At 36.3% G+C, this 144,179-nt stretch overlaps 9 protein-coding genes and 2 non-coding genes across 13 annotated transcripts; 3 read left to right on the forward strand and 8 right to left on the reverse strand.

Annotated features, from left to right (window-relative positions):
* The first annotated feature begins 12,853 nt into the window (after nt 1–12,853).
* LOC145160233 (glutamine--tRNA ligase-like) lies at nt 12,854–20,074 on the forward strand. 2 transcript variants are annotated; one of them, XM_079079356.1, is made up of 23 exons: nt 12,854–13,009; nt 13,368–13,557; nt 14,404–14,454; nt 14,617–14,688; nt 14,791–14,890; nt 14,983–15,078; nt 15,160–15,221; nt 15,312–15,413; nt 15,489–15,584; nt 15,678–15,830; nt 15,935–16,081; nt 16,338–16,424; nt 16,513–16,710; nt 16,804–16,902; nt 17,571–17,702; nt 17,785–17,921; nt 18,014–18,113; nt 18,622–18,717; nt 18,799–18,899; nt 19,145–19,250; nt 19,346–19,435; nt 19,528–19,657; nt 19,733–20,074. In XM_079079356.1, exons 2-23 carry the CDS (start codon nt 13,447–13,449, stop codon nt 19,825–19,827), a joined length of 2,361 nt encoding a protein of 786 aa, XP_078935482.1. In that variant the 5' UTR covers nt 12,854–13,009; nt 13,368–13,446; the 3' UTR covers nt 19,828–20,074. The 2 variants fall into 2 exon arrangements, with proteins under 2 accessions (XP_078935482.1, XP_078935483.1); XM_079079357.1 differs by having other exon boundaries at nt 12,856–13,009; nt 13,380–13,557.
* Nucleotides 20,075–47,408: 27,334 nt separating this feature from the next.
* LOC145156816 (putative aquaporin NIP-type) lies at nt 47,409–48,609 on the reverse strand. The gene is made up of 5 exons (XM_079076049.1): nt 48,469–48,609; nt 48,182–48,403; nt 47,885–48,082; nt 47,748–47,809; nt 47,409–47,654 (listed from the first exon to the last, which is right to left on the reverse strand). The coding sequence occupies exons 1-5, from the start codon at nt 48,562–48,564 to the stop codon at nt 47,468–47,470; spliced, it is 765 nt and encodes a 254-aa protein (XP_078932175.1). The 5' UTR covers nt 48,565–48,609; the 3' UTR covers nt 47,409–47,467.
* A 1,912-nt stretch (nt 48,610–50,521) lies between these two features.
* On the reverse strand, nt 50,522–50,605 carry TRNAL-CAA (transfer RNA leucine (anticodon CAA)). Its single transcript has one exon. It is a non-coding gene; the product is annotated as a tRNA-Leu (tRNA).
* A 409-nt stretch (nt 50,606–51,014) lies between these two features.
* Nucleotides 51,015–53,707, reverse strand: LOC145160234 (uncharacterized). 2 transcript variants are annotated; one of them, XM_079079359.1, is made up of 6 exons: nt 53,516–53,707; nt 52,579–52,838; nt 52,293–52,503; nt 51,475–52,216; nt 51,325–51,395; nt 51,015–51,248 (listed from the first exon to the last, which is right to left on the reverse strand). In XM_079079359.1, exons 1-5 carry the CDS (start codon nt 53,562–53,564, stop codon nt 51,341–51,343), a joined length of 1,317 nt encoding a protein of 438 aa, XP_078935485.1. In that variant the 5' UTR covers nt 53,565–53,707; the 3' UTR covers nt 51,015–51,248; nt 51,325–51,340. The 2 variants fall into 2 exon arrangements, with proteins under 2 accessions (XP_078935485.1, XP_078935484.1); XM_079079358.1 differs by having other exon boundaries at nt 51,320–51,395.
* Nucleotides 53,708–74,760: 21,053 nt separating this feature from the next.
* LOC145160236 (uncharacterized) lies at nt 74,761–76,799 on the reverse strand. The gene is made up of 5 exons (XM_079079360.1): nt 76,675–76,799; nt 75,898–76,323; nt 75,518–75,777; nt 75,215–75,428; nt 74,761–75,127 (listed from the first exon to the last, which is right to left on the reverse strand). The coding sequence occupies exons 1-5, from the start codon at nt 76,721–76,723 to the stop codon at nt 74,886–74,888; spliced, it is 1,191 nt and encodes a 396-aa protein (XP_078935486.1). The 5' UTR covers nt 76,724–76,799; the 3' UTR covers nt 74,761–74,885.
* A 37,942-nt stretch (nt 76,800–114,741) lies between these two features.
* LOC145160237 (uncharacterized) lies at nt 114,742–117,296 on the forward strand. The gene is made up of 2 exons (XM_079079361.1): nt 114,742–116,398; nt 116,481–117,296. Exons 1-2 carry the CDS (start codon nt 114,839–114,841, stop codon nt 117,039–117,041), a joined length of 2,121 nt encoding a protein of 706 aa, XP_078935487.1. The 5' UTR covers nt 114,742–114,838; the 3' UTR covers nt 117,042–117,296.
* Nucleotides 117,297–117,921: 625 nt separating this feature from the next.
* On the forward strand, nt 117,922–117,995 carry TRNAN-GUU (transfer RNA asparagine (anticodon GUU)). Its single transcript has one exon. It is a non-coding gene; the product is annotated as a tRNA-Asn (tRNA).
* A 2,967-nt stretch (nt 117,996–120,962) lies between these two features.
* Nucleotides 120,963–121,297, reverse strand: LOC145156817 (polcalcin Syr v 3-like). The gene has a single exon (XM_079076051.1). The coding sequence runs from the start codon at nt 121,262–121,264 to the stop codon at nt 121,016–121,018; it is 249 nt and encodes an 82-aa protein (XP_078932177.1). The 5' UTR covers nt 121,265–121,297; the 3' UTR covers nt 120,963–121,015.
* Nucleotides 121,298–122,465: 1,168 nt separating this feature from the next.
* Nucleotides 122,466–123,622, reverse strand: LOC145156818 (protein transport protein SEC23 G-like). Its single transcript, XM_079076052.1, has 2 exons — nt 122,853–123,622; nt 122,466–122,520 (listed from the first exon to the last, which is right to left on the reverse strand). Exons 1-2 carry the CDS (start codon nt 123,216–123,218, stop codon nt 122,476–122,478), a joined length of 411 nt encoding a protein of 136 aa, XP_078932178.1. The 5' UTR covers nt 123,219–123,622; the 3' UTR covers nt 122,466–122,475.
* A 14,554-nt stretch (nt 123,623–138,176) lies between these two features.
* LOC145160238 (putative fructokinase-6, chloroplastic) lies at nt 138,177–140,440 on the reverse strand. The gene is made up of 6 exons (XM_079079363.1): nt 139,960–140,440; nt 139,503–139,714; nt 139,203–139,415; nt 138,914–139,111; nt 138,674–138,811; nt 138,177–138,584 (listed from the first exon to the last, which is right to left on the reverse strand). Exons 1-6 carry the CDS (start codon nt 140,150–140,152, stop codon nt 138,333–138,335), a joined length of 1,206 nt encoding a protein of 401 aa, XP_078935489.1. The 5' UTR covers nt 140,153–140,440; the 3' UTR covers nt 138,177–138,332.
* A 248-nt stretch (nt 140,441–140,688) lies between these two features.
* LOC145160239 (protein C2-DOMAIN ABA-RELATED 3-like) lies at nt 140,689–142,247 on the reverse strand. The gene is made up of 3 exons (XM_079079364.1): nt 141,980–142,247; nt 141,271–141,363; nt 140,689–141,167 (listed from the first exon to the last, which is right to left on the reverse strand). Exons 1-3 carry the CDS (start codon nt 142,088–142,090, stop codon nt 140,877–140,879), a joined length of 495 nt encoding a protein of 164 aa, XP_078935490.1. The 5' UTR covers nt 142,091–142,247; the 3' UTR covers nt 140,689–140,876.
* Nucleotides 142,248–144,179: the final 1,932 nt, after the last annotated feature.

The following is a 144,179-nucleotide window of genomic DNA, read 5'->3' on the forward strand; positions in this document are numbered from 1 at the left end:
TAACGGATCTCACAGTCATAATCCTTTACCACGTCTAACCATCGGCGCTGCCTCATGTTCAGATTCGACTGATCTATGAGGTACCTCAAACTCTTGTGATCCGTGTAAATGATACAGCGGACCCCATAGAGGTAATGTCTCCAAATCTTGAGGGCGAACACCACTGCCCCCAGCTCTAAATCGTGCGTCGGATAGTTAGCCTCGTGAGGCTTCAACTGTCTAGAGGCATAAGCTATCACATGCCCTCGTTTGCATCAACACTGCTCCCATACCTGTGATCGAAGCATCACAGTAAACTACAAAATCCTCTACTCCCTTTGGCAGGGTAAGAATCGGCGCCTCGCACAATCTATGCCTGAGGGTCTCAAATGCTGCCTGCTGCTCAGGCCCCCAACGGAACACCACCGACTTCTTGGTCAGTCGGGTGAGTGGAACTGCTATCTTGGAGAAATCCTGGATGAATCTCCTATAGTACCCTACCAGTCCTAGGAAACTCTGAATCTCAGTTGGAGACCTCGGTACCTCCCACTGCATCACGGCCTCTATCTTGGCCGGATCTACTAGTATACCCTTCTGGTTGACGAGGTGACCAAGGAACTGTACCTCGCGCAACCAGAACTTGCACTTGGAGAACTTCGCGAACAGTCTCTCCCTCCTCAACGTCTCTAGCACCTCTCTCAGGTGCTCCTCATGCTGCTCCTGAGTCTTGGAATAAACCAAGATGTCATCAATGAACACTATCACAACACGATCCAACATCGGTCTACATACACGGTTCATGAGATCCATGAATGCGGCTTGAGCGTTGGTGAGTCCGAACGGCATCACCACAAACTCATAATGACCATAGCGGGTCCTAAAAGCGGTCTTCTGCACATCCTCATCCCTGACCCGCATCTGTTGATATCCTGACCGTAGATCAATCTTGGAGAACCAAGATGCTCCCTGAAACTGGTCAAACAAATCGTCTATCCTCGGCAGTGGGTAACGGTTCTTCACTGTTACCTTGTTTAGCTCCCGGTAATCTATGCACATACGGTGCGACCCATCCTTCTTCCTCACGAATAGGATCGGGGCTCCCCATGGTGAACTACTCGGCCTGATGAAACCCTTGTCTAGCAGCTCCTACAGCTGTGTAGACAACTCCTGCATCTCTGGAGGAGCCAACCGATACGGTGCTTTGGCTATCGGAGCCGCACCTGGGACCAGGTCAATCCGAAACTCGACCTGTCTTTCCGGAGGTATCCCAGGCAAGTCCTCTGGGAATACGTCCGGATACTCTCGCACTACTGGTACATCGTCAACTATCGACTTACCCTTCTCCCGGGCATCTATGACATAGGCGACGTACCCTGCGCAACCCTGCTGAACGTAGCGCCTCGCTCTTGCTGCTGAACACAGAATCGGTCCGCGCTGTGGCCTCTCGCCCTGAATCACTAACTCTCCCCCACTAGGAGTGCAAACCCTCACTAACTGCAGTTCACAATCAATCACTGCCCCATTGGGGCTCAGCCAATCCATACCCACTATAACCTTATTCCCTCGCAGGGGAATGGGAACCAAGTCTACTGAAAACTGCTCATCAAATAACTGCAGCGAACACGACCTATATACTCTCGCGACCCTGACGGTCCTGTCATCAACTATCTCAACCTCAAGTAGGCAATCTAGCTCCCCCGGAGCCCTGCTAAACCTCTTGCTAAGCGCAAGGGAAACAAATGATCGGGTGGCCCCCGAGTCAAACAATATTGTAGTTGAAACGCCGTTCACTAAGAACGACCCTATACGAAAACATATAACCATGAGAAACAATCAATATCAATAAAGAGATAAGAGGAAAATACATACCCATCACCACATCAGGAGTCGCTCGCGCCTCCTCTGCTGTCATCTGAAAAGCTCTACTCTTCGCCACTGGCGCCTCACTCCGGCCCTGACGGCCGTCTGTCATCCTCAAAGTAGCAGGGGCAGGTGCTGCCACCTTCCCTGCTGCTGCTAAACTCGGGCACTGGGACTTTTTATGTCCCATCTGATTGCAATGGAAGCAAATCAGATCAGTTGCTGTGGTGGTGGTGGTAGCTGTACAATCTCTACTCAAATGCCCGGTCCGGCCGCACTTATAGCAACCGACACTACCTGCCTTGCACGCCCCATCGTGCAATCTCCCACACTTGCCACACCGACTGTGGCTCTGCTGTCCTCTAGATCTGGGATCTGATACCTTGGGCTTTTTGCCCGAACTCCCTGTGCCAGATGCCGCCTATGGCTTCCTCTTCTTCTCCATCTCCAAATCTCTCTCTCTCTCACGAGCCCTCGCAATCATATCATCCAGCGTTTTACAGCTGGACCGGCTCACAAACTGGCGGATATCACTCCGCAACATCTCATGATAACGGGCCTTCTTCATTTCCTAATCAACTGCGTACTGAGGAACGAGAAGAGCCCTCTCCCTGAACTTGGCGGTAGTCCCCGCCACTGTCTCTGTAGTCTGGGTGAGATCCTGAAACTCCCTGGCTAACTGTTGCACCTCAATAACCGGTGCAAACACGGCTCTGAACCTAGTAGTAAAATCAGCCCAAGTCATCGCATCAAGCGCTGCGTCATCCCCGATGACATGCCCGCGCCTGTCCTTCAGAAGACAGGATGCTAGTCTGACATTGTCCCCCTCGGGACATCTGCTGGCGCGGAACGCGTTGGCGACATCCGCCAACCACCTAGTACTCGCAATGGGATCCCGCGCCCCATGGTAGTCTGGAGCTCCACAAGCCCGGAACTCCCTGAAGGTGAGTATGCGCGACCCCATCATCGCCGCCACCTCAGCACGGAAGGTGCTCAACCTCTCGTCCATCAGATCTAAAAAACCCTCCTTGATCGAACCGAAGATCACAGGAGTCTGCTCAAGTATGGTGCGAGTAACCTCTGAAGAGAGGAACTCCCTGGTCTGCTCATTTAGATGCTCGGCCCCTGAGCCTGATCTTGATCCCTCGCCGGCTCCTGAACTGCCGACTGCTGGCCTAGGGCGTAAAACCACCATTCTACAAAACACATCATGACAACGTCAGGAACACTGATATATCTCGAGGGATCGCTACTACTACAAGTTTCCTGGTCTCATCTCAGCCTTCCTCGATTCAAGTACGGATCCTCTGCTTTCAGTAGTACGGGCCCATACTACCTTTCACATCTATCCGTACTTTCCTCAAGCACTGCCTCGACTCCACCAAGTCACTTCTACTACTACTGATCTCTGCTACTCTCATCCTAGGCTTGACCTAGGGAAATCTCTGACTCCACCCAATCCAGTCCTAAGCTGCTGAAGGCCTCCTTGTAATGCCAATTAACCATCACCTGAATATCATCACATGTGACGAGGCTCATATAACCCTTCGAGTAAAAGACTCGTCCCTACAACGGTTAGACTCAAACGAGAGCTGCGCAATAGGGCCAAATCCAGTACTCTGAGATTATTCAACCATGATCATATGTGACGTGACGTATTCACCTAATGGCTAACTCCCATCAATCCGAGTCCTACAAAGCACGAAGCAAGCAACATTCGGACACAGGAAACTACTCAAGCAAATCTATCCTCATAACGAGAAACTGTACTAGCATACAATGATAAGCTCATACTATCAGGCATAACCAAAATAGGCTATCCTACTGCTGTCTACTCAATACTAGCATGCAATTCTCACAAAGCTGAAACACATACAACAGGCACATAAGGCATCCTCCTAGATCCTTAGTCCTATTCTAGCATGTTGTTCTACTGAAACTGGAATTGATAATTATAACATAAACTTGTATGGGTAATTTGGGAGTACTTACTTGAGCTCGGCTGATCGCATGCACCACACCCTTTTCCTTTTCTCAAAACTCTTTTCTTTTTAAGTTTCTTTTTCAAAAATTATTTCGAAACATTTTTCTTTGGAAAATCTTTTACCATTTCCTTAGTTTGAGTCCAGTCATACCCGAAAGTATGCCTGAATCCCTCAAACCAAGGCTCTGATACCAACTTGTAAAATCCCAAAAATACAACCCAAAAATTTTCATTTGAAAACTTTACTAAACCATAATATCAAATATTAAAAGATAAATCCATGGATCATGCGTCTCGAAATGTCATAATAAATTTATCAAATTAACTGATGTCAAAACATATCAAAATATCTGAATAAAACTCCCAGGATAAACTGAAGCTGTGGTGTGTGCCATGCCATCATCCCGAGCTCTTCCCCTTACTAGCGGAAGTACCTGAAACCAAAAACTGAAACTGTAAGCACAAAGCTTAGTGAGCTCCCCCAAACTACCACATACCATACAATAACATATAAAGCAACTATTGGGCCTTGCCCACTGCATCAGACCGAAGTCCGGAAACTGCATCGGACCGAAGTCCGGAACTAACCAGGGCCTTGCCCTCTGCATCGGACCGAAGTCCGGAAACTGCATCGGACCGAAGTCTGGAACTAACCAGGGCCTTGCCCTCTGCATCGGACCGAAGTCTGGAACTGACTGAACATAGCATAGCATAATCATAACTACTAGCATAAACACATATACTGCATACTACATCAGACCGAAGTCCGGAACACATAACACAAAGACATGCTTGAATCACAAAGACATCAAGCACACTGAACTACTGCATCAGACCGAAGTCCGGAACTACTGCTAACTAAACGGGTCGGCATTGTGGCCGTAAACCCGTTCCTACTGGAAGGAAACTCACCTCGTAATGCTGGCTGCTCAGGTGCTAAATCTGAGACTGTCTGACTGCTGCTCCGGAACTCCCCGGCTACAAATCCCATAAACACTAAATCAAATACTGATAACTAATCGCAGGGTAAAATGACTATTTTACCCCTGGTCAAAGTCAACTTCCTGGTTGACTCTACTCGCCGAGTCCCACTATGAACTCGCCGAGTTCCCGGACTCACACTTCTCTAACTCGCGACTCGACTCGCCGAGTCGGGACGTAGACTCGCCGAGTCCCTCTACTTCCAGATCCTTGTTCTAACTCATTGAGTCCTCTTCCACTTGCTGATTCAACTCACAATTCTAAAATCGGAGAAATCGGGAGGGTTTGCGCTCCGACTCGCCGAGTCCAAGAACAACTCGTCAAGTCCTATGCATGTCCTCACTTAACAGTTGATTCTAATCAATTCCAGTGCATCCAATTCATAGAACTGAGCTTCTAGGGCCGATATAACACGTAAAGTTGCCAACTTTACGTACATGCATAGAGGTATGGAGCTAAAACACCAAGAACAACTCGTCGAGTCCTAAGGTTTGGAACAAGGCCTTGCTTTGCATAAAGGTAGCTACTTTGAGCTCCTGGGGCTCAATGATGTCCAGATCTATAGCTCACTACCCTAAGGGAGCTCCAATCTCGAGTTTGGACCTTGAAATGTCCCAAAAGTGGCAAAACAAGCATATATGAAGATCTACTAGGAAAATGAACAAGGTAGAGACTTTATTACCAGATGAAGTAGCAAATGGAATCTAGCTTCTGGATCTCCTTCTTCTCCTTTGCACCTTCTCTCTTTCCTTCTCTTCTACACTTCCAAGAATACACCAAAACACTTAAAATCAAGAAGGAATCACTCAAGCTCACCAATGGAGGCTAGGGTTTTGAGGGGGAACGCTCTAAGGTTGCTGGAGGCTGGGATGGGGGCTATAAGGACGTTTAAATAGGGTACAAACCCTAAGGATTAGGGTTTCCTCCAGACTGGCCTACTCGTCGAGTCCAAGCGCGGACTCGCCGAGTAGATCACTTAAAACCCGTGTCCAACCTGGCATCTACTCGACGAGTTAGGGCTACTACTCGCATAGTAGCTCTTTATAAAAGACATTTAATAAATTAATACGTACCAGGAACGGGGCGGTACAATATATATCGGGAATTACATTTTTGCCCTAAGTGACTTTAAGCTAACCCTAAGAATGTATGTTCTATCTATCAGGGTATCATCATATCCAATTCCAAGCACAACCGACAGTCACTCCCATTTCTCCTTTATATGCATCGTAGCTTCCATCGCTGACGATCCCATCGGCTTGACGACTTCTACTCACCGGCGGACGGATGCATCTACTCACCAGCGAGGGGCAGCGGACAGCGGCAGATGATACACCCTGACAAATCCTGAAGCTTTAATCAAACAAACATTAATCAACCAAGGTGAGTGATTCACCAACGATGCTCAATTCCCTCAGATTACAGGAGAGTAGACTCTCGAATAACAGAAGAACAAAGAAGAAGATGGAGCAAGCGAAAAAGAAGAAATCATATCATATATTATGTTAATATCAATCTGATGTATATATACATCTCTCAAGATTCACTCTGTTATCCTAACAACTTCAGTAAGATAAACATTACTGAAATAAAAAGAAATAAAAGACGTTTTCTCAATTACTCGGCTAATGGGCCATTCCTGCACTTGGGATTGAGTCGGATATACCAGAGCTTGGGCCAGATATTTGGTTCGTATCAGTACCCCCATCTTCAGTTAATCCTTGACCCCAAGCTTTAAAATTTGGAAATAACTCCATAATCTTTTCTGCAGCTTCCCAAGTAGCCTCTTCAGCAGGTTGGTTTTTCCACTGAATCAACCATTCTACCGCCACCCGATTATGTTTCTTTATCATTCTTTTGTCAATCAAAGCCTCTGGTTCTCTGCATGTTGTACCTTCATTTAGTGGAGGTGGTGCACTTATGGTTCCAGGAGGAATGCCAAAATGTCTCTTAAGCCTTGACACATGGAAGGTTGGGTGAATTTGAGAACCTACTGGTAGCTTTAGTTTATATGCAACAGGACCGATCTTTTCCAAGATTTGATATGGACCATAATATTGGTTTGATAACTTATGATTGGGTCGGTATTCAACAGAAGACTGTCTGTAAGCTTGTAATTTAAGGTACACCCAATCCCCTATTTCGAAATGCCTTTCGGTTCTCTTCCCATCTGCTAGCTGTTTCATTTTATTTTGAGCTTTGGCCATATGATGTTTCAACAACTTTATAGTTTGTTCTCTTGCAAGAAGACTTCTATCAACAACTTCAACGTTACTCTCTCCATGTAGATAAGGCAAGTGGATTGGTGGTGGTTGCCCATAGACGACCTCAAATGGGGTTGTTTTGATGGTGGAGTGATAACTGGTATTATACCAGTATTCCGCCAACGGTAACCATTTTATCCAATCTGTGGGTTTATCACTACACATGTGATGTGCACAAAAGTACATACTAGTTTTAAATTTATAATCTAACAAACTTCTGCTAACTATGCACCTATAGGCAGTGTACCTAGTCAGATTATAGTATAGCTTTGGGTAAGTCGAGTATCGAACACAGGGAACGGTATTAATTAGTTAACCTACTTACTATTAAATTAACCTTAAATTCTAGCAAAGTAATGGTTTTTATCTAATTTTGCAAGTTTAGACAAACTTAAATTCTCAAACACAATTCAATCAAGTAATAAGAACACTTCTGTTAGTTTGAATCCGCTTTCCCTCAATGGTTTAACTATTAATTATGACAATTCTCGTTGGTTACCAATTAATGTATTATTAGCAATTCAATTCCAAATTAACTAATGTTGAATTAATTCATGTAGATCTAAGCATAGTCACACATAATTGAACACATAATTAACTATTAAGTAGAATTGGAGCTATGTAAGATTGAGTTAACAAACACAATTATGTTCATAATATGAGTTCTCCAGCACAACCAAATTCAATACTTCAATTACTTATCTAAGATTAGTTCAATCTTAGCTCTAATAATCTAATGTTCACTAAATTACTAGGTAATCAAATTAATGCAGATTATTGGTCACTAAGCTACACAGAATATGAGTTGAAGCAATCTAGTATCAAATTAATCATGCTAGGTATAAACAATCAAACACAAGACATTAACCAACTAGAAAAGCCTCAATTAATATAAACAAACCATGAGTTCCAGCTTCATCTAGCTAACAGAAACAACTAGATTTAGCTACTCATACTAACAATCAAACAAAAACAATTCATAATTGAAAGCATAGTAAAGTACCAAACTATAAAGTAAATTATGATCTTCTCCTTCTTCATTGGTGCTATTGCCAGGTTTCTAACCTTCTAAACCTTTGAAAATCGACTTCTGGTAACTATTTTCTCACCAGCCAACCTCTGAAAATTGTGAGGATCAAGGATATTTATAGTTTCTGATTTTCCCTCCTCACGTCGTGAGCAAGGAAGCTCACGTCGTGAGTTCGAATGAATATGTATCCAACACGAATTCTTTTGCTTCCGGATGTTTATCTTCTAGAATCACCATACTCACGTCATGAGCCTTTGTTTCTCACATCGTGAGTACGCCTTTTTGCTGAATTTTTCATCTCTTAAGCTTTTAACCTCCAAAGTTCCGGTTCCTGTCACTTTCAGTCCTTATTCTTCAAGATGACTTCTTTTGGCTGCAAAATGTAATTTATCCTTATAAATACCACTTATCTATGCAAATAACCAAAATATTAATCAAAATGTAATTAAATATTGCCTAAAATATGTAAAAATATGGCAATATCAACATGCATCTTAGATAAAACCTCCAAACATCGGTTTACAACCTCTGTTTCTCCATCCGACTGGGGATGATAAGCGGTTGTCAAATTTTGATCCATACCTTGTATAGCCAACAACTCTGTCCAAAAAGTGCTTAAGAAAATTGCATCCCTGTCTGATAAGATGCTCTTAGGGAATTCGTGTAGCTTAAAAATCTGGTCCATAAAAACCTAAGCTACTGTTATAGCGGTGAAAGGATGTGAAAGTGCCACAAAGTGAGCATATTTACTAAGTCTATCAACCACAACTAAGATTAATTCCTTACCCCAAGACTTAGGTAACCCTTCAATAAAGTCCATAGATACATCTTCCCATACTCATTGAGGAATAGGTAATGATTGAAGCATTCCTGGATAAGCAACTGTTTCACTTTTGCACTTCTGACATGTCACACACCTCTTAATGAACTCTACCACGTCTCGTTTAATGCCTTTTCAATAAAACAACCGAGTTAACCTTTTGTAGGTAGCTGTAACACCTGAATGACCTCCTTGAGCTAACGTGTGATGCCATTTTATTAACCGGTTTCTCAGATCTGGTACATTACCTACAACAAGTTTTCCTTTTCTTCTTAATTCACCTCCTTGCCACGAGTAACGCTTATGTGATCCTGAATTATCTTCCTTATTCTTAATCAACAGTTGAAGACCTTCATCCGAATTCCAGGAAGCTGAAATCTCCTTTATGAGATCCGATTGTACCATAGATAATGCCATGTTAATAGTTCACTACTTTGTACCCTTGATAAAGCATCAACTACTTTATTGGTGATTCCCTGTTTATATCTTATCTCATAGTCGAACCCCCAATAACTTAGACAACCATTTCTGTTGGAAGGGAGTTGATATTTTATTTTCCAATAAATATTTAAGACTTTGCTGATCGGTTTGGATAATAAAATGACTATCTAATAGATATTGACTCCATTTTTTAACAACAAAAATGACAGCCAACAATTCTCTTTCATAAGTTGATAGTTGTAGGTTTTAGGGGATAAAGCATTACTTATAAAAACGATCAGATGCCCTTTTGCATCAGCATTGCTCCTAGCCCACACCCTGAGGCATCCGTCTCAATAATGAATGTAGAATTAAAATATGGAAGCGCTAACACATGTGGTGTTGTCATTGCCTTTTTAAGAGCTTCAAACGCAATAGTGGCAGCCCTGGTCCATCTAAAGGAATCCTCCTTGAGTAAATCAGTAAGTGGTTTACAAATCTTTCCGTAATCCTTGACAAATCGTCTATAGTACCCGATTAGACCCAAAAAACCCCTCAATTGTTTCAAATTTTGAGGAATGGGCAGATCAGGTATAATTTGTATCTTAGTCGGATCCGTTGCCACGCCTTTTGGAGTAATTACATGGCCAAGATACTCGATTTGTTGTACACCAAAAGAACACTTGCTCATCTTGGCTAAAAGTTGTTCTTCTTCCATGGTCTTCAACACGATTTCTAAATGTTGGAGATGTTCCTTCCAATTTCGACTGTAGATCAATATGTCATCAAAGAATACTAATACAAATTTTCTTAAATAAGGTTTAAAAACATTGTTCATAAGTCCTTGGAAGGTTGACGGAGCATTTGTGAGCCCAAAAGGCATGATAAGAAACTCGAAATGCCCGCAATGAGTTCTAAAGGCTGTCTTGTAAACATCTTCTTCTGCCACCCGTATCTGGTAATAACCAGATCGTAAATCGATTTTCGAAAAGAAGGCAGTCCCATGTAGTTCATCCATTAGTTCTTCAATTAATGGTATTGGAAACCTATCCTTTATAGTTTCTTTGTTCAACGCCCTATAATCCACATACATTCTCCACCCACTGTCTTTCTTTTTTACCAATACCACATGGGAAGCAAAAGGACTGCTACTTTCGCGAATTACTCCCTATCTCAGTAGTTCTTCAGTAAGTTGTTCTATAGCATCTTTTTGTAGTAATGGGTAATGATAAGGTCTCAAATTGATTGGGTTACATCCCTCCTTGAGGGGTATTCGATGATCAAACTCTTGTCTTGATGGTGGAAGAGTTGTGGGTTCAACAAAAACACATGAATATTTAGACACCAAGAGTTGAAGTTCCAGTGGGAGTTTCTGATTCTTTGATGGCGGTGTCGTGTTCATCTGGTAGTTAGGTATGGATTCTCCCATTGCACGTAGTTGCATCATAGCAAGGCTACCATGTGTATGCATTAATTTACCTAACTGTTGAGCTTTAATGATGCTTAGTTTTGGGCTTTTTGATCCTCTCAAAACCATTTTCTTCCCTTGGTAATTAAACTGCATTGTAAGATGTTTAAAATCACATAAGATAGGACCCAAAGTTGACAACCATTGTACTCCCAAGACCATATCGCACCCACCTAACGGAACTAGATAAACATCCGCTTTAAACTCCATTCCCTGTATAGTCCAACAAAAATCTTTTACAATCTCGTTGCATGCTAATTGACCACCACCTGGTATTTTAACCTTCATGTCTTGTCCTGTATGAATTGAACAATTCAACAATATCGCCACTTCCTTATCAATAAAGTTGTGAGTGCTACCACCGTCCAACAACAGTTGTAGCTGTTTCTTTCGACTCATACCTGTCAACCTCATTGTTTGGAAAGAAGATATGCCAGATATTGCATTTAAGGAAATATGTGCCAACTCTGTATTAATTTCAGTTTCTTCTTCTACCATTTCTTCTTCGTCTTCTTCCTCAAACTCCAAATGATAGAGTTGCGATTTCTTTCCTTTGCACACGTGCCCTCTTTCAAATTTTTCATCACAAAAGAAACATAAGGCCTTTGATCTCTTATCAACAAATTCTGCAGGAGATAAAGTCCTCCTGGTGGTATGAGTTTTTGAGTTCAATGGGGGGGGGGGATTGTTGGTAAATTGGGGTGTCGTTGGGGTCGGTAAAAGAGGTGGTAACATTTTTGGGTATTAGGCAAATGTTTTTGGATGTTTGGTGAGCTAAAGGACTGATTGTTAGGTTTGAAGTTGGGTTTGTTTTGTTTGGCCTGTTGCGTAGCTTCATGTAACTTGGCTAGACAATAAGCTTGTTGGAGAGTAGTAGGATTGAACATCCGGACATGATATTGCATATCACACTGTAACCCAACTAAAAAACAACTAAGAACATATTCTTTTGAGAGGGCGAGTCTACTTACAACTGTATCAAATGAGTCATGGTATTCCTTGACAGAACCTGTGTGTTTTAAGGAGACTAGCTCTAACATGGGATCATCATACAAATCTTCAAACCTCCCATTCAATTCAGCTACATATTTTGTCCAAGTTGGTATGGTGTTTTCCCGTTGTCTCATATAGGCCTGATGCCATTGAAGGGCCTTACCTTCTAAATGAATTGCAGCTAACTTCACTCTAGCTTCATCACCCACATTGTCCAACATAAAAAACTGCTCACACTTGTACAACCAAGACTTCAAATCATCCCCCCAAAATTTTGGGAACTCAACCTTTGTCATTCTTGCAGAGTAAGAATGATAATTGTTTTTCGGGGCATAATCATGATTGTTGTTATTTTTGGGTAGCCACCTATGAGTATTATTAGTTCCATTCTTATTTCCACTCTCATTGCTAACTTATTTGGTGATTTGCATGCTTAGGCCAACAAGCAAATCATTAATTTCCGCAATAGCACGAGTATTCTCAGAGTTTGACATAGCCTGTTGGTTATAACCTTCTATAAGGATTTTTAAATTCACCTCAATTTGATGCGGATCAGATACATTTCCTTCAGAAGTTTGTTTTTGATTATCAGTTTGGGAGTTCTCACCACCTTTTGATGATTTTAACACTGATCGCGTTTCCACCATCTTGGGAATTTCCAAGGAACAGTTGAGCTCTGATACCACTGATACACCCTGACAAATCCTGAAGCTTTAATCAAACAAATCTTAATCAACCAAGGTCAGTAATTCACCAACGACGGTCAAATCCCTCAGATTACAGGAGAGTAAACTCTCGAATAATAAGGGAATAACAGAAGAACAAAGAAGAAGATGGAGCAAGCAAAAAAGAAGAAATCATATGATATCATATATTATGTTAATCTCAATATGATGTATATATACATATCTCAAGATTCAGTCCGTTATCCTAACAACTTCAAAAAATAAAAAGAAATAAAAGACGATTTCTTAATTACCGAGCTAATGGGCCATTCATGCACTTGGGCTTGAGTCGGATATACCAGAGCTTGGGCCAGATCTTTGGTTCGTATCAGCAGACCCCAGCGACGACTTTCGTTCTTTATCGTCATCGTCGCACTCTCGTGAACTCGACTGCTACTCACCGGCGGTAGAAAGCAGCGGCACACTACCAGACTTCGATCCTCCACTCCGGAGCAGCAGGGTAGCGACGACGGACTCCGAATCAGGTAACATTAAGCTTTTTTCCTTGCAAATGTTGTTCGAAATCCACCTCTTCTGTTGATTTGAGCCTTACAATGCTACATTCTGTTCGAATCTGTACATGGAATCTGTTTGTGGAGTCTTTTTTCTTGCAAAATCAATTCGAAAACCACATGTTATGCTGATTTGAACCTCTTCTGCTGTTTATTTTGTTGTATGCACCAAAGCTTCAAAATAATTTGTGAGACCTGTTGTTTAGTTTGTTGTATGGAGTAGACTTTTCATCAAGCAAAAATTTCCATATCCCGAAAATACCCTTCTAGGGTTTTGTCACGTGAAAAACCCCCAAAATCATTTCATCACCGAAAACGTTACATTTGGCAGGGTTTATTACAGGGGTTTATTTCAATACGCAATCTCTAGAAATAATCTACAGATTTCGGAGCAATTGAGGTGGAGAAAGATGGTGGAAGCTCTTGACCTTTTTTTGAAGATCGGGTTAGATAAGCGCACTGCAGAGAGCACCATCGCCAACAATAAAGTCACAACGAACCTTGTTGCTGTGATTAACGAGGTATGGTTGATACTGATACTCATAAGGCTGCATGCAATTGCATCATGAACAACTTATTTTGGTGTATGCGTGGGATTAGTCTGAAGTAGATTCAAGGAGTTTTGATTGTTTCGTTTGGGAATCTGTGATTGAGCCTGTATGTCATAATCGAGCTGTTCCTATTAACAGTTACATCAAGTCTTTCTGGAGAGATTATAGAGATGAGCTTATTAAAAGAACATGCTTCTGTCTTCCGAGTTTCCAATTGAAACAAATTGCAAACAACATGACAGTTATATGCATTTTTGTAGTGAAAATTTATGCCATTATATTGTTCCTGCCAGAATAACCTCTTTACTGAGCAAAAAGAGGACAAAACAAAACATGGTTTTTGACTTGTTTTACGCTCATAGATTGTTTTTACAAAGATTTGACTACATTTTCGATTTTGTTTAGGCTCATGATAAAGGTTACAAGTGACTAGAAAACATTGTCAATTTAGGCTTGAGCTGATTTCGAACATTTCTACACATAAGCTGCTAAAGTTCATATAAGTTTAACATTGTTTCATCGAACTTCATTTCAAACCCCTGCTAGCAAATTTCGGCTTAGCTAGTATTAGAAATGCACATAATCACTGTTATCACATAAAGAAGGCAATATGATTTAGCCAAACAATCCATTCTTGGTTGAAAACTATAAGCATATAAATAGAACCTGGCAATTGTGAGAGTCAAATTGTATCTTTTTCTCAGGTGCTTAGAGAGTAGTTACACTTTTAAAGCAGCTTCTCTTACTTTCTGTTTGAAATGATTTCAGCTTCATATTTCTGATAAATTTGTTTCATATTCAATGATGTATCTGTAGGCAGCTGTTACTGATGGATGCGAACGGTCTACTGGCAATCTTCTTTATACAGTAAAACTCTTTCTTTGACATGTTGTTTGTCTTCCATCTTGAATATGCACATGTTGATATCCTAACTTGTAGTTTAAAATTCAACTTCTACAAGCCTCCAGATTTATATTTTATGCATATGAAATTTTGAGTACCATACCAATGATTGCTTGTGCATAACAGGTTGCTACAAAATTTCCTGCCAATGCCCTTGTGCATCGTCCCAAGCTGCTGGAATATATTGTTTCTTCCAAGGTTTTGGGTTCTTGATTTCTTTTCATATGATTAATTCTTATGGTAAAACAAGTAGTAAAATATATACCCATCATTGAAATGACTATACTGTTGGTATTGCAGATAAAGACTCCTGCCCAGGTAGAAGCTGCATTTGCATTTCTTACAGTCACTGGTTCAGAGGATCTTGAAATTAGTAAATTTGAGGAAGCTTGTGGAGTTGGTATGTTATGTTTTGGTTCACCCAACAATGTATAATGCTGAGATCCTTTATTGTTGTGGAGTAATATAATTGAAGCCCTTCTTTGCTAACAGGGGTTGAGGTCTCTCTTGAAGATATAGAAAAAACAGTTAATGAAATCTTTGAAGAGAAAAAGAGTGCAATATTGGAGCAACGGTATCGAACAAATGGTGAGTTTCAGTTTTCTTGTATTTCCTTAATTTCCAACTGTCGAATTTGAGTCTGATGTGTCATTTGATGATTGGTTTCAGTCGGTGATCTGTTTGCTCATGTCAGAAAGAAGCAGCCTTGGGCAGATCCAAAGATTGTTAAGGTAAATAAGTTAAATAACTCACTTTTCTAGTTTTATCATATCTTTTTTTTATTATAGATTGATTAGTATCTTCATTGTTTCTTTCCCCAGAACCTTATAGATTCAAAGCTATATGCTTTACTTGGTGAAAAGACTGCAGCAGATAACGAGAAACCTGTAAAAAAGAAGAAAGAGAAGCCTGTTAAAGTAGAGGTGGGACATATTATTATACTGATACAGCTAAAAAAGCATAATGCTTTTGTCTTTCTGATATATAAATTTTTACAGGTCAAAAGTACCCCTGAAGAAACTCCTCAACAGACACCATCTGAAGAAGAACTGAATCCTTATTTAATATTCCCTTCACCCGAGGAGAATTATAAGGTTACCATTATGATTGACTGACTCATGGCTTATTTGTATTGTCTTTTTGGGATGTTTGAATATGTTTGTTTATGATTGTGTGACAACTGACAGGTGCATACAGAAGTATTTTTCAGTGATAGACCTGTGCTCAGAGCATGCAATTCCAAAGCATTATTAGAGAAACATTTAAAGACAACAGGAGGAAAAGTTCTTACCCGTTTTCCACCAGAACCAAATGGGTACCTACATATAGGTCATGCAAAAGTAAGTTGCTATTTCTACAAATGTCATTAGATTAAACATATATAGATCCTGCTTTGCTTTTAAGTTTTAAGTTTTAAGTTACAGAGTATGATGTGCATGTGCAGGCTATGTTTGTTGACTTTGGTCTTGCAAAAGAGAGAGATGGTGGCTGCTACTTGAGGTATGATGATACAAATCCTGAAGCTGAGAAAAAAGAATACATCGATCATATTGAAGAAATTGTAGGATGGATGGGGTGGAAACCTTTCAAGGTAAAATTTTGCTACCATACTGTATTTTATATCCATAATATAATAGCAACATATTTGCATTTCTTTACCGATTATAACAATGTACTTTATTTGTACATAATAGTAATGTGATTATATATATATATATATATATATATATATATATATATGTTACCACTAAAGTACATTGCATATATTGATAAAAGGAGTAAAGTATGTTGCTATTTTTGCTGCAATTTGTCTTAAAAAGTATATTCCTGCAATTTAAAAATTTCAGATCACATACACGAGTGATTATTTTCAAGAACTGTATGATTTAGCAGTGGAGCTCATTCGCAGGGGCCATGCCTATGTGGATCACCAGGTTTGTTATTAAATTAAATATTTTATTTGTTTCAATATACAGAAACTTGAACTGATTCTATTCATATTTATATTTTATTTAATAATAGAGTGGTGATGAAATAAAAGAGTACAGAGAAAAAAAGATGAATAGTCCATGGAGGGATAGGCCCATTTCAGAATCACTTAAACTCTTTAATGATATGAAATGTGGGTTGATTGAAGAAGGAAAAGCTACACTTAGAATGAAACAAGATATGCAGAGTGACAATTTTAATATGTATGACCTCATTGCGTATCGAATCAAGGTAAGTATTAAAAAAATGTATATATTTTATAAGTAGTTTACATGTTTTTTTGCATTTTATTGATTCTTGTTTTTTCTGACTATCTTTTTTCAGTTTACACCTCATCCACATGCGGGAGACAAGTGGTGTATTTACCCAAGTTATGATTATGCACATTGCATTGTGGATTCTCTTGAAAATATCACACATTCGGTATGTTTTCTTTAGGATTTTGGGTTTTTTTATTTGTGTTTTTATAATAACATACTGATAAAAGTTAAAAAAACGGTAATATACTAAAAGGATACTAAGAAAGAGCACAACGAAAAAAAAACAGAAAGATGATAAGAGTCAAGAGTTCAGATACAAATAAAATTGAAAAAACATTAGAACTTGATGTGGAATCCATGGTTTTAGGGTTGGAATTTGAGAAAAAATGTTTAATTTTGTGAGAATATAGAATATAGTGGGTGTTTTGTACTTTTCTACATGAAAGATCATGCGTTAAGTAAATAACTATTAGGTTCAAATTTTAAAAATGAAAAAGCAATAGAAGTATTCTTCAAAATAAATTATCAAGAAAACTGAGTTGCAAATGAAGTTAAAAGTTGAAGATACTAATAAAAATCAATTAAAAATTAAATGTCTTCACAAAAGGACGTCATCTTGAGTTTTTGGTTCATCTAAGTTTCTATACCAACCAAATGTAAAATTTGTGTTTTATCAATTCTTTTATTTTGTTTTTTTTTCACACCCATATATTTTATTTTTAATGGGTCAAATTAGTAAAATTAAATAAAAGAGCTAAAACAATAAATATTTGATATAGTACAATGCTATTTTATACAAAAAAAACATTTACTTTTTTTTTTTTTTGGTAGCTTTGCACGCTTGAATTTGAGACACGTCGTGCTTCATACTACTGGTTACTAGACGCCCTAAGCCTTTACCAGCCTTACGTATGGGAATATTCACGCTTGAATATAACCAACACAGTAATGTCAAAACGCAAGGTAAGTCACAAACAAAGTTTTTTTTTTTTTTTTTTAAAAATAAAAGTGAATAATATAATGGCATGACATGTGTTATTTATAGTTGAATCGGCTTGTGACTGAAAATTATGTTGATGGATGGGACGACCCTCGTTTAATGACACTAGCTGGATTGAGGCGCAGAGGTGTGACTTCAACTGCAATAAATGGTTTTGTTAGAGGAATTGGGATTACAAGAAGGTAGTCATTCATTTTTGCTTTTACTAGATAAGTATATAAAATAGATAAGCAAGCATTCTACTACTTATTTATGGTCATGTTTGCTTTATTAGTGATGGTAGTATGATCCGTTTGGAACGCCTCGAGTATCATGTACGTGAAGAGTTAAATAAAACTGCTTCCCGTACAATGGTCGTCCTGCATCCACTAAAGGTACTCTTAATATCTACACTAAATTACACTTTTCGTCCCTCGAAAACTTTTATCGTACGATTTTGGTTCTTATGACATTTTTGGTCTCTGAATACAACTGATTTTTCCAATTATGATCCGAAAATATAGTCATTTTACTTGTTATTAAGGACCCAAGTTGCAAAAGAAAAACTTTAGGGTTACCAAAATCGGATAATACTTGGGAACCAAAAATGTAATTTACTCTAATATCAGAGTAATTTACATTTTTGGTCACTCTATAAAAGTAATCTTGCAATTTAGGTAGGTTCTTATCTGTAATGTTTTTGGTTCTTGTTTCAAGTAAATCGACACTTTTTGGTCCAGTAGTTTTGGTTAAAAAATAGTCATTTTACTTGAAACATTATAAAAACCTCAAAGTGCTAGAGAAAACTTTTGGGGACTAAAATTCAGGGACCAAAAATGTGATTTGTGTTAAAATTATTCCCCACAAACTCTTTACAATAGTAATAAATTTTAATGTTTTTAGGTTGTTATTACGAATTTTGAGGGCAGTTTAGTAACAGAACTTGATGCAAAGAAATGGCCAGATGCACCAGGGGATAATCCATCTTCTTACTACAAGGTTGGCATTTTATTTTATTAATAATTCTATTTTTAAAATTTTTGTATGAGTGCATTATATTATTATTATTTTTATTGACAGGTACCCTTTTCGAAAGTTGTTTATATCGAGCAATCTGACTTTCGAATGAAGGATTCAAAAGACTATTATGGGCTTGCTCCTGGAAAGACTGTCCTACTCAGGTCTGTTGCTTGCTATAATAATGGAATGGAATGGAATCACAAACAAATGGATTGGTACATTCATTCCATTGTCATGTTGAATGGAATGAGCCATTCCAACATGTTCTTTGTTAGAAACAACATGAAATTATATGGATGGCTCCATTCCATTCCTATGTATTTTTCATTCCGCTTTAATACTGGATTCCATTCCCTCTTCAATTACCATATACCTAACACTAATCAAACAATATCTTTTCATTCAGATATGCATACCCTATCAAGTGTACTCAAGTAATACTTTCTGAAGACAAAAAGACTGTTGTTGAAGTACATGTTGAATATGATCCAGACAAAAAGACAAAACCAAAGGCAAGCAGCAAGCAAGCTTTTTAATTTTTATAAATTTTTTTTTTTCTTTCATGATATTTTTATTCATAAACTTTTTATTTTATTTATATGCACAGGGTGTTCTTCATTGGGTTGCAGAGCCTTCTCCTGGAGTTGATCCATTAAAAGTGGAAGTCAGACTTTTTGACAAACTCTTTCTTTCTGAGGTTCGTCATTTACTTACTATTATTCTTATAATAAAGTTTCCAACCAATTAATTTCATTTAATCAATTTTTTTTATATACTAAATAAATACAGAATCCTGGAGAACTTGACAAGTGGCTTGATGATTTAAACCCGGATTCCAAAGTGGTGATACCATGCGTATATGCGGTACCATCTCTCAAACATGCAGAAGTAGACGACAAATTTCAGTTCGAAAGACTTGGTAAGTTATAATAAATTATATATATATATATATATTTGAAATATTATTAATTTGTTGAAAATGATTGGGCATCAGGTTATTTTGTGGCTGATAAGGATTCCACACCTGAAAAACTCATTTTTAACCGGACTGTTACATTGCGCGACAGCTATGGAAAAGCCTGGAAGTAGCTGACTTCGTTACAGTTAAATTTATAAAAATAGTTTTTTTTTTTTTTTTTTTTAGAATCATCTTTTTAATGTAACTTTTTGATGCTTATGTTTAAAATGGTGTCTTGTTAGTTACTACTTGTTTACTAAATTAGTAGTGATGATTGGTTTATGTTCTCTAAAGTCGGTATAGTGATCGATCCGCCTCTCTGTAAAGAACTTGCAAGATTCATAAACATTTTGATTCATAGTTTTTTGGATTGTATTATTTTGGAAACTAGCTTGTAAGCTAGCTAATAAACTCTTTTTAGGGCTTTACCAAACTCTAAATTACAATAAACTAGCTTATTTTTGACAAAAGAGCATAAAACCAGAACTTTGCAAGAGATCAACAAATTGCATTTTATGAATAAATTGAATGGTAAAACTTGAAGTCACTGATTCCGACATGATTTGTACCGTCTTTAGTTTAACAGCACAACCAAATAAAACATACAAAATGGTGACTTAAAAAACTATATCACACAAAACATGGATCTTGGACTAGAAAAAAGTATGCTTGTTTGTTATGTTGTGTGATGATATTTTGGGGGAACTCATTTAGTTTTGGCTTCCAATTTTAGTTTATTGTTTCATAGACTTTATAAGATCGTGGGAGAGCAAAATTTTATGTTTTTGTTTTTATGACTTAAAAAGCCTGATCATACACATCTTTTTATTTTCATGGTATTGATTTTTAGGATACTCTGATATGACTTTAATTTTGAAACAATGGTTCTTTTTGTTAACAATGACGGTTAATGATTGTTTTGAAAATTTTATGTTTTTATGATTTTTGTTGGGTTACAGGAACTGAGTATTCTGTCGGAGGATCATCGGTCTGTTCGGTTTTGATGGATTCATTATACTTACTCTGAGGAATCTACGGTTCAAGCATGCGAGGTTTTGGTTTAGGTTTTTTGCGGCATAAGTGAAGGAAGGTAGGTTACCAAGAAGTACATCGAGTTAGGATGTTTCCTCGTTACGTTTCTCAAGAATCCATTGGGGTCCTTCATGATCAGGAGAATTCAAGAATTGTTAAGACCGTAGGTGCAGATCAAGTTGCCATCATATTTATGTCTTCAGGAATGCAGGGGTTGCCCTCGTAGCAGGAAGTTGTTGGGCAAGAAACTCGTTGTGGCCAATAGATCATTTCGGAGCGCCTAGTATTAGGTCGAGAAGTGTTTGGGCCGTTCAAATTGGGTATCAGTTTTTGAGAGATTGGTTAGCTCGCAGTATGGATTGCTATCTATGGTCAAGGATGAGAATTTGTTGATATGTCAATCAACTTCAGGGTTCGTTGTGTGTAACCTCCTGTGGGCTTTGTTCAACAGTATATGAGATCCGGGGGTTTAGCTTGTCAGTCCAAGTTTGATCGATTAGTCATTTCGTTAATTGTCAACAGTTGAGGTTGTTCGAAGGTCTTTAGATATAACAGTTAAATGTGTAGTTTTAAACATGCAAAAAAAAAAAAAATGCAACCAAAATCCGAATAATGTTTAAGAGCAAAGTACGTTACAATTTAAAAAACAATCTTTTAGAGAGGGTAGTAATGTCATAATTACATATGTCACACCCCCAAACCGGAACGGCGGAAACGATCGGGGGCGGAGGACGTCATGTTCAGTATCACAACAATTGTATAATAGTAATCAAAGCAAACACAACCGTTACATTGATTAAATATAGTATTTACATTTGTTCAATACATAATTTGTATGACATCAAAAATGTATAACAAAAGTATAAAAGACGCGACTCTAAAGCTCCGTCTTCTCAAAACCTGCGGGTGTACCTGTCTACATGTTCCCTGAGAATACAAGTGGTTTTGAAAGTGTATCAACATTTAAGTTGGTGAGTTCATATGTATGTTTTTGTAATGAAATCTTGTCTTTGAATCTGTGGGAATGTTTGTATGTTTCTCAAGAAAATCCAATATTTTCTTTAGTAGTGAAAAGTAGTCTTAAACCTTATGGCCAAAATGTATGTTTGTTATTGTATTATGTAATTGTATATGAATATCTTTGTAAGTATGCTTGGATACCACTAGCTGTTTTGTATGAAAACTCTTGTATGAAATCCATGGATACCACCAGTAATGTATATCATTGTTCTTGTATGAAAACCCTGGCTACCACCAGTAATGTATAGTAGTTTTATTACTTAAAATAAAACCACGTGTTTGTATTCCCTGGAATCCTCCAGTTGTAGTGTATAGTAGTTCTATTGATTAAAATAAAACTAATTGAAGAGTTGAAATCCCGTAAACAAATGTTTTAGTTTATACTGTTGTGAATTCGTATAGCCATGCTTGATATGACCTAGTGACCTCTACGACGTTCTTCAGGCGTCGGAAACGTTATGACATTTGTCACCCCAGGCCTGCCGGCCTAACTGTAGCTAGCAGTTCAGGTGTGGGATTGTCAGTCCCGTATAGATCTATACATAAATCTCACGCTCTCCCTCCAGGAGACTATGGTTATATTGTATAGGATTTAGTTCCGTACCCTGATGGGTACAACTGAAGTAGTGCCTTACAACCCTGTATTAACTAGTTTACGTGTAGTATTATAGTGTTCTCTTGTACTTGAAACTGTATGTATAACTTGTAGAGTAAAAATAATTATACTTAAATAATTATTTAGTATTGTACTCTTGTATTCGGAAAATAGTATAGTATACCATTAACTATATCTACCATAGTTTATATGTTCGTTTCTGTATAAAGCTCTTAAATTAGTAAAACCATGTAATGTATCCCAAACTATACCTATTATAGTTTGTATGTGTAACGCCCCGATTCTCAAGTATTAATTTGTGGTTTTAATTTTCATAATTCAAGGTCTACTCGACGAGTTTTATGCCTGACTTGTCGAGTAGCAGCGAGTTGGGCCACGTGTTTAAGTGACCTACTCGCCGAGTCCAAGATAGGACTCGACGAGTAGGAGCTGGAGGATGAAACCCTAATTTCCGGGGTTTTTACACACTATTTAAAGGATCATAAGCCTCCTTCAGCCCCCTTGCACCCTCTTGAGAGTCCAGCAAACCCTAATCCGTGTGTGTGCTTCTTTCTTGTGTGTTTTAAGCTTTGGAAGGTGGATCTTTGTAAGAAGAGTTTGGAGAGCAAGTGGCTAGAAGCAAGGAACGTGTGGGGATCTGATATCTACCTCAGTTGGCATCTTTTGGAAGGTATTAAGTCGTTACTTTGACCTCATTTCATTCTAGATCTCATCTGGTTAAAGATTAGGGCGTTTCTAGCATATTATGAAGCTATTCTTGGGTATGAGCTCAGATCTGAAGTTGTAACTTCAGATCTGAACTCTCTTTGGTCTCTAAGTCCATAAAGCTCTCAGCTTTGGCAAGTATGAACCCCTCCTTAAGTGTAAAACTCCATTGCAAGCTTGGTTTTGTCATTATAAGACTTTAGAGCCTTGCATGCACGTAAAGTTTGCAACTTTACGTGATAAACATGCATTGGGAAGCTGGATCTGCAATATGGAACCTTTAGATGGCTTAATAAGCATCTGTTTGGATATGGACTGAAGGGACTCGACGAGTTGGATGGTCAACTCGGCGAGTCCGATGAAGATTGTCGTGGACTCGGCGAGTCAGTTAGGTGACTCGGCGAGTCAGCTAGGGTTTTCCCGACTTTGGACACGCATGAACTCGACGAGTTGCAGGGAAACTCGACGAGTCAGTGTGGGGATTTCACGACTACTCGAGTTCTGGAAGGACTCGACGAGTCGGTGACTACACTCGACGAGTCCGGTCAACATGGACTGTTGACCTTGACGTTGACTTTGACTTTGACCAGGGGTTGACTAGTTGACTTCTGGGGGCATTTTGGGAAAATTGGAAACTTATGAATATGGTTCTATGGTGAATATAGGTGGTGAAGTTTGTGGCGGTGATTCGAGAGTTTGAGCTTATCCTTTCGAATTGACAGCAAAGAGGTAAGTTATCCTCACTATATCAACATGGTCTAAGGCACCAAGGCCGACCCTTTATCGGATTTGTATCCGGGTATTTGTTTGATATGTTTATTGATCTGCTAGATCTGCATACTGGTAGTTAGGATGGTATTATGTTAGTGACCTGGTTTAGGTCGGTATCCTGGTATATAGGATGGTGATGTGTTAGTGACCGGTTAGGTCGGTATCCTGGTTATAGGATGGTTGCTGTGTTAGTGATCTGTTAGATCGATATGATTATCCGTTATATACATGCAAACGTATGATATTGATGTGCACATGATTGTTTGATTAGTATGGGTTGAGGCGGGTCCTGCTTCGTGCTGTAGGCCAACATACCCAGGACGGACCAGATAGACTGCAGGCCCAGGAGGGCACCTAGTCAGGCCGAAGGCCTGGCGAGCGGTCCGGATAGGCTGAAGTCCCGAGAGGGTGGTTCATGCCGAAGGCTCGGGAGCGGTCCAGATAGGCTGTAGGCCCTGCGAGGCGGTTCAGTCAGGCTGAAGGCTCATTATGCATGTTGTTCTGTATTTGTTGATATGATATGATTATGGTTATATGAGGTTGGTATTTTGGGGGTAACTCACTAAGCTTTCGGGCTTACAGTTTCAGTTTATTGTTTCAGGTTCAGCGGATGGCCGCGGGAAAGCGAAGGCGTGACCGTACACTTCCTCGATTGATGATTATGATTTCTGGGAACTCTGATGTTTAAATTATTTTGAAAACAAATTGTAATGACTGAATGGTTTTAAATGATTTAAAAAGTTTTAAATTGGCTCGAATTTTATGGATGTTACAGTATGTATAATACGTTCTCGTTTCATGTATTGACTTCTGTAAAAGTCTGTAATGTTCCCAAACTATATCGACCATAGTTTGATTGTATGTTATGTATTGTACTGAAAACTTTACAATTATGGTTTTATGTTGAAAATTACCCTTATGCTCAGCATGTTACAAAAGGGGATAAAAATATCTGAATATTTTTATAAAATGTATTGATTTCTCGGTTGATATCAATTGCAAAAGTTTTTAATCTGCTTGAAATCGTTTGTATAGAAACATAAAAATCCTTGTGTTTTACTTGTACTCCCCCTAAAAACATTAAAAATAGTGAAAATGTAGGGGTATGAACTCACAATTGTTTATGTGTATGTGCTGGGCATCGAGACTGGAAAGATGACCATCGAGTTGACGTACGCGGAACTACCGGTATCCTAATAATATTTAAACTTATAATTGTATTTAAATTAGGGAAACCATTAATTAAAGTGTTAGAAAACACTTGTTTTTGTGTTAGGATATGTTACCAAAAATTGCACAAGTGTTGAAGGGTTTTTCGGTTCCAATGAGTTTTCAGCCGAAAACGGTTCTCGGCCGTAAACGGTTTTCGGTCCTGAGCTATTTTTGGTCACTTGAAGATTTGAAGTCTGTTCTTGGTGTTCTTGGTGAAAAATATGAAGATTCAAAGGATTGTTCTTGAAGATATGAACGTTTATGTATTGTACTAAAAACTTTGCAATTATGGTTTTATGTTGAAAATTACCCTTATGCTCAGCATGTTACAAAAGGGGATAAAAATATCTGAATATTTTTATAAAATGTATTGATTTCTCGGTTGGTATCAATTGCAAAAGTTTTTAATCTGCTTGAAATCGTTTGTATAGAAACACAAAAATCCTTGTGTTTTACTTGTACTCCCCCTAAAAACATTAAAAATAGTGAAAATGTAGGGGTATGAACTCACAATTGTTTATGTGTATGTGCTGGACAGCGAGACTGAAAGATGACCATCGAGTTGACGTACGCGGAACTACCGGTATCCTAATAATATTTAAACTTAGAATTGTATTTAAATTAGGGAAACCATTAATTAAAGTGTTAGAAAACACTTGTTTTTGTGTTAGGATATGTTACCAAAAATTGCACAAGTGTTGAAGGGTTTTTCGGTTCCAATGAGTTTTCGGCCGAAAACGGTTCTCGGCCGTAAACAGTTTTCGGTCCTGAGCTATTTTTGGTCACTTGAAGATTTGAAGTCTGTTCTTGGTGAAAAATATGAAGATTCAAAGGATTGTTCTTGAAGATATGAACGTTCTTGGATGATACTTGATAACAAAATGAGAGTATTTTCGGGTGGAAATGTGAGAAAATGACTAAGTTTTCGAGTGAACAACTTATATACGGTTGGGTTTTCGGCCGGAAAAGGGGTTTTCTGCCGCAAAGAGTGTTTTCGGCCGCAAACAGTTTGCTGCCACGAGATTCTTGGTTTTTCGAGTGTTTTTGATTCTGAAAACTTATATAAACTTTAATTATATAAATAAATTATTTTCTAAACTTTATGAACTTAACGAAATAAATAAAGACTCGAATTTTATTTATCGTTTTGACTTTTGTTGACTCGGAAAGAAACGGGTTGTTACAACATAAGCAAAATTATTATCATGTGCATGTCCATTCAATACCAAAAAAAGAAGTTAAAATATTAGGCATAAGCATTTAGTAATGTAACATCCCATTTAAATAGAATAATTCAATAATAAATCCGGAACCCCGATATGTAATTTTATTATTATTTTATAATATTATTGTCAAAAAATTAAATAATAATTAGTGGGATATTGGTTTCGGGGAGCCAATGATATAATTTAGATTTCCGAGGGTTAAAGTGTAAATTCGGGACTTATTTTCAAAGGGATTTCAGAAGTAAGGGCTGATTGGTAAGATTTCGGATTTCATTTGTAAGTATTTTCAGAAGGAGGGTTTAATTGGTAAATTAGGGATTTATTTTGAAAGAGGTAATACAAGGAGGGACCAATGGTGTTATTATGGGAAAAGTTTGTGGAACCGGGTATATATATATATATATATATATATATATATATATATATATATATATATATATATATATATATATATATATCTCATTACCCGTCAAACCCTAACCCTAAATGCTCGTCATCCTCCAGCCGCCACACTAGCCTCGCCCATCTCCGGCGCAACTGCCACCCCGACCACCTAGCATCGCCGAACGCCCCTGTCGCCGGCAGTATCGAACGACGATGGAATCTGGGAAAACGAGTGTATGCGTATTGATGTCGTTCGCTCGTTGGTTGCTCTCCAGTCGCCACCGCCATCTCCTCCACTGTTGCATTACCGTCCATCCTTATCCCTCCATCTTCCAGCCGCCGCCAACCCCTTCGTCACCGTCATGAGCCACGGACGACCATCTCGTGTCCAACTTCGTTGCCGGGCGTCATGAATGGCCGATAGGGAACCGCTGAAGATCATTGGAGTTGTTTCCGCCGTTGCTGCCGTTTTCTTGAGCTACTGCCATCGCCACCCACTTCAGTGGGTGTTGGGTTTATTTTTCTGGGCATGTATGTGTGTTAACTGCTGCCGTATGGTGGCAATTTTGAATCGTATGTGTGGGTGGCTGACTTAGCCGGAATCACAAAAGGGGCCACCGCCACCACCGTAAGGTGGTGGCTGCCACCATGGGAAGGGTGTATTTTAGTGGGTATGTGTGGGTACATTTGATATTTACATTGTAATTTGTAACAAAAAAATGAAATAATGGAAAGAAAGTCAAAACCACCACCTCACGGTGGTGGCTGCCGCCTTCTGCCGCCACCGGCCGCCGTGTCGGGTGGCGGTGTGCTTCGCCTTGGTGTGTTTGATTCGTCTGGGATGCATGAAACCCTAGTGGGCCCAATGAAGCCCTAATGGGCCAAGGAAACCCTAATCGAGCTAATAAAACCCTAATGGGCCCAATGAGGCCCAAAGTGACCTAAAAACCCAACCAATTGACTAATGGGCTAGTATTGGGTAGGAAACCCTAATTAGGGTTTGGAAAACCCTAATTGCATAAAACCCTAATTCTTGAGAATTAATCGGCACACACACGAGATTATTTAATAACTTAAAATATTAATTAATAATCATTGGAAAATTAATCTAAGGCAATATTGGACTTAATGGATTAAGTCCTTAATGGGTTAAGTAAGAAGCACTTAACCCTAATCATCATTTCATGTGAAAACCCTAATCTCACTAGGGCCTCGAATTGGGCCTTCCTAGTGGGCTTTGGTGATTGGACTATTAATGGGCTTTCAAGAATAAGCAAATGGACTAAATAATTGTATGGGTTTTAGGATAAGGCCCATGTGAGAGACTTGGGCCCAATTTGGAAAATTGGGCCATAGATGGGCCATAATTGGACCTTTATGATTATGTGATATTGGGCCATGGGAATTGGATTGGAATAATTAGATGAGCCTTAAGGAAAGACCATGTAGAGGTCTGGGCCCAATTTGGAAAATTGGGCCATATGTTGGGCTTCGGCCCATTACTTGACTTTTGGGCTTTTGGAGTATGAGTTGGACTTTGAACTTGGAACCCAATTATTAATTGGGTATTGTTTGATGTTGACAGTTCGGGAATCTGTCAATCAGCAGCTGGAGTGTATCTGCAGGACCTCAGCAGTGCCAAGTGAGTTCTCCTCACTATATCAACAGGGTGTAAGGCACCAAGGCCGGCCCTTTATGGATTGTATTCGGATTATTGCATGTTATGCTTACTGATTTATATCCTGGTAGTTAGGATGGTGATATGCTATGTTAGTGACCTGTTAGGTCGATATCCTGGTTATAGGATTGTTGCTATGCTTTGTGATCTGTTAGATCGGTTTGACTGTTATATATATATATATATATATATATATATATATATATATATATATATACATGCTAGTGTTATATGATGTCTATGTGCACATGATTGTCATGGTTATAGGATGATGCTATGTTAGTGACCGGTTAAGTCTGTATCCCGGTTATTGGGATGTTGCTATGATTGGTGATCTGTTAGATCGGTTTGACTGTTATATGAAATGAGCTAGCGTATGGTATTTATGTGCATATGTTTGTTTGATTGGGGGTTGGGTTGAGGCGGTCCTGCTTTGTGCTGTAGGCCAACATACCCGGCGAGCGGTACGGATAGGCTGTAGGCCCTGTGTGGCGGTCCAGACGTGCCGAAGGCTCGAAGAGCAGTCCAGGTAGACTGAAGGCCTGTGAGGCGGTCCAGTCAGGCTGATGACTCATTATGCATGCTGTTCTGTATTGGTTATATGATATGGTTATGTTTGTATGGCGTTGGTATTTTGGGGAAACTCACTAAGCTTCGGGCTTACAGTTGTTGATTTTGTTTCAGGCACTTTTGATGATTGCGGGAAGGCGAAGGCGTGATCGTGCACCTCCTCATATTTTCATGATTGATTCTGGGGATACTCTGATGTCTGAACCATTTTGAAAACAAACTGTAATAACTTAATGGTTTTAAAATGTATTAAAAAGTTTAAATTTGGCTTGAATTTTATGGGTGTTACAAGTTGGTATCAGAGCCTTGGTTTGAGTGAATCGGAGGAACACTCGTGTGAATCCAGTCTCAAATCAAGGAAAGGATTTTAAAATGAATTTTTAAATGGTTTTCAAAATAAGTAAAGGAGGATGCAGGGTGTACGATCAGCCAGAGCCAGTAAGTAGACCCCAAAATACCATACAGTTATTTGATTATGTGATATGTTAGAACAACATGCTAGTACTAGGCTTGGGATCTTCAGGAATTGCATGATAGAATTGCCTGATTACATGATGCCTGCTAGCCTAGGGTTTCCTTATATGAGATTGACATCATTACTGTAGTTACTTGTGTATGCATCACGGCTGTATATAATTAAGATCTTATAGCCTGAGAATGTTTGATTTGGCCTTATGTTCTATTCTTATTGATTAGGGCTTAGGGTAGGATCGAATATTCAAAAGTCTATGGGGTCCAGCGTTATGTATGGCTAGCATACACTAGTGCTGCAGGGTTGGTGGAAGTTCAATGGATGGGTGGGTTGTGTGAGGCCGGGAGGCCAGTTATGAGATATTTAGCATTCCTCTAGGAGTGAGGATTGAGCGCTCGCTATGTTTATGTATATTTTTAGGGCGTTGTGATGATACTTGAGACAAATATGGGTAGGTGTGGAAGGTAGTATGGGTCCGTACTACTGAAAGCACATGACCCATACGCGTAGCAAGGAAGTCACAACCCCTAGGGTTTGGTTGGGAATTGGCTCTTTGTCATTATATGGGTTATCAAAGACCTTTATGGTGTGTTACCAGAATGGTGGTTACGAGACGTCTTGAGAGCGGATTCGAGTTAGGATCGGGAGCTGGCAGCCAGGATAGGTCAGCATTGTCAGTGGATCGTGTCGGTGAGATCATCCGGGAGGAGGTGATCGAGATTTGTCCGGGGTCAGATTCCAGAGATGTTTGGGTCTATCAAGACCGCCATTGTTGAATACCTTGATAAGCGCTATGTAGCCATTGTTGAGACGGCTGCCACAACAGCTTCAACAGCTGTAACGACGACAGGGGGAGGAGCTGGTCGAGCTTTCCAGTATTGGGACTTGTTACTGGGACATATTATGATGAGCAGAGGGCTGCAATTACTTGGGATCATGGAGATGTTCCGCACTCGTTACATTCCGCGGGTTGAGCGGGAGAGGCTAGCTCATGAGTTTCTAGATTTGAGGCTTCGGGGGGGGGGGGGGGGGGTTTGCTCGAGGCCCGAATGTGAGTCGCGGGGACTTCGGAAAGGAGTGATGATTATGTTCAGCTAGGGTTCTGCAAATGGAAGTAGAATGGTTAATTGATGGATTGGAATGTCGTTTTGTAGGGCAAGGATTGTGCCCTTTCAGTTTCCGAGCTCGAAGGAGTGGGCAGACTTGGGACCCTAGGATCAGGTTGTGTTCCAGCTCGGGTCATCTAGTCGCAGGGGTTGGCGACAGTATTTCAGCGCTGGTGAGTGCAGGTTGGTCGATGTGGCATAGGTATCTTGTGAGACGTACGCGATTACCATCCCGACCCATAGGAGCTAAGATCCGATTCGCCTTGGATCTCTTGTATCGGGTGGTAAGGATTGATCGTGCGGTCTATTGCACTTCTAGGGATTGAAGAATATGTCTTTGTAGTAGTTGTGACCCGGTTTAGGGCAAAAGTTGTTTCAACTACTGCAGTTCAGCTGTGGATGATTGAACTGGTGAGCGAGTCAGGGTGCGAGGCCCTGAATGATTTGATTTCTAGAGCCGAGAGCGGGAGGATTGTTGGAACACTTTGGGAAGAAGGGTATTATGTGGGAGGTCTGCAGACAGGGTCCCACACGATGGTTACTCATCATTGTCAGGATTCAGTAGTTCAGTAACCGTTACTGGTTGGCGGAGGAAAACGCCAAGCGAAGTAGCTCGTTGCTGAGATGTTAGTTGGAGCATCTATCTTTTGGACTTCAAGATTTGAGTGTGGGATCATTCAAGTAATAGGGACTGTCGGTTTCACTGGGTTTCATGAAGTGTTCATCTAGTTATTATGTGACATCCCCAATTTCACGGCCATAAAAGACCGATTTCGTTTATGCTTTTTAAAATAAAATCAGAGTAATCATTTGATTAAAAGTGTTACGAAATTTGTTCCCAAAACCAAACATGATAAAATGTTATCAAATCATTTCCGAAGAAATGTATTTTAATCACTTAAACCATTGGGATGTCATTGTCAATACAAAAACATAAGCATAAACAAAACTTACATTCATTTACACTAGTGATCTACTTCTCTTTTAATCTCTTAGTGTAAAGCAACTTCGTATCGATACCTGTGATACAAATAAACTGAGTGGGTCAAGCTTGGAAGCCTGGTGAGCATATAGGGTTTTCAACCCACAATAAATAATAAACTTATTAAGTTCTCAATCAACAATAAATTTATTAATTCCATCAACCAAAATAACCCTAATTGTCCATTCCCATTATCCTCACTTTACGTCCCTAAAACAACTATCATAAGGGACCTAGCCTAAGGATTATCACTAAGGGTGACAACATTGCTTTGGGGGTTCCTCAGCAAGTTATGTAAAATAAAACAAACATCGGGGTGACAACACTGCTTTCCCTCAGCAAGTTATGTCAAACAAGACATCCTAACATAAAACAACCAACAAGGTGACAACATTGCTTTCCTTCAGCAATTTATGTCAAATAGGCACGAAGTCACATCGTCGCCATGTGCTAGTCCATAGCTCTTATTCATCGACGGTATTTCCCACGGGAGTTTTCCCCCACAATACATGTCAATGGGTTTTCCATATACTAAGTCCATAGCTCTTATTCATCGACGGTATTTCCCACGGGAGTTCTCCCCCGTAATACATGTCAATGGGTTTTCCATACAGCTGATGAACATACTTAAGGGGTTTTCCCCAGCCTTACTTGCCCTAAAGGCACTCATGAGGGGAATAGAGTACAGCGAATGAACACTTAAGTCCATTAACACCTACAGGTTACGAGCCTGCTAGTGTTCCACAAACCATCAAAACAGTCCATGGTTGTCATCCATACTCTGCTGAATGACGGGGGTTTTAGAGTACATCGAATGAACACTTAAGTCCATTAACACCTACAGGTTACGAGCCTGCTAGTGTTCCACAGACCATCAAAACAGTCCATGGTTGTCATCCATACTCTGCTGAATGACGGGGATCAACGTTGGGTAAGGGCTTTTCTCATATTGCACCACTCACGCCAACATCTGGGTAAAAGCTTTTCCCATATTTCACCACTCACTCTCAACTCATGATCTATATCACTGATCATCTCATCTATCCAACTCACCTTTCATCACACACCCACTATTTAACTCATGATCTATATCACTAACTCATGAACCTTGTCCAATCACTTCATAAAAGAACAAAGACTCCAAAGTTCTTCCAAATAAAAGTATAGGGAAAATACTGATAAAGTACTCCCGTACGCTCCCGTACCCCGACACGTAATAGTGTCAAAAGGAAGAACTAATGGATGAACACACAGTTCAAAAATACCTAATGAACATATAGTTCAAACATACGTATCGATTACAAGTCTACTAACGTTCCACTGGGCTATCAAAAATAGTCTGTGGCCGTTGTCTATACTCTGCTAGATGACTAGATCATCTTAAACATCGATACCTCTCATCACTTTTATTTCATCACACATCATCTAATTAATCTACCCATGTTTTACCCAACATATTTGTAGATCAAATTATATATATACAGTTTAAAACTTGTATAAAACATCAATTCAACAGTCACCTCAAATAAACAATTAATATATTTACACATAGCACGTATTTTAAGGTAAATACTTCATATCTATGTGTAAGGTGAAAGTGACTATACACTCACCTGATTTAATGAAAATCGGGCAGCAATTCGTTTCCTAAAACGATCGTTTCTAATAAAACCGGGAGTTTTATTGAGAAACCGGGCTCTACGAAGGGTCGGGCTTCAAAACCGAAAAGATAAATTTTTCGGGCTTCTCGGGCACTTCGTGGCGTATTCGGGGGTTATAATTGATACCGGGGCTTCGAGGGAAGTTGAAATGAAAGAAATATTGAAAAAATGGCTAAAAATGACAAATTTTCAAAGTATACCCGGGAGGTCTCGCACCCTCCTATTTATAGGGCGAGCCTCCTGATCCAACCGCTGAGAAGAAGCCACGCGTCGCAGATCCGAAGCTCGCAGGGGATGGCTCGCACATGGCTCGCACCTGCGAAGGCTTGCTGGCAGCTTCCTACTGGACCGAAGCCTCGGTCCGAAGTCGATTCTGGTGGTGGGGTCCGCAGGCGAGGGTGCGCAGGTGGCTGCACGTACGAAGGCCTCGCTGTCCTCTCCTGATTGGACCGCTTCGGATAAGGCCAGGTGCTCGGATGACTCAGCAGCTCGGACACGTGGCTCGCCCGACTCACCAATCTCGGACACGTGGCACGTTCTAAGCGAGGGTGACGTGGCAAATCGTGACTATGCGAATTTTCTCGGTTTTTGTGCAAAAATTTCTAAAATCCATAACTTTCGCATACGAGCTCCGTTTTTGACGTTCTTTATATGCACGCGTAGGTAAAATTACGCTCTACAACTTCCGTTTAGACTTCGTCGGCTAATTTTGACTTTAATTTTTATATTATTATTTTTAACAGAACGGGACAGGAAATCCGTTAAAAATTCATAACTTCTTCATCCGACGTCCGTTTTCGTCAGAATTTTTACCGTTGTGCTACTATTTACGAGACCTTCAATTCTCGTTTAGGCCGTGTCGGCTAAAAATCACTCGATCTAAAATTCGAGTTTTTAGCTGTCTACTGCTAAGCTGAAACTTCGAAAAATCATAACTTCCTCATACGAAGTCAGATTTAGGCGTTCTTTTTATCGAACTTCTCGGTTTAACGAATACTACGAGTTTCGTTTAGATCACTAAGGCTAAAAAGTAGTTTATCGAAAACTCACTTTTTACGACATTCAGCACCGTGCCGGTTTATCGCGAAACTTCGACAGGTCATAACTTCTTCGTTATAACTCGAATTTCGGTATTCTTTATATATCCGTAATCCTTGTCACGCCCACTACAAGTTTCTTAATAGATATCGGCTTTATCTAAAATTTAATTTTTGACGCTCATTTTTATTCTTAATTAATTAAACCCTAATAATTAAGCATAAAACACATAATTCACATAATTCCTTTTCATTTCTTCTAAATGAGTTACAAAGGTTAACCTAGACCATTATGTCAATATTAATGCCTAGCCTAGAAACACGGGCGTTACATATTAGAAGCATGTGATCATTTGGGATTGGCTAGAAATGGAGCACTAGTCGGTAAGAGTTGGTTGTTATCGGATCGATCGTTGGAAAGGGAGGAAGATTGGGAATTCTCCAATATTCATGTATTGTGAAGACTTGTCGAATCTAAATGGGGAGAGAATCGTCCCGGGATTCGGAAGCGGGAGTCGTTTCGAAACTGGGATAAGTTTTCGCATCCTCGTCAGGAAGAAAGGTGGCCCAAGTGGCTGTTTGGTTTGAGGGTTTTGTGAATTTGGGGTTCGGTAGAACTCCCCAGCATAAGTATCGCGTCTTCTCGTTGCTTGATAGCAGAATTTGGAGAATCTGTTTGGGGGTTCTAGTCAGGAATTTAGTTCAGTTCGGGGGTTCGGTCGAGTGTGTGCTCGACTATGAGGGTTTTTGGATTGATAGACTGAGGGTTTTGTTAGCTGCCAGGGCTCGGCAGTACTTTCAGCAAGGGTGTGCGGGTTATTTAGCGTATGTGGTAGGTATGCGGGTCAGATATCAGACCACGGTTTTCCGATAGGGTGGGCGATCAACATGAGGTCTAGAGTTAGGTCGAGATTATAGCCAACGGATTGGATTAAGAGTTCGAAACCCCAAGTGGGGGAAGAACCAGCTATATGGGAAAGGGCACCAGGATGGGTCCGGTTTTATGCACAATAGACTTAGAGCGGTCCGGATAGACTGAAGGCCAGCGGGGCATACCAGTCAGGCCAAAGGCTCGGGGAACGGTCCAGACAGGCTGAAGGCCCGGAGAGGCGGTCCAGACATGCTGAAGGTTCTGAGAGTGGTCCAGATAGGCTGAAGGCCTGGTGGCGGTCCAGTCATGCTGAAGACTCTGTATGTAATCCGTTGGGTCTAGCGGTCAGATAGTGAGGGAAGTGTTGTGAGACTACGGGAGGACCCGTAGCATTCACAAATTGTTTCAGACGATTAGGCCGGGGTGGGCCAGTTCGCAAGATTATGGGTAGACCGCAGCATAATCGGAATCAGGAAACCGTAGGTCGTTGGAGACCGGACATGATGTAAGACTACAGTATTCTGGTAGCGTTCACTTTTCGTATTTGGTTCAATGGCGATGGATTGTCGGGTCATTATGGTCAGATTGACCGGAAGGATTGATGGAGTCATGAGTGGCGATATAGTTAGGGCAGTTATTGCTAGTCGAGTTTCCTTCGGGAATCGCGTGGAGCGACTGTAAGATCGCTCGTTGGTTCAGCAACCGGACAGGAGTCCGGTATTCCGGATGAGCTTTCTGTCAAGTATAAGTGTACTGCAGAGAAATTTGGTCTGTGACTCGGTCTTCTAGTAGGAACCTCATGTTATCAGAAGTTGAGTAGCCAGTTGGGAGATAAGTGCAATGAATTTGACAATAACTTAGTGTGGGCGATCTGTCAGGGAGCCAGACCATCTCGAGACTTCAGATTTCAGATTGACAGAACTACGACCTAATCAAGACCTAACAGGTCTAAGTTTTAACAAAGATAAGAAATTAGACTAGAGTTTGACATAACTAAGTTATATCCAAAAGAGAAGGTTGAGTAGGCTCTATCTACGACGAGAACCACTCGAATGAGTCCTTGATTCAGACAGACGGCGCTCTATGTCTCGCATGCGCCTTTCATACATTGACTGCCTAGCCCGAAGTTCCCTAACTTTAGCTTGGGATGTAGCTAGATGTTGCTGCAGAGTACCATTGGTTATCCTAGCCCTTTCCATAGCTACCTCGAGTTGGCGAATGCGGACCGTGTTAACGCCAGAGTTGGCGTCAATCTCTATGACTCGGTCAATAGATGCTCGACCTTGCTCGGTGTTCCGAGCAATCCTACGGACCATGATGGGCATGACTCGATCAGCTGAACCTCCTTCTTTTAGGTTGTAAAAAGCTTTTATCCCCATTGTAGGGAATGGGTTGACCTTGTTCCTGACTCCATTTGTTCAAGTTTGTGGCCCACAGAGGTGTGAGTCCTTGAAATGCTAGACGAGGGTTCGGGTTTGGAGCTACTGGGGGTAGGTTGTTGACTTCTGGATCTGAGTCAGAACCATCAGAAAAGCCTTCAGCAAGGTGATCATCCAAGGGGATTGGATAATCATCTTCTGGCTCTTCTCCCAGCCATCCTGCATTGCCGTTGTTGGGATAGTACGGGTCTCCGGGGATATGGAATCCAGCCATGATATCTACGCGAGAAAAGGGGTATAAGATATAACTAAATAGACGCACTAATTAGATAATTATAAGATGATCTTTATCAGTTACTTCAATACTTGTTTAGTGCATACCAGTTATATGTACTCAAAACAGGATAGACCTTCGAATAAATGACCCTAACTCTAAGCCCACAACCAAACAAGGAACAGGAAGTAAAGCAAAAATCACAGATTCTAAGTCTATGACATCTTAGTTACATATAACCTTAGTGTATCCACTTAGCACTTATTGACCTACTAATAAAGATTTTTAATTCTCAGATAAGTAATTATAGTAACACAAACTACTCCTATAGTATTTTAAGTTTATGTTCTGTTCTATTGTTTTCATTGTAGTAGTGTTGGTAAGTTTTTAGACTTGTTGCAACCTCACAACCATCCTTAGCCACATGCTAGTCACTCCTCGGATAATATAGTTGATCAGGCTATATCTTCCCAGGGTTGACCATATGTCTCTAAATCTAATTGTGTTGCCCAACAATCGTAATACTTTTGTTCTGTCCTAGTGACACTGATTTTAGTATGAATGCAGGTTTGTATACTTGGTTAAATATTTTATTATTTAAAAGTATAAACTCTTGGTCAGAGTATTTTAATCCCGTTGTGTTTATAGTTTGTATATCTTTTATGGGTTGATATACTCGATTCACTATAAACAATGCTCTGATACCAATCTGTCACACCCCAAAACCGGAACGGCGGAAACATTCAGGGGTGGAGGACGTCATGTTCAGTATCACAAAAATGCATAGTAGTAAACAAGCAACAACATCATCCATTGCATTGATAGTATAATTTCATACAAGTGTGTTCTGTAAAGTTATAAGACACCAAAAATGTAAATCAAAATATGAGATGAGTCTTGAACGAGCTCCATCTTCTCAAAAGCCTGGCATCTGTACCTGTCTACTGATGACCTGAGAATACAAGTTATTTTGAAAGAGTTTATCAGCTTTAAAGCTGGTGAGTTCATAAGTATTTTAGTGTCATTGTTTGTATGAAAGTGTTTGTATGTTCTTGATGTATAAGTTTGTAAATGTTTGTAAATGTTTGTATCTCCTAGAAAATCCTATATTTTCTACTAAACGTAGCCTTCTACCAAGGCATCAAATGAAATGTATGTTATTTCTTGTAAAAGTGTGTATTTTCCCAAATATGACTATCATTAACCAAAAATATAGTTTTACATTACCGTTCATTGTGTGAAGATCATAAAGTGAATGCAATGGGGAAATAATAAAGTACTGTAGTGTTGTATTAAGTAACTACTGTTGTACTACTTACCTTAAACCGTTTGTTATTTAAAGTAACATGTGATATGCCTGTACCATACTACCGACTATAAACACGACGATGAAAGACGTCGGAAGAAATGACATTTGGCACCCATAGACTTGCAAGTCCCACTGTAGCGAGCAGCAAGGTGTAGGATAGTCAATCCAGTATAGATCTATACACAAATTCAACGCTCTCCTTCTAGGAGACTCTGGATACAAAACGAGCCATGACAGGTGATGCCATGCCCCGCTACGTGGCTCACATAACTGTTGTAATGTTCTTGTATATGTATTGTATGTACTAGCTGTATTGTATGTTCTCTCTCTGTCTAGTATGTATGTATGTTCTCTTTGTATGTTATCATTTGTTTCTCATCGTAGTATTCTTTATCTGTATGTTATGTTTGTTTCTCGTTATAGTATTCTCTATCTGTATGTTATGTTTGTTTCTCATCATAGTATGTATTGACTCATGTATGAATTGACTCATTGTATGTTTCATTGTTCTAGTAATAGTTTTAGTAACTTCCTAAACTATACCTATTATAGTTTACTAGTAATGATGTTTGTATGCATGAACATGTTTGTATGCCTTTGCTACCCAAAGGTATTGAATTGAAAGAAGGAACTTTTATATCTATATACATATACATAATATATAAATAGGATTCAAACGACCTTCGGACAAACAACAGTTACCTTAAGTCCACAACCAAACAAGGAACAGGAAGCAAGGTGAGCTATCAGTCCTAAGTCCATTCAATCCTACTTATATAACTATATCTATTTAGATATACATTTGACAAAGTATAAGTTTAATAAAAGTATTTAACATGTAAAAGAGTTTGCAAAACAGTTTGAAGTAGTTTGTGTGATAACACGGTTTGAAAAGTAAGAAAATCCATAAGCTTGATATTTATTAATCACATGTGATTGATATAATAACTATAATAGTTCAACTTGTATTCCCCCCCATAAAATCATTTAAAATCATTTAAAAGGTTGATTAAGGGGTATGAACTCACCTGTAGTGAGTGGTTTGGAAGAACGGATGGTATAGGATGCTAAGTGTCAAGTGAAGACTTGAGCACACACACGGATCCTATTTAACATAAAATGACACATATATGTATCCAATTAGTCATTTAACAACTAATTAACCAAGTTAAGACACCCTAGGACATGGAAAACACTTTGATTCAAGTGCTAGAAGTACCAAGGGTTGCATCTAAGGGCTGTAAAGCCACTTAAGGGAGTTTTCGGTCCAAGTGGTATGTTTCTTGGAGTTTTCGGTTCTTGTGGTTTTCGGTCCATATGGTATTCGGTCCATATGGTATTCGGTCCAAATGGTTTTCAGTCCAAAGAGGTTTTCGGTCCAAATGGTTGGCCGAAAGCTCATGATGTTTGGTGATTTTTAAGGGCTTTCCACAATCAGCGAAGTGTTCTAGACTCACTACTAAGTATTTGGAAGAGCTTAAAGTCATTTTGCACCCTTCATAAGGGTTTTCGGTTTAAGAAGATGCACTATACCGAAAACTCCTTTTGTTCTTGGAAAAATGACGATTTCAAGGCCCTAAATAAAGTATCCTTACTAGATAACAAGTATAGGAGATAGATACTTACAATATGGAAGCAAAGAAGGGTGTTTTCGGCCCAAAACACTAGTGTGTGTTCTTGGTGAAATGAAGAACACTTGAAGATCTAAGAAAATGGAATGATTTCATGGATGAAATCATGTAAGATCGCTAGATAATGGAAGAGATCAACTAAACAAGGAAGGAAACACTTACAATCTTGAAGATCTTGACAAAAATTCGGATGATACTTGAGAGAGAATTGTTCTTGACTTGGAAATGGGAAAAAAGACTAAAAATGACTAAGTGTCATTTATATACCCTTTAGGGTTTTCGACCCTAACACTATTTTGGGCCGAAAACTCCAAACTCTTGAAGTTTTGTGACTTAAATGTTGCACAATTAATCCTAAAGTATACTTCCTCTAATTTGTTCTCTCAAGAAAATAAATATTAAAAATACCCAACCAAACTTTAAACCGAGCTAAAAATTAGCAGAAAAGAATTTGACTTTTAATTGAAGTGCTAGACTGTAGAGTTTGTTCAAATGGAAATTTCGGGTTGTTACACACCCCGACCACCTAGCATCGCCGAACGCCCCTGTCGCCGGCAGTATCGAACGACGATGGAATCCAGGAAAACGAGTGCATGCGTATTGATGTCGTTCGCTCGTTGGTTGCTCTCCAGTCGCCACCGCCATCTCCTCCACTGTTGTATTACCCTCCATCCTTATCCCTCCATCTTCCAGCCGCCGCCAACCCCTTCGTCACTGTCATGAGCCATGGACGACCATCTCGTCTCCAACTTCGCTGCCGGGCGTCATGAATGGCCGAGAGGTAACCGCTGAAGATCATTGGAGTTGTTGCCGCCGTTGCTGCCGTTTTCTTGAGCTACTGCCATCGCCACCCACTTCAGTGGGTGTTGGGTTTATTTTTCGGGCATGTATGTGTGTTAACTGCTTCCGTATGGTGGCAATTTTGTGTCGTATGTGTGGGTGGCTGACTTAGCCGGAATTACAAAAGGGGCCACCGCCACCACCGTGGGAAAGGTGTATTTTAGTGGGTATGTGTGGGTACATTTGATATTTACATTTTAATTTGTAACAAAAAAATGAAATAATGGAAAGAAAGTCAAAACCACCACCTCACGGTGGTGGCTGCCGCCTCTTGCCGCCACCGGCCGCCGTGTCGGGTGGCGGTGTGCTTCGCCTTGTTGTGTTTGATTCGTCTGGGATGCATGAAACCCTAGTGGGCCCAATGAAGCCCTAATGGGCCAAGGAAACCCTAATCGAGCTAAAAAAACCCTAATGGGCCCAATGAGGCCCAAAGTGACCTAAAAACCCAACCAATTGACTAATGGGCTAGTATTGGGTAGGAAACCCTAATTAGGGTTTGGAAAACCCTAATTGCATAAAACCCTAATTCTTGAGAATTAATCGGCACACACACGAGATTATTTAATAACTTTAAATATTAATTAATAATCATTGGAAAATTAATCTAAGGCAATATTGGACTTAATGGATTAAGTCCTTAATGGGTTAAGTAAGAAACACTTAACCCTAATCATCATTTCATGTGAAAACCCTAATCTCACTAGGGCCTCGAATTGGGCCTTCCTAGTGGGCTTTGGTGATTGGACTATTAATGGGCTTTCAAGAATAAGCAAATGGACTAAATAATTGTATGGGTTTTAGGATAAGGCCCATGTGGGAGACTTGGGCCCAATTTGGAAAATTGGGCCATAGATGGGCTATAATTGGACCTTTATGATTATGTGATATTGGGCCATGGGAATTGGATTGAAATAATTAGATGAGCCTTAAGGAAAGACCATGTAGAGGTCTGGGCCCAATTTGGAAAATTGGGCCATATGTTGGGCTTCGGCCCATTACTTGACTTTTGGGCTTTTGGAGTATGAGTTGGACTTTGAACTTGGAACCCAATTATTAATTGGGTATTGTTTGATGCTGACAGTTCGGGAATCTGTCAATCAGCAGCTGGAGTGTATCTGCAGGACCTCAGCAGTGCCAGGTGAGTTCTCCTCACTATATCCATAGGGTCTAAGGCACCAAGGCCGGCCCTTTATGGATTGTATTCGGATTATTGCATGTTATGCTTACTGATTTATATCCTGGTAGTTAGGATGGTGATATGCTATGTTAGTGACCTGTTAGGTCGATATCCTGGTTATAGGATTGTTGCTATGCTTTGTGATCTGTTAGATCGGTTTGACTGTTATATATATATATATATATACATGCTAGTGTTATATGATGTCTATGTGCACATGATTGTCATGGTTATAGGATGATGCTATGTTAGTGACCGGTTAGGTCTGTATCCCGGTTATTGGGATGTTGTTATGATTGGTGATCTGTTAGATCGGTTTGACTGTTATATGAAATGAGTTAGCGTATGATATTTATGTGCACATGTTTGTTTGATTGGGGGTTGGGTTGAGGCGGTCCTGCTTTGTGCTGTAGGCCAACATACCCGGCGAGCGGTCCGGATAGGCTGTAGGCCCTGTGTGGCGGTCCAGACGTGCCGAAGGCTCGAAGAGCAGTCCAGGTAGACTGAAGGCCTGTGAGGCGGTCCAGTCAGGCTGATGACTCATTATGCATGCTGTTCTGTATTGGTTATATGATATGGTTATGTTTGTATGGCGTTTGTATTTTGGGGAAACTCACTAAGCTTCGGGCTTACAGTTGTTGATTTTGTTTCAGGCACTTTTGATGATTGCGGGAAGGCGAAGGCGTGATCGTGCACCTCCTCATATTTTCATGATTGATTCTGGGGATACTCTGATGTCTGAACCATTTTGAAAACAAACTGTAATAACTTAATGGTTTTAAAATGTATTAAAAAGTTTAAATTTGGCTTGAATTTTATGGGTGTTACAAGTAACATGACAAGTTGATTAAACTTAAGCAACACAACAGAGTTTCTTAATCTTATCAGAAGCTTTGGAATTAGTTAAAACAAATAAGTAGATTTAATAATTAACACAATAAAACTTACAAACTTTTGATTTAGAGGTTAAACACTTATTCCTTTTCTCACTGCTACTATACTCAAATCACATTAATGGGCTAGTGACACATAAACAAAATAATTAATGGACTAGTGACACACAAATAACACAATGTTGCAACGGGCTTAATCCATCTCAGGAACCGGGAACCAGTGTCGGAACCGGAACCGGTATACCTAACCCGGTCTGGTTTTCGGTCTATGTTTTCAAGAAATCTCGGTTTTTGGTTTTTCGGTCCCCGGTCCGGTTCAGGTTGGGTCCGATCCGTTGCTCACCCTTATTTTCAGCAATGAAGTTGATAAAGACTGGTATACGTAACAAAATATGTGATTAATTTTTGAGCGGTTGTTTAGTGTCATATATCGACAAAAATATTTTATAAGTACCGGTAATGATACAATTTTGAAAATATGAAGACCTCGTCGGGTACAATTGTAAGAGGTTTAATATCGTTGAATTGAAGATTTTCAAGATGGTGTAGCCAGACCTTGCACCATGGCACGCAATCATGACGCGCTTTTTAGAACCATGTTTAAACCTAATTTTTTTTATTTTTAATAAAACTTGTATTTTTCAATTTTTTTTCTTGATTTGGTTCTTTTAGCAAGTATATCGAATTTCTTTCAATCTTACATAATTCTTTTTTGAAAAGAACCCTCGGTTGAAGGAAAAAAAACTCAACTTTTTCTTGAAAACCCTCACATTTGTTAAACTTTTTCATTTCAACTCATGATTCCCCTATTTTCTTGTTATTGTTGTTTATGGTGTTTTATGGGTTTTAACATTAAAATTTTATAAAAACATTTGATGTTTTTAAACAAATTGAAAAGAGTGTCGTGTTAAATTTTAATTGGAAAATACATATCAAAATCTATTACATGATGTTCAAAAATAGTAGCATGTAAATAACAACGATCTAGGTTGGTTTGACATTTTATATTGTTTTTAGAATCAAACAGAAAAACAACCTTCAAACTCCAATCTATGTATGGAATACAATTTCAGCTTAGAAATATTCAAAATAATTTTATTATATTCATTTGATACTCATTATTTCCCATTAAAAACCTTATCAATAATAGTCAAATCAGTAAATTCTTTAAGTATTGTATGATTATCCAAATTCAAATTAGGGACGCAAATATTTGGTTAGCAAACACAAATCTTTGGTGTGTAAGGTGTATACTACGTGCTAGGGGCGGTGTTCCCACGCGAGACAGGATTGCCAACTCATACCTCCCACTCCCCCACTTCCACACCATACACCATAATGTCATATAAAACTAATATAATGAAAACAAAAGGAGAGGCCATGATTATTAAGAAAAAGTTGGGATCGATGTAGCTTTTGGTTCTTAACTTGTATCACCGTCTTAAAGGATTAATCACTAAAATGATAAAAAATTGGATATTGGTTACGAAATAATTATCTTTTAATATTTATAATAATTTAATTATTTATTTTATAAATAATATTCGCAAAATATGTTCTCTTTTTACGAAATGACATCACTCTGTATAGAAAAAGTTTGCGGTTTTTCCAAAAGAAAAAATTTGTAGGAGATACTATCGTCTAGAAATAATAAATAAATTTTAAAAAGTCCATTTTTGAAAGTTTATTTTATCAAAACCCTCAAACATGGTTATTATTATTATTATTATTATTATTATTATAATAGAACAGTGACCCGGAGACATTCTAATCTACTTTTAAATTTCGCATGTCTCATATGGGACTTGAATGTGCGGCTACATCACACCTGTATATGTTCGATGTGAGAAAATGTAACAGCCCAAAAATTCAGATAAAAATTTCCATTTAATATTCAGAAATCACAATCATATTTGTTTTACCAAAATTTCATTACATAAACTTTTGTCCATAAGATCAGAGTATCTAAAACAAGAAATGCGGAATACTGGAGAGTGTCTGCTGCGCCATCAAGCCGGACCCTTGCCCTTAGACCCCGAAGTACCTGAAACATCCAACAAACTGTAAGCAAACACTTAGTAAGTTTCCCAAAATACACAAACATATAACCACATAATGCCATGCAACATACATATAGGATTGACATGGACTCCCTCCATGGTCTTCACCCGGAATGCCATGGGCTACCCCCATGGTCTTACATCCGTGAGCCACGGGCACCTCCATGGTCTTTACCAAGTGCTTGAGCCATGGGCACCCCCATGGTCTTCATATAAGTCATAACATGCTAGATAACAAGCCATTGCATACATAACTAATGAAATCTCATATCAAGCAATGGGCCGACATTGGTGCCTTCGACCCATTGGTATAGTGAGAAGACCCACCTCAGTATGCTAATCACAATAGATGCTCGACTACCAGTCCAAAATCTCACACTGAACAATATACAAATAATCCTAATTAGGATTATGACACAACCTAGACATGGACCCAAAATCCTAAGTCCAAGTCCCTCCATAATGGCCCAAAGGCCTTTCCTTCATTAATGGGCCTAACATAAAAATCCAATTCTATATTAGGCCACAAGGCCCAAAAGGCCCAACATGCCAACAATGCCCCAAATAATAAATTCAGGACCACAAATCCAGCTAGTCTAGGCCCAAACCATTAGGGCCCAAAGGTCTGAAGCTCTACCAGAAGCCCAAGGTTCTCTAAGAGCGTACGCCCAACGTACCTCTTCAGTACACTTAGCGTACTGGGTCCATGAGTTGTACGCGCAACGTATAACATAGTACGCCCATCGTACAACATGTCTTGCATCCAACTCCATTAAGTCCTTAATGCATGAAGACTTTTCACTCAAACTTCAGATCTTAGACGTTTTAAGGGTCCTAAGGCATAAAGTTGGCAACTTTATGCCTTTGCATGCCATATATGCTCCCAACAACCCATTCTATCTCATTAAAACCTTTCCAAGGGTCTTAACTCATGCATGGAGCCATAGAAGTTATCAAGTTTGCATTTTTATGATATAATCAAGCCAAAGGACCTCAGATCTATCCTTCCTAACCTCTAGAGTTGCCCAAAATCCCAAGAGAGGATTTATGGACTCAAAAGAGAACTTCTAGAAAACCCTAACTCAACGAACAACAAGGATAAGCAAGGAGAAAACTTTTTACCTTCCAAAGCTTCCCAACATACTCTAGATGCAGGATCCTCAAGCTCTTCCCACGTTCAAGGCTTGAACACCACTTCCTTCTTATTGAAAACTCACTAGAATGGCCACCAAGAGCACTTTAAGACACAAAACTCACACTCTCTTGCAAAACTAGGGTTTTAGGAAGAAAGGAGGCTATGGAGGCTGATTAGGGTTTAGTCCAAATGATATAAGTGTGTTTAAATAGTGTCCAAGCCAAGAAATTTGGGTTTGGTCATTGGCCTCGTACGCCCCGCGTACATGCTAGTATGCCCCGCGTACGAGCCTCAGCCACTCGATGCATGCACACACGTACGCTAAGCGTACTCATATGTACGCCCAACATACGAAGGGTCCTTTTTTGCTAAAAAATAAATACTTGAGGGTAAAAATGGGGTACCTGGATTTGAGTGTTACAATCAAATTTAAACGTTTTTTTTAATGAAAGGGTTGAACTGTGGGTATATTTTGAAAGAATGATTGTAAAAGGTTGATGAGGAAAGTGATGTTGTGATGTGAAAGGTTGAAATGTTGGAAGAATATTGGTATGCCTTATGGCCTAAAGTATACAACTTCCCTTAAATTGGCTAGAACAATACGAACATCATTGTACACTTTTGTGAGACGCCTTTCTTTCAAAGTGATATGATTAGCATCCATGCCATTACCATTAATTATTATTACTCCTCCCTTCACAACCTTTGCATATATCATAATGGATTTGCATGTTGTTCTTAAGAGCATCCATAATGCATGGTTCAATGGAGATTTCATTGAGGTGGTCAACTTAGTTATCATTCAATAGATGAAACACTATCATTGTGAGATGTCACTTTAACATTCAATGGATTTAGAATTTAATGACAATTAAACTTTTCAATGGGAAAAAGAAAAGTTATATAATTCATAAATAAATGTTTAAAATATGTTTCATTGAACTTCATAGAGTTCAATGCATTGTAGGAAAAACGAATAGAGTTGTATAAAATAGTGAATGATGATGTGACAATCCATTGAATTTTATGGAGTTCAATGCATCGTGGATGCCCTATGTACCACATTCTGCAGTTCCCAATCCACAATTCTTTACATATTCTTTATTAAGTTATTGCCATCTCCCACCCTTATGAACGGAACGAAAGAGAATCGCTTCCTTATCTTCAATAATTTCCTCGTGACATATACATTCGCCATTGTGCCAAGCATTTCACAAATCCTCCAAAGATCTTTTAGATTGAAGCTTATGAGGATTGGTTAGATTTGTCTTTTTCACTTAATAAAGTATAAATGTTTAAGCCTTGAAACTAGCAAAATATAGTTATTTTTATGTACTTGCTATAACCTATATTAAGGGGGTGTTTGGCAAAGCTTAAAAAATGAGCTTTTTGACTTATTACCGGTTTGATACCGGTATAAATCAAAAAACATGTTTGGGTAAAAAACAAGTTATAGCTGTTGGTAACTCTAATAAGTCAAAAAGTGATAAGTAACATATCCCTTATTAAAAACTCCTTATTTCATCAAAATAAGTTATAAGTCTTTTTAAATAACCTTTGCCAAACAACCTCTAACATTGGTAAAGTACATTAAATAAGTTAAAATATATATGCGTTAAGAAACTTTTAAAAGGAATCGCATCACCTTCAATCAAACAAATTTATCCCAAACTCTAAAAACAATTATTACCAATACACCTAAAACTACATCAAATCTCTAGAATACACAATTAACTTCTTTTATTAAAAATCTCACAAAAAGATTTCTTAGTCGGCTTCAACAAATTATAAACAAATCCTCCAGAAATTGCTCCAATGAGTGGACCGAAGATGTACGCCCAAATCCCTTTGAAGTTAAGCTTCACAATAGCTGGTCCAAGACTCCTTGCAGGATTCATCGATGCTCCAGAAATTGGTCTGAATTTATATATACATATAATTCATTAAAAAAATCAAAATTTTAAGTTAATTTAATTCATAAAATATATCAAGAAAATTAAAAGAACTAACCCTCCCACAAAGACATTTAACATAATCGTCATTCCAACTGCAATCCCTCCATGCTTCTTTATCTGCAATTTTGAATCAAATATTAGTAATAAACAAGAATATTTTATTTTAAAACAAAAAAGGTTAAAAAAACATACCGCTCTATGATCATTAGTAGCACCCGAAATTACAAACATTAGAATAAACGTAATGATGATCTCAACAACAAACGACTGTGTTGTTGATGCAACTGGTGTAGTTCCAAAAAAAGCTTCTGGAGTCACATCCATTATCAACGACAATGTTCCACTTGCAGAAATCGATCCTAATAACTGTGATAATATATAAAAAATAACCTGCAAAGAATTGTCATGCATGTACGTCACTATATAATGCATTCAGCAACTATCATAAAATTAATTATTAAGTTAAACAGCTTTTAATTAACAAAATACCTCTTGAAACGAATGCAACCCTAAAAGAGACAAAGTAATAGTGACAGCCGGATTAAAGTGGGCTGAAACATGGCCGACGGTGTAAATCATAGCCATGACGATCAAACCCCAAGTCACACAAATTCCGGGGAAAGTTACAGTGCCACCATAAAGCTTATTAACCGCGACAGATCCACATCCGGCGAATATGATACAATATGTTCCGATGAATTCTGCTAACAACTACAGCATGCGTTACATTAGTTGATTACATTCATAATTATCGATATATGTATATGTATATATACCTTTTGAGCTAAATGTATTCTAGGGTTTGTGGAGACCATCAAAGGAAGAAGATTGCCGTTTTCCATATTTGAGATTTGAGAATCATCAAGACCCATGGTGGGAAGAAGCTAGTAAGCGGAAAATTTTAAGAGAAATCAGATTTCTTTTTTATAAATTTTGGATTAGGTTTTGAAGGTCCGTGATTATGGCTTATATAGAAAGAGAAGGAATAGTGAATCCGTTATGATTCTAACGTTTATTTTTTTAAGATTGAGAGTGGATAAGTTATCTTTGATGTTTATCCATGAAGTCAAAATTAGTTGTAAACTTTTTTCTATAATCACTTGTAATTCGGACATTATAAACTACTATCCATTATATATCACAGATATTGCTTTGAAATTATTATTTGATTGCGTAATTTTTTTTTATAAAGATACAAAGTGGATTTATGACACTTAGCTTATATGTCAATAAAGAGTTATATTTGCATATGTTCTAGTTTATATTAACTTTTCTAGTTCATTTTTATTTTCAAACTTATATAGAGTAGAGATATGATGATATCTTTATATTTACATATTTTTTGGTTATATTGATGGCATGCAAATTATACCAAGTAATTATTATAATTGATAATTTGTATTCATAAGAATCATGTGTGCTTATGATTTTGAATAGTCTGCTAACGTTATCAATTTATAGATCAATTTTGACCAACATTTTTTTTTGGAAAGTGATTTTCTCGTGAGTCGTGACCTAAAGTGGTAAAAATTGAAACGTAAATTAAGTTTTTGGTAGTCTCATTTTGTTTATTTTGAGATTAAAAATCTTATATAAGCCAATTTATTAAATTATTTAAATCATTTAATCCTTTTATTCCGATAAGGTTTAGATTAAACAATATCATACTAAAATACACGCTTACGTTTAATCATTTATATAATACACTTGATATATAGTTTTTTTATATATATACCTTTATGATGCGCGAGTTTTTTTGTTAAATGGAAAATTTGCAAATTTAAGATGAAAGTGCTTCTACAACTTGAAGATAGTAGTTTTTATTAATCTAGTTTCACGTTATGCTAAAAATAATATGTGTCACTATGAAGGTGCAATTACATGCATGAAGATGATTAAATTATCAGTAACTAAGGGAGTGTTTGGTGAACGAGCTTATTAGTTAATTATCGGTTCCACACCGCTATAAGCTAAAACAGTGTTTGGATAAAAAAAACTTAATTATAGCAGTGACAAACTGCTAACAAGTCATTTTTTATAAGTTAGATAAGTTAACTCGCTCTAACTTATTAGGTTATTAGCTAATAAGCTAATAAGTTATAAACTAATAAGCAATAAGTTTTTTAACCAAACACCTTCTAATTATTCGTAACTATTGGTGGGGAAATTTTGCACATTACAAAAAAGAAAAAAAAATCATATAAGCTACTTTAAATAATTATTTTGTATAGCTTTTTTATTTATTATAATAACAATAAGAAAACTACATAATAAATAAGTAGATGTATCGCTCAATATTATGAGGTTTTTAAGTTGAGAAAATATTTTAATTAATATAATGTGTTTTTAAGTTGGCGTAGAAATGATAAAAAAAATAAAAAATAAATAACAATAAAAATAAATAAGAAAAAAAAATTACAAATATCGATGTTCTAAAAACATCATCCAAACTAAACTTCATTATATTATTCTAATAGTAAGATACTATGATGGATGGTAGAATAGAGGATGCCATCATAAAAAAATGTTCATAATAAGTTGTTTCATTTATTATAAAATTTTCAACTTACTTATAATGCTAAAGGATATATATTCAGAATATAATGCGGAAATCAATCTATAAAACATAAAAAGGGACAATTATATATAGTCATTGTTTACAAAAAAAAAAAAAAAAAAATAAATGCAAAACAGTCATATGATTTAATGAAATGAAGTCCTAAACCTAATATGTTTTTTTTTATTTCAAAGTTTTACCTTACTTTTTATAGGAAAGAAAATTTTTTGATTTCATAAAGAAGGGGAAAAATCAGTAAAAGAAACAAAAAATGTCAGAAGTGGGATTTGAACCCACGCCCTCTCTCGAAGACCAGAACTTGAGTCTGGCGCCTTAGACCACTCGGCCATCCTGACTTTGATGTTTTATATGTGCATATCTAATATATAATTTATAAATTCGAATTTCGAGATATCAAAGATTTGAGTCATGTTTTCTGTAACAGGAAAACCGTGGTTAATTTGGTATAATTTGTTGCGTAATAAGAATAAACTTTTTTCTAAAATTTTATTCTTTATTTATAAATATTTAAATGGACAAATACTTCGACTCCAAGTTCGTTTAACGATGGGTACTGTATACCAATCATATCTGACACTAAATTTATTAATTCTTTTGGTACAAATATTATTTATTAAATAAAGCTCATATAAATAAAAACTAACTAAATTTAAAAACATATGAAATCCTGCCAACTTAACGGATGATTTGGAGAAAAGACCAAAAACAAATCTATCACATATTACCATATTAAAAAAGAAACTATACTAGTAACAACCTACAATGAATTAGAAAACCAACATATTGTTACATAGTAAAAGTTATTACCCCAACAAACAGTAACCATAATCCTACAACTTTAAAATACAGGTTTTATCACTACAAAGCCACTAGCAGCATCACAAATCACTTGCTTTTTATACTAAAAAAGTCTACTTCATGAATCATCATCATTCATCACACACCTTCTACAAACAAAACGGAACTTTATCCATCATTCTGCAATAAACATAAGAAATCATCAACACTCTTCAACTTAAAAAAAAAAAAAAAAAATCAAGTTTGCTGACCTTACAAATACAGAGCTCGACTTATTGTGCAGAAAAAGTGGGAACTTGACCATGAAACATGGCAGACATTGCCACCCTGAAAATGACAGAAACCAAGTGGGTTGAGGTTAAATAAGTCAATATACATAAATGATCACTCGAAACTCAAAACTTACTGATTCTCAGCTCGCATTCTCTTTTGGGCATTTTTCTTGTTTTTATTTTTCCTCTTCTTGCCAGTAATTGGAAGTGAAGAAGCAGCAGTTACAGGTGGCACCAAGACCTCTGAGTTTATTGGTTGAGCTACACTATTACTATTACTATTATTATTAGAAACCTGAATTGCAGGATTATAAGGTGCAATACTTGTTACAGAAATTGGGGGGGTTTGTGCCAAAACAGTTGGAGTTGGTGTTTGTGCCATTGAGACTGTTGGCATTGAAAGAGTTTGAGGGGGTGTTTGTGTTACAGGGATAGTAGTGTCTTGTTGAACAACATTAGAAAAAGTAGTTCCAACAACAACCGGAGGAGTCTGTATAGGCACAGGAGTAGTTTGAGTGGGTGTCTGAATGGATTGGATTAATGGGGTCTGTGCCAAAACTGTAGACACTGGGGTGGTGGTTTGAGTGGGTATTTGTGGAGTCATTAAGGGTGGTGAGTAAGTTGGAAGTGTAGATGTAGAGACTGGGATAATTGGTGTTTCTAGGGTTTGAGTTATGTTTACAGGGGGATTCATTGCAGAGGTAGAAGTAGTAATGAGTAAAGGCTCTATGTGAGGGATTTTGGTTCCTTCATTGCTTTTTGCCTCATTCAATGCAACAAGGCCATTTACCACATTGCCAATTTGAATGTCCTTTGTTGGAATATGATTGAACTTAGACTTAATTATCTCTGACAACATGATTCCTGTTTCAGAATCTGCACAAGAATCAAGAAAGTATGTGGGTTTTGAGTTTTGAGTTTTGAGTTTTGACTAACAAAATGGTAAAGGTACCTAAGTATTTCAAAATAACAGCACGTGCTGCAGACTGTTCAGCTTCCTTCTTGTTTCTACAGTCATCTCCAGTAAAAGAAGCACCATTAAAAACCAAACAACAACGGAAAAGTGGAGGTGATGACCCCAATTGAGTTGTCTGATACGTTGGTCTCTGTATATCCATCCTCACAGCATATTCCATAAGAATAGCCTTGCAGAATATTTTATCCTGAACATATATGTAAAGGGAAATTTGTACATTAAATTTATATACTCAAAAGCAAGATTCAGTGTATGCACAAACCTCACAAAGATGATTCAATGCTTCGTCTTTTAGCTTCTGTCTTATAGCAAAAAGTGTGATTTTAGAAGCATCTGTCTCGGCCAGTTTACGGTTGTGAAATGTGTTTGGGGATGTGTATTTCACTCCATCAATCCAAATGGTAGTTCTGAATTTTGGCTGATGTCCAGCTCCTTCATTGTTAGTTTGATATACTGGAACTTGTTTCCTTAGCTTTTGAACCTGTTCATTCAAAAGACGTTTGTACAATTGTTGTTGCATTCCTACAAACAAACCAAACAAAAAAGGAATATGAAATTAGATTATATACAAGCTATGTTATATTGTTATTGTTATATACTTATACTACACATCAAGTTTAAGAAAGACAATGTTCTTGTTTGTTCTTGATTGTAGTAATTGATTCTTGACCTTCACTTTCTGATATCAGCCAGAAGTTCGATTAATTTATAAGTTTTTTAAAGTGAGTTTGACTTGTAAATTTTACCATACAGCTACAAGATCAGAACTTTCCTGATGTTTGACAGCAGATAGCTTTTTCCATATAATATATCCATTGATGAGGAAAACAACATTCATAGTACGTTCAATAGAAGGATGATGATGGAATTTCGGAAGAGCCATGGAATAGAAGGAACTCAAGTACTAGTTACATAATCGTTACACATGTTAATCGTTCTTTGCATGATGACTGAAAACAGAATCAAGAACAATAAAAATTATGCAACTTGTAAAGGTTAAAATACTCTTAGATAAGTCATATCTTGGACATATCATAGTTAATTATGTACGGGTATGATTTTTCTTTAACTGATAAATCACTTCGCATCTCAAGGATAATGAAAAATTATGAAAAGAAACGAGGTTATTGTACTGCATTCTCAAAAAACTTTTCACAGAGAGAGAGAGAGAGATGAAGAAGAAGAGATGATAAATCTACCGGTGGCTAAAGCCTGAGATGAAGCGTCGACTTTCTCCGGCTCCGGCATCTTTATGTGTCTGGTTTCTCAAGTACTTGACGACGGCAGTGGTGGTCAGACGAGGGTTTTCACGTAACTGGTGTACTTGTGGACAATGTGAGGAGTAAGCGTAAGTTCAATTTAGGGATTTTATATTTTCAGGTCGAATGTCATTAATTCCAAGACTGAAGATGAACTCTTATTTGAAACTATTTATAACAACCCTCTGTTATTTTATTTTAACAAAAATACACCCTTCATCGTTTGGGTACTTGAAGTTGATGGCAAAGATATTGTTTGTTTAAATACATGGTATATCATAGTGGTATAGTGGTAGATTTGATTGTCGTAAAAAAAAAAAAAAAAACTAGAAGGGCATTTTGTGAAAACTAGATGATAGAAAAGCCTTTTTGATTAGATGGAATAGAATGGCAAATGAATAAAATAGTTAATATAATTGAATAAACCAAATAATGAAACTAATTACTAATTTACTATCACTTTATTGTTTGGTTAGATATTGTATCATTATTCCATGTTGATTGGTAGGTAAGACATAATAAATGAATGAAAAAAAATAAAAGTTTTGACTTAATTGATATTCAAAGTTTCAAGAATGTAATAAATAAAAGTTTTGACTTAATTGATAATCAAAGTTTCAAGAATGTCACTATTTAGTCATCAAAGTTTTAATTGTGATAATTAAGCCACTAAACTATCATTTTTGTTTCAATTTCTCCCTTACGACTTGCTAATTCAGGTATTCTCATTTCTATAAAATACTTATGAGTTAATTGACCATCAAAGTTATGAAAACGTAACCATTTATCCATTTAAGTTCAAATCATGATCATTAAGGCATTGAAAAAGAAAAAAGGTTTTAAATCTTAACATCGAGCCAAAAGAAAGAAATTACTCATCTAAAGAAAAATAAGACCAAAAGATACACAAATAAACAAAACCATCCATGTAATCACGTGGAAAGGTCGATGCACCCTAAGCAAACTAGAAGTCAAATGGCTACTCGTCAAACAAAAGAACTACATCATCAGCCTTCCTACCGAATCAGACCCTAGAACTTGCTACGTACTTGGCTACTCAAACAAGAATACAAGCATCCAACAAAAATGACATCCAAAATGAGATGAACCGAAATAATTAAATACATGCTCAAAACTTTGAAAGCGTAATCAAACTGATGGCAAACCAATGGAAAACACAAATGAATCAAGAACCTATCTCTTAGACAGTGGCGAGTTTAGAACAAAAAACTATGTGGTTCCTTATTTAAGTGGAACCAGGAAAAAATGAAATAGTTAAATTACTAGTTGTGGATTGGGTCGTATATACTATTGTAAAACTCGGATAAATCGGCCGAGTACTCCACAAATTACCCGTGCTCACCTTTCTACTAAGACGAGTTTTTCCTACTTGGCCAAGAGAATCAGAAGTTTTTCAAACTCAATACAAACTCAGACCGATTCAACCTAAAAAACAGTCCTTTTTTAGACTAGAGCATGGTTAAACTAATAAAACCGGTTCAACGTGCAAAAAAAATAAATAAATAACTAAAACCAGTTTAAGCTTGTAATAAACCAAGTCTAAGATTTTAATCGTTAACCTTTTCCCTTAATAACTCCATTCAATAATGTTGGAGTGGGAGATAGAAAACTTTATTGCTTAAACAATCTATAATAAACCTTCCCATCACCCTTCCCTTTTATAAGTAACAAAAATCATATAACTTTTACTGTGATTCTGATGTAGGTTAGGTATAGATAAATTTATAAATCAACTAATTAGGTTGTTAAAACTGATCAGCCATTTTGATCAAACATTATAAGGTAGGCCCTAAAAAAACTTCAAAGGTGTTTCCTAAATTTTTTCCTATATGACTTATTATAAAGTCTAAAAATTAAGGTGGGTCAAGTGACCCACCTACCATGTATGTAAACTCGCCCCTGCTCTTAGACACAAACAATGTCACCTTTATCCATACTTACATTTCCATGTAATGATCATTTAGTAAAATTAATATCCTCATTGCCGATGTCTAGATAAGGACACAAGGAAAAACATAAGATATTGATCATACTAATATAGAATAAAAAGTTATACCTTATGGAGGATCACCCCTTCACGTTGCCTCAACACCGATTAAGTGAACTCCCAAGAAGAAGAGGGAATTCATGATAGACTACCACTATTCCATACAATCCTCAAAATAACTAATGAATCTATACATTTTGAATGATCACACAACTTGCACCAATTAACATCATTTCCTTGGAAGAAGACCATTCTCTAACATTGCTCCACCAACAACTTAGGGCACTCCCTAACAGAAGAGGGCAACCATAACACTCCAATGGTTGTTTAATCACGAAATATTGACATTAATTCATTTCAGTCATCCGAAGAAAATAAAAGTCTTGGAAAATAATTATCATATCTTAATGCAATTGGGGCTCTTATGTATCTTACCAGTATATATTAGATCTGGAACTTCTTTTCATATAAACTTGCTGGCAAGGGTTTGTTCATCTGCAATAGTGGTGTTTTTCTTGAATGGTTTAGTTCGATCCCATTCAACCAAGTCAATCCAATTTGATTTTCGTTTTCAAAAAATGAATAAGAATAGTACACACTAAATCAAAATCCAATTTGAACAAATTATAATCTGGTTGGATCAGTTTTCACAATTCGGGTTTTAAAAAATACATACTTTAATATTAACAAACTTTAGTTATTAAGATTAATGTCCACATAGTTAACTTAGTCAACTATATGAAAATAAGTAAAAGGAACCATGCTAGTTGTGAACGAGAAATTTAAGAAAAAATATACAAAGTAAATAGCATCATAATCCAGTAATATACATATAAAAATTGCTACGATTAAGCTTAGCGAGAAAGAGTTGTGAGTGATAATAATAATAAAATCCAACTTTAGAGTCAATACAACTCATTTTGACTTCGTTTGGAGTATATAATGATAAAGCTTGAACTTTAATATATGAAGCTAATGCAACATGTATCACTCAAATGAAAGAATGATATATCAAAAGCGATATGATGAAATGTATGCCTCCAAAATTCTGTGTACTCTCATAAGCTTATAAAGGACAAACAAATTGAAGTAAAATATGTGCAATTTAGTTGTAATGCAACAAATCTTTTTATGAATACTCATCCTACTACAATAGTCAGAAAACATATCCACGGTATCGAAATGCGACATATGCACAACACATAATGAGTAATAGATATCTAAACGAGGGAGTCAATTATAGTACATTCTTTTTTCCTTCACTAAAGTTTTTCATGTTGAGTTTTCGTTAGCAAGGTTTTCTAATGTGATGGTATATCAACGATTTAACGTTGAACTCAAATTTATTTAAAAAAAAGTCATTAAATGTTATGTAAATTTGATCTAGTTGACTAGGGATCGACCACCCAAATAGATTATCAATTTTAAAGATTTTACTATTTTGATAATACAGTGAACAATGTATAACTCTATTTTGTAATATAAATAGTAATTAATTTAAAAGATTTTTAATGTCAAACATTCTTTATTTTTTTAGAACGGGGACATGTAATGCCCATGTTTCTAGGCTAGGCATTAATATTGACAGTATAGTCTATGTTAACCTTTGTAACTCATTTTGAAGAAATGAAAAGGAATTATGTGAATGTTATGTGAATTATGTGTTTTATGCTTAATTATTAGGGTTTAATTAATTAAGAATAAAAATGAGCGTCAAAAATAAATATTAGATAAAGCCGATATCTATTAAGAAACTTGTAGTGGGCATGACAAGGATTACAGATATATAAAGAATACCGAAATCCGAGTTATAACGAAGAAGTTATGACCTGTCGAAGTTTCACGACAAAACCGGCACGGGGCCGAATGTCGTAAAAAGTGAGTTTTTGATAAACTACTTTTTATCCTTAGTGATCTAAATGAAACTCGTAGTGTTCGTTAAACCTAGAGTAGGTATAAAAAAAACGCCCAAATGTGACTTCGTATAAGGAAGTTATGATTTTTCGAAGTTTCAGCTAGCAGTAGACAACTAAAAACTCGAATTTTAGATCGAGTGATTTTTAGCCGACACGACCTAAACGAGAATCGAAGGTCTCGTCAATAGTAGAGCAACGGTAAAAAGACAGACGAAAACGGACGTCGGATGAAGAAGTTATGAATTTTTAACGGATTTCTTGTCCCGGTCTGTTAAAAATAATAATTTAAAAAATTAAAGTCAAAATTAGCCGACGAAGTCTAAACAAAAGTTGTAGAGCGTAATTTTACCTACGCGTGCATATAAAGAACGTCAAAAACGGAGCTCGTATGCGAAAGTTATGGATTTTAGAAGTTTTGGCGCGAAAATCGAGAAAAAATCCCCAAAACCGAGAAATCTCGCATACGTAGACTTCGGCTGTGACAACCATCAAATTTCGGTCAAGTCAAAGTCAAACAAAGTCAACAAGTTAAACCGGTCAACTCTATTAACCCTTGTATGTTAGGGTTTACGTTATGTAATCACTGTACAATTCGCTATTTTAATGAGAAAACATCATTTGGAAAGTTCATGTGTTTGATATTCCTTAGCCTTAACAGTGCTAAACAACGAACCAAAGCGATAAAACACTATTGCCCAATCATCGGGATTGTGTAGGACACTAAATCATGGCTTAACGGGGTCTATGGACCTTGCGTTGCGAAGCCGGACACTCAAAAAGATCACAAACGAAACCTCTCGCAATCTTATTCAAACCCTACTCAAGATTACTTGACGCTAATAGGATCAAAACTCATACACTACGATATAAATTGACGTTAATAGCAACATAGTATAGTACAACGTTATAACTATAATCAAATTAAATTATGATACCATATTAAAACAAATCAAAGTATAATGCTCTAATTAAATTTAAAAGAATCAAACTTGAATGCTATAATTAAACTTCAAATCAAAGTAGATTGTTATAATCAAATAATAACTCATCTTTTATAAAACTCCATTTTTATAAACTTTACATTAAATTTTATAAAACTCTATTTTTATAAACTTTACATTAAATTTTATAAAACTCTTATATTAATTATGTAAAAGATGCTTGTGTTAGTGGGAAATTATGAAGACCACCAAAAGCAAAAAGATTATTCTCATGGTCTCTCACTCACACCTCCCATCCACTTTCCTTTCCTTTTTCTCCCAACACATTATTCTCTTCACCACTTAAACCTTCTCTATTCTTTCTCTCACTCTCAATCTCGAAATTCATCCAAGAAATACTCATATTCCAGCCAAGAACAATCTATTATACTCAAATCTTCATCCCTCTTGAAGCATTCATCAAGGTATGTTGTTAAAAGTTTCAAATTCATACAAGAAACAAATTAAATCCACCAAAATATCTAAAACTCATTTTATGCATAAACCTGGTTTTTCTCAGAATCCCATCAATAAAATAAGAAGTTCTGGAAATTTTCAGAAAATAACTTATTTTTATTGAATTACTATAATTATTGCAATAAAGTAGGGCAATAATTCACATAAAATACTTTTTGCATTCAATAAATTCTGAGAAAATTCTGGGATGACCAATATATTGATTAAACATAATTTATGAAGTTTCATGCATTTATATTACTGTTTACTATTATTTATGATTTTATTGATTAATTAATAATGAAATATATAAAAAATACTTCCCATAGTCACAAATATCCGAAACTTATATACTGGGCTCTATATCATGTTATAAAACTATGGTTAATTTTACAGAATTTTTGGGAATCATTTATTATTTTTCCCGAATTTTGTTGTTGTTTAATCATTAAAGTATTAAATAAATACTAAAACAGTTCAGAAAAATATAAAAATTTTACAGTAATTAATATTGTATGAAATAATGATTTCTTAATAATTTCATAATTTTTCAATACTGTGTACTATTTAAAACCATTTTCCTAAGTATTTAAGCATGTAAAAATGCATTTTAATGATTATTTTATATAAATAATTGTTAAAATCTGTAAATAATTATAATTGGGCAAATTATTATTTTAATAAGAAATTATTAAAATCTGGCCTAAATTGAAAATATAAATTAATTATGCAAAGTAATTAATTCAATTTAAAATTCATTTAACAAATGAATACCTTAATATTATAATCAAAATGAATTATTGTTAATTCATCTAATATAAGAATATGTGTCTAATTATTTGTATTAGTACTCTATTCTCGTTTAGCAGTTGCTAAACCAAAACTATTAATTATATTAGGTTCTACGCCATTTTGACCCGAACCGTCTATCGTACGACACACGCATTTCGTTTTGGGACTAAAGTGAGTAATCTACCCCATACTTTATAATTTTCAATACTTTTGGGGTGTATCATGTGATTCTAATATGTTCCAACTTCATTTTATTGTTTTATCACAATTGAGACATTGTTGGGACATTTATACGTGAGTCATTAATTGTATAACTATTGTTTGTTTACGCTACATGTACTTGTAGTGCATTACCATTTTTAGTCTAATCTCCATGACTATGCCCGTATTCTTGAGGTACGTTATGGACAATAATAGCGCTATTGGGTTGACCACCCCGCCTTGGGACGCTAAGGTGATTGATTGCACGTGGTTGAGTGTGTATGATGATTAGATGCTCCATCCTATATATATTTATATATATATATATATATATATACATATGTATATATAGGGTGAGGACTTATTGTTGTTATTATCATTTGTTAATCAATTTTTGATTTATAAACCGTTATCTCAAATACAATTGTTTGCCGACTTCAAAAGAAAACAAATTTCCAATTATAAAGGTTTCAACTTCACAATTTTCTCTACTAAAATTAGATTACTCACCAACTCTCGTAGTTGACCTGTTTTTACCCATGATGCAGATTTGAAGAATGAAGTTGATGAAAAATAGGTTATGCCTTAGAAATCCACAAGACTATTTAAATTTGATGTAATAAATGTTGTTCGTATTTGGATTTGTATTTGTATGTTGTGGATCTTGTTTGCATACTTAGTACTTAATTGAATCTAATCATATTATAACATAGTTGTCATGAGACTTTGAACAATATATCACGCCTCGATCGATTCCGACAAGGATCAGGGTGTGACAGATTGGTATCAGAGCCCTTGACTATAGGGAATTAGGTTAATTGCCTTGACCTAGTCTATAGCCTCTAGGGTCCTCTCGTATGCTAGTTTATAAAATACACACATAACTGCATGCAATTCACACTTAGAAAATCCTAGGAATACCTTTGTGTGTTAATTGCTCCCTTAAGTGCATACGTATTACTCCTGACACTTATATGTGTGCATACACTGGTGAATATTCTCCTCTTTCTCTAAAAATCACACACATATTCAAGTGGTTTAAAAAAAATGTATACACATATATATTCCTTAGAGCTCATAGGAAATTCAAAGTCATCCACTCTAGTCGGGTAGGATTATAGTAATTGACGCGTAGTAACTGGAAGGGGGAGGTGCCGGTAGCCCGAAAGTCCTGACTAGGTAAGCATTCGTATACATCCCAATCAACCGAGGGACCAGTTTGCTTATCTGGGGACCAAAGGCGAGAGTTCCCAAACCTATAGGCCAAAGCGCGTCATTCACATTACTTTTGAGCCATCAAAATACCCGACCTTATCAAACGTATCCGAAAGGATACACTCCAAAATGGTCAACTCATTGGACTATTAAGTTCCCTAATGGGCCTAGAAGTGGGAAAGAAATGTGAAAACTTAGTTTTGTGGGGGCCCACGCAAGTGCTACATGTTTCACATTTAGTAACCATGGAAAGCCCAAAAGGTGCCCAACACTCCTAACAATGGCCCAACAAGTGTTTTACAATTATTTTACCCAACAATGTCTAAAAAAAAACTTTATTTCCATAATCAATTTACAAATAACTCACAAGTCCATATGCGTGTTTCTCATAGTTGACATGTTCCCTGTTTGGTTGTGGACTTAGGGTAGACTCATTAGGATCAACAGTCTAATAAAATTTTAATTACACATAACTGGGGGCATGTCGAGTGAATCTTAGGAGTGGATCAGACATGGAACAAATCACAAGATTATAATCAAGTTATTCCTACTAAATTCATAAGTCTATTCAGCGTAGTCATGTCGGCAATCTAGAATATAGCTAAATACATAATACAAACTATAATACCCAAATTATACAAAATTTTCTGCATTAAAAATCAATAGACAAACACAATGAAACTAAAAAGGGTATCAATCTATCAAGAGAAAAACACATACAATGTAGATTAAAATCCACTAATTATAACAAAATGGCTAAAAGAAAAGGTAAGGACTAAGGATTGTTAAGTCCTCTCTTCTTATAAATAGCTTTGAAGCAAGCTTGCCTAAGCTTCTTTGTTCTTTCTGTCAATTCCATACCTGGCAATTTCTCCATCATCTTCTTGTGCCCTGCTAACGTCTCTACCTCCTCCTTTAATCCCAACTCCTAGTTTTTTTAGGTAGATGCAATATATTTTTCGTGTGAGTTCATAAAATTTACAATGAGTTAAGTTTATGTAAATATAAATCAGAAATCGTAGTAAAACAATTGATTCGATGTGGCATATGCCTAGGGCCTATGTTTATGTTATAAAGAAACTAATAATTAAAATTTTAGAAAATACCAAAACTACTTTGGTTACCAAGTGCATGCATACATGCATGAGTAATGTATAGAAGATTATTATCGTAGTTTACCTTGGCATTTTGAATGAGGGATTGAAGGCTCTTAAGTTTTCTATGAGGCCATCTGTTTATGTTTAGCTCTCTGCATCTTTTCTTCAACAATGTTAACCCTATCCCTAGTTCCTTTGCTGCCATGATTATCGGCATCTCAAAGTACTTCGCTATCTCTTCAAACTCCAATGGTCTCAATCTATTTGCCACCTTCCAGCCACCGTGATCAGTGGTGGCAGCACTAGAACTACCTGTAGCCTCACCACCGGATTTACAGTCTTCACTGAAACTAACCAATGGTAAATTACCATCCTCCCAACAATCCCATAAGCTTATGTCTTTAAGGGGATCCAAATCGTGAAACTCATTTCTAGAAATGATGTTTTGATCTTTGTTAAGTACTGTGGAAACGTTCTGATCGAGCACTTCATGCAATTTTTCCGACAACTCGTAATCATGATGGTCGAGCATGTCACCACTGTAAAAATCCAAAAAAAAAAAAAAAAAAAAAAACTCAAGATAATCAAATCCAACACGATGAAAGACTCTTTTTGATCACTACAAATCCAAACCATGTTTTGATCAATATAGACAAAATCACTTTTCTGTGCGAAAGATGGGGTAATGAGTGACGTTTATATATACCTGAAAATATCTTGATGATCAAAGTACTGAAACCAATCGAGGTCATCTATGGGGTTTTGATGATCTGCAGGTGGATCCATTTGTGAGGGAGAAGTTAAAAGTTGCGGTAAGAATGTGATGATTTATATAAGTGAAGTGGGAGAAGTAATTAATAACAAATAAAGAGGAAATGAATATATATGGTCTTTGAACTGTAACCTTCTTCTTCAATTCACACACATATACGTATATGTTGCCGCAAATTATGACTTATGTGCCTCATGCATTTAATACATCACATGCCTACTGCATATTCTTGACTTTGAAGCTACGTACCAGTTTCAAATTTCCCCAGTAGCACACTTTTCATTAGAAAGTACTCCAAGTCTTCACACATGAACCAGTTAGAAAGTACTCCAAGTCTTCACACACGAACCAATTAGAAAGTACTCCAAGTCTTCACACATGCAAATTATGACTTGTGTGTCGCTATAGGTAACTAATAAAACTTTATTTTTTAACCCCTTAAATATCAGTACAAGCTTCTAACCTCGACGTTTAAATTCTAAATTTCTTTTTATTACTAAAACTAGCATCGATTCAAGTATATAAACCATGAATCTTGAGAACACGGCAAAACCCAAATAAGTCTTATCATCTATGTAAAAAAAACTCAGGGTTTTTACTAGTAAATCTATCAGTGGCGGAGCTTGAACAATTAACTTGGGGGGGGGGGGGGCGAAAATATTATAAACTGAAATTAACATTAAAAAAAACAGATTGTTTTCAACAAATAAACACCAAAAACACCTAGAAAAAGAATTACAACTCAGCCCGACAGCCTTTAATGTCTTTAAAAACAGATTATGAATGATATATTAGTAAGCAGACAACAATTTCTCTTTCAATGTTTTCACCTTTCCCATGATTATATCTAGAAAAAATCAAAATGAAGGAACAAGTGATCCAATCAAAACAAAATCAAATTCAAAATTAGAACAATAACCAATAACTCATTTAACAATAACCAAATCAATCTTTGTTGTCACTTTTCAGTTTTGTTTGGAGCTGACAAGCTGTTAAGCATAACCAAATCTATAAGTTCATAACTTATAAATCAAATTGGCAAATCGCCAAATCGCAAATGACAGCCAAATTAAAAGGAAACTCAGTAAGACAGTAGTAACGCATAAATAGGCAACAGATTGACAGAAAACAGCAGCAGCAGTGCAATACGCCAACACCAACAATCAACAATCTTACAATCAGAAAAGAAAGAACATCTGAACAGGATTTGGGTCTCGGGATTACATACCTGATTTCTGTGAAGTGTGAATGGGGACTTGGGCACTTGGCGATGGCGATTGGCGAGAGTGAGACCAGGCGACTGACTTGGCGAGACAGCGACAAACGAACAGCAGGCGAGATAGGCAGCGAATTGGGAAAATGGGGATGAATCGATTTTGATTTCTTGATACCGCTTGGTCGTTTGGAGAATTGGGAGTATTGGACTATTCTGATTAGGACTCGGGAGGGGCCAAAGCCCAAGTTTGAAGATAGCAGGCTTATAACTATTTTATTTTGAACTACAATTCCTACTTCTAGCCCAATAATACTACTCCCCTGGAATCTATGAGGGCTAGTGTAAACATTATGGTCATATATCATTAAGATTCTATGGACTTAGAATGTGTGATTCCGCCTCATTCCCTGTTCCTTGTTTGGTTGTGGGCTTAAGGCGGGGTCACCCATCCAAAATGCCCTTGCAATCTTAATGATATACGACTAGTTTACGTCAATCGACTATAAAAGAACTTGTAGGACTTATAATGCAAATTTCGTCAAAATTTGTTGAAACATTCGTAATGATGGAACTCGCTAACTACGTTATAAAATATTCATAGTGGTAATACCAAGGATAAAACAGGGAGTATAAAAGCACACATAGAATACTCTATCATCCCAAAACAATAAACTCCTTTTAAATTGACTCAGTTCAAGTTACAATAAGAAATTTCCAAGGTCGTCATGTGACATCAGGAGGGTTGTTCCTCACCATAATCAATTTCTTGTACTACGAAACGTTTTCCACATCTTTTTCCAAACTCTTGAAGTCCCAGTCAAAATGCAAATTTCGGGACGAAATTCCCTCTAACGGGGGGATGATGTGACAACCATCAAATTTCGGTCAAGTCAAAGTTAAACAAAGTCAACAAGTTAAACCGGTCAACTCCATTAACCCTTGTATGTTAGGGTTTATGTTATGTAATCACTGTACAATTCGCTATTTTAATGAGAAAACATCATTTGGAAAGTTCATGTGTTTGATATTCCTTAGCCTTAACAGTGCTAAACAACGAACCAAAGCGATAAAACACTATTGCCCAATCATCGGGATTGTGTAGGACACTAAATCATGGCTTAACGGGGTCTATGGACCTTGCGTTGCGAAGCCGGACACTCAAAAAGATCACAAACGAAACCTCTCGCAATCTCATTCAAACCCTACTCAAGATTACTTGACGCTAATAGGATCAAAACTCATACACTACGATATAAATTGACGTTAATAGCAACATAGTATAGTACAACGTTATAACTATAATCAAATTAAATTATGATACCATATTAAAACAAATCAAAGTATAATGCTCTAATTAAATTTAAAAGAATCAAACTTGAATGCTATAATTAAACTTCAAATCAAAGTAGATTGTTATAATCAAATAATAACTCATCTTTTATAAAACTCCATTTTTATAAACTTTACATTAAATTTTATAAAACTCTATTTTTATAAACTTTACATTAAATTTTATAAAACTCTTATATTAATTATGTAAAAGATGCTTGTGTTAGTGGGAAATTATGAAGACCACCAAAAGCAAATAGATTATTCCCATGGTCTCCCACTCACACCTCCCATCCACTTTCCTTCCCTTTTTCTCCCAACACATTATTCTCTTCACCACTTAAACCTTCTTTATTCTTTCTCTCACTCTCAATCTCGAAATTCATCCAAGAAATACTCATATTCCAGCCAAGAACAATCTATTATACTCAAATCTTCATCCCTCTTGAAGCATTCATCAAGGTATGTTGTTAAAAGTTTCAAATTCATACAAGAAACAAATTAAATCCACCAAAATATCTAAAACTCATTTTATGCATAAACCTGGTTTTTCTCAGAATCCCATCAATAAAATAAGAAGTTCTGGAAATTTTCAGAAAATAACTTATTTTTATTGAATTACTATAATTATTGCAATAAAGTAGGGCAATAATTCACATAAAATACTTTTTGCATTCAATAAATTCTGAGAAAATTCTAGGATGACCAATATATTGATTAAACATAATTTATGAAGTTTCATGCATTTATATTACTGTTTACTATTATTTATGATTTTATTGATTAATTAATAATGAAATATATAAAAAATACTTCCCATAGTCACAAATATCCGAAACTTATATATTGGGCTCTATATCATGTTATAAAACTATGGTTAATTTTACAGAATTTTTGGGAATCATTTATTATTTTTCCCGAATTTTGTTGTTGTTTAATCATTAAAGTATTAAATAAATACTAAAACAGTTCAGAAAAATATAAAAATTTTACAGTAATTAATATTGTATGAAATAATGATTTCTTAATAATTTCATAATTTTTCAATACTGTGTACTATTTAAAACCATTTTCCTAAGTATTTAAGCATGTAAAAATGCATTTTAATGATTATTTTATATAAATAATTGTTAAAATCTGTAAATAATTATAATTGGGCAAATTATTATTTTAATAAGAAATTATTAAAATCTGGCCTAAATTGAAAATATAAATTAATTATGCAAAGTAATTAATTCAATTTAAAATTCATTTAACAAATGAATACCTTAATATTATAATCAAAATGAATTATTGTTAATTCATCTAATATAAGAATATCTGTCTAATTATTTGTATTAGTACTCTATTCTCGTTTAGCAGTTGCTAAACCAAAACTATTAATTATATTAGGTTCTACGCCATTTTGACCCGAACCGTTTATCGTACGACACACGCATTTCGTTTTGGGACTAAAGTGAGTAATCTATCCCATACTTTATAATTTTCAATACTTTTGGGGTGTATCATGTGGTTCTAATATGTTCCAACTTCATTTTATTGTTTTATCACAATTGAGACATTGTTGGGACATTTATACGTGAGTCATTAATTGTATAACTATTGTTTGTTTACGCTACATGTACTTGTAGTGCATTACCATTTTTAGTCTAATCTCCATGACTATGCCCGTATTCTTGAGGTACGTTATGGACAATAATAGCGCTATTGGGTTGACCACCCCGCCTTGGGACGCTAAGGTGATTGATTGCACGTGGTTGAGTGTGTATGATGATTAGATGCTCCATCCTATATATATTTATATATATATATATATATATATATATATATATATATATATATATATATATATATATACATATGTATATATAGGGTGAGGACTTATTGTTCTTATTATCATTTGTTAATCAATTTTTGATTTATAAACCGTTATCTCAAATACAATTGTTTGCCGACTTCAAAAGAAAACAAATTTCCAATTATAAAGGTTTCAACTTCACAATTTTCTCTACTAAAATTAGATTACTCACCAACTCTCGTGGTTGACCTGTTTTTACCCATGATGCAGATTTGAAGAATGAAATTGATGAAAAATAGGTTATGCCTTAGAAATCCACAAGACTATTTAAATTTGATGTAATAAATGTTGTTCGTATTTGGATTTGTATTTGTATGTTGTGGATCTTGTTTGCATACTTAGTACTTAATTGAATCTAATCATATTATAACATAGTTGTCATGAGACTTTGAACAATATATCACGCCTCGATCGATTCCGACAAGGATCGGGGTGTGACCGGCCACGTGTCCTCGCCTCGCATCCAACACGTGTCCGGTATATTGCTGAGTCATCCGAGCTGCTGAGTCATCCGAAGCGGTCCAGTGAGAATCCGACGCGTGTCCTCTTCCTCGTGTCCGAGCCTTCGCATGATGCCACGAACCCACCCTACCTCGGACTAGACCTCGGTCCAATCAGGAGGTGACACCGAGGCCCTCGCATGCGCAGCCACGTGCGAGCCACCTGCGAGCCTTCGGATCTGCTGACGCGTGGAGACTTCTCAGCCATTGGATCAGCAGCTTCGGACCTCCTATAAATAGAGGGCTTGCGAGCTTTCTCGGATACATTTGAAAAATCACCATCTTTCACCCCTTTCTTCATATTTTCTTCATCTTAACATCCCCCAAAGCCCCGGTATCGATTATAACCCCCGGAATACGCCACGAAGAGCCCGAGAAGCCCGAAAAATTTATCTTTTCGGTTTCGAAGCCCGACCCTCGCAGAGCCCGGTTTCTGAATAAAACTCCTGGTTTTATTAGAAACGAACGTTTTAAGAAACGAATTGCTGCCCGATTTTCATCAAATCAAGTGAGTGTATATTCGCCTTCATCTTACACCTAGATATGAAGTATTTTATATAAAATACGTGCTACGTGTAACTATATTAATTGTTTAATTGAGGTGACTGTTGAATTGATGTTTTATACAAGTTTTAAACTGTATATGTATTTTTATCTACAAATATGTTGGGTAAAACATGGATAGATAGTTGATGTGTGATGAGATAAAATGATGAGAGGCCTTGATGTGATTTGTGATCCAGTCATCTAGCGGAGTTTGGATGACGACCACTGTGACATCCCCATTTTCATGGCCAGAAAAGACCGATTTTGTTTATGCTTGTTTGAAAATCAGAGTAACATTTTAAATAAAAGTGTTGCGGAATTTGTACCAAAATGAAATATGATAATGATTTATCAAAAGCATTTCCAAGGAAATGTATTTCATTAAAAGACTCAGGATGTCATGTTCGATACAGATCAAAAGCATAAACAGTACAATATAAGCCTTACTACATTATTTCATATCTACAGGCCTATATCCGTAATCCCTCATCCAAAACATCACATCTATGCTCGAGCGCCACTACCTGTAATACATGAAACTGAGTGGGTCAGGCTTGGGAGCCTGGTGAGCACATAGGGTTTTCAACCCACAATAAATAAGTTTATTAATTTCATCAATCAACAATAACCCGATTACCCGTTCCCGTTATCCTCACTTTACGTCCCTAAACACCTATCATAAGGGACCTAGCCTAAGAATCATCATCAGGATGGACACTACTGCTAAGGGGGTTCCTCAGCAATAAATGTCCTAAAGGCAACCATGAGGGGGATGGAGTACACCGGTGAACACATCGTTCACAAACAACTACAGGTTGCGAGCCTGCTAGCGTTCCATTGGACTGTCTAGAAGAGTCCGTGGTCGTCATCTATACTCCGCTAGATGACTGGATCACCAACAACATCGAGGCCTCTCATCATTTTATCACACATCGTCTTATTACATCTACCCATGTTTTACCCCAACATTTTGTAGATATAAAATACATATACAGTTTAAAACATTTAAAACATGTATAAAAACATTTCATCAGCATAGACAGCAAGTATTCAGATAATATGCATACATAACACGTAGTTTATAATAAATACTTCATATCTATGTGTAAGATGACACCCTAAGTGTTTGGCCAAGCCGAGACTAAGTTGATGTGTTCAATTGTAGTCTATTGTCAGTTGTCATAAATCGGAAGTCGGGAAACAATACATGAACAGAGAGTATGATTAAAATCCATGTCTCAGTTCATACGATATCTAGAATGGAGGAATATATGATCCCTTATCTAAAGGACGCGTTACTGATAATATTAGAGTTTGACAGCGGTTTTTGAAAGCTACGATTGCAGATCAGGATCTGAAGTCATACGCAGAATAGTTATTAGACTTATCCAAGTGGGAGACTGTTGGATTAGTGTCTTAAGTCCATAACTATTTTAGTATGTACTTGACCCGATGGTGCATGGTCCTTTTGGGTTGCCTTCACCATAGCAACTTGACAGGGTGATTTGTGAAGAGAGAAGAGATATTATTATATTAATATATTATGAGAATAATATATTAAAGGAATAATAATATTATTTGATTAATATTAGTCATAAATTAATTAGGAATTAATTTGGTGACTAAAAGAGGTTAATTGAATAAAGGGGCTTAAACTGTCAAATGTGTGATAGTTGAGTTTTTGGGCTATGAATCCTTATGGGATATAGGGTGGCCGAAATTAAGGAGTATGGGCTCCTTGAATTCGTCCAAGCCTTACTCTAGAAGGATCCTTGGATTGCTTAGGGCCTAAGTTATTCAATTAGGGTTAAGGATGTAACCCTAGTAGCTCATAGTATAAATAGACCCTATGGGTGAGGGAAATCGTACACTCTCTTGTAAGATTGAAACCCTAGAGCCAATTTTCTCATCCCTCCTCTCTCTCCAAATTATCCTCTTGCTAGTTGGTGTTTGTAAGCCATTAGAGGAGTGACAATTGTGACTCTAAGCTTCAAGAACAAGAAGATTCAAGAAAGCAATCAAAAGGTATTCATCCAGATCTGATTTCATATGTTATGGTTCAATTGTTTTCACTAGATCTAGCATTGAAAGTCTTGGATACATTGCATGTTCAATTAGAGAAACCTAGATCCAAGCATTAGGGTTTGCATGTGCACATAGGAAAGTTCTTATGGCTCAAACCCATCAATAACACGGTAAGTATAAATGCTTAGTGAGTTCCCCAAAATACCACATACAACACATAAGCCACTCGAGGCTATAACTCGGTATGACCCTCCGATCAATGTGTCTCAGCGGGACCCTCCAGTCCCGTAGCTCGTTGGACCCTCCAGTCCGGTCTAGCTCGTTGGACCCTCTGGTCCGGTCTAAATCGTTGGACCCTCTGGTCCGGTCTAAATCGTAGGACCCTCCGGTCCGGTTTATATAACACATAGCATACATATATCACAATGCACATAAAATCAACATACACATAACACATAAGACCCTCCGGTCTGCACATAGTTACCCCTCTAGGTAATATATAGTGAGAATACTCACCTCGGGTAATCTCAGAAAGTCTCGAACTCGAATATTTGATCTAGCCTCCGCCTAATCACATAAAGTAATTATCTCTAATTAATACGGCTCTTAAAGGCTAGACTAGTCCCTCCCTATATTCTCTCAGAAGGGGAAAATACCATTTTACCCCTCCAATGGCCCAATGTCCAAATGTTGACCAAACCTTAAAAGTCAACCCCAGTCAATGGTCCAACTTTGACCAGACTCGTCGAGTGCACTCGGGTGACTCGGCGAGTCCATGCGTGTCCTCTGAATCCTCCTAAGGCCTCACTCGACTCGTCGAGTTAACCTTTCTCTCGATGGGTTACCACTGATCACGAATCGTGGTGCAACACGATCCGACTCGTCGAGTCCGCTCATGGACTCGGCGAGTTTCTTCCATGAGAATGTTCAAACGACCTTCTGAGGTCAGATCTGTTTCTCTAACCTATAGATCTGACCTTCTAACACTCAAAAGTCACGTAAAGGTCTGAACTTTACGTTCATGCATCACACATATAGCTCTATTTGAAGAAATAGCTCTAAAAATGGAGTCCTAGGCTCAATACCCTCATGTAACATCATAAAGCTTGGTTGTTGGGACACTCTGGACCTCTCAAGGTCCAGATCTAAAGTCTATTCCGCAATGGGACTTCACATGCTCCATAATCCAACTAAAGAAAGGGTAAAGAAACCCTAGATTCCATAAATCTACTATATACACGAAAATAGCCATGGATTCATACCTCAAACAGAAGCCCTTGATGAAATAGAAGAAGTTCTGAGCCCCCCTAAGCAGCCTAGCTTGAATCTTCCTTCCTTCCTTGCAAGAATGCACTATGGTGGTGAAATTAGCCCTCTCTCTCTCTCTAAGCTCTCTGGCTCGCTAGGGTTTCTCCAGGGTATGAGTGGCCGCAAATGAAGGCCATAAGGACCCTTAAATAGGGCATAGACCCAAAGATTTATGGTTTCTGTCCACAGCGCGGACTCGTCGAGTCGACCCGCCGACTCGTCGAGTCCATTCATTAATCCTAGTCAGTAGTCGCGATCCTACTCGACGAGTCTAGGCGTCAACTCGTCGAGTCCCTCTCCTTGACTCAAAAATAAATACTCAATTTATGATACCTGGAAATCCGGATGTTACATTATAATCACACACTTAAAATAATTCATTAAAAATATATCAAGTTGCTTTAGTTCTATTCTTGTCCATTCACTTCATTCGTTTCTAGCTAGTAAAGATCGGAGTGTCTACTGAAACATAGCATCATCGTTCAGCTCGAATTAACATCTATTATTATTTATGTTCTTATCTTTAACTTAACTTTCATTTCCATCACGAACTATCTTAAAGTCAACTTTGCTACTTGTTAGTAATATCAACAACTAAATATTTATGTATCATATGACATTTTTTTAATGAATTTCGCTTTCTTGGATTCATTCCCTTTTATAGATAACAAGGTGTCAAAAATTGATACAACATGATAATTTAACACGAACTCGACATCAAATAAACGTGTTTAGGTAAAAGGTTTCAATCTATTTAATTAAACAGGTTGACATAACATGACACAAAAATTAAACATATAAGGTTATATATGGTTGGGAGTTTCTACTCGAAAATAACTTGTTTATTTATATGCATGTTTTTTTTTTAATTTATAGATAAATTGGATAGACACAAAATGAAAACCATGTATAAAAGAAAAATTTTGGGTTTAGTTATTTTGTAAATTTTTCTTTTTTCTTCCATACTCCACTGTCTCATTCGAACACTCCATCTTCCTCATGACCTCTCCCTTCCAACTCCCAACTCCAACTCCTACGCTTTTTATTTTTCATGTTTATTTCCCTTATTCTCAACTCCTACTCTTTCAACTTGTTTAGTGCGTCAACTTGACAGGAAACAACATATTTACAAGGTCTAAACCCTAACATGCTAACCCAACACGAACAAGACAAAAAAATAAACGAGATGATATGCCATACCGTGTTAATTAAACATATCAAATTACGGTCCAACTCTCTCAACCTATTTAATGTTTAAGCTCGACATGAACCCGACAAGACTTGGCGTATGTTCCGGTCCTCCTATCTGCAGGCTATGAAAAAATACATCCACTCATAAGTTGAACTGAAAAGCAAAACATAGGGCAACATCAAAATGTTGTAGCATTTTACCTTTTAGTCTACATTATTGATTTGAATCCACTAGTATTCTCTTTCTTTAAGTGGTATATTGGAAGGCGTGGATACATATGCTATACAATACTACTATTTACACATATGTTATATAGATAATTACTATTTGTACATGCATATCTATTAAGAAAACTTCATTCATATATATGATCATCATTGTCTATGTTGATGATAAAACATCATTTGGACGAATAAAGAAATCTATGAAATGGCTGAATTTTAAAGAAATAATTTCAAATTTAAAATATTGGAAAAACCAATTATTGTATTGTCTTAAAGATTGAGCATGTGTCTAATTGACTACATTTGCATCAATTAAATTATACAAAAAATGTCTTGAAACGTTTCAATATGGAGAATGTCAAACCTTTTTTAAGCACTCTAATAGTTGTTTGTTTAATCATTAAATATTAAATATAAATCAATAGTCTATTTTGGTCATTCGGATAATTGAAGAACATTTTAGTAAAGAAGTAAACATTAATGTAACCGGGCCTCTTATGTATCTAGCCAATTATACTAAACCTACCTGACACTTATTTTCCTATGAATTTACTAGCAAGGTTTTGTTCATATGCGGTAATGGTGATTGTTTGAATGCATCGATTCAATCCAATCAAGTAAATTCAAATTGACTGTGGTTTTTAAAATATGAATCAGAATAATACAAACTAATTCAAAATCCAATATGAACAAAAAAAATTATAATTCGATTGGATATGTTTTCAAAATTAGGGTCTCAATAACTCAGACATTCCAAAAAATACATATTTAACATTAACAAACTTTAGTTACCAAGATTAAGTTCCACATAGTTAACTTAGTCAACTCTAACAAAATAAGTAAAAAGAAACATGTTACTTATGAACTACATAATTGAAAAAATGTACAGAGTAAATAACATCATAATCCAATATTATACATATAAAAACCGATACGATTAAGCTCGGCGAAACAAGAGTTATGAGTTTTAATAAAAAAAAACTCCTACTTTAATGTTAATGCAACTCGTCCCGACTTCGTTTGGACTAGATAATGATAAGGCTTCAACTTTAATGTACGAAGATAACACAACATGTGTCACTCAAATGAAAGAATGATATATCAAGAACGATTGGATGAAATATATACATCCAAAATTCTTTGTATACACTCAAAAGTCGATAAAGGAAAATCAAGTTGAACTAAAATATATACAATCTAGAAATAATGCAAACAAATCTTTTCATGAATGCTCGTCATGCTTCAATATTCAGAAAACATGCCTATGGTATCTAAATGTGACATGCGCACAACACATAACGAGTAATAAATATCTAAGCCAGCGGAAGTCAACTATATTAACTCTTTTTTCCTTCACTAAAGTTTTTTCAAATTGAATTTCTCTTGAGAACGTTGAAGTCAAACTCAAAAATTGCAATATGTAAGATTTATATAGTTGATTAGGGATGGACAAACCAAATGGATTATCGATTTTCAATCTTTTAAACTATATACTTACTATTTTGATGATACATCAACAATATATAAGTGTATTGTAGTATAAATAGTCATTAATGTAAAAGATGAAAACACTATTATATAAAACACTCTATTATATAGATTAACATTTACCATGTTGTCGCTACTGTTCCTAGGAACATATTAGCTACAGATTTTATTTTTAAGTGAAGGCACTTTAGTTAACATGTGTTTGAGTTATGTCTACAGGTGGATTCACTGCAGGAGTAGTTGGTGTTTCTTGAGTATATAAAGGCTCTGTGTGGGGTGTTTTGGTTCCTTCATCGCTTTTTGCCTCATTCAATGCAACAGGAATATTTACCACATTGGTGTCACTCTGATCAACTTGAATCTCCTTTGTTACAGAATGACTGAACTTAGACTTGATTATCTCTGACAAAATGCTTCCTGTTTCAGACTCTGCACAAGAATAAAGAAACAGAAACAATCATGTATGTGACTTTTGACTAGCAAAATGATATATATAGAAAGGTAAGTACTAGGCACCTATATATTTCAAAATAACAGCATATGCTGCAGACTGTTCAGCTTTCTTCTTGGTGAGACAGTTATCTCCAGTAAAAGAAGCATCATCAAAAAAAACCAAAGAAGAATGAAAAACTGGAACTGATGAGCACGATTGAGTCGTCTGATAAGTGGGTCTCTGTATATCCATCCTCACAGCATATTCCGCAAGAATAGCCTTGCAGAAACCTTTATCCTGAACATATATATAATGCCCCACAATGTAAAGGGAAATTTGTATATTAAATTATATACTCAAAAGCAAGAATCAGTGTATGCACAAACCTCACGAAGATGATTCAATGCTTCGTCTTTTAGCTTCTGTATTATAGCAAAAAGTGTGATTTTAGAAGAATCTTCCTCGGCCAGCTTACAGTGTGTAAATGTGTTTGGAGATGTATAGCTCACACCATCAAACCAAATGGTAGTTCTGAATTTTGGTTGATGTTCAGCTCCTTCATTGTTAGTTTGATATATTGGGGCTTGTTTCCTTAGCCTTTGAACCTGTTCATTCAGAAGACGTTTGTACGATTGTTGTTGCATTCCTACAAATAAACCAAACAAAAAAAAAAGGATATGAAATTAGATTATATCTAAGCTATGTTATATTGCTATTGTTATATAATCAGTATTATACAGAGTTATATCGGGAGTGAAAACGTTACCTACTTCTACTTGATTGTTGCTCTGATCCTTTTTGCTAGATTTCTTCTCGTCTGAGATTTTCTCTTTCTTGGTGGATTGTTTAGAAACATCGCGTTCAAGTTCAACCACATAAACATTAACGGTCTTTGTAACACTTTGAAGCACATTCATCAGGTGACAAATATCATCATCGTCAACCATGTCCATAACATAGAGCATTTCAGGATGTTTAAAAGCCAAAGTGATATTTGATATATCTGATAAACCGACCTTTTTCTTAACCAATTGTAGGAAATCGGCATAATTGATATTCCTAGAAAAATGCACTCCAAAGTTGTTACCAAAACTCCTAACGTATTTTGGTTGTTCATCACCGGTCTCCCACTCCCACTTCCCACCCGTACAAATGATAACGAAAAACCGACTGGAACTCGTATTTTCTTTAACTGTAAAATCATTTTAATTTATTGGAATAATTTCCTATAACGATATAATGAAATTAATGAAATTTTATGGAAATATAATCGTTGTACATGTTAATCGTTCTTGCATGATGACTGAGAATATAATCAAGTAAATAAAAAATTATGCAACTAGTAAAGGTTAAAATACTCTTAGAGAGTCATGCCTTGAACATATTTTAGTTAACTATGTACTTCGCATCTCAAGAATAATGAAAAAGTATGAAGAGAAACGAGGTTATTGTACTTGCATTCTCTAAAAACTTTTCACATATGAGAGAGAGAGAGAGAGAGAGAGAGAGAGAGAGGAAGTCGAAGAAGAGTTGATAAATTTACCGGTGGCTAACGGCTGAGATGAAGGGTCCACTGTCTCTGGCCCCGGCATCTTTATCTGTCTGGTTTCTCGAGTACTCGACGGCGAGGAGTGGCGAAAGGCGAGACTTCAATTTAGGAACTTTATATTTTCAGGTCGAATAGAGACTTCTCTGAAGATGAACTCTTATTTGAAACTAGGGTAAATTACACGAATAGTCCCTGTGGTTTGGAGTAATTTGAGTGTTTAGTCCTTAACTTATTTTTTTAATTCGGATCATCCCTATAGTTTCATTTTGTTTCGAGTTTAGTCCCTCACGGACATGAAATGACTGTTATACCCTTATCTATATATTTTTTTAGTTTTTTTCTTTATTAATGATTTTATTCGTTTATTAATATTAATTTAATGGGTCCCACTCTAGTTTCAGAGGTGGTCTCTCTCACTAACAAACACACTCTCACTCTCCTCTCTGAAAATCAAAAGAAATGCTCTCTCTCATACACCGGTGAATACCAGTCATAACACCGTCACCTCCGGGAGCCAACATCAATGCCCTACCCCACAACCATTGTTTTCTCCCGAGTCTGTAAAGAAACGAACTTCAAAAATCTATCAAAACTGCAACAAATTACAACAATTGAACTTGAGATGATTTCAACCCTAAACACGCAAAAAAAATTCGATTGAGAGAGGAATTGATTTTCAAAAATCTTTGGCGACCCTATGAGAATTCGAAATCAATTACTTAGTTCAAATCCCGAGTCGATTTCCACATGTGATAATTCCAAGAGATCATAGAGGAAAGGTGTTACCATTAAGTCTTTAACGGGATTAAAGAACCTCCACAACTTGACTGATGAATCGAGCCATCTTCAATCAATAGATGTACACCAAAAATCGAAGAGGGGACCAGGGCTTTTTTTGACGGATATGCAACCACCGTACCCAAAGTCGTGGGTTTCTGATGATGATGAAATTCGTTGGATTTTTGGTGTTCCTAATAAAAAAACCCATCCACATCCTTCTCTACACTCCAAAGAAACATCAATCATTTTCTATCTATCTCTTACATCGCGGAAGAATAATGGCCTGAGAGCCACCGCTACTCTGCCACCCCCACACAACCCACCGTATATGAAACCTCGATATGCCCCCTCCTCCGTCTGAATCGACCCCAACATATCCGATCTGAAGCCATCGTCTTGTCGCAAACCTATAGATGTGAAGGGGGTGGTGGTGGTTTGCCGGAGGTTAAGTACAAGAAGAAGAGAGTGAATCATTGGATACCTACCGCTGGAGCTAAAAAAAAAACTGGTTGCGGCTCCTCACAAACAATAATCGGAAAAGGGCAAAACTCGTTTCCACCATGGATGAAAAGGTAACCACTAAGGGTGGTGAAATTGACTATGAGGAAGTCGAAATGGTGGTGCGTTTGGGACTATTATGCACAAAGTCTTGGGTGAGGGTGGTGTTGGACCTATTTATTTTAATTATTAATAAAAGAAGAAAAATAAATCATTAAAAATAATAATAATAAATCAGAAAGGGCAAAAGAGTCATTGCAGGTCTGTTAGGGACTACATGCGAAACAAAATCAAACAACAGGGATGATCCGAGTTACAAGAATAAGTTAGGGACCAAGTATGCAATTTACCCTAAACCATAGGGACTATTCGTGTAATTTACTCTTGAAACTATTCACAAACAACCCTCCGTTATGTTATTTGAACAAAAATACGCCCTCGTTGTTTGGGTACTTGATGGAATGGCCCCTATAATTGTTCTAAAGTCAAAAATGCTCTTCTATCGAAATCTATGTTTAACATACTCCAAACATGGAATTTGCATTTTTTTTTCATATTAATAGTAAAGTTTGATTATTAATGAAAAAGAATATAATGATACCACAATTGACAAAAACATAATAATATTTTCCCTTTTTTTTTTACCATGTACTAAATTTAGTTATATAAAAACGAGTAAAAGACATAAATATTTTATAATTAGATAACGATAAATCATTGTATTAAAAGAGTCGATTTGATGATCATAAAAAAAAAAAAAAAAAAAAAAAAAAAAAAAAAAAAAAAAACCTAGAGGGGCCTTTGTGAAAACGGGAATATCCAAGGGCTTTTACCGTATATGATGAAATAAAAATGAAAATAATAAAATTAATTATTATAATTTTATTATTTGATGAACCATTGCTCCATAATAATTGGTAGCGTGAGTGTAAGACATAACAAATGAACAAAATGAATATAACTAACAATGACAAAATATTTATATATTCTACAACATTATCATATAAAAGATTATATTGAAACGTTATAAACGTTTAAATATATTTTAGACTATTTCAAGGTGTTTCATCATATTCTTAACAAATAAAACTTAATTATCATCGTACAAGGAATAAGAAGGCAAACGGACAACAAATTGAGCCGTTAAACCTTTTTGTAATCACACACTCCATTAAAAATAGACAAATCTTCAAAAATAGTCCTTGTGGTTTCCAAAAATATCAAGTTTAGTCCCTAAATTCAAAAAACCTCACAGATGGTCCTTGTGGTTTCAAAACTTTTAACAAATGGTCATTTTCGCTAACTCCGTTAGCTTTTGGCCGTTAAGTGAAGGACATTTCTGTCATTTCACTATCACAGGGACCATTTATAAAGTTTTTGCCTTATTTAAAAAAAAGAAAAAAAATATAATTATTTAATATTAAAGGGTCTCTCTCTCTCTCTCTCTCTCTCTCTCCTGGTCGGTCTTCCTTCCTTGAAATCGCAACCCTCATTCCCGATTCTCAACCCTAAGAGAACACAAATCAATAATCAACAAACCAAAACCCAAATCTATCACCAATAAATTGCTTATCCCCCTGGAATCTACTCAGAAATCTGCAAACATACGAAGGAAGACATTTCGATTGTTCGTGGTGGTTATTTCTATTTGTTAAGAAATCAATTCCACCGCCGGGAGATCCATTGTCGTTGTTGTGGTTGCCAGAATCTTTCTTGACGTCGAACGCCATCTTGTTGTTATGCATCCAGACTTTGAAAACCCCTTTATCGACCCCAATTTCGTTGCAGAATCTGATTATTAAGTCTTCGTCTCGCTTATGCATCTTCCATCCGACTCGTTCAGCTAATTCGTGCATCTTTTCTTTCTGATCTTGAGTGAATTTTGTTCGGAATCGTTTTTTCCCATTCGTGCATCTTTTCTTTCTGATATGTCGGAGAAGACATATCAGATGGGGGCAGGGGAGGGTAGCTGTTGGTCGGAGATAACATATAAATGGTGGTGGTGATTGTTCGTGGAAGAAGAGAAAGGGAAAAGGGTGAATCGGAAAAGCTGGAGCTCGAATTGGAATAATGGGAGTCTTCTTTGTCCGATAAAGATGCAGATTAGGCTCAACTGGAGCAGGGAAAAGAAATAGAGAGATTTCGATTCAAGTAAAACACGAAACAGAGCTTTGAATCCTTATCTGATTTGGAATTTGAGGTTTGATTGATAACGAGATTCAAAACCCAGATGAAATCAAGCTTGTGGAAATTTGATTTGGAATTTGAATCTTGATCTGTTTAGGAAGAAGACGTACAAGAGAGAGAGAGAGAGAGAGAGAGAGAGAGAGGGTGGGACCCTTTAGTATTAAATAATTGTATTTTTTTTTAAATAAGACAAAAACTTCATAAATGGTCCATGTGGTAGTGAAATGACAGAAATGTTCTTCACTTAACGGCCAAAAGCTAACGGAGTTAGCGAAAAGGACCATTTGTTAAAAGTTTTGAAACCACAGGGACCATCTGTGAGGTTTTTTGAACTTAGGGACTAAACTTGATATTTTTAGAAACCACAGGGACCATTTTTGAAGTTTTGTCTTAAAAATATATCAAGTTGCTTTCGTTCTATTTTTCTTCTTGTCCATTTCTAGCATTTAATTAATGTATATCATTATTTATATTCTTATCTTTAACTTAACGTTCATCTCCATCACGAACTAACCTAGAGTCAACTTTGCTACTTGTTAGTAATATCAACAACTAAATATTTGTGTATCACATGACATTTTTTAATGTATTTCTTTTTCTTAGATTCATTCCCTTCTAGATAAAATGTATCAAAATTTGATACGACATGATAATCTAACACGGACTGGACATCAAATAAATGTGTTTGGATAAAAGTTTTCAATCCATTTAATTAAACAGGTTAACATAACATGACACGAAAATTAAACAGATAAAGTTATGGTTGGGAGTTCCTACTCGAAAATGACTTGTTTATTTATAGGCATGTTTTTTTTTAATTTATAAATAAATTTGATAGACACAAATTAAAAACCATGTATAAAATAAAATTTTTGGGTTAAGTCATTTTATAAGTTTTTTTTTTCTCTCATACTCCACTGTCCCATTCGAATACTCCATCATCCTCATGAGCTCTCCATTCCACCTCCTAACTCCAATTCCCAAGTTTTCTAATTTTCATGTTTTTTTCCTTATTTTTAACCTATGATGCATGGAAACTTCAACTTGGTCGCCGTTCCCGTATCCGATACTCCATGGAAACGGATACTCCATGGAAACGCCTAGGAAACGTTTCCATGACGTATCTGGTAAACACGATATGTTTCTATGCAGTATCCTCCAAGTTTCCGCCAAGTTTCCATTTTCTTTAGGGTTTGTATGGGCCTTTTCAGTCCAAAAAAGTCTAATGGGCTATATTAATCGACTCTTAACTTAATACCCTACAACACAAGCCGATCGTCCCTCAAGTCAGTCTACTACCTCGTCGATCAGACGATCACTCATCACAGTGATCACCAAACAGAAATCAGCAAACTTGCAAACCATTCATGGATTCACCAATTAAGAACACCGATTTACATATTTTGGAATTTCTTTAATATATATATATATATATATATATATATATATATATATATATATATATATATATATATATATATATATATATATATATATATATATGGGGGGCGTTGAGGGGGGGCAAAGTGGGCAGCTGCACAGGGCCCAACTTTTTTTCATTATATATTTTTATTTAAAAATAAAAAATTATAATAAAGATAAGAGCATTTTTCTTCTTGTTAGTCTTGTGCCTTTAAGAATATCTAATTTTTCAGAACCGGCCCTATATATATATATATATATATATATATATATATATATATATATATATATATATATATATATATAGTTTTTCATATTTTTATATTGTCGTATCTCTGCCGTATCCGTATCTTGAATTTTTGAGTTTTGTCGTTTCCGGTTTCCGTTCCGTATCCATTTCCCGTTGCCGTATTCGTTTCCGTGCAACTTAGTTTTTAACTTCTACTCTTTCAACTTGTTTAGCGTATCAACTTGACATGAAACGACACATTTACAAGGTCTACCCTAATCTGCCAACCCAATACGAACAAGACAAAAAGTAAACGAGTTGATATGACATAACACGTTATTTAAAATGTCAAATTAAGGTTAAAATCTCTCAACCTGTTTAACGTTTTAGCTCAACATGAACCCGACACGCAAGGTCGGTCCAAAGATATAGTGGACCTAGGATAGAAAAAAATGGGCCCCCCAAAATCATAAATATAATAAAAATTAAATTGAAAATAAACATACTGTTATAAAATTCACTATTAATATTAAAAAAACACAAATATTGTCACAACATTACAAAAACAATTAATTAAAAAAAAATCTTCTAGCATTTTTAGATAAGTTTTTTTTATCTATATATATATATATATATATATATATATATATATACACACACACACACACACACCAGGATTTTGGGGCCCTTAGATACATGGTCCCTGGATGACCGCTCGGGTTGCTACAGTCTGGATTGGGTCTGCCGACACGACTACGCATATTTTCCAGTCCTATTTGTAGGCTATGAAAAACGCATACACTCATAATTTGAACTCAAAAGCAAAAAATATGGCAAAAATCAAAATGTTGTAGGGTTTTACTTATTAGTCTACATTATTGATCTGAATCCACTAATATTCTCTTTCAACTCTGGTATATTGGAAGGTGTGGATACATATGTTATACAAATACTACTAATTACACATATGTTATATAGATAATACTATTTGTCCATGCATATCTATTAAGAAAAGTTCATCCGTATATATGATCATCGTTGTCAATATTGATGATGAAACATCATTTGGAAGAATAAAGAAATCCATGAAATGGCTGAATCTTAAAGAAATAATTTCAAATTTAAAATATTGGCAAAACCAATTATTGTCTTATCTTAAAGATTTAGCACGTGTCTAATTAAATACATTTGCATTGTAACACCTCAAATTTTAGACCAATTTTTTTTTCATTTTTAAAACTTCCAAAAACATAGTTTCATAACCAAATCCCAAATACAAGTCATTCCAAAACCACAAGTGTCATGATTATCAGAGTACATAAAAGATCATATCCCAGTAGTAAATTTCCAGTGCATGTGTACAATCATACATTCGCCTTCCCGCGGTCCTGCGAAGTACCTGCCATATATAAATCAACAACTGTAAGAATAAAGCTTAGTGAGTTCCCCAAGATACCACATATAACTCAACATAAATAAACAACAATGGGTTATATGCAACCCTGGGACTATCAGCAGTCCCGTTGAGCTAACAACATGCTCGGGAGGTTATCTGCAACCCCTAGTTGGCTAACAGCAACCCCAGCTAAACAATTATCATAACAGCACATAACATAGCATACATAACATAACGACAAGACCCAGCTGGTCATAATAATACAGCTATCCTACCATACATGTAAGAGTAAGTGAGGAGACTCACCTGATACTGATGACACGAAAAGCTAGTACCCGAACTACCGGATCTAGACTCTGCCTGAAAATGTGTTGGATTAGATGTCTAAGCTCATAACTATAATTGGTATGTACTTGACCCGATAGTAGCATGGTCCATTTTGGATTGCCTTCACCAAAGCAAATTGATAGGATGGATATTTGAGAATGAGGTTATGTAACATCCCAACCGTCAGGTATCATTATTATTCCATTTAGATTTCATGTTTTAAGGTCTACTCGACGAGTTGACGCTGTGACTCGTCGAGTAGCAGCGGGCCAGGACACGTCATTTAATGAGTGACTCGACGAGTCGGTATGGGGGACTCGACGAGTAGGAGCTGGCAGTGGAAACCCTAAGTTTCAGGGTTTTTGCACCCTATATATTAGACCATTAGCGCCTCCCACTGTCCTCTATCACCCCTTGAGAGCCAGAAACCCTAATTTCTGTGAGTGTGAGCTTGGAGAGTGTTTTGGAGCTTTGAGAAGTGATTTTTGTGAAGGAAACTTGTAGATCAAGAGGCTAGCATCAAGGATTTCGTGTGGATCCAGAGTCTACTTCAGCTTGGGCACGCTTTGGAGGTAACAAGCTGTTACCCTGACCTCTTTTCTTCTAGAATCATTCATATGTGAAGACTAGGGCTTTCTTTAGCTATTCATGAAGGGATTATGGTATGGGAGCTAGATCTGAAGTTGAAACTTCAGATCTGAACCTCTTTTGAGTCCTAAGTCCATAAAGTTTCCATCTCTTGCAAGGATGAGACTCTCCTAAGATGTAAATCTCCATTAGAAGCTTATATTGGTCATTTAGAGCCTCTAGGGCCTTGCATGCGTGTAAAGTCTGCAACTTTACGTGATAAACATGCCTTAGAAGCTTGGATCTGTAATCAGGAACCTTGGCATAGCTTAAAAAGTGTCTGCATGGATGAAGGTCTGCAAGGACTCGGCGAGTTGCATAGTCAACTCGGCGAGCCACATGAAGATGGCCATGTACTCGACGAGTTGGATGAACAACTCGGCGAGTCCGTTGATGATTGCCTTAAACTCGGCGAGTCGGTCGAAGACTCGGCGAGTTGGCTAGGGTTTTTCTCAATCTTTGGACACGTATGAACTCGGTGAGTTAAAGGGGAACTCGACGAGCCAACCAAGGATTTCACGACTTCTCGAGTTCAGGAAGGACTCGACGAGTCGATGAACTGCACTCGACGAGTCGAGTCAACATGGACTGTTGACTTTGACTGTGGACTTTAACTTTGACCAAGAGTTGACCAGTTGACTTCTGAGGGTATTTTGGTAATTTGGAAACTTATGAAAAGGGTTTTATGGTAGCTATAGGTGGGGGAGTTCGTGTTGGTGATCTGGGAGTTGAGCTTTCTAGTTTCAAACGACAGTTGTGAGGTGAGTTGTCCTCACTATACTAAGGGGTCTAAGGCACCAGGGTCGGCCCATTGGATATGTTATCCTAGAAATGTTAGATGTTGAGTATGAGTTAGTGTTGCATGCTAGTGGTTATTCCACTTAGGTAGACCTGTAGGACTACCTGTGATGTGATATGATTATTGCATGCTCAGTGGTTATGTTGTATGTTATATGTTATGTGGGATGGGTTGAAGTTGTACTGCTCCGTGCGGTAGCCAACAAACCCTAGGAGCATTCCAGTTACGGGCTAAGGGGGACTCGTACTGTGGGTTCGGGAGCATTCCAGTTAGGGGCTAAGGGAGACTCGTACTGTGGGCTCGATGGCAAGCCAGATGTGAGCTGTGGGCCCGTAAGGCAATCCAGACTCACACTGTGGGCCCAGGGGTAATCCAGTCTGTTAAGCAGTGGACCCATTACATGCTATTCAGTTTGTTATCATATGTTATTACTGACATGGTTATGTGGACTGTATGTGTATCGGTATTTTGGGGGAACTCACTTAGCTCTCGGGCTTACAGTTTCAGTTTATTGTTTCAGGTACATCAGGGGATCGCGGGAAGGCGAAGGCGTGATCGTACAGCTCCACATGTTTTGTCTATGTTTCTGGGAAAACTATGATATTATACATTTTGAAAACAAATTTGTAATGATTTTTAATGGTTTGAAATGTTTATAAAAGTTTAAATTGGCTTAAATTTTTGGGTGTTACAAGTTGGTATTAGAGCCTTGGTTTGAGTGAATTGGAGGAACACTTGTGTAACTCCAGTCTCAAATCAAGGAAAGGATTTTCAAAATGATTTTTTTTCAAAAAGGTTTTCAAAATAAGTAAAGGAGGATGCAGGGTGTACGATCAGCCGAAGCCAGTAAGTAGACCCCAAAATACCATACAGGTTATTTGATTATGAGATATGTTAGAACAGCATGTTAGTACTAGGCTAGGGATCTTCAGGAATTTCAGGATAGAATTGCCTGATTACATGATGCCTGCTAGCCTAGGGTTTCCTTTATATGAGATTGACATCATTACTGTAGTTGCTTAGTGTATGCATTACGGTTATACATAACTAAGATCTTATAGCCTGGGAATGTTTGATTTGGCCTTATGTTCTGTTCTTGTTTGATTGGGAGCTTAGGGTAGGATCGGATATTCGAAAGTCTATAGGGTCCAACGTTATGTATGGCTAGCATACACTAGTGTTGCAGGGTTGGTGGAAGTTTCATGGATGGGTGGGTTGTGTGAGGCCGGGAGGCCAGTTGCAATATATTTATCATTCCTCTAAGAGTGAGGATTGAGCGCTCGCCATGTTGTGTATCCAATTAGGGCATTGTGGTGATGCTTGAGACAAATATGGGTAGGTGTGGAAGGTAGTATGGGCCCGTACTACTAAAAGCACAGGACCCATACGCGTGTCAAGTAAGTCGCAATCCCTAGGGTTAGTAGGGAGTTGGCTCCCAGTTATTTATATGGATTATCTGATATCTTGTGGTATGTTTCAGAATGGTGATGACGAGGCGCTTTGTGGCTGGATCCGGTTCGGGATCAGGATCAGGGGACAGAGGCCAGGAGGGGCCGACAGCACCTGAACCGGTGGTGCAGATGGGTACAGAGGAGTTGGATGCCAGGATTCGAGAGATCCTGCATGATGAGGTTGTTGCTGTGTTCCGGGAACAGTTGTCGGAGATGTTCGGGTCGATTAAGACTGCCATGGTGGAGTACTTTGATGAGCGCTATGCAGCCCTTGCAGAGACATCCGCCGCAGCAGCTGCATCAGCTGTATCAGCGGCAGGGGGAGGAGTTGGTAGAGGCTTTCAGTACAGGGACTTCGATAACACGAAGCCCCCTACTTTTGATGGGACGCAGGATCCCATCAAGGCTATGAGATGTATTTCAGATGTGGAGGGGTGTTTCTTCACCTGCTCGTGTCCTACTTACCAGAAGGTCAGATGTGCTCTGAACCTGCTTAGGTCCGGGGCCAAGGACTGGTGGAGACTTGTGACTGGGTCGTACACTAATGATCAGAGAGTTGCTGTTACTTGGGAGCAGTTCAGGGACATGTTCTGCGCCCGTTACATTTCGCGAGTTGAGCGGTAGCGTTTGGCACAGGAGTTTCTGAGTATGAGACAGGATGGGGAGTCGGTGACGGAGATCACCCGTATGTTTACTGAGAGGGCGATGTTTTGCCCGGAGTTTGCTTCAGAGCAGGCTCAGAATACCCGTTATCTGAGCATGCTCAAGACGGATATCCGTCGGTTTGTGTCTACCCAGTGATGTGATACTCTTCTAGAGTTGCAGGAGGCCGCCAGACGGCGTGAGTTGGAGATTGAGCTGCAGTTGAGAGAGCAGTGGCAGGCCCCGACACAGTCTCAGCCGACGCCGAAGCGGTCTAAGACCGCTGATACTAGGACCAGGGGTCAGTAGAGCCGCACTTGTGGGAAGTGTGGCAAGGGTCATTCTGGTGTGTGTCAAGCTGGTAGTGGGTGCCACAGGTGTGGCAAGGAGGGGCATTACGCGAAGGACTGTCGCCAGGCAGTCCCAATTCAGGGTATGAGGTTATGTTATCAGGTTGGCCACGTTAAGGCCAACTGTCCGTTGCTAGCCGCCAAGTCGGCGCAGGCTCCAGCGCCGACTACCTTGAGGATCACGGATGGGAGACCGGTAGGGAAGAGCCTCCGAAGGCTCAGGGTCGTGCTTTCCAGCTTACAGCGAAGGAGGCCAGGGCAGCACCAGATGTGGTTGCTGGTATGTTTCTATCCTTGTCTCCTTTTATTATATCTATTGTACACTTATTTGTTGTACCGGTGGTTAGGTACGTTTCTAGTGAACTCCTTACCTGCATTGGTTTTATTTGACTCAGGGGCGAGTCGGTCATTCGTATCTCAGACATTTAGTAGGGAGTTCAGAGTGCCAGTAGGCGAGCTAAAGTGTCCGTTGCGAGTTTCTATCGCCAATGAACACGGGGTTTCTCCTTATTCGATCTACCGAGGGTGCGAGATGGAGATCTTCGGGGTACCTTTTCTGATAGACTTGATTCCGATCCCCATGGGGGATGTGTGCGTGATTGTGGGATGGACTGACTCATTCGTTTCGGTGCCATGATTGATTGCAAGGGTCAGCGGGTAGTGGTTCGAACCCCAAGTGGGGGAGAGTTGATTATATATGGCGAGGGCACCAGAGTGGGATCAGGGTTTTGTTCAGTCGCCAGGGCTCGGCAGTATATTCAGCACGGGGGTGCAGGTTACCTAGCGTATGTATTGGATACGCGATCCAGGGATCAGATTTCGGTTTCCGATGTTCCGGTGGTCAGGGAGTTTGCAGATGTGTTTCCGGAGGAGTTGCCAGGGATACCTCCGAAAAGGCAGGTCGAGTTCAGGATCGACCTGGTGCCAGGTGCGGCCCCTATCGCTAAGGCGCCGTACCGATTGGCACCGCCAGAGAAGCACGAGCTGTCGTCACAGCTACAGGAACTGCTGGGCAAGCAGTTCATTCGACCCAGCAGTTCTCCATGGGGAGCACCGATTCTTTTTGTCCGGAAGAAGGACGGTTCGCACAGGATGTGCATTGATTACCGGGAGTTGAATAAGTTAACGGTGAAGAACCATTACCCACTCCCGAGGATAGATGATCTCTTCGATCAGTTTCAGGGCGCATCTTGGTTTTCCAAGATAGACTTGAGGTCTGGGTATCATCAGGTCAGGGTCAGAGAGGAGGACGTAGAGAAGACCGCGTTCTGAACTCGTTATGGACATTACGAGTTCGTGGTGATGCTGTTTGGACTCACTAACGCGCCAGCAGTGTTCATGGACCTGATGAATCGGGTCTGCAGACCAATGCTCGATCGCTCGGTCATAGTGTTTATAGATGATATCTTGGTGTATTCCAAGACCCGAGAGCAGCATGAGGAGCATCTACGGGAGTTATTGGGAGTTCTGAGACGAGAATGGCTGTACGCTAAGTTCTCGAAGTGTGAGTTTTGGCTACGAGAGGTCCAGTTCCTCGGACACCTCGTTAACCAGGAGGGGATTTTGGTCGATTCGGCCAAAATCGAGACGGTTATGCAGTGGGAGGTTCCGAAATCTCCCTCAGACATCAGAAGCTTTTTGGGATTGGCAGGGTACTACCAGAGATTCATACAGGACTTCTCCAAGATTGTGGTACCCCTCACTCGTCTGACGAGGAAGGGGGTGGATTTCCGGTGGGGCCCTGAGCAGCAGAGGGCATTTGAGACCCTCCGACAGCGGTTGTGCGAGGCCCCAGTCTTGACACTCCCGGAGGGAGTTGAGGATTTTGTGGTGTTCTGTGATGCATCCATCACAGGTTTAGGGACGGTCCTCATGCAGAGAGGGCGAGTGATAGCTTATGCGTCGCGGCAGTTGAAGCCGCATGAGACGAGATACCCTACGCATGACTTGGAGCTGGGGGCGGTGGTGTTCGCCCTCAAGATATGGACACATTACCTTTATGGGATCCGTTGTACCATTTACATGGATCACAAGAGCTTGAGACATATCATGGATCAGCCGAACCTGAACATGAGGCAGCGCATGTGGCTGGATGTAGTCAAGGACTACGATTGCGAGATCCTTTACCACCCTGGTAAAGCGAATGTGGTTGCGGATGCTTTGAGCCGCAAGTCAGTTGGGTCTTCCACCCCAGCGGTATGTATGAGGATAGCGGTGGACTCTCCGCTTGTGGGTTTGATCAGAGATGCCCAGGTTGAGGCATGCGACCGGGGAATTGGAAGCTGGAGAGGATCAAGGGTGAGAATACTAGGTTTGAGCAGGATAGTCGGGGATTATTGACCCGATGCGGTCGGGTTTGGGTTCCGATGTGTGGTGGGGTTAGGCAGACGATTATGGAGGAGGCTCATAAGTCTCATTTCTCTATTCACCCGGGGGCCACCAAGATGTACCGGGATTTGAGTTTGAGCTATTGGTGACCGTGCATGAAGCGAGAAATCGCTTGGTATGTCGAGAGGTGCTTGACCTGTAGGATGGTCAAGGCCGAGCATCAGAGGCTGCATGGCAAGCTGCAGCCTCTAGAGATTCCTATGTGGAAATGGGAACAGATCACGATGGATTTCATTACCAAGTTGTCGAGAACGACGAAGGGATTTGATGCGATATGGGTCATCGTGGATCGATTGACCAAGAGCGCCCATTTCTTGGCAATTCGGGAGAGTTCGTCGGCCGAGAAGTTGGCCGACGTGTACGTTCGCGAGATCGTGTCTCGCCATGGGGTTCCCGTTTCCATTGTCTCTGATCGGGATGTCAGGTTTACCTCCTGTTTCTGGCAGAAGTTTCACGAGGAGCTGGGCACGCGGTTTCACTTCAGCACAACATTCCATCCGCAGACTGATGGTCAGAGCGAGCGAACCATTCAGACCCTCGAGGATATGTTGAGGGCATATGTCATTGATTTCGGTGGGAGCTGGGATTCCCACCTACCGCTTGCAGAGTTCGCCTACAACAATAGCTATCATTCCAGCATTGGCGCCCCGCCATTCGAGCTGTTGTACGGGCGGAGATGTCGCACCCCGGTTTGTTGGGGTAAGATTGGTCACAGGGTGATGGGTCAGACGGAGGTGGTCTTGCAGACTAACGAGAAGATTCAGCAGATTAGGCAGCGGCTGCAGACCGCTCAGAGTCGACATAAGAGTTACGCCTACCGACGCCGATCCGAGTAAGAGTTTCAGGTCGGTGACATGGTACTCCTGAAGGTCTCGCCCTGGAAGGGTGTGATCCGCTTCAGGAAGAGGGGAAAATTGGGTCCCCGATATATTGGTCCGTTCAGGATCATTGCCAGGGTTGGCAAGGTGACTTACAGACTAGAGATGCCGGAGGAGCTTAGTCGGATCCACAGTACTTTCCACGTTTCGCAGCTGCGAAAGTGCATCATGGATCCGGAGGCGGTGGTGTCGCTGGATGATATTCAGGTCGATGAGCGCCTGAATTACGTGGAGAGGCCTGTGGCCATACTAGAGAGAAAGATGAAGATTTTGAGGAACAAGGAGATACCTTTGGTGAAGGTACAGTAGGAGCATCGGAGGGGATCCAAGTGGACATGGGAGTCGGAGGCTGATATGCGAGAGCATTACCCGGAGTTATTCGCTACAGCAGACTTCGAGGACGAAGTCTAAGTTAAGCGGGGGAGAATTGTAACATCCCAACCGTCAGGTATCATTATTATTCCATTTAGATTTCATGTTTTAAGGTCTACTCGACGAGTTGACGCTGTGACTCGTCGAGTAGCAGCGGGCCAGGACACGTCATTTAATGAGTGACTCGACGAGTCGGCATGGGGGACTCGACGAGTAGGAGCTGGCAGTGGAAACCCTAAGTTTCAGGGTTTTTGCACCCTATATATTGGACCATTAGCGCCTCCCACTGTCCTCTATCACCCCTTGAGAGCCAGAAACCCTAATTTCCGTGAGTGTGAGCTTGGAGAGTGTTTTGGAGCTTTGAGAAGTGATTTTTGTGAAGGAAACTTGTAGATCAAGAGGCTAGCATCAAGGATTTCATGTGGATCCAGAGTCTACTTCAGCTTGGGCACACTTTGGAGGTAACAAGTTGTTACCCTGACCTATTTTCTTCTAGAATCATTCATATGTGAAGACTAGGGCTTTCTTTAGCTATTCATGAAGGGATTATGGTATGAGAGCTATATCTGAAGTTGAAACTTCAGATCTGAACCTCTTTTGAGTCCTAAGTCCATAAAGTTTCCAGCTCTTGCAAGGATGAGACTCTCCTAAGGTGTAAAGCTCCATTAGAAGCTTAGATTGGTCATTTAGAGCCTCTAGGGCCTTGCATGCGTGTAAAGTCTGCAACTTTACGTGATAAACATGCCTTAGAAGCTTGGATCTGTAATCTGGAACCTTGGCATGGCTTAAAAAGTGTCTGCATGGATGAAGGTCTGCAAAGACTCAGCGAGTTGCATAGTCAACTCGGCGAGCCACATGAAGATGGCCATGTACTCGACGAGTTGGATGAACAACTCGGCGAGTCCGTTGATGATTGCCTTAAACTCGGCGATTCGGTCGAAGACTCGGCGAGTTGGCTAGGGTTTTTCTCAATCTTTGGACACGTATGAACTCGGCGAGTTAAAGGGGAACTCGACGATCCAACCAAGGATTTCACGACTTCTCGAGTTCAGGAAGGACTCGACGAGTCGGTGAACTGCACTCGACGAGTCGAGTCAACATGGACTGTTGACTTTGACTGTGGACTTTGACTTTGACCAAGAGTTGACCAGTTGACTTCTGAGGGTATTTTGGTAATTTGGAAACTTATGAAAAGGGTTTTATGGTAGCTATAGGTGGGGGAGTTCGTGTTGGTGATCCGGGAGTTGAGCTTTCTAGTTTCAGACGACAGTTGTGAGGTGAGTTGTCCGCACTATACTAAGGGGTCTAAGGCACCAAGGCCGGCCCATTGGATATGTTATCCTAGCAATGTTAGATGTTGAGTATGAGTTAGTGTTGCATGTTAGTGGTTATGCCAGTTAGGTAGACCTGTAGGACTACCTGTGATGTTATATGATTATTGCATGCTCAGTGGTTATGTTGTATGTTATATGTTATGTGGGATGGGTTGAGGTTGTACTGCTCCGTGCGGTAGCCAACAAACCCTAGGAGCATTCCGGTTACGGGCTAAGGGAGACTCGTACTGTGGGCTCGGGAGCATTCCAGTTACGGGCTAAGGGAGACTCGTATTGTAGGCTCGATGGCAAGACAGATGTGAGCTGTGGGCCCGTAAGGCAATCCAGACTCACACTGTGGGCCCAGGGGTAATTCAGTCTGTTAAGCTGTGGACCCATACATGCTGTTCAGTTTGTTATGATATGTTATTGCTGACATGGTTATGTGGACTGTATGTGTATCGATATTTTGGGGGAACTCACTAAGCTCTCGGGCTTACAGTTTCACTATATTGTTTCAGGTACATCAGGGGATCGCGGCAAGGCGAAGGCGTGATCGTACAGCTCCTCATGTTTTGTCTATGTTTATGGGAAAACTCTGATATTATACATTTTGAAAAAAAAGTTGTAATGATTTTTAATGATTTGAAATGTTTTTAAAAGTTTAAATTTGCTTAAATTTTTGGGTGTTACAGGTTATTTGTGATTTATTAATATATTATATGAATAATATATTAATTGAGAAATCATATTATTTAATTAGTATTGATCAAGAATTAATTTGGAATTAATTTAGTGATCAAAAGAGACTGATTAAATCAACGGGGACTGATTAAGTAAATCAGTGATACATATTTATAGTTTGGGCTAATGATCCATGTTGATTAGGGATGGACTAATTCTATGTGAGAGTCCATGAAGAATTAGTCCAAAGGGCCCATCATATGGATTATTGGATTGCTTAAAGGCTTAAGTTAATGGACTAGGGTTTATAATTTAAACCTTAGGAATTCCACACTATAAAAGTAACCCCTTCAATCCTAAAATCGACACTAGTGTTCCATGAGGTAGCCCTAGCCGATTTTACGCTTCATAACCTCTCTCTCATTGTCTTCCATTTTCTTTTGGTGTTTGTGAACCATTTGAGGCATCACACTTGAGGTGCTAAGCTCTTGAAAGGCCAAGTTCTACAAGCTACAAAAAGAGGTATTCATCTAACTAGTTTTTATGTTGCAAATCTCTATATTGTATGCTAGTTAGGATTCATGCTTTGGAAAATAAAATTGCATGTATAACTAGGGAAAACTTAGATCCAAAGCATTAGGTTTGTATGTGCACCATAGGGATGTTATAGTGCTCAAAACCCAATAGTGGTATCAGAGCCATGGGTGTTTTGTTTTATATTGATGCATTGGTTAATTGTTCAAAGTTGAAAAAAAATTGAAAAATTGTTCTCTGGACAGTGGACTCGACGAGTTGGGTCATTTGGTGATGAACTCGACGAGTCCAGTATCCGACTCGACGAGTTGGATCATCAGTTGGCAGTTTTTCGGGTTTTTTTGCCACAATTGGATTAGGTTCATTACCATAAACTGTTTTGGCTCATAAAATTCGATTTTATTGATAAGGTAATGATTATCCTCATCCAATTAAATGATGATTATCAAATTTTAAGATAATTACTTGTTTTTGTGAAAAACTAATTATTTGTAGAATTTGAATCATCTTGCTTTATGAGTTAAATTAGGTCAATTTGGTAAATGATAAATTATATGATAATTTTATTAGTTAAATATGATCTAAATGTTTCTTGAAGAGTTTCATAACTTGCCCTCAAGTTATGGAATTTGAAAAGTCTCCTTCATGAAACATTATCTCCTTAAGTTATGGAATCCAAAAGTTTTTGAAGAGTTTCAAAATTTGCCCTCAAGTTTTAGAATTTGAAAAGTCTCATTCATGAAACATTAACTCTTTGAGTTATGGATCCAATAGTTTTTGAAGAGTTTTAAAACTTGCCCTCAAGTTTTGGAATTTGAAAAGTCTCATTAAATTGTAGAACTCTAGTAATTGAAAGTTTTCAAAAGGTGCAACTATTGGTTTTGTAACTTAAAAATTAATTGAATAGTTTTAATTTTGAATTTTATATTTAGAACCTTGATGTTTTTTTTTAATAGTTCAAATTACACTCTTATGGAGTTTATTAAATTAATAAAATGTTTAATTAAAAGAAAGAATTTATAAATTCATAATGATATGGTTTAAGTTTAATTAAATTAAAAGTCTAATTTATTAATAGATTAAACCACTTAGTATTTTAAAAGTTTAAAATACACCCTTATACTATATAAAATTAAAAGTTTAATATATTATATGTATAAGTAAAAAGTCAGTCTTACCGTTAGTAGACCTCATTCACGAAGTTGGTCTATAAGGGGTGTTTAAGGAAGCGGCTTGTAAAATGACCGTCATTGGGTATCCATTCTTACCGGCCGCACTCTTGAATAGTGGAGGGTCGTTAGCCGAACGGGTAGGATAGGATACAAACTTCCATTATAAGTATAACGAAATACAAAGTAACTAAATGTCTTTAAAAAATTCTCAATCTTAGTTACTTTAGGAAAAATGTGAATTTGATGCTAACCTATGAAATTGCACATTGCACCTTATTGGTCGTTAATGGAGCGTGTGTGGTTAACTTGCACACTAATCTGGAACTAATGTATGATGACAATGGGTAGCTCGGAGATTATCATAGATCAATGGAGTGTGTGTGGTTAACCGACACATTGATTAGGTGATAGATGTCTTCGAGAGTACCAAGCTAATTTACATGGTTATTCACACTTTGTTTGTGATCCTCGGTATCACAGTCACAAACTTGAAGGGCATAATTGAGATTAAACATGCCATTGAAAAGTTCAATGAATCTCAAAGAATCTAGGAATTTCATTTCATTTAAAACCTAATGTTCATTTTCATTTTTTTATGGTGGAAATTGGTAAATCATCATTTACCTACCTTCAAATATTTTGCAATTGGATTACAACATCCCTCTTCCAAATTGTAAAATATTGTATTGGGTCCTAGCCTTAATATTTCATTTGGGTGTCATATTAAGGACTTAAATAAACTAACTTGAATTTCTCCCTTGTAGATGTCTAGTTCTGACAACTATGGTCTTCTCGAATCTTTTGGAAAAATCTTTCCTAAAAAATATGATGTTCCATGTTTCGATCATGAAAATGGAAATCATATTTCACTTCCTCCACCTCCTCCAATTATTCTCCGTGACCCACATGTTCGAAGACTTGAAAAGTTCAAGGTCGCTCAAGCCCTATTGACAAGCAAACACGAAGATGAAAAGTATGTATGTGCTCACGTCTTGGAGATGAAGTTGCATATTGACAAGTTGGGAATGTTAGGAGTCGTTGTCTCAAGGAAGTTGGTTGTTGACTTGGTTCTTCAATCACTTCCTGAGTCATATAGTGAGTTCATTAAAGATTACTATATGACAGACCTCGACGTGACCCTTATCGATCTGACTCATTTTCTAATTGTTGTTGAATCAGCAATGATCTGGCGCACTGGTCAAACAAATTTGATTGGAAGATCTGCTTCCCAAATTTCCATGGACATTGACAATGGTCACATTGAAAGTCCAGAAAACCTTTCTCTTTCCAATGGAAAGGGATTGGCCAAGGTCAAACCGTTTGACCAAATGGTTAAGAGAAAGGCTAAGTCTGAGATTGTCCCATGTACCATTCTGAAAGAGTCTGTTTGTTTCTATTGCCAAGAGAAGGGGCATTGGTTGCGAAGCTGTCTTATTTACCTGAAGGATCACAAGGATGGAAACGTCAAAATGTATGATTTTGCTTCATGTGAGTCCACTATCTAACTCTATTAAGTTCCTATTTGTAGATTCTTAATACATGATGTGATAATATTGCATTTTGATGTTTTGTATGATCGAAGGAAAGAAAGGAAGCTTAAAAAAAGAGTAATTCGAGTCTGGTCGCGAAGAAAATGGATTTCGATCGCATGATTCGATGATCAGATTTTTGAGATGCTACTTAGAAGTTATGATAGATTGCTTAGAAATATTTAGTAACATAGTTTTCATTTATACTTGCATTGTAAGGACAAGTTTTCCGCATTTTATAAATAAAGAAAATTTTTAATTTTGTCTTATTTCGTATTTATCCTTGCAATGACATTTGTGAAAATTGATGTTTGTATATTTATACTATTAGCAATATTGAAAATGGATATCGTGTGTGGTATTGTCACAATTTACCAAATAAGGAAAGACTCTCATCACCCAAGTTTCAGTTGGATAGAAACTTGGAATCATGCGACTTGCATTGTATGATGATGGAGAACCTTCAACTTTGGGGAATTAGAACTAATTCCTTGTTCACATATAGATGTGAGTCAAGTGAAGGACTAGGAGATCTGGTACACAATGTTGTGCATTGGTCAAGTCCACCACAAAGAACGATAAGACAATTCGTTATGATTTACTAAAAGTTTAGTAAACATGGTTATACTTACAAGATTAAGTGTAATTATGAATCATTGAAAAGGTTTCAATGTATAGCAGAACGAGTAAGAAGAATCAATTAGGCAGAAAGATAAGGTTTTCTCCAATCCGAAAGGAAAGGATAGTACCTTAGTATCGTGTTTTATGATCATCCTATTGATTATGGAACCATATCACAATTGATCCTCTAAGGACACTTTAGTGCACTTGTATGGCTAAGAAGAGGAATCAGGAAATGTTGAAATGGTTAAATCAAAAGATGAGTCATACTTCGTTCCAAAATCAAGTCTTAGAGGCACACTCCAAGATTGAGCCTTGAGTGACATAGTCTTAAATAGGTTTATAACACACTCATCAAATGTGGAATAGAAAAAAAATGTTTTCTCACTCCTGCACATTTGAAGTTGGTAAGTTGGGATGTCTTGGATAAGACAAAGACCAACTAAGACCAATTGTGAGAAGTGTTTGTCTTGATAAGAACTCGTACTAACTCTTGAATATTTGTTTGTCAAGGAATGTTTCCTGACAGAGAATCTTATATGTCAAGAGGTCGGTGGGAATCTTAATGGTCTTGAATAGTTTCAAGAACAAATCAAGAATAAACATATCGTTTATCACTAGCACACGACTTGAGGTTTGTAACCTGTCGTGTTGACATATTCTTACTTCTATGCCCATTCTAGTTAAAGTTGACTATGCATGCGAGTCCTATGAGTTCTCATCTAACTGCATAAGGTAAAGCACCTTGGTCAGTGAAAGTGCATTGACAAGTATAGGCGAACTGCTTAACAACCTGGAAGCAATGGTGGTCCCTTGAGCTGCCAGGTGGCAAGAAATTAAGATTGAACAAGTTCAGTCCATATGAGTTTGAATTTGTCACTAACCTTGTCTTGTGATTATGGTTATGACAAATTCACATGGATAGGAACACATACACCATTAATCTAAGTGACAAAGGTTTCTCTCCATTTCATGAAAATTATTGTGAGGAAATGCTTTCACTAAGTAGATTTTAAAGAGTTAGCAGTTGTGTTAATTGCATTCTCAAATTCGATTATGATTACGACATCCCTCTTCATAGTTCGAATTGTGAGATATGGCAAATAGTCTGAACATTCAGGACTTACTGCTGTAAGTTTTGATATATTTTAGACACACACATGAGCTATCTCAAAAAATGTGTATGATTTTGAGAAGCCTAGATAAAGTCTTATCGAAGAATCCTGTATTAGAAATCTGAACTTTGGAAAGAAGGTCAATAAGCATTGGTTTTTAGAAGTTCAGTTGAATTCTGGGTACATGTCAAAGCTAGTGGGAGCATAAGTGTTATGCTAGTAAGAATGTAATTATTATGCTAGTGGAAGCACAATTATTACGTTAAGTGTTGCGAGTTAGCAAAGTTACTTATAGAAAACAAAAGTTTGCAAAGTTGAACGGTTTGAAAAGTTGTTTTGCTATAATTAAGGGAGAGGAACTTATACTTCATTTCAAATCTAAAAGCTTAGATTGAGATTTTAATCAAATTTAGTCAAATACATATATGAATGTTATGTTGAAATGGTTCAACATAAGGAATTTCTATATATGGAAATATTATAGCAAGAGACTGGGAAAGTATCATGTCTTTATGTAAGGCATTTGAATCGTGGCCTATATGCTTCGGCTATAGGATCGATTGCATATGCTATAATATTTATGTGTTCTGAATTTACCAAATGCCTAGAGCATTAATAGGGAAAATAGACCAGAACTGTATATGGCTAAAGTTGTTAAACAACTATTAAGGACAATCTAAGGTTCACCAAATATTGGTTGCTTATGGACAGTTGGAAGTATAGTAATGGATGGACCATATTGACATAATTATGAATAGATAGGATTTTATTAAGAATGGATTGTCATATGGCATATATGGAAACGTTTCCATAATGGGAGTTGGATATTAAAAATCTATGTGTAAGTTAGAAACTTTCATGCATGAAGGATGTTCAAAGGAATTTATTTTGAATGTGAGACTTCGGATCTGTGGAATTGTCTTGTAACAATCTCCAATGGAGTACTTTTTTAACGTCATTGTCCAAGTCTCTATGACTTTGGTGCATTGACATTACAAAAGGATCATTGCATGATAGTTTAGAATCTAACACATTCTAATAGTGGCAAGAATTTTGTATTCTTACACTTTTGATAAGGATTTGGAATTGTGAAATGAGTTTCATTGGAAGTGTGTTCAATTGATCTATTTCACAAAGAAAGGACCATAGATAAACATAGTGTGCATGGTTGGAGCATGAGATGACTATTGTTTTAATTCAAGTATTAAGTTGATTAGTCGAAACATTATACAATGAATAATGTGTAATCAATATGATGATTAAATATAGGTGTGTTTCATTTATATTCAAAAGTTTTGAGACCATATTGAATTCGATTATTCTTGTGTTTCACTTTGCATGTTTTACTTCCCGAATAATAATATTATTCAAACATCCACAGTCATTCATAATTTGGAGGTAAGTAATGAGGTAAGACTGTCATGAATTCGACTGTAGATTGTCTAAGTGTTTAGACATAACACAAGTTTGTTGCAGTGTTCATGAGTACTCCTGTAATAAGAATTGAGTATTGGATTAAACCCACGCTCATTTGACTCACTTCATGGATTTTATCACGAGTGATCATGAGACGATAATATCTTATATTCTTGAAACCAAGACATATGAGTTGTAGTTTACAAGTCGGTTGCGCATTGATAATATGTAAACGCGCTAGTAACTTGGTGTTATAAAACGTATTGTTGTGTGTGATTTGATGAGTAAATTGAGCAAGCATATGAGTCGAAGTTTATCCGTTCCTTTTACCCAATGTGGGATAAAAGCGATATCCGTGGGCCCCTCGATGATTTAGTGATGACACCCTAAGGGCTTGGCCAAGCCTGGACTGATTTGATTTGTTCAATTAGTCAGTCGTCATAACTCAAAAATCGGGAAACAACACATGAACAAAGAGAATGATTATAATCCATGTCTCAGTTCATACGATATCTTTTAGAACGGAGGAATATTTAATCCATTATCTAATGGACGCGTCAGAGTTCGACAACGGCTTTTGAGAGCTACGATTGCTAATCGGATTTTGAAGTTGCATTGGCAGTTATAGTTATTAGACTTATCCAAGTGGGAGACTGTTGGATTAGGTGTCTAAGCCCATAACTATAATTGGTATGTACTTGACCCGATAGTAGCATGGTCCATTTTGGGTTGCCTTCACCAGAGCAATTTGATAGGATGGATATTTGAGAAAGAGGTTATTTGTGATTTATTAATATATTATATGAATAATATATTAATTGAGAAATCATATTATTTAATTAGTATTGATCAAGAGTTAATTTGGAGTTAATTTAGTGATCAAAAGAGACTGATTAAATCAACGGGTATTGATTAAGTAAATCAGTGATACATATTTATAGTTTGGGCTAATGATCCATGTTGATTAGGGATGGGCTATTTCTATGTGAGAGTCCATGAATAATTAGTCCAAAGGGCCCATCATATGGATTATTGGATTGCTTAAAGGCATAAGTTAATGGACTAGGGTTTACAAGTTAAACCTTAGGAATTCCACACTATAAAAGTGATGTGTGTGGAACACACTAGTTTTAATCCTACTAACTTAGACACAAAATAAACACACGAAAGGCAGTGTACCTATCGATTAGTAATATAGTTCAAGCAAGTAGGGTATCGAACACATGGAACGGTAAACAATTAAAATAAATGCTAATATTATCTAAATAAAACAAGTAATAGAAAGGGGGTTTTCTCTAGTTTTGCAAGACTGGGAACTTAAGTACTTAACTAATACTCAACTAAGCAACTAACAGGTAAGCAAACGAAAATAAACTAAATTCAATAAATTTAAAGAGACTTCCGTTTAGATTCGATTCACTTATTCCTATGGTTGATTTTATGGCAAGTGCAATGGATTAATTGGCATTGGCTACCGATTAGTGTGATTATGTTCACGTTCGCTATTACTAATCCTTAGAAAACAAATTAATTTAAGCAGTGATCAAGTGATTAAACTAATAAATTTCCTAGTTTATTGATTCGGGTTAAGTAAGACTTGTAATTAGCTAATCAAATTACTAATTCAATTAACTTCTTGTTGATGGTTCGTCACACAAGCTCACACATTAACTTACCTATTTTCTAGTTAACCCTAGTTTCACGTTCGCTATTCCTAGGCATATAACAATGTTTTCACATAAATCATATGAGGTAAGCAAATAAGAGATGTTCATGCAGCTTAATATACTTGTAATTAACAGAAAATAGTTGTTGTTAACACATAAGGTTCTTTAACAAGCTTAACAAAACAAAACTCACCAAATTAAATTGATCAAACCATAAAATCAAGCCATATTCATAAAGTCATCTATCCTAAACAGAAGATATGAGTTTTTAGCTCATATCTACAACAAATAACAACATACATTCAAATTCTAATAATTCAAACATGGTTCCAAACAAATATTAAGAAAAGAAGAATAATTATTTGCCTTTGATCTCTTCTAAATTGCTTCTTAGGTTGAATTCTTGAAAACTAGAGCTCCAAGAACCCTTGTGGCCTCCAAAAATCGTCCAAGGCTTCCCCCATTAGTTAGGGTTCGAATGAGAAGCGTTTCTATATATATATTTTGAAAACAGGGGTGACTCGGCGAGTCTAATGACCGAATCGACGAGTCCATCACTTAAAATCCGTGTACGGCAAGTCAGCGTCAAGAACCGCGAACTTTCTGATCAACTCGTCGAGTTTATGACCAACTCGTCGATTCCATTTGGAATCAACATTTTCTCATAACACGAAAGTCGTCCGAAATTGTGTCTAGTTTTCATAACATTTTGAATCTCGTTAATCAGAGTTACAGTTCATGAGATATGGCCAAAACACTGACGAGGGATCAAGCTGTCCAACAACATCCTTCTTTCTTCAAAATTCAAGATCCAAGTTTCCATTCGCCAATTCCGCTTCCTTTTGCTCCCGAGCACATCTTTTAGGCTGAAAATACAATTTAAACAATATTAAGTACCCTTTTCCATAAATTGCAATAAAATAGCCAAAAAGTATTAAGTTTCTATACGAAATATATAGCTAAATATGCACATATCAAAAAGTAACCCCTTCAACCCTAAAATCGACACTAGTGTCCCATGAGGTAGCCCTAGCCGATTTTGTGATTCATAACCTCTCTCTCATTGTCTTCCATTTTCTTTTGGTGTTTGTGAACCATTTGAGGCATCATACTTGAGGTGCTAAGCTCTTGAAAGGCCAAGTTCAACAAGCTACAAAAAGAGGTATTCATCTAACTAGTTTTTATGTTGAAAATCTCTATATTGTATGCTAGTTAGGCTTCATGCTTTGGAAAATAAAATTGCATGTATAACTAGAGAAAACTTAGATCCAAAGCATTAGGGTTGTATGTGCACCATAGGTATGTTATAGTGCTCAAAACCCAACAAAATGATGCACAAAGATGGGTGGTTTCTGGATCTCTGAGCTGAATGGCACCTTCTTTTTCTCCCTTTAACTTCCTTCTTTTACTATAAGAGCCAAGAATCACTTTAAGATTGCAAAATCACACCCACAAGCACACACTTGAGATTTAGGGTTTAGGAAAGGTTGGAGGCCTATAAAGGTGGCTAGAAATGAGGCCATCATATTCCTTAAATAGGGACACAAGAAATATTAGGGTTTGCATACTGATCCTAGTACACCCAAAATACCAAGGGGTATGCCCAACGTACTAGGTGACCTCCGCGATCTAGCTTAGTGCATGAGTACGTTGCACGTACTCATGCTTACGCCCTTCATACTCACTTGTCACCTTTCACAAAATAAGGACTAATTTTGACATATTAGAGAAAGGTTAAGGAATGATAATTTATACCTCATTTCGGGATGTTAAAATTCTCCTCCACTGAGATAAGACTTTTCCCTCAAAGTCATTCTTCGGAAACAGGTCAGGATACTGCTCACGCATCTCGAACTCCGGTTCCCATGTCCACTTTGAACCTCTACAGTGTTGCCACTGAACTTTGACCAACTTCACGACCTTGTTCCTCAAGGTTTTCACTTTAAGATCCAAGATGGCTACATGCTTCTCCATGTAATTCAAACGATCATCGACCTGAATGTCCTCCAAGGGAACCACAGTCGCCTCATCGGCTATACACTTCCTCAGCTGGGATACATGAAAGGTATCATGGATCTGACTCAACTCCTCCGGTAGCTCCGACCGGTAAGCCACCTTGCCCACACGGGCCAACACTCGAAAAGGGCCAATGAATCTGGGACCCAACTTGCCCCGCTTCCTGAAACGGATAACACCCTTCCAAGGTGACACCTTCAGGAGTACTAAATCCCCCACCTGAAACTCCAGCTCTGAGCGCCTCCGATTCACATAACTCTTTTGACGGCTATGCGCAGTTAAAAGCCGTTGTCGAATTTGTTGTATGAGCTCTTTCGTCTTGAGCACGACTTCCGTGCTCCCCATGACCCCCTGCCCCACTTCGCCCCAACAAATAGGAGTTCGACATCTCCGACCATAAATGAGCTCGAACGGGGGCATACTGATACTGGAATGATGGCTGTTATTATATGGGAACTCAACCAAATGAAGGTAGGAGTCCCAACTCCCACCAAAATCAATAACACACGCACGTAGCATATCGTCGAGCGTCTGAATCGTCTGCTCGCTATGCCCGTTTGTCTGCGGATGGTATGATGTGCTAAAATGTAGCCGGGTACCCAACTCCTCATGAAACCTCTTCCAGAATCTGGAAGTAAAACGCACATTATGGCCAGACATGATAGATGTCGGCACCCCATGCCGAGTCACCACCTCACGAACATAAATCTCGTCAACATCTCTGTATAAGAGTTCTCACTTATAGCTAAGAAGTGAGCACTCTTCGTCAAATGATCCACTATCACCCAGATAGTGTCAACACCCCTCCCAGTCCTCGGAAACTTAGTAATGAAATCCATATTAATATGTTCCCACTTCCATAGGGGAACCTCCAGAGGCTGCAACTTGCCATGAGGGCGCTGGTGCTCCGCCTTGACCTTTCGGCAGGTTAAACATCTCTCTACAAACCATGTCACATCTCTCTTCATGCACGACCACCAATAATTATGCTTCAGATCAAGATGCATCTTTGTGGCCCCCGGGTGGATAGAAAATCTCGACTTGTGGGCCTCCTCCATCAAAATCCGTCGGGTTCCACCTGCACATGACACCCATACTCGCCCATGGAGAGTCAAAAGCCCTATATTGTCTCTACCAAATGATGAAACTTGCCCGATCACCCGCTCACTCTTACGATTTTCTTCTTTTATAGCCTCTGATTGGGCTTCTTTGATGATCTCTAAGACTGGAGTTATCACTGTGATCCTCATACATACATCTTGTATCGGGGTACTCGTTGCTCTACGGCTCAGGGCATCAACCACCACATTGGCCTTGCCTGGATGATACAAGATTTCACATTTGTAGTCCTTCACTACGTCCAACCACCTTTTTTGCCTCATATTCAGGTTGGGCTGATCCATACGGTACCTCAGGCTCTTATGGTCCATGTAAATGGTACACCAGACACCATAGAGATAATGATGCCAAATCTTGAGGGCGAATACCCACGCCCCCATCTCCAAATCATAGGTGGGATATCTCGTATCGTGAGGCTTCATCTATATCGATGTGTATGCTCACATGCCCTCTTTGCATCCACACAACACCCAATCATGTAATGGATGCATCACAATAGACTACGAAATCCTCTACTCCCTCCGGGAGGGTAAGCACTGGAGCCTCACACAACATATGGCGAAGAATCTCAAATGATGCCTGCTGCTCAGGCCCCCAACTAAAAGCAATATCCTTCCTAGTCAAACAATCTTGGAGAAATCTCTGATAAACCTCCGATAATAACCTGCCAGACCAAGGAAACTCCGAATCTCGGATGGAGATCTCGACACTTCCCACTGCATCACCGCCTCAATTTTGGTTGGGTCGACCAAAATACTGTTTTCATTGACGAGGTGCCCCAAAAATTGGACCTCTCTCAGCCATAAATCACACTTGGAGAATTTGGCATAAAGCCTCTCCATCATCAAAACCCCATTAATCTCTCGCAAGTGCTCCTCATGTTGTTCCCTAGTCTTCGAATATACCAGAATGTCATCGATAAAAACGATCACTGATCGATCCAACATGGGCCTACACACCCGGTTCATGAGGTCCATGAACACCGTCGGTGCGTTGGTGAGCCCAAAATGCATCACCACAAACACGTAATGCCCATAACGAGTTCGAAAGGCCGTCTTCTGAGTATCCTCCTCCCGAACCCTCATTTGATGATGACCGGACCTCAAATCAATCTTGGAAAACCAAGACACCCCCTGTAGCTGGTCAAATAGATCATTAATCCTCGGCAAAGGGTAACGGATTTTCACCGTCAGCTTGTTCAATTCTCGATAATCAATACACATACGATGCGAACCGTCCTTCATTCTGACGAAAAGGATCGGAGCTCCCCACAGAGAACTTCTCGGTCTAATGAACCCTTTCCCCAACAGCTCCTGTAGCCGAGAGGATAATTCCTGCATTTCAGGAGGTGCAAGACGGTACGGTGCCTTGGTGATCGGCGCCGCACCCGGAATCAGATCAATCCGAAACTCCACCTGCCTCTCAGGAGGCACACCCAGTAACTCTTTGGGAAAAATATCAGAAACAACATTCGACCCTTTCTTCTTAACCCGAGTATCCACCACATAAGCCAGAAAACTCATACACCCATGCTGCAAACTTTGCCTTGCCCTGGCAGCAGAACAGAAGGTTGATCCCGAACTAGTACCCTCACCGTAAATAGTCAGCACTCCCCCACTAGGGTCCCGAACTGTCACTAGCTGACACTCACAGTCGATAAGAGCCCCAAACCGGCTCAACCAGTCCATACCCACGATCACACAAACAGACCTTCGCCTTCCCGCGGTCCTACGAAGTACTTGCCACATATAAATCAACAATTGTAACAACAAAGCTTAGTGAGTTCCCCAAGATACCACATATAACTCATCATAAATAAACAGTTATGGGTTATCTGCAACCCTGGGACTATTAGCAGTCCCGTTGAGCTAACAACATGCTCGGGAGATTATCCACAACCCCCGGTTGGGCTAACAGCAGCTCCAACTAAACAATTATCATAACAACACATAACATATCATACATAACATAACATAACAACAAGACCCAGCTGGTCATTAATAATACAACTATCTTACCACACTGGTAAGAGTAAGTGAGGAGACTAACCTGATACTGATGACACGAAAAGCTAGTACCCGAACTGCCGGATCTAGACTCCGCCTGAAAATGATGCACAAAGATGGGTGGTTTCTGGATCTCTAAGTTGAATGGAACCTTCTTCTTCTTCTCCCTCTAACTTCATTCTTTTACTACAAGAGACAAGAATCACTTTAAGCTTGCAAAATCACACCCACAAACACACACTCGAGATTTACGGTTTAGGAAAGGTTGGAGGCTGATAAAGGTGGCTAGAAATGAGGCCATCATATTCCTTAAATAGGGACACAAGAAATATTAGGGTTTGCATACTGAGCCTAGTACGCCCAGCGTACTAGGTGACCTCCGCGATCTAGCTTAGTGCATGAGTATGTTGCGCTTACTCATGCGTACGCCCCGCATACTCACTTGTCACCTTTCACAAAATAAGGACTAATTTTGACATATTTAAGAAAGGTCAAGGAATGATAATTTATACCTCATGTCGGGATGTTACATGCATCAATTAAATTATACGAAAAAATGTCTTGAAACGTTTCGATATGGATAGTGTCAAACCTTTAAGCACTTTAATAGTTGTTTGTTTAATCATTAAATATTAACAATAAATAAATAATCCATTTTGGTCGTGCGAATAAATGAAGAATATACTGGTAAAGAAGTAAATATTAATGTAACGGGGGCTCTTATGTATCTAGCCAATCATACTAGACCTACCTGACACTTATTTTCCTATAAACTTGCTACCAGGGTTTTGATCATATGCGGTAACGGTGTTTGTTTGAATGCATCGATTCAATCAAATTTAATCAAATAAATCCAAATTGATTGTGGTTTTCAAAATATGAACCAGAATAATACAAAATCATCAAAATCCAATATGAACCAAAAAAATTACAATTCGATTGGATATGTTTTCACAATTAGGGTTTCAATAGCTCAAAGATTCCAAAAAAATACATACTTTAACATTAACAAACTTTACTTATCAATATTAAATTCCACATAGTTAATTTAGTTATCTACAACAAAATAAAACTCTAACAAAATATGTAAAAAAACATGTTAGTTGTGAGCTACATAGTTGAAAAAAGATATCGAGTATATAACATCATAATCCAACATTTTAGTTAATTATGTACAGCTATCTATTTTGTTTTGCTGAAAAATCACTTCGCATTTCAAGAATAATGAAAAGGTATGAGGTTACTATACTTGCATTCTCTAAAAACTTTTCACATGAGAGAGAGAGAGAGATCTACCGGTGGCTAAAGGATGAGATGAAGCGTCGACTATCTTTGGCCCCGACATCTTGATATGTCTGGTTAATTTATCGAGTACTCGACGGCGAGGAGTGGCGAAAGGCGAGACTTCAGTTTAGGAACTTTATATTTTCAGCTATAGCCAAAGACCTCCTACATGCTATTACATGTGTGGTTAATCTATGGCTAAGGACAAGATGCCCTTCGAGTTTGACAGAATTTGTTGCATCTGTTCCTCTTACACCGCTCTTAAAACCTGACAATGGAATACGACCTATTGCAGTAGGCACTATATGGAGACGTTTGGTTTCCAAGCTGGCTATGAAAGGTGTTAGTACAGAAATGGCCAAGTATCTCAATGATTTTCAGTTCGGGGTCAGGGTGTCGGGTGGCGCTGAAGCCGTATTACATAGCGCCAACATGGTGTTGAGTGAGCATTCTGATAACCCTTGAAATGTGCTGTTAATCCATAGGGTTGCTGATAAACCGTAGTTTATTTTGTTGAGCTGTATGTGATATTTTGGAAACTCACTAAAATTTATGCTTACAGTTGTGGATTAAATGTATTTTAGGTACTTCAGATGATCGTAGGAAGGCGAAGGCTTGACTGTACACTCTAACTTGTAGATTTTATGACTTTCCGCATTTTGATACTCCGATTTGGGATGACTATATTTGATTCACCTGAAATTTTTATGACTTGGTTTTTATAATATTGGATGTTTTCACTATTTAAAAACGAAAATTTTTGGGATAAAAATCATTGCGTTATAAAGAATGCACCATTGATGATGGGTTCATCTCCTATGGTTGAACGACATAGTGTGATAGAGGTGTGGTGGTTTAACGGTGGGTTTGGTGGCGATCATTAGGATGATACTAAAAGAGCGAGTAGTATATATCTTAAGATTAATTTCTTTCATTAATGTCGGTGTTCAGAAGATGCTTGAGTTGAATAAATTGATCTTCTTTTAGCCGAAGTTCTTCTTGAGCTTTGAACCTCGCTGCTTCAAGCTCTATTGTTGTGATCAGAAGAGACTCTGTTAACTCCTTTGTACTATGTTTCAATCAAAACTCACCCACAAAAAGATTCAAAATTCGATATTTGTTACTACAAGAACTAAAGAAATTTAACCTTTCCAAAGTAGAAATATGGCAATCAAGAAGATAAATGGTTTGATCCTCCATGGCTACATATAACTGCAATGGAAGAGAGATGAGTGAAGAAATGGGGAGTGTGGAGTTATTGGTGGAAAATTTATTATTAAAAGTGTTTGTAGGAAAAAGTTGTTAGCAGAATATTGAAATAAGTTCTTACCAGAGAACACGAAGGGGATATATAAGTTCTTACCGGAGAACACGAAGGGGATATTTGTGATTCACTGGATAAGAAGGACCGTAAAAGAAACATAGTTAAATTTATAGATGCAATGTATTGTCACGCGATAGGGAGGTTTGATTTTGGGCAAATCTAAGTCATCGACGATGAAGGGGGCAACCACTTTAACAACGAAAGTCACCGATGATGTTGGAGGTAGGAAGTAGGCGGCGAGATACCGCCGTTGGTTTGGACCAAATGAATCAACTGGATTTTTTGGATCGTGAGAGGAAGAAGGCAAGGTTTTTTTTTTTTTTTTTTGGGCTGGGGGGTGTGGGGGGTTAAAAATGATTATAATTAAGAAAATGTAAAATAAATTAAAAATGATATAAATGTCATTTTATACAGATGAAAGACTAACCACGATATAAATTAAAACCATATGAACTTTTCAAAAGATAAAAAAGTTTTAATAAGAAAATATAAAATAAATTAAAGGGAAAATTTCATTTTATCCTTACAAACTTTAAACATTACTTTTATATCGTTACAAATTTTAAAATTACGTGTATATCCTTTTCAAAATATAAAACTCACATTTATATCCAAACTCATAATTTAATTAGGATTATATAAATTTAATATTAAAAATCTTAGCTTCCTGCCCGTTTCTTCCTCACTGCAGATTCTATAGTCGACTCATCTTCTTCATCGCAATAGTTTATCATCTACTACATTCGATTAATGTTTTTGCATTCAATTAATTGGTCTATTAATTTTGGTTCGCAATAGAGAGAACTCACTATCTTATGTAGATCATAACCAGAAAAACCATTGGCATCATTGATAACCCTCGGCGAAAAAATATTGAAAATTACATTTTTCTCTTAAAGCGTAATGTTGTGCTTGGGTTTACTTTGTGTTATGTGGGTCTTTCTCTTAGGTTTCATTGCATAAAAAAATCAACCAACTAAATAGTTATTATAAACAAATCTGATGCGTTTGCTTTTTTATTGGGTTTGGTTTAGATATGATCTATAATATATTGATTGCTAAGAGAAAGAGATATTTTATAGAGAGAGAAAGGACGATGGGTGGGAGTTATGTTCATGTAGTATGTAAAGGGAAAATTTTGCTCATGCTTGAAGGTGAAGGCTAACAATTGGCTATCGAATTTCACTTTAAGTCGGCAACCTTCTGTTATGGTTTACTGTGTCTATTTCGAGGTTGTGCCATTCTTAAGTTGTGGATCCACATATTTACATAGGAAATATTTTCTGTTTATTGTGCATTTGCTTCTTTATATTCCACTAACATAAATTTATGTTAATGATATTCATAAAAAATGACGTGTGTGTATATATGGAGATCTTGGTGACCTATTGGTGGGAATAAGAAAATGATATGTGAAACTATGATCTCATTAATGGAGAAAAACAACTTTCGAAGAGGAGAAAACAAGTTTTGAAGCTTTTCTCTGTTAAATGGTTAAATACTAATCTTTAATTAAGGAATGGTAGTTTAGTAATATCATATGATATTTAAAAAAAAGTTTAGATATGTTTTTTAATATTAAAGTAGTTTAATGATTTAATCCAAATTAAAATATGAGTTTAGATATAAATGTAAAATTTATAGTTTTTTAAGGTAGTTTTAAATTTTATAAGGATATATAATAAATATTTAAAGTTTGTAAGGATATATATGAAATTATCCTTAGATTAAAAATGATATAAATGTCATCCCCTATCCTAATAAATAAGTAGAATAATGCCACATGTCATTCTCCCAGCCCCCAAAAGACAGTTTTCCCGCTTCTTTTTTTCAACTCTAATTACGAAAATGTCATTTAGTTAAATTAGGGAAAATAAATCCGGAAAAAACTAATATAAAAAATGCAATCAAATAATTAAAAAGAATAAAAGATTTGCAAATAATATGAAAATATCGGTTATTCAAGTTTCAAATTTCAAATACCCCATTTAATATGGAAGTTTGTTTATTGTGATTGGAAATTAAATAATTTCCAGTGATTAAATCCCAAAAAATCTGCCCCAAATTATGAAATACCGAAATATATACAATTACATACCATGTATACGCTTCTTTTGTTTTCAGTATTCAGCTTCAGAGAATCAAAGAATTATTTGCAAACGGTATTTATCTTCGGTTCTTCTTCACTGTTTTTAACGTAATTTATTCAATCATGTACCTTGCTAACATAAGTTCTTCAATCCTTCTTGTCGGTACCAGCTTTACTGCATAATCATCCTCCGCCCTCTTAATCCTGCAACGCTTCCATAAACACATATCAGATTAGTCTTTTCAAAATAATTTGTAGTATTTATTTAACATTATGTTAAGATCGTTTTATTATTGTTAGAATAAAGAACCAGAAATCAAGATTACCAAAGTTTGTATGCTCTTCGTGATCTGATTTCTCAGTATTTGTCATGTTTTCAGAATATGACCGATCTTCTTCTTCATCATTTCCTTATTCTTCTTCCTCATCTACTTCTTCTACCTGTTCAGTTAAAAACACCATTTACCAAAACACGATTTAGATGAGCCAAAAAAAGATAGTTATTGATTGTACCTATCAAAAAGTCCGATGTATACAAACATTGGTGTTTTCATTGTTATTTACTATAGCTATCAAACATCAGACATTGCTATCAAAAATCATAAAGTTTTTTAATAACAATGTCTGTTTTCATTGTTATTTACTGTAGCTAGCAATGTTATCATAGAATGTTTTTTTGTCTATCCTATAATAAAAAAATCTACAAGTTACATGAGGCAAAAAATAAAGTTAAATTAAAAAAACAACAATCTACTTTTAACTTATTTTTTATATTACCATTCTATTTAAAATTTCCCTGTTACAACATTATACTTTGTAAATAAATGTACCCAATTTCACATGTCCACTAAAGTTGTCATTTTATTTTTCTGAATATAGCTACAATTTGATTATTAAAATCTTATTTCGTTTTAATGATTTTATTATGTTTGTTTTTTAGGGTTTTTTATTCTTCTCAGTCATATGTTTACAACAACATGTATATGAATTCCTCTTTGGTTTTCCTAATTTTGTTCTTCGCTTTCCTTGAAGAATAATGCAAAGTCGATGATTTATAATTTCAATTAACGCCCGTTTACCATTTTTTTATGTTAATTGTTTTGGAATTGTGATTGTTCCTGTAAATGCAGATTGCACAAGGGATTAATTGTTTTGGAATTGTGATTGTTGCTAATCCAGGGACCATTTCAGTAACTTTTTGAAAAATCTGCTATGTCTAAAGAAATTTAGAAACACTGTTTATTTGGTGCAGCTATCTTATTTCCTATATTTGTACTAAATATTAACTATTTTAGTATTGCTGCATATATCTTATTTGCTATATTTGTATTAAATAGCAACCATTTTAGTATGTATTTGTACACTTTCAATATCTGCATATCTTACTTTACAAAAATTCTTTTTGCTTACATTTCTATATGCTTTCAATTGTCTTCCAGAAAATGAATATTGGGAATAAAGTCAACCTAAAAAACATTGAACACATTGATGATAATTCACATATCAAGATACGGGTGCTGAAAATGTGGAACTTTGTCAAAAATAATACGGTTTGTTCAATTGAAATGATCTTGATGGACGAGGAGGTTTGTTGTATTTTTTATATTTCTTATACCTCATTCAGTATTACATATGTTGCAACAAACATATAATTATTATTTAATTTATTTAACAGGGTACAAAATACAATTCTCGTGTCTTTAATCAGAATTTCTTCAGATTTGGTCATCTATTAAAGGAAGATGAAACTTATATAATTCTAAAACCCAATATGGCGGCTGTTATTAATGGTTTTAGTCACATAGGTCATAAGCAAACTATAACTTTAGATTGGAAAAGTATCGTAAAAAAATGTGAGGATTTCTCAGGTCCGGTCAATGGATTTATGTTTGTTGATTTTAATTCTATCATAGAACAAACATGCCCAAGAGACGCATTTTTTGGTTAGTTATTAAATTTTATTCCAATTACTTTTATCACTTGTGTTCTTTATTTTACATTTCATTATTTATTATTTTGATGTTTTAATAATAATGCTATAGTATAACTTGTGTTATACGTGTGTAGATGTTATTGGACAGATTGTCTCATTTCGACCGCTGGAAACATCAAATCCTATAACATCCAAGCATTATATAAAACTCACTCTTAGCAACCTAGAGTGAGCTTATATATTTTTTTATTTCTTTATAGTATTAAATAAATAGTATTAAATAAATTCTTTATTTAAATATTATTTAAATAAAATACACATGTATTAACATAAAAAAATAGATAAATTGTCAAGTTCTTCGTCCGCTGCAAATCAATATTCTTCGAAATTGGTAACCGATGCTTACAAACGTACGTTTATTTATTCAATTGTATTATATAAACATATTATTTACCTAATTTCACATTTCATATCCTATCCTATGTCTTCTTATGTAGAAAACAACAGTAACATGTACCACATGCAGGCCAGAGAGAAAAGAAAACAAAGAAAAATATATTTGGAAAATAAAAGATCGAAGAAAATTAAAACAACATCGAACGTTCCAAATACATCATTACAGCATCTCTTAAAAAATATAATTAACTGTAACCGTATTATTATTTTATATTCTATATTTTACTGTTACATAGTTGTATACATATATTTACAAGTTTTATAAGTTGTTGCTATTTGCAGATCAATCAACCAACATTGTTGCTCAAACTCAAAATGTCAATTCATTTACAACACCTGCAATGCATAACACAACCATACAATACTCTCCTTCATTTACAGATGTTAGAACTCCGTTTTCTAACATTACAAATGTTAAAAATCCGTTATCTAACATTAGAAATGGTAATTATTTATTGTTTTTAAAATATACTATTATCCATTTTGTATATATATATATATATATATATATATATATATATATATATATATACTTATTTTATTTTTTTTGGTCAGATAACATCAGTTTCGATAAATATGTCACTTCCAAGTTACCAAACAAAAGACAGTACTATGTACTTTCAAATGAAATGACATCAAAAAATGCATATACAGTAACCAATTATTCATCATCAATCAAGTTAAATCCAGAATGTCATAAATTAAAAACGAAGACGAGAAATTTATCCCCTATCCCATTGATTGATTTGACAGAAGATGTAGAAAATATACATCAAGTCAACAATGAAAATCTTATTGTTGGTATCTCAAATGGTAATCAAAAAATAATATCAATTTTACATTTCAAATACTATGTTGTATATATTTTTAAAATTCATTGATATTTTCTTCTACGCTTTTATTTTACAGAATATTTGGATCATGGTGATCAAGATGTTGTATGTCAAACATGTCATGCAAAGTTATGGAGAAATGAATCCATTAGAGGTAAAGAAAAGGGGATTATCATCTGCGTATTTCATTACACACACCGGTAATGCATCATCCCCGTATGTCCAACAAGAATCATGCACCAAAAATAAGGGTTTTCAAAAAACTCCATTTCTAATTAAATACTTATGATTTAGTTTGTAATTAAATACTTACAAATCAAAAAGTTTTTGAAAAATTCAATATTACAATTCATAAGTTGTCAAAATTAATGAAATTTTATTTTATTATTTAATTAATTTTAAAATTCAATTAAAATTCAACACCCGTGGATTCCACGGGTTTTAACCTAGTTTTATATAAACGGAAGACTAACAAGTAACCACGAAATATAAACTTTTCAAAAGTTCAAAAAGATAAAAGAACTAAATTTGATATTGCGAAAAACTACAAAGACAAAACTATTTTCGTAGATTTGTCTATTTTAATTGAATGGAGTTTTATTTTTTCCTTTTTTACCCTATTATTATTTTTGTTCCGTTACGGTCTCCACCTTTCTTCTTTGGTTAGGGTTTTCTGTAAGCGACGATCAACCGGAAAGATTATGACGAGAACCAAAGAAACCAGAAGAAAGCGGAAACGTCATGATTCTCCACCACGCCCCTCGCGTGATCGGAGCAGCCAAAAGGCCGATCATTCACCATATTCAGCCTCACACCGTCCCCCGATAAGTTCGGAGCCGAATCACCATCGGATCAACCAACAAGAACCAACGGGTAAGCGTCCCACTTTCACTTCGTACATCGACACCCCTAATTTGCCCGTTAAAGTGAAGTTGCTATGTGAAATCATTGCACAGACGCCGCCACTAGAAGTAGATAGGGTTTTAGACGATGCTGGAATTAGGGTTTCTACAGACATTGTTGAAGATGTCCTCAAGTTATCATATGCACACCCATCCGCCGCCGGTAAGTTTTTCCGGTGGTCGGGATATCAGTTGCACGATAGACATAGTCCTTACGCTTGGAATTTAATCGTCGATATGTTAGGAAAGAATGGGTCATTCGACGCCATGTGGAAGGCAATCGAGTCTATGCATAAAGAAGGGTTACTTTCTCTCGCCACATTCGGCTCTGTTTTTGGTAGTTATGTCATAGCTGATAAGGTGAAAGGAGCCTTCAAGACATTCTATGAAATGGAACACTATGGCTGTGTACGCGATATTGTAGCTTTGAACTCGCTTCTCAGTGCCATTTGTAGAGATGGAAAAACCATAGACGCCAAGGAGTTTTTGCAGGTTGCCAAGGCTGAAATTAGACCAGATGCTGATACATATGCGATCTTGTTAGAGGGATGGGAGAATGAACAAGATGCAGTTAACGCTAGACAAACTTTTGAAGAAATGGTTGATGAAATCGGGTGGGAACCCAACAATTTCCCTGCGTATGATTCTCTTTTAAACACTTTACTCAAGGGTTCTGATGGGTTAAAAGAGGCTATGAAGTTCTTTGAATCTTTAAAGGATAGAAGGTGCTATCCAGGTATGAGATTTTTCAAAGCTGCATTAAATGAGTGTGTGAAAAAGGGCGATATGAAGTCTGCTATTGTGCTATGGGGTGTAGTAAAGTTGCAAGAAGGTTGCAAACCAGACACTGAAATGTACAATTTGATGATTTCTGTATATTTGAATCTTGAAGATGATGAGCTAGCTGGAAGAATTTTAGATGACATGGTTTTGAATGGGGTATTCCCGGATTCTCAAAGTTATAATCTTTTATTTCAGTTCTTGATTAACACAAATAAAGTTCAAGAATCTGAATTGGTGTTTACTGAGATGATTAAAAACGAATTTGTCCCAACTCATGACAATTGTTGTATGGCAGTTAGGGTTTTTGTAGAGGGTGGAGACCCTTATACTGCTATAAAAGTTTGGAAATGTGCAGTTGAAAATTACGAAACTGACCTTGAGGAAACAGGGAATATTTTGGTTAGTGGTTTACGTGATCATAATTGGCTTCCTGAAGCAGCAAAGTATGCAGAAGATATTATTGACAGAGGGATTAAGTTGACTTCTGCCACATTGTCAAAGGTAAGGCAAGGTCTTGCAAAAGCTGGAAAAGGACCTGTTTATGATGCTCTTTGGAAGAAGTGGAGTCTTCATCAGGTTAGTTTTTAGACAAGTTTTATTGCTACAATCGCTAGTATCTGCTTTCTGCTTTACTGACATTTTGTTGAAATTTGTGCAGATTGAGAATCCAAGTACATCCCAAAAGGCGTGTAGTGAACAGGTGAATAATCATGAGGGTGAGGACATAAATTTGGGGAATAGTGAGCATGAGAAGATAAATTTGGAGAAGAGAAAGTTGGAAGAGGCGAAGAATGAGAACCCAAAAAGGAGCAAAAATGCGTGTCAACAATGTAACAATTTCCACAAGGGAGAATGCAAATTAGGGCAAAAATCATGTTACAAGTGTGGGAAGCGTGGTCATAAAAGTAGTGATTGCATGGAAGAAGCGAGATTATGTTTTGTGTGTAATTCACCTAACCATGTGAAAGCCAATTGTCCGCAAGATAAAAAAAATGGGAAAAACACTGAGACTGTGACTGTGACTGAGTCAAAGGGGTGTGCGAAATGCAAGCGGGCCCACAAGGGAGAATGCTTGGTAGGACAAAGGATGTGTTTCAAGTGTGGGGAGAAGGATCATATTAGTAGGGATTGCAAAGCAAAATTATGTTTTGTTTGCAAATCCCCTGACCATGTAAAAGCGGATTGTCCCCAAGATGGAAACAAGAACACGGGTAAATAAATGAGTGTAAGATGGTTGCAAACCCGGGACAAAAAAAAAATGTATAAATGTATGATTTATTTGTAATTTTTATGTTAGCTATTAATTATTATGTTGATGTAGTGGTAAATATGTTAGATGAAATGTTTTTTTTTAACCAGAAAGATGATGTTCACCCTTTTAACGTTAGAATACTTGTGCATGATGGCAGATGTATTTAACTTAAAATCCTACTTTGGGAACTATTGCATGTTTATGTTGTACGAAAATTTTAAATTTGGTGGCAAAATATTCAAAATAACTGTGGGAAGTATGGCGATAGAGTTTATTAAAAACCCAGGGATTGTATTCCCCTTTTGATAATTTTTATTTCATTTTGATCTTGGTCATTGGTAATTTCTTTTTCTTTTTAGACATTCCAAATACTTTTAGTCATTATAAATAATGTTTTTATATTATAGGATAACATTTTTTTCCATTGGTTTAGTTTTTTCATTTACTTTTGGAAAAAGATTTGATATCGATGATGGTGTGTTAACTTTTTATTTTATTATGGCAAACTGGTGAAAGCACTCACTTAATTTTCTTGAATAATAATGATTGTCTATATCAACAAAATAATTTTGTAATATTTAGAGGTAGGAATAGAATATACATACTTGACATTTGACAACTATTTCACGTGTTAAGTTTCTAACCGACTTAACACATTTTTTCCATCATATTAAAACAATATCCTTATTAAAACCTTAAAACAAAGTTTAAAAATTTTAAGTATTTTTTGTTGTTGGTTGCTGAAAATAAATAAAACACAAATTTAGTTTTCTTTCTGTATAGTGTTCATGGAATTCTGCAAATGAATTAACATTCTTAATTATAAGTGAGTTATTGATAAACAAAAGCTGGAATAGCTCAGTTGGTTAGAGCGTGTGGCTGTTAACCACAAGGTCGGAGGTTCGACCCCTCCTTCTAGCGATATTTTTTTGCCGGTTTTCTTTGATGATTTTTTTTTTTTAAATTCTATAAAATTATATTTTTACCCGGTTTAAAACTTTGAATGTAGTAAACTCGTATCAGATAATCACCAGACGTCCCCTCATAAAATTAATATATAATTAACATAAATAAATGTAATATTTATTTGAAGTTTCTTCATAAATCATCATAGAAAGTTTTATCCTAATAACTGCCCGTTTTAGACATTTAGTAGTCAAAATAATACAATTTATATAAACTTAGAGTTAATCAATTAAAAAGGCAACACTATCTCATTATCTGTTTGTCTTAAAGAAATTTGAGAGTAAGATGATAAACTAATTTTATTTTAGAAGTAAAAAGCCAATTCAAGATAATTGTGTAAGAAGTGAAAACAGCTCACTTTGCCTGTTTTGTTTGTGCGATGAGGAAGAAGTTGATTGTCTCTTATATAATTGGCGGTATGTTAAAACCATTTGGGGGGTGGTTTTGCTTGTGGTATGGTTTGCTTAATATGGCCCGGACTTAAAGAGGAAGTTGTTTTTGGCCTTGTCTTACTTTGTTCTGTAGATGGTTTGAATTGAAATAATGTTATTTTCAAAAACTTGAGGTGCAATCTTGTGAAGACGGTGGATGATATTCAATATATAATTTTTTCTAACGTCTCACTAGTTTTTTAATGATCTTTCGTTCTAAAGAAAAGTAAATCAGTGAAAAAAGAAAAGTAGAACATATTTTTTATGTCATAATTTAATTTGAGAATTATAATAGCAAGATTTAAATTTGAAGATTTATATATGAAAAATAATCTTTTTATATGATAAAAAAATAATCAACAATAAGACGATAAAACATATTTTATGCGTAAATTTCTATAAGAATGACATATTTAAATTATATATGTATAAAACCTTTAAGTTTAAAAAACACATGTTGGATCTTAGCTTTTTGAAATCTAATATATTTTGTTTAAAATAAAAATTAAAAATTTATGCTGGAAACTGATAGCTGTTAGTTAGCAGTTAATAACCGAAAGTTGTAACTTTTATTATGTAAAAATGTTTGACAAAAATAGTTGTTACTTTTTATATGTATAAAATTAGTTACAAACTAAAAGTAAAAAGCTCTGAAAAACCGAAAGTCTTTTTTTTTTTTTTTTGGAGCTTTTTCTTAAAAGGTAATAACTAAAAGCTTTTAAAAGCGGTGTCTCAAACACATTCTAAAACATTTTGTTGTAACTTGTAAGATATATATTAGTATGGAATAAAAGTAGCAATTTTAACAATACAAATATTTTACATTCACTATGTTTCAAGAAAATATTTTACTTTTTATATGTATAAAATAGGGATGTGCATATGGACCGGGGAAACGACCGGAACCGGTCCCGGAACCGGAACCCGATGGAACCGGTCGGGCCGGGACCGGTACTATAATTTTGTCAATTTTTGGAACCGGGACCCGGTAAGAACCGGTCGTTGGAACCGGCCCAAAACCGGGAACCGGACCGGATAACTCACTCAAATTTTTAAAGTTGTATAACTGACTCAATTTAACTTTTTTTTTGACCTGAATCTTTTTCCTACATATAGATTATGATTTGTAGTTAAGTTTAGACTATAAAAACGTTTGATTTGGTTAAAAATTGAATGAGTTACAAGCCCCGCAAAGAAGGATGTCAAATCAGAATTTTTTTTATGTTTCAGCAATTAAATGTAATCTGACTTTGTTGTTCAAATGTACATAACTCACTCAATTTAACTTTTTTTGACCTGAATCTTTTTCCTACATGTATATTATGATTTGTAGTTAAGTTTAGACTATAAAAACTCTTGATTTGGTTAAAATTTGTATGAGTTACAAGCCCCGCAAAGAAGGATGTCAAATCAGAATTTTTTTTATGTTTTAGCAATAAAATGTAATCTGACTTTGTTGTTCAAATGTACATAACTCACTCAATTTAACTTTTTTTGACCTGAATCTTTTTCCTACATGTAGATTAGGATTTTTAGTTAAGTTTAGACTATAAAAACGTTTGATTTGGTTAGAAATTGAATGAGTTACAAGCCCCTCAAAGAAGGGTGTCAAATCAGAATTTTTTTATGTTACAACAATTAAATGTAATCTGACTTTGTTGTTCAAATGTGCATAACTCACTCAATTTAAGTTTTTTTTACCTGAATCTTTTTCCTACACGTAGTTTAGGTTTTGTAGTTAAGTTTAGACTATAAAAACGCTTGATTTGGTTAAAAATTGAATGAGTTACAAGCCCCGCAAGGAAGCGTGTCAAATCATACCGGTTCCAAAACCGAAAACCGAACCCGGACCCGGAACCGGTAGAACCGCCGGGCTGGTTCGGTTCTTGATTTTGGCTGAAGCCGGTCCCGGTTCGGGTCCGGGTCGGTCCGATTCGGTCCGTTTGCTCATGCGTAGTATAAAATTAGTTACAAACAAAGCTCTGAAAAACCGAAAGTTTTTTTTTTTTTTTTTTTTTTTTTTTTTTTTGAAAGCTTTTAAAAGGTGTGTCTCAAACACATTCTAAAACATTTTGTTGTAACTTGTAAGATATATATTAGTATGGAATAAAAGTAGCAATTTTAACGATACAAATATTTTACATTCACTATGTTTCAAGAAAATATGTAATTTTTAGAGCAAATCGCATGAATAATTTGTATTAAACTATATTGGACAATGTATAAGAGAAACAACATATACACCTCTATACATTAAGGAAACAACTAATAATGATGGTCCATTGTTGAAAGTAAAATACATCAATCACACTGATCAAATCATTGAGAATACAAATTATACGACTCAAGTGTCAAAATTCTAAAATCAGAATGACCAAGACACCTTTTCCTTCTTCATAAACGACCCAACTTCACCTTCACATTTACGTTTTTGTTTCTTAAAATATGAATGAAATATTCAACATCTCATTTGACGATCAATAGGAGTAAATTACATGCAAAAAAACATGAACTATATATATGGTGAAACCACATCAAAAAGACTCATAAGATTTTGGCAACATCTCTCATTAATCCCTTGTTAGCATTACAAAAATCCATGTACTCTTGATACGAAATAAACCCATCTCCATCTGTATCAATTTCACCCATCATACGTAGTACTTCATCTCCTGACACAGAGCCGAGTGCCTTCAAAGCTTCTCCAAGCTCGGTTGAAGAGATCTGACCATCTCCATTTGTATCAAACCGCTTGAAGATTCGATCAAGGTGAGCCTGGTCATCCTCAGCCATTTTATCTGGTTAATTTATTTGTGGTTGTTTCGTTCTTTTTTCTTTGTTAAAAGATTAAGGAAAATATGGCTTTATAAATTGGTTGTATAGAACAAAGATTGTGGTTGGCCTTAGAGTTCGGAGTGTAAACAAAGAATGCATCATTAAACTGTCCGAGAAAAAAGGGTTAAAGATGGTTTCTTGGTTTCTCCACCTTTGATGCATGTTTTCAAGCATAATCTAAAATTGTTTTCTAATTTTTGTACTTTATTTCTTTTGAGGAAATACGGAATAGTTTATTCTTATACTTTGTCCTAAATACAAATAAATAAATAAATAAATAATATTTTTGGATTGTCTTAACACATGATAACATTATCTTTGTCATTATTTTTCTATATAAATTTATAAATGCTTAGTCAACCTTCTAATAACTGTAACTACAATATACTAACCGACTTTTAGTCCACAAGGTTTTTATTTTTGCTTTTATTAAGGTTATATATATATATATATATATATATATATATATATATATATATATATATATATATATAGGGTTAGGTTATTTTGTTTCTAGTAACTATTGTGTGCCAGAATGCACAGATCTGGACCATCGGATGGAAGATAATCAAAGGTAATGATCTGAGGGTCTATGATAGTAGAATAGGATAACATATACCATATAATCACACAAATTTCAGCATAAGAGCATTTTAGTCAATTAACCTATATTAAAAAAGGAAATTTTCGGATTTTTAGAGATAATTAATACTTTATTTTTAAAAATCTGAATATTTAAATTAATTCAAAATTAGAAATTCGATTTTATTCTATCAGAATGGTAGAATGTTAACCATAAACTAGTAAATATATTCGTCGATTATATTCTGTCAGAATGACAGAATGTCAACCATAAACTAGTAAATACATTCTAAAAAGAATACACAAAATCAATCGATTATATTCTGTCAGAATGACAGAATGTCAACCATAAACTAGTAAATACATTCTAAAAAGAATACACAAAATCAATTCTTGAACTAATAATATCCAAATAATTACATTGTATGATTATGATTCATTGAATAATAACAACATTCTGAAAGAAAAAAGAAAAAAAAACATCACAATCTAACAAAAACACTAATCTATTATAATAGAATATTATTTTTTAGCAACACTTTATACATTGTAGCATAACACATTCTGGTATAATACACTCTCGTTCTCTATGTTTTCTTCCTTCTCCACATCAATGTTAGCCTCTTCAAAACCTAAATCCACAAAGAAAACATAATCAAGTTTCAAAAATTAAAAAATTCAATGCATTATAAGAGAATAAAAACTATAAATTCTGACAGAATGTACTTGTTGTTGACAATTATTCTCAAACATTCTAAAAGAATACATCTATATAAAATAAATTCTAATAGAATACATTACATAATTCAAGAGCTGTGATTGAATACAGAATTCAATAGCTGTGATTGAATCATCAACACGCATATGCATTCATTCCCAGTAAACACTAGAGTATGTATTCATAATTCACAGCAAGATAAAGAAGAAGATGAAAATGAACAGAAAAGAAACGAATTTGGAATACCTGGCTAGAAGAAGGCTTGCGTTCACCATGTAAGACAACCACCCGTAAACACTCAGTAAACCCAAGATCATACACCCTCACCATTGAATCAAAAACAATCAGCCCCACCATGGCATTTTCCGGCAACTGTGCAACAATCAACAGCAACTCATTCTTAAGTGCTTGAAGTTCATCCTCACTTGAACTACCATCAACGACAAAAACAAACACCGGCCAAATCCCCATCCCCCTCTCTGTTAACCCTCGTTGATCTAAACTCGACAAAGAAGACGAAGAAAACGAGGAAGAATTCGATTTAGCCAACCCTAATCCGTTACTAGTTCCCCAATTGTGAACCGGATTGGAATTCATCCGGGTCGGAGTCATCAAACCCTGGTGACCTAATTGGGTAAAGAAGGAACGAATATGATTTCTCAAACCCTGGTGACCTAATAGAAATTAGGGCATTTTATGTCCTGTGTTTTTGTTTGATCGGGTAAAGAAGGAACGAATGAAAGTAGCGTCGACAGGAAAGAATGAAGCACGAAGGCTCGCAGGCATTTTAAGAAATCCGATGTTTTGTCGATCTATTGCAAGGAGAGAAAAAGCATCTCCGATTCTCGTCTTCATTTGATCGGGGACGAAAGGAACTCGATCGAAGCAGGGGAAGAACGAACGGAAGGCAGCAACAACATAACTAGGTTGATGGTGATGGTGTTGATGCCGATGATGAAGTGTTCAACCACAAACATAACTAGGTCAAATATATTTAGTTTAATTCCTTAATTGAATGATTAGTTTATTTCCTTAATTGAATGATTTCAATTAAATAATTTCCTTAAATAAAAGTACAAAATGTCCAAAATACCCTTTAATGATTTAGTTAATTATTTATTATTTCCTGAATTCTCATTGGTGCATTTAGGCACACAATAGTTGCTAAAAACATTTGAACCTAACTCTCTCTCTCTCTCTCTCTCTCTCTCTCTCTCTCTCTATATATATATATATATATATATATATATATATATATATATATATATATATATATATATATATATATATATATATATATATATATATATATATGGGAGCGTTCAATCGAGAACATTTCTTATCGCGAGAACATTTGAGAACAAATTTGAAAAACACAATTTTTTTAATTAAAATTATAAAATAATATTCATATAATTCAAAAAATAATTATAAACAATTAAAAAACCCACTAACACCACTCATCACCCAACCAACACCACCCACCACCACCACGCGCCACCACCACCCACCACCACCGTCACCACCCACCACCATCACCACCTAACCACCACCACCTGCCACCACCACCCATCACCACCGCCCGCCACCACCACCAATAACCACTACCTACCACCCACCACCACCACCCACCACCACACGCTACAACCACCCATCACTACCCACCCACCACCACCACCACCACCACCAACCACCTCCGCCATCACCATCACCACCCACCACCATCACCACCCAACTACCACTACCCGCCACCACCACCCACCTCCACCACCCATCACCACCGCCCGCCACCACCACCAACAACCACTACCTACCACCCATCACCACCACCCACCACCACCAACCACCACCCGCCACCACCACCCATCACTACCCACCATCACCAACCACCACCCACCACCACCCGCCACCATCACCCATCACTACCCGCCACCACCATCACTACCCACCGCTATCACCACCCAACCACTACCACCTGCCACCACCACCCATCACCACCGCGTGCCACCACCACCCACAACCACTACCTACAACCCATCACCACCACCACCCATCACTGACCACCACCCGTCACTACCCACCACCACCACCACCACCAACCACCAACCACCACCCGCCACCACCATCACCACCCACCATCATCACCACCCAACCACCACCACCCGCTACCACCACCCATCACTACCCACCACCCATCACCACTCATCACCACCCGCCACCCCCACCATAACCACCACCCACCACCACCACCACCAACCACCACTCGCCACCACCACCCATCACTATCCACCACCACCCACCACCCATCATTATCCACCACCCACTACCACCCCCACCAACACCATCCAACTCCCACCCACCATAACCATCACCACCAGCAACCACCACCCGCCACCACCATCACCACCCACCATCATCACCAACCAACCAACACCACTCGTCACCACCACCCATACCCACCACCCACCAAAACCATCACCCGTCACTATCACCACCACTTGCAACCACCCACCAACCCACCCACCACCCATCACCACACACCACCACCACCACCCGGCCTCCACCACACGCCGTCACCACCCCCACCCCCACCTACAAATATTTGTTATTGTGTTTTTGATTCATTAGGTTTTCTCTTGTATATAATCACATGTGATTATATGTATCGAGTCACATGTGATTATATGTATCGAATCATATATGATATATATGTTATTAAATACATATAATCACATGTGGTTAAATACATATAACTACATGTGATTATATATATTTAATAAAATATTATTTACGTGGGCTGTATTTATTTTCGTGTTTTTGATTTAATAATTGGCATCGTGTATTAAATCATATGTGATTATATGTATTTAATCACATATGATTTACATGGACAATATTTGTTTTCACGTGTTGATTCAATAGTTGTTCTTGTGTATTTAATCACATGTGATTATATATATTTAATATATGATTCGTATGGAAAATTTTTATTCTTTCTTCGATTCAATATTTATTCTAATATATTTAATCACATGTGATTATATGTATTTAATCACATATGATTTATGTGGACAAGATTTATGTGATTATATGTGCCCACCACAATTACTGTGACAACCCGAAAGATATTCCGTTAACATAACCCATGCCGTTAATAAAATTTATTTTATTTTGGGTTTTTCCGTTAACTTTCAAATTGATTAATTCAATTAGAATTATTATAATTTCGTATGTGTCAGAACGAAATATTTATTTGAGTGAAAACACTCTAAATAATCTTTTGAGAATTTCTAGACTACGACTAATACGGGTAATGGTTATTTACCCGGGTAAAATATTAAGCTCCGTTTAATGTCCGTATTGGGTGTATTCCCACCGGGTCACTAACTCTAGGCATATAAAAGGGTGGAGTGACCACCATTTGAGCTTTTCCCACACTTGAACTTTCTCTCTCTCTACTCTCTCTCTAGAAATCGAATCCTCTCAAGAAATCTTCACTTTCAAGCTCCAATTTGGTAAGTGATCCTTCCTAACTAGTGGTTTATCCTAACATGCATGCAAATCCATGTCTTAAACTCTCAAATGCATCAAAAACTCGTGTTTACGGTTTGGGGAGCCTCCCAAAAACCGTAAACTCCCAAATGAGGGTTTTGAAGCCCCAAAAACCCTTCCAAACCTCTTCTAATGCTTAGATACTTACATGCATGGAGTTAGAACCACAAAATCATGTCTTTTGGTGTATGAACATGAGTTTACGGTTCTTGAATGTTCAAGAACCGTAAACACCCTCTAATGGGGTTTTGATGCCCCTTAACCCCTCCAATGCATGTCTAAAGGCCTTGAAACTTGCTAGAATGATCTTAGAACCCTAAAACATGTCCAAAGAAGTGTAAACATGAGTTTACGGTTTGGGAACATCTCCCAAAACCGTAAACACCTTCCAAGGGTGTTTTAATGCTCTAAACACCTTGCATGGCTTGTATATGAGTCTAGAACTTGCATGAATGGCCTACAAACCACCAAAACACTTGGAAAATGGACAAACATGGACAAGGATGGATTTACGGCCATAAACCCATGTGTTTACGACCGTAAACTCCCCAAGGGTGGTCCAAGAACCGTAAACCCTAATTCCTAGGTCATTTCATGTCCCGATCACTTCCTAAGCCCTCGAATCAACCCTAGATCCTTCCTATGTGCAAGATGAGACCTTGGATCACTCAAACCACCACACCCATGAGTTTACGGCCGTAAACTCATAGGGGATGTGGTCTTTGAACCGTAAACTCCCCTAAGGGTTTACACTTGAAGAGTAAACATCTTATCTAGGCCCTACACTCCTTAGATACAACCCGTACCATCCCTAACACTTGAATTGAAGTGTTTTCGTGCCTCGGAGTGTATTATCCTGCTATCTTAGTAAATCAAAGTCTAATTAGATACAATTATGTATCTCTTCATGTTACATAGGAACCTCACGCGTGTTCAAGCCCTAAACTGATACTTAGCATCTAAATCGGCACATTCTCGTCAGGTGAGTTCATACCCCTACACCATTTTCTGTGTTTTTCATGTTTTCAGGGGGGGGAATACAAGCAAAAGTACAAGGAAACTTGTACTCAAATCTATTATTTCGTATAACATAACTACATGTTCAATATGTTTTAAACATTGAAATCCGTATTAACCAACCGTCTAACTCGTGGAGTTAGTTTTCAAAACCAATTGTGAAACTCATTATAAAATGTTACATTTTTACATTTCACAAGGATTTCATGTCATTTCATAAACCGGGATTTTCTATACTATTACTTGTAAAGTTCATTATTCTTATGATTGGAGACACGTCCTCGGTAACACTCCACATGGATACGAGAGTGGAGGACTATTCCCGTAACCAGAATCTCTTGGAGGGAGAGCGTGACTTGAGTGTATAGATCTATACGGGGCTGACTACCCCGCACCCTGCTGCTAGCTACAGTAGGATCGTCAGGTCCATGGGTGACAAAAGTCATAAAATGATGATGGACTTCTTATTGCCATATCTAGTCTATCGTATGGTTATGGAACTCACAACTTAGATAATGGAGATTTACTGATAAAGTAATAACGAACCTAGTGAATTAACCTCCTAGTAATAACTGTCTTTGATTACTACTAGTTCACTACTTACTTATTAGTTTTGTGTACGTGTCAAAACTAACATGCTTACCACGGGATAACTAGTCATTCAGTATGCTTCACTTAATCGATACTAGTATGGTAGATACTTGTACACATCATTTCAGAATCGATAACCAGCGAATATTTTTCATAAGAAAACATAGGGTTTTCTTGGGATAACGTAACTTTTCATAAACAAGGTTGTATGGTACATCTAACGAGAAATCAAATCATATTTTCATAAGGAAACTTGCAGGATTTTCTTAATTCAAATTGTGTAACAAAAGGGATAACCAAACTACTTTTATAAGAAAATACGGGATTTTCTTGGATATCAACTGTTCATGAAACTAAAGGAAATTGAATCTTTTTCCAGAAAACAAACCGCTTATGAACTCACCAGCTTTATGCTGATATTTTAAAACTGCTTGTATTCTCAGGGCATCCATAGACAGGTACTCCTACTAACTTTTTGGAGAAGACGGAGCATATAGAAGACTCGTCTTTACTGTTGTTCTAACCAATGTATCTAAGTAAACTTGTAGTACTTTATTTTCAAACAAATGTAAAACTTTCTCATGTAATGTAATGGTTGTGTTTACTATGCTTGCTATGTACATTGGTTGTGATACTCTACATGACGTCACTCCGCCCCGGAACGTTTCCGCCATCGGTTTCGGGGTGTGACAATTACCAACACACAACACTACCACCAACCACCACCCATCAATATCACCACCATCCACCACCACAACCCACCACCCATCACCTATCACCACCACCCGTTACCTATAGCTCCTAACATTATATGTGATTGAATACATATAATGGCATAAATCATGTGTGATTATATGTACTTTTTTATATGTGATTAAATAGATATAATCACATGTGATTATATGTATCTAATCACATATAATTTAATCGCATATGATTATATGTATTCAATCATATGTGATTTATTTGGAAAATATTTGTTTTTAACGAATCTTGTTTATATAAATCATATGTGATTATATATATATATATATATATATATATATATATATATATATAATCACATATGATTATATGTATAATCACATGTGATTATATCTATTTAATCACATATGATTTATGTGGATAATAGTTATTACTTATTTTCGATTCAATAGTTGGTCTCGTGTATCTAATCATATGTGATTATATGTATTTAATGTTATATCATTTGTATGGAAAATGTTTGTTTCCGTGTTCTTGATTCAATAATTGTTCATGTGTATATAATCATATGTGATTATATATGTATGTAATCACATATAATCTATAGACAAAAATTGTTTATGATTAAATACATTCATATATGAATAAATACAAGAGAAAAATTATTGAATCAAAAAAGCAAAAATGATTATTGTACAAATAAATCATATGTGATTAGATACATATAATCACATGTGATTACATGTATTTAATCACATATGATTAAATTTGACAAAGAACAATTATTAAATCGAGAACGTGACAATGAATCTTCTCCACAAAAATCGTATGCGATTGGATACATATAATCACATATGATTATATGTACAATCACATGTGATTATATGTATTTAATCACATATGATTATATTTGATTAAATACATATAATCCAATCACTTGTGATTAAATAATGAGAATAACTATGAATCGAGAAAGCAAAAACGAACAATGTCCTCATAAATCATATGTGATTAGATACATATAATCACATGTGATAAAATGTATTTAATCACATATGATTTATATGTACAATATTCACATATGGTTAACGTTGTAAAAGAACAACTATTGAATCATGAATACAAAAATAAATCATGTCTACATAAATCATACGTGATTAGATACATATAATCACATGTGTATTTAGTCACATGTGATTATATGTATTTAATCACATGTGATTTATGTGGACATGATTCGTTTTCGCGTTGTTGATTCAATAGTTGTTCTCGTGTATTTAATCACAAGTGATTAAATGTATTTAATCAAATACGAATAAAATGGACAAAAAATAATTATTGAATTGAGAACGTGAAAATGAATCTTTTCCACATAAATCATATGTGATTAGATACATATAATCACATGTGATTAAATGTGATTAGATATATTTAATCGCATATGTCATTATCGAACTCTCGATTCAATAATTATTTTTTTCTCAACTTTAATCATATGTGATTAGATACATATAATCACATATGATTATAAGTATTTAATCATACGATTATAAGTATTTAATTATATTTAATCATACGTGATTAGATACATAAATCATATGTGATTAGATTCATATACTCACATGTGATTTGATGTATTTAATCACATATGATTAATGTGGATAAAGATTTGTTTTCGCGTTCTTGATTCAATATTTGTTATCGTGTATATAATCATATGTGATTGTATATATAGCTAATCACATATGATTTATATAGACAAGATTCATTTTTTCCAAATAAAATCATATGTGATTAGAAGCATATAATCACATCCGATTAAATGTATTTAATCACGTATAATTAAAGTGGAAAAAAACAATTATTGAATCGAGAACGTGAAAATGAATCTTGTCTAGATAAATCGTATGTGATTAGATACACATAATCATATGTGATTATATGCATTTAATCACATATGATATATGCGGACAATATTTATCTTTGTGTTCTCGATTCAATAGTTGTTCTCGTGTATATAATCATATATGATTATATGTATCTAATCACATATGATTTATATAGACATCATTATTTTTTATCCGTATAAATCATAGGTGACTAGATACATATAATCACATATGATTATATGTATTTAATCACATGTGATTACAGTGGACAAAGAACAATTATTGAATCGAGAATGTGACAATGAATCTCAACCATATAAATCATATATGATTGGATACATATAATCACATGTGATTATATGTATTTAATCAGATATGATTTATATAGACAATATTTATTTTTGCAGTTTTAACTGAATAATTAATTTTATATGTATCTAATCACAAATGAATTATATGTGATTATATGTATCTAATCACAAATGATTTATATGGACAATATTTGTTTTTGTATTTTCTATTCAATAAATTTTCTAATGTATTTATTAATATATGATTATATGTATTTAATCACATATGATTCAATATTTGTTCTCGTGTATAAAATCACATGTGATTATATGTATCTAATCACATATGATTTATATGGACAATATTCTTTTTTGTCCATATAAATCATATGTGATTAGATACATATAATCACATGTGATTAGATATATTTAATCACATATTATTAAAGTTGAGAAAAAACAATAATTGAATGGACAACATGATAACGAATCTTGTCCACATAAATCATAAGTGATTGGATACATATAATCACATGTGATTATATGTATATAATCACATATGATTTGAGGTGGACAAGATTCGTTTTTTCCTTCTCGATTCAATAGTTATGCTCATGTACTTAATCACATACGATTATACATATAAACACATGTGATAAAATAAATGAGAACATCTATTGAATCGACAAAGCAAAAATGAATTGTGTCCACATAAATCATATGTGATTAGATTCATATAATCACACGTGATTCTATGTTTTAATCATATATGATTTATGTAAACAAAATGCATTTTCGCGTTGTCGATTCATTAGTTGTTCTCTTATATTTAATCACATGTGATTATATATATCTAATCACATATGATGTGTGTGGCTAATATTCATTTCCACGTTCTCGATTCAATAATTGTTTTTTTCCACTTTAATCATATGCGATTAAATACATTTAATCGGATGTGATTATATATTTCTAATCACATATGATTTTATTTGGAAAAACGAATATTGTCTGTAAAAATCATATGTGATTATATACATACAAGCACATGTGATTATATACACGATAACAAATATTGAACCAAGAACACGAAAAAAAATCTTTATCCAAATTAATCATATATGATTAAATATATCTAATCATGTGTGATTATATGAATCTAATCACATATGATTTATATGGATAAGATTGATTTTTGTCTAAATAAATCATATGTGATTAGATACCTATAATTATATATGATTAAATACATAAGAATAACAAAAATGTATTTTATCCACATAAATCACATGTGATTAGACATATATAATCACATGTGATTCTATGTTTTAATCATATATGATTTATGTAAACAAAATGCATTTTCGCGTTGTCGGTTCATTAGTTGTTCGCTTATATTTAATCACATTTGATTATATATATCTAATCACATATGATGTGTGTGAAAAAGATTTCTTTTCAAGTGATTGATTCAACAATTATTCTCATATATATAATCACATGTGATTATATGTATTTAATCACATATGCTTAATGTGGAAAAAGAACAATTATTAAATTAAGAACGCGAAAACGAATCTTGTCAATATAAATCACATGGGATTGAATACATGTAATATATGTGATTAAATACATGAGAAAATTTGTTGAATTGAAAATGCGAAAACGAATTAAATCATATATGATTGGATACATGCAATCATATGTGATTACGTACACATAATAGGAGAGTTACTGTAACTCGCCTCCTTGAACTTGAAAATCAGCTAGCATGATCAAGATGGATCGTTTCCTTTCCGAGAACCTACACAATAATTATAACATTATTTAGCTTGTGGTTTGTTGTATTACTCTTATAAAACTTATGTATATATTTTCTTATTTTATCTTTGATTGTAGTGCTCTTTTGGGATCTGTTTTCTTACCTTTCAGCCCATTCTTAAATTTCGATAAAATAATATTGGTAAAGTTCCCTCTTTTATCTTTTCAGAAATAAAAAGATCTCGTTCTAATGATTTTTGGTTGATTTTATATTAAATCTACAAGTTAGTAACTTTAAGCTGTCACATTTAATCACAAGTGATTAAATGTATTTAATCAACATATTTATTTCTCATTTTCGATTCAATAGTTGGTCTCGTGTATCTAATCATATGTGATTATATGTATTTAATCTCATATCATTTGTATGGAAAATATTTGTTTCTGTGTTCTTGATTCAATAATTGTTTCCGTGTATATAATCATATGTGATTATATATGTATGTAATCACATATAATCTATAGAAAAAAATTGTTTTTTGATTAAATACATTCACATAAATCGTATGTGATTAAATACACAAGACCAATTATGGAATTAAAAAAGCAAAAATGAATATTGTCCACAAAAATCATATGTGATTAAATACATATATTCACATATGATTTGACATGGACAAGATTTATTTTTGCCTTCTCGATTTAATAGTTGTGCTCCTGCACTTAATCACATACGATTATATAGATAATCACATGTGATAAAATACACGAGAACAACTATTGAACCGACAAAGCGAAAATGAATTGTGTCCACGTAAATCATATGTGATTAGATCCAGATAATTACATGTGATTAGATGTATTTAATTACATATGTTAAATATGGATAAAGATTTGTTTTCGTATTCTTGATTCAATGTTTGTTATCATGTATATAATCATATGTGGTTATATGTATCTAATCACATATGATTTTTGTGGACAATATTCATTTTCGTGTTCTTGATTCAATAATTGTTCTTGTGTATTTAATCATATGTGATTATACATATCTAATCATGTATGATTTATGTGAATAAGATTCAAATTCAAAAGTTGTTATCATATATTTACTCTAGTTGTTATTATGTATTTAGCCATATGTCATTTTATGTATTTAATCACATATGATTAATGTGGACAAAGAACAACTATTGAATCGAAAACATAAAAATGAATTTTGTACATATAAGTCATATGTGATTAGATCATAGAATCACATGTGACTAAATGTATCTAATCAAATATGATTTAAGAAAAAATTTGTTTTCGCGTTCTTGATTCAATAGTTGTTATCGTGTATATAATCACATGTGACTAAATGTATCTAATCAAATACGATTTATATGGACAAAATTCATTTTCGATTTTTCGATTGAATATGTTTTCTCTTGTATTTAACCACATGTTATTATATGTATCTAGTCACATATGAGCTATATTAACAAAAATGAATCAATATCGTCCATATAAGGCATATGTGATTAGATACATATAACAACATATGATTAAATATACGAGAACAAGTGTTGAATTAAGAAACACGAAAATGAATATTATTCACATAAATCATATACGACTAGAAACATATAATCATATGTGATTATATGTATTTAATAACATATGATTAATGTGGACAAAGAACAGCTATTGAATCGAGAACGTAAAAATGAATGTCCTTCACATAAATCATATATGATTAGATACAGATAATCACATGTGATTATATATATCTAGTCATATATGATTTATATTGACAATACACACTTTCACTTTTTTGATTTAATAGTTAGTCTAATGTATTTAATCATATGTGATTATATGCATTAATCACATATGATTTATGTGGACAAGATTTATTTTCATGTTCTTTGGTTCAAAAGTCGTTATCGTGCATTTAATCACATGTGATTATATGTATTTAATCACATATATTTAATTACATATGATTTATGTGGACAATGTTCGTTTTCACGTTCTAGATTCTATAACTGTTTTCATTTATTTAATCAAATGTGATTATACGTATTTAATCACATATGATTTATCTAGACAATATTCGTTTTCGCGTTCTCTATTCAATAATTATTTATGTATATTTAATCACATTTGATTATATTTATTTAACACATATGATTTATGTTTACAAGATTTGTTTTTTCATTTCGATTCAATATTTTTTTTTCTTGTGTATTTAATCATGTATGATTATATATATATATATATATATATATATATATATATATATGATTTATTTTGATAAATAATAAGTTTAAAATGAATGAGTGGGGTAAGGGTGAATTTTGTGTTGAGATTCATTTTAATTTATTTTATTGTTTAAATAAATAATAAAAAATATATAATGACAATTTAATCAACAAAAATAAGGAAAAAAGAGTCTTTCTATGTATAGTAAGATCGAAAACTTAACAAAAACATAAAATATAGATCCTCCAAGTTAAAAATAATAGTTAGGAATCAAATATATAAATTACCCTAAACTAAACACCTAATCATTTTTATATTAATGTGTCTAAATTATATAAACCAAAATTAAATAAATAAAAAACCAAAAACAAATAGAATCATCTTTCAAAAACTAACATTCATTTATAAACGTATATTTATTAATATTTGTATCTTGAAAGTGGACATATAATAATAATAATAATAATAATAATAATAATAATAATAATAATAAAGTAATGAAATTAAAAGGATCAAAACCTTTTATAAAGGAATAAAAAAGAAATGTAAGAAACTCAAGACTTTCATTCGTAAAAGTAAAAAATCTCGTTGATTTCAAATTGTCTTTTATAATATTATGTAGATGTGGTAGGACTGAGGAGTGGGAACCGACAAACGTCACTATTCATGAGATTAAACTGGTCATGAATGGTCATTCACATCAAAACTTTTAATTTTAATACATTATATTAGTACAAAAGAAGAATGGAGTTTGCGTTATGAACATTATACTCAGATTTAGTCTTTAATTTATCCAACCAGTTTATATTTTTAGATAATCTTCTTATCAGCCAAAGCATAGTCTTTGAAAAGTCAAAATAGAGAGTTAATCTAACCTCTTCATGAAAACCAACACACATCCAACACCGATTGCTTCTTTCTCTTCTGGCGACACTTTCCTCTCCGGTTACTCCCTCCTCCAGCGAATCTTGAAGCTGGAAACTCTGGTCCATGTTGTAGCAACAATACGACGCTGTGAAGCAGAAAATAACGAAGTTGCAGACTCAACGCTCCACAAATTCTTTACCTCGTCGGCCTCTTGCAGCTTCCTGACCTCATTCACACCTCCGACGTACCTATCGCCGATGAAAACCCTAGGTAGAGTTAGACTGCTGAATCGAGATAGCTTAGGGTTTGAAGTCCTTTTGTGCTCTACAGATCTGGATCTAGGAAGTATGTTTCTAATTGAATGAAAAGAAATACGAAACATACTTCCAGATGAACATTGTTGTTAGTTCCCTGCGTTAGACTTCAAACTTTTCTTCACTAAATGAGGATAAGTGATTTAGTGAGTGTTCGTAAAACAGATGGGGGAGCGTTTGAGTTAAAATTCGAAAAACGATTTTCCTCTTGTGGCTGTAGAAGGTTAGAACAGGAAAGGGGAAACAAGATCCGATGACAGTAGCCGATGTACCAAGATCTGGTGATGGTTCCAGAAGATGAGAGGTAGATGAAGATGGATTTTGATTATGAGAGGTGGTGTTGCAGATTTAGAACGATTTAAAAGGCGGAAGTCTGTTGATCCAACAACGATACGGTGGCGATAAGGTTGTTACACCGGAGGTCCGGCAATTCAGAGGTGGTCAGACGTCTGACGGCTGGTGGTTCCCGACGGTTTCCGGTGGTGGTCCGGTACTGTCGATTTAGGTCCGTATGAGAGGAGAGAGAATGACATAAAATGGCGGGGGAAGTTAGGTGGTTAATTTGTATTTGAATAACAAAAAAACGTGTAATGTTCTCATCGAAAAATGTTATAGTGGAACATAACACTCTATATATATATATATATATATATATATATATATATATATATATATAATACTCAAACTTCAAATTTTTGTCTCTACATTGTGATTTACATCATTAACATGCTACTTGAGAAAGAATAAGACTAAACAAAACGAACATGGCATGTCATGCCAAGACAAAATGTCAAGTATATGTATAACGTTTGTCAATAATAAAACATACCATTCTTCATATATAGTTTGATGATCGTTAACAAGGTTTTTTCTTGGGCAAAGAAAAAAAAAGAGCGGTTGATGCTTTTTAAATTTGATTTCGGAAAGACACGTGGTATAGGTACTTGAAAATATCTAATTAATACTATGGAAGGTATAAGTTTTGGCACAAGATGGAAAAGATGTATCAATGGCTTCCATTTTACCTCTTGAATGAGGCCTTGTCGAGGTGATCCACTTTCCCCTTTTTTCTTAGTTGTGATGGAAGGTCTTAACATGGTGCGTTAGAAGGGGATGGAGTTGTCTAGTCTATTTTATGTCCATGATGCTCTTAATGATGGAGTTTGGTTGTTAAAATTCAATGTATCATTGTTCATATTTTGCACCTTTTTTATTTGGTTTCGCACCTATGCATAAATCTAACAAAAAGTAGGCAGTTTCACGTTAGCATCTCTACGGAGGAAAGTAACGATTTTGTGAGTATTTTGGGTTGTAAGGTGGATATCCTTCATTTTAACTATTTGGGAATTCTACGACAAAAAATTTGACATAACTTCCAATTCTTCAAAAAATTAATCGTAAGCTTTCGAGGTGGAAAGTACAAATTTTTTTCTATGGGAGGCACCCCACCTCTTCTCAAAGTAGTTTTGAGAAGTCTTGGGGGTTTACTTATTTTTTGTTTTCATATACTATTGGCAATTTTGGAGGTTCTCGAAAGTGCTTAGGGTAATTTTCGTTGGGGAGGAAACTTGGACGAAATGAAATTGGCATGGATCATATGATGCGCGTGACATAAAAATAGTGACCAAATTGGGGTCATTAAGCATACCGAACAATATCGTGGTTTCGAAGTCTGAAATAGTGAAGGTGGTTTGAGTTCACAAGCTGGTAGTGAAACTCAAGATAGGTCAAGGAGCCAAATAATTTAGCTGGTTCAATATGGTTTCGAGGACATGATGACTTATGCATTACAAGTGGTAGATGAGATTTGTAACACCCGCAATTTGGGGCCAGAGGATTTAACCTTTAAGTGTAAATCTTAGCATGTAGATTTTTTTAAATATAAATTAAATACTTGTAATTAGTTAAACATGTTTATTTGAAGGATTATAATTTAAGTTTTAATAAAGTGAAGAAAAGGTTTGAGTCTGAGCATAGAAACTGAGATATGTAATTTGACTTGACCCTTTTGAATGAGATTGGGATTTCATCTGTAAAAATATTGGATTTTGGGAACACTTGAAACAAAAGGGACTTAGTTTGTCGATAAAAATTCCACCAAGGGGTTAAATTGCAAAAAATGGGAAATAAGGGCCTACTCTTGCAAAATGTTGAAATTGCATATCTCTTAAGCTCTAAATTCTCTTATTTCCCTCATTTGAATGTTTGACACTTAAATATGAGAAGGAGGGCATGAAACATTAAGGAGATTTAAAATTTATGGAACATGTAGTGATCCAAATCAAGAGCTAGCAACAAATACTTATAGTGACGACTTTGAGGTAGCTTTTTTCTCCATTGTTGTTGCCAAGTATAAATTTTATTAATTTAGACACGTCATACATTTTATTAAAAATTACTTAGTTTGCTACATAACAATGGCCTTTTTGAAAAAATAGAAGGTGCTTTGCTTTTTAAAAGCAACTAATATACAACCTCAATTAGCAAGCAAAGTTACGCAACAGCCTTGAGCAAAGCATCCATAACAGCTTCTCTAGTGGGTAATGCCGGAATTGCCCCTCTCTCTGTCACAGTAATTGCACCACAAGCATTTGCAAAACTCAAAGCCTCTCTTAGCCTCTTCTCATCTTGCAACACTGACAAATCTTCAGCAAGTTTTGATAAAACTCCAGCCACAAAAGCATCCCCTGCACCTGTTGTGTCCACAGGATCCACCTTCATACCCTTCACTCTCCCACTAAACTCCTATAAAAAATTTAATCAAAATCACAATTAGTTAAATAGCTTTAATCTTTATAACATGATTACACAAAAGAAGAATGAAAAGTTATTACCTTGGTGTAATATCTGCATCCATCTGGTCCTTCTGTCACAAGTAGCAACTTGAGGTTTTTATGGTATAATTTTCGTACAACATTGTCATCATATGGATCTTCTCCATTTGTCAAAAAACCAATCTCCTCTTCACTTATCTAATCATCAACAAATTCATCAATACCATTACACAAAAGGGTAAAAGCGTCCAAGAAAAAGAAAATGAATTTACTTTTCAGTTTTAAGTTTAAAGTTTTTACCTTGATGATATCAGCAGTATCCCAAATGCTCAAGATTCCTTCTCTTGCACTCTCTGCAGATGGCCATAAAGGAAGCCTAAGATTGGGGTCATAAGACAAAAGAACACCAGCATCCTTTGCAACTTTTGTTGCAGCAATATGAGCCGATTTGCATGGTTCTGTAATCAAACTTATGGATCCATAATGAAATATTTTTGCCTGAAAGAGTCATGAAGTATATGTTGAGCATTTGAAGTTTGGTTTTAGTCGAGTGTATGCAAGGAGATTAATGTATGGTGTATTTGAATACCTTTTTTATTAAATCAAGATCAAGTTCAGATTCTTGTAAAAGCATATCAGCACTAGGGTTTCTGTAAAACATGAATTCACGTTCACCATTTTTCTTTAGTGTCACAAAAGCCAAAGCAGTTCGAGCACCAGGATCAAACCGCATTCCTTCATTGTTTACATTGTTTTCTTTTAGAATATCAGCAAGCATGTAACCAAACTCATCTTCTCCAACCTGAAAACCAGATAATATATGAAATTAGTCAAGATAAACACTTTCATTTATAACTTGATGAAGATTGAAATGAATATGGTGGATTACCTTTCCAATGAAAGCAGATGAACCACCAAGGCGAGCAATACCTACAGCAACATTTGCAGGTGCACCACCAGGTGCTTTTTTAAAGGCAGGGGCTTCAGCCAATGCCAGCCCATTTATTGTAGGGACGAAATCTATCAGCATTTCCCCAAAGCAGACCACAAGTGAGGATTCATCGGTTTCAGGTGATCCCTGAGCACTTGCAGACACTTTTCCTGAAAGGAAATTAGGCAAAAAGTTACCAATTAAAGCATGGAAATGAACTGAGTTAGAAAGGATGATGTAAAGCGTAAAAAACTCTACTCTCTCTTGTTTATTCCTTTCAACATAGAGATCAGTGTTATGTTTAATTTATACATCGGATATCATAGCAGATTCAATAATATGAAGAAGGAAATTGGCTTAGTAGTGTAATTAGCAAATAGCATGGCTAAAGGAAAGATCAAGTGATCAGCAGTACCTGGTTGTGAGCAAGATGAAGAAGAAAACCGGAAGGATGGAGGAGTCGATGGCGTTGAAGTTAAGCCGGAGGCTTTCACAGTACTACACGATCTCGAATCTAATGAACTCGACAACCGATTCGACCAAGAAGACGGTCGAAAATTTGAAGGAATAGCACTAAAGCAGAGAGCAGAGGACTGAACTAAAGCCATAAATCACAGAGTTGATCGATGATTGTGGATCAAACAAATTACCAGAGATCCCAATTCTCAGCAACTAATCAAGTTTCGTTACAAATTAAAAACAGCTTGGTAGTAAGGAATAAGAATATCGAATGGAATCTGGTTATTGGAGTTACATTCGCATTGAAATAATCGTATAAAATTCAAGAAAAAAACAGAAACCCTAGTTCTTATGAGGCCAAGAGATGCGGAGAATGCCAAGGTAGGGAGGAGGATAGTAGTAGTAGTGTCAAGTCAAGTGTGTCCAAACTCCAAACCAACGGCCTTCGGTCTTAACGGCAATTTAACGTCCCTTCATTATTTAAATTCTTTGCTTTTTTTGTATTCAAGAACCATTATTTATTTATTTATGTTTTAAAAAAGATTTTATAAAACATGATAAATGGAATAAAACTATCATCATCCATACATTTTTTTTCTTATAAGTTATTAGAAATAATACACATAAATACAATGTCATAGCCAAATATTATGCAGATCATATGGCGAAATTAACAAGAAAAAGAAAAAGGAATAGGATTAATTTATTTCATTATTTAACTTGATTTCTAAACATATACTCATTACAACCGGTTTATGAAATTATATCCGAACCAAAATATAAGATACATGTAACACGCAAAGTTAATGAATATACTAATACATGTTTTTATTAGACGAATACGTATCTATAATACATGTTCAAATGAAGTTATCAGAGACCTCTAGAACCAGGAACATTAGCCCATTCTAGTTGAATCTCAATTTCACCTGATACGACATTTTGTAATCGGAGAACCAATTTTTGGATAACTTTTCCGTTTGTCCATTTTATGTGACTCTCTTCAGCTATGCAGTTGTTCCTGGCTGGTTTTACAGTTGCAATGATTGTCTCGTTTGGAAGATCATCAAAATGCATTTTTAATGCTTCGAGGAACGGGTTAATATCAAATTCTGCATGCCCCAACTCATCATCTTGTGAAAATGTATCTTTATCATAGACTTCCTATAATATTAAATTCATCAAAACATATGATCAATATAGAAAAGCTATAAAAGAAACTGAAATCTGAGAAATGAATATAAAACTATAAAACTAAGAAAATTACCATTTTGATCGGGAGAGGTTCAAACATGGCAAGAGTTAAAACTTCATCCCACACAGGATTGTTATTATTCTTCACCACTTTAGTTTTCACTTTCTGCATATAAATATATGATAAATTTCAATTATTTAAAATCTAATAGATAAATATAAAATCACCTTTAAAAATATTATTTATTTATTTAATTTTAGATATAAAATATATATCTTCTTAGTTCTTTTATTTGCAATAATACTTTTATCGTATTATTTATCAATAGATTAAAAAAAACTGTGATATCTCCCTTCCCGATTGAAAAAATCTTCTTAGTTCTTTTATTTGCAATAATCTTCTTACTTCTTTTATTTGCAATAATACTTTTCTTATTAAAAAAATCTCTAACTTAGAATTAGAAAGACAAGTAAAATAGTAAAAGAAAAAGAGAATTAGATATTCTGTTTATAATGCCTGTATCCTGATATAAATATCTAAAAAGAGAGAAACAAAATCATATTAAAATGAAAAGCACCCCTTTACTCAATCAACAGCCACCGGAGACAGAGTAATGAATACACAGAAACTGCAACCACCGCCACCGATGTATTCAAGAATTTCACATAGGTGGTGGTGGTGGTGGTGGGAGGGCGTATCTTAGCAGCATAATATTTGATCGTATCAAAGATGAAGAAGAACACAAGTAGTTTGACAGAGTAAAGATGAACAAAAGCTTTACCTGATCACCCAATTTGAAAATGATGTAAGGGTCACTGGCCCCGATATCTCGAGATGCAAGGTTTACTCCTTTGTGTACATGAATGCTTAATAATCCCAATAAGGACTCCATTGAAGATCGATGTCTGTGTGAGTGATTTCTGAAAGTTTTAACCTGCAGATTTGTGAGGATCAGAAGAATTGGGGAGGGAGATATGGTGGAAGATGTCCTTTAGACCAAACAAAAAGAAGGATCCAATTATTTTGTTTTAGTGAAAGTAATAGATTCCGATAATCACTTGTAATAAAAGCGACTTTAATGAGAAATTATTTTAGATGTGTTTTTACATTGTTTGAAGTTATGTTTTTTTTTGAATACTCCTTAAACATGAGGACAACATCTGGTACCGTTGGACTAGAAGCCTTTTGTTTGAAGTTACGTGTTAATTAGTTGTTTGAATGTGGTGATTTTTTTTATTTTTTTATTGTTTTCAGGTTTAATAGACACAGCTTAAAAGATTAAATTGCAAAGTTGGCTAACACTAAAGTTATCACAATATCTGTAAAAAATAACCCCACGATTATTGAATATTAAAGTAATTGACCTTTTTTTTGTGTGGATTTACTTAATTTACCATTGTGTCCCAAAAAGTTGCCTCTTAAACTGAAGGGCTTCGTAGATTGTTTTAAAAAGATTTGGAATTTCTTAAAAAAACTGAAGTTCAATTGTTCAAAGGTTTTGAAATTCATAAGAATTCAATTTTAATCATATGTTTGGTTGGCAAAACTAAAATTGATTTCAATTCTATTATTTTTAATATTTCTGCTTGGGTTATACTTTTGTGAATGGATTTAGAATTTAAATAGCAACAAATGATAAAACCGCATTTTATTCAATTTCTTTTAGAAAACATTTTTAAATATTTACAAAACTATTTTATACACTTTAATAATTCTCTATTCACAAACATTTTTTTTTAAATTATACCGGTCCCAAATATTAAAAAATATATATTAAAATTTTTTATTTTTTTCTGAAAAAATCATCAACTTTTTAATATTTTTTGTGAAGAACCCCTTAACTTTTTTTTTCCATAGAGAAACCCTCAATTTTGACAATTTTTTAGGAAAAAACTGCAAAAAAAAGGGCCAAATCAAAAATTAAAATAAAAATAGAAGGTTTTTTTAGAAAATAAAATAAAATAAAATTGGGATTTAATTCAAAAACACATAATATATAAAACGATTTATAATATTAACCTTTATTAAAAGAATGAAAACGACAATACATTGATTTCTTTTCGATTGTACCGTGTAGAAATAAGAAAAAACATAATGTATAGTCTCTCCCCATTAAAATAATGTAACATCCGGATCTCGAGGTACTTTACATTTTTGGAAATTTTGACATTTTATAGGATCTCCACGACGTGGTGGAGAGGCAACACGACGTGGCAAGTTAAGATTTGCCCGCGTGTTTCATTTAAGCCGCCACAACGTGGCAGTTGGGAAGTGAGAAATCATATTTCCCGGGTTTTGCTCCTTATTTAAAGGAATGAGGGGCTAGGGTTTGCTCACCCTCAGCCTCCATCAGACCTATGAAACACTAAATCCCCCCCCCCCCCTCTCATTTTGAGCATTTGTTGGTGTTCTTGAAGCCTTGGAAGGAAGAAATAATAAGGAGTGAGCTAAGACTCAGCAAGCTAGTCCTCATCCTTGGTGTTAGCAATCTTCTGGACCTTTGTAAGTGTCTAAGACTCGATTTTTATCATGTTATGTTGCTAGATCTTATGTGTTGTCCCTAAATCTTCATGTTCTTGTGGGTTAGAGTGTTAGGATCTGTAACATCCCGAAAATCCAAGGTAAAATTTCCATTTTTAAAACAACAGTTTATATGACAAATTGTTCTCAAAACCATTCAAGATAAAAATAACATTTAAACATCAAAGTAAAAATTATCAATGCGGAATAAAATCTGGGGGATGTTGTGCAGTCACATTGGTCCCTTCCCTTTCGAATCGGAAGTACCTGAAACCATAAGCATAAATCGTAAGCACAAAGCTTAGTGAGTTCCCCAAAATACCACATACCATACATATACTTGGGCCTAGTCCTCACATTGGGCCCAACCCACAATAATGGGGCTAGCCCTTCTTAACCAATAGGCATAGCCCCAAAATACAATGCAAGAGTCACAGAGACAGCTAGCATCCTACATAACA

This window comes from Lactuca virosa, chromosome 2 (genome assembly GCF_052849685.1).
Source record: "Lactuca virosa cultivar CGN04683 chromosome 2, Lactuca_virosa_CGN04683_v6, whole genome shotgun sequence".
In the NCBI taxonomy this organism is placed as follows: domain Eukaryota; kingdom Viridiplantae; phylum Streptophyta; class Magnoliopsida; order Asterales; family Asteraceae; genus Lactuca; species Lactuca virosa.

What these genes read in the sequence shown, in the direction of transcription:
- LOC145156816 (XM_079076049.1), bottom strand. Translation starts at nt 48,564, where the DNA reads ATGGGTCTTGATGATTCTCAAATCTCAAATATGGAAAACGGCAATCTT. An exon ending in GAATACATTTAGCTCAAAAG is followed by an intron (nt 48,404 to 48,468) that starts GTATATATACAT and finishes CGCATGCTGTAG; the next exon opens with TTGTTAGCAGAATTCATCGG. An exon ending in GGTTGCATTCGTTTCAAGAG is followed by an intron (nt 48,083 to 48,181) that starts GTATTTTGTTAA and finishes AATTCTTTGCAG; the next exon opens with GTTATTTTTTATATATTATC.
- LOC145160238 (XM_079079363.1), bottom strand. Translation starts at nt 140,152, where the DNA reads ATGGCTTTAGTTCAGTCCTCTGCTCTCTGCTTTAGTGCTATTCCTTCA. An exon ending in TTCATCTTGCTCACAACCAG is followed by an intron (nt 139,715 to 139,959) that starts GTACTGCTGATC and finishes ATTTCCTTTCAG; the next exon opens with GAAAAGTGTCTGCAAGTGCT. An exon ending in CATCTGCTTTCATTGGAAAG is followed by an intron (nt 139,416 to 139,502) that starts GTAATCCACCAT and finishes TCTGGTTTTCAG; the next exon opens with GTTGGAGAAGATGAGTTTGG.
- LOC145160234 (XM_079079359.1), bottom strand. Translation starts at nt 53,564, where the DNA reads ATGCCGGAGCCGGAGAAAGTCGACGCTTCATCTCAGGCTTTAGCCACC. An exon ending in ATCTCAGGCTTTAGCCACCG is followed by an intron (nt 52,839 to 53,515) that starts GTAGATTTATCA and finishes GTTTGTTTGTAG; the next exon opens with GAATGCAACAACAATTGTAC. An exon ending in CATTGAATCATCTTTGTGAG is followed by an intron (nt 52,504 to 52,578) that starts GTTTGTGCATAC and finishes ATATATGTTCAG; the next exon opens with GATAAAATATTCTGCAAGGC.
- LOC145156818 (XM_079076052.1), bottom strand. Translation starts at nt 123,218, where the DNA reads ATGACTCCGACCCGGATGAATTCCAATCCGGTTCACAATTGGGGAACT. An exon ending in GCAAGCCTTCTTCTAGCCAG is followed by an intron (nt 122,521 to 122,852) that starts GTATTCCAAATT and finishes TTGTGGATTTAG; the next exon opens with GTTTTGAAGAGGCTAACATT.
- LOC145160237 (XM_079079361.1), top strand. Translation starts at nt 114,839, where the DNA reads ATGACGAGAACCAAAGAAACCAGAAGAAAGCGGAAACGTCATGATTCT. An exon ending in AGAAGTGGAGTCTTCATCAG is followed by an intron (nt 116,399 to 116,480) that starts GTTAGTTTTTAG and finishes AAATTTGTGCAG; the next exon opens with ATTGAGAATCCAAGTACATC.
- LOC145160236 (XM_079079360.1), bottom strand. Translation starts at nt 76,723, where the DNA reads ATGCCGGGGCCAGAGACAGTGGACCCTTCATCTCAGCCGTTAGCCACC. An exon ending in CAACAATCAAGTAGAAGTAG is followed by an intron (nt 75,778 to 75,897) that starts GTAACGTTTTCA and finishes GTTTATTTGTAG; the next exon opens with GAATGCAACAACAATCGTAC. An exon ending in TGTTATTTTGAAATATATAG is followed by an intron (nt 75,128 to 75,214) that starts GTGCCTAGTACT and finishes ATTCTTGTGCAG; the next exon opens with AGTCTGAAACAGGAAGCATT.
- LOC145160233 (XM_079079356.1), top strand. Translation starts at nt 13,447, where the DNA reads ATGGTGGAAGCTCTTGACCTTTTTTTGAAGATCGGGTTAGATAAGCGC. An exon ending in AATATATTGTTTCTTCCAAG is followed by an intron (nt 14,689 to 14,790) that starts GTTTTGGGTTCT and finishes TTGGTATTGCAG; the next exon opens with ATAAAGACTCCTGCCCAGGT. An exon ending in TTGAAAATATCACACATTCG is followed by an intron (nt 16,903 to 17,570) that starts GTATGTTTTCTT and finishes TTTTTTTGGTAG; the next exon opens with CTTTGCACGCTTGAATTTGA.
- LOC145160239 (XM_079079364.1), bottom strand. Translation starts at nt 142,090, where the DNA reads ATGGAGTCCTTATTGGGATTATTAAGCATTCATGTACACAAAGGAGTA. An exon ending in TTTTCAAATTGGGTGATCAG is followed by an intron (nt 141,364 to 141,979) that starts GTAAAGCTTTTG and finishes ATTTATATGCAG; the next exon opens with AAAGTGAAAACTAAAGTGGT. An exon ending in AACCTCTCCCGATCAAAATG is followed by an intron (nt 141,168 to 141,270) that starts GTAATTTTCTTA and finishes TTAATATTATAG; the next exon opens with GAAGTCTATGATAAAGATAC.
- LOC145156817 (XM_079076051.1), bottom strand. Translation starts at nt 121,264, where the DNA reads ATGGCTGAGGATGACCAGGCTCACCTTGATCGAATCTTCAAGCGGTTT.